At 42.9% G+C, this 135,408-nt stretch overlaps 1 protein-coding gene across 5 annotated transcripts; it reads right to left on the bottom strand.

Moving 5' to 3' along the window:
• Positions 1–67,491: 67,491 nt before the first annotated feature.
• On the bottom strand, positions 67,492–122,485 carry NGF (nerve growth factor). Of its 5 annotated transcripts, none has more exons than XM_037885275.2 (4): positions 122,331–122,471; positions 78,154–78,295; positions 76,351–76,452; positions 74,266–75,144 (listed from the first exon to the last, which is right to left on the bottom strand). In XM_037885275.2, the coding sequence occupies exon 4, from the start codon at positions 75,130–75,132 to the stop codon at positions 74,404–74,406; it is 729 nt and encodes a 242-aa protein (XP_037741203.1). In that variant the 5' UTR covers positions 75,133–75,144; positions 76,351–76,452; positions 78,154–78,295; positions 122,331–122,471; the 3' UTR covers positions 74,266–74,403. The 5 variants fall into 5 exon arrangements, 3 of the variants coding, with proteins under 3 accessions (XP_037741203.1, XP_043389695.1, XP_043389694.1); XM_043533760.1 differs by having other exon boundaries at positions 78,154–78,292; XR_006286919.1 differs by lacking the exons at positions 74,266–75,144; positions 76,351–76,452 and adding an exon at positions 67,492–70,764 and having other exon boundaries at positions 78,154–78,292; positions 122,331–122,485.
• Positions 122,486–135,408: the final 12,923 nt, after the last annotated feature.

Below are 135,408 nucleotides of genomic sequence, written 5' to 3'. Positions count from 1 at the left end.
AGTTTGAGAACCTCTGATCTAGACTATCCTTGACAGGTGTTTGTCTAACCTATTCTTAAAAACCTCCAGTGATGGAGATTCCACAACCTTCTTAGATAATTTGTTCCAGTGTTTAACTACCCTGACAGAAAATTTTTCCTAATGTCTATCCTCAGTCTCCCTTGCTGCAATTTAAACCCATTACTTCTTGCCCTGTCCTCACTGGGTAAGAGAACAATTTATCACCCTTCCCTTTATATACTTGAAGCCTGTTATCGTGCCCCCCCCCCCCCCTCCAGACAAAACAAACCAATTTTTTTCAATCTTTCCTTATGAGTCACATTTTCGAGAACTTTAATAATTTTTGTTGCTCTCTTCTGGACTTTCTCCAGTTTGTCCACATCTTTCCCAAAGTGTGGTGCACAGACTGGACACAGGACTCTGTGAGTAGAGTAGAATCAGTGAGTAGAGTAGAATAATTACTTCTGCCTGGCTTACTACACGCCTGCTACTGCATCCCAGAATGACATGTGCTTTTCTTGAGCAGTATTACATTCTTGAGGCTGTTTGTGATGATCCACTATAACTCCCAGATCCTTTTCTGCAGTATTCCTTCCGAGGCAATCATTTCCCATTTTTGTAGTTTTGTGCAATTGCTTATTCCTTTCTAAGTGTAGTACATGTGTGACTCTCCTCTGATTACAGTGTGTGTATGGTATATTATTCAAGTCTCTTCCATGTGGCTCTGACAGAGGCTTTTCAGCAGCCCTTCCCACACCCACAGGAGCTTTGAGAAGGAACATGTCAGAGACTGAGACTGCTTTGTGGGCCTCTGCCAGAGGTCACAAGGTGAGGCAGACGTTTTTGAGAAAAGGACCCTTAATATTAAACATTTTATCCAAATATTGAATGTATCAAGTGTTTATTTTCCATTTTGTGTTGTAATTAAATAGTTTTATAGGGAGACTTCACCTATCTAGTTTGCTTTTGCATTTAGTGCCTCCATTTCTGAGATGCCTCCCTGCTGAGATCCCTCGAGAGGTTAATGTAGTGTAGATTCTCAAGGCAGAGAGATATGGATCTTATGTACAAATGAGAGATAAAGGGGGAAACAAGGGCCTGTTTACTTGTGTGTGTACTAAATGCAATAAACCTATTTTGTGACATGACAACATAGGGATGGATTCTGGGGTTTGGTTTCTGTTTTTACTATTTTTCAATGTTTATTTTTGGCTACTTTAGAGCCTGGCAACTTTCTTGGGAAACCCTCTCTCTGATTTGAATTGTGACTGCAAACATTTGATCAGGGATCTGCTGTTTCATTAGCAATGAAGCAAACACAGAATTAAAACAAAATCTCATAAAAACATCCAATATAGTTTGTGACACAAAACGAAAAAGCCACATAATCTCCTTCTGTTGCTGTGAGTGACCAAGAAGTGACCCATGGCGGGGCTGGTCCAGGAGTGTTTCTGTCACTATTAAAAACAAGGCAATTAAGGAGGAAGCTTCAGTCTTACTCACAACTTTCCCTCTTTTTGATTGAGTCTGACCCTAAACATGTCTTATGGAGGATCCAACAAAGCACTCCAGCATGGGCTTAATGTTGAGCATGTGAATAGCCCCATTGAAACTTATGGGACTACTTGTGCTCAAAATTAAGCATGTGCTTAAGTGATCTGCTGAATCAATGCTCCCTTAATTCAGCTTTTCATCATTAATTTCCTTTAAGGTTCTGATGTAGAGAAGCAGAAGCCTTTCAGATAATAAAAAAGACTCAGTTATACAAGATGACTCTGTCTGCTTAAGCGATGCATAAATTAAAACAAATATAAAATCATTCTGGTGATAAATGCTGCATGTTTCAGCTTCATGAAAGAATTAAGTTGTGCACAGCAGAAAGACTAATACTTGTTTCTCTAAAAAAATATTGTGAAAGAGGGTTGTGCTGAAAACTTTCCATGAACTAAGTCAGTTATACTTTACCTTAATAGGCATCAAGTGTAAAGCTATCAAGGCAGCTGCCAGCTAATAACACAGTTCTCACTGTGTGCTGCATATGGTCTTGTGTGGTGATTGTAATGTTGATGCTTAGAACTCAGTGTCCACTTTCCTACCCAGAAGTTCCCCACTGGGGCTTGGATTCTCTCCTTGAAGCACGGGTTGGGTGAGAGGATTAATAAAATAGCATCTGAATGAAGTATGAATAAAAGCTTAATTTATTTTGTGTAATATCTGCAAATTTAATGGAACAATACTGAAAAATTGCAAGCATGGTACATTAAAGAGGAGCGCTGTGATATAGGAGAAGGACCTGGATTAAAGAATCAATGCCTTTAAATCAAAGCCTCTGTAGTTTAACTTTACTACAGCTAACAGACAAGCATTGCTGGTGTTACTGCCAGTGCGGGAGGCAGGGGCCTGCAGCTCAGCCTGCAGCTGTCATACGACTTTGGAAGGAAAATGCTCCTTTTGGAGTTTTTCTTGAATTTTTATTTGGAACAAATCTTGCGTTTTTATCTCCTCTCCTTCTGCAAAAAGAAAAGATACTTGTCCCATTCCATATAAATCGTTTACGCCAATCCTTGTATCCCCCCACAGCTTTGCCATCACATGTAGATGCTGACCTGCAGTCCCCTTTTTGTATTTCAATTCTGGAACCCAATCTACCCTGCACCACTTTTCCAATGCATCAGCCCTCCAGCTGTTTCTGTCCTGGCCTTCTGCCATATGCACCACATTGTCTGATGGTTTTGTGATGTGCACAGGTAGAGACAGGATGAGAGCCGGCAAACTCATTTAACGTGGTGAAAGGCTTATGTGGTAAATATATTGCAAAAAGGCAGGTCTCATTCCATCCAGCCAGCCAGCTCTTCAGCACAGTTCTGAAACAGTAACATAAGAGCTACTGCCTGTGCTAGCACCTCTGCATCGTGCTGTGCAACACGAGTAGTAAAGTGTTCCTAGCTCCATAGACACCAGAATCCCTCAGTTACCAACTCACCCATGCTCCAGGAACATACCTTTGGCACTGACATTGGGCTGGGAGAAGGAATGGCTAAAATAAAATTCTCTCTTCAGATTAAAGCTTGTGGCCGAGGGCTACATCCCCAAATGTTCCTCTGGGGCCAGAGGTGTCTTTACGATGCATGCTGGGGAGGGGGCCATAGGTGGCTCAGTGGTGCATGCCTTGTGGGGGAGACACGAGTGCCTTCACACCGTCTTTTGGACTTCCCGATCCTGGAGGCTGTACCAGCCCTTGGCACAAGTTCGAGTAGCTTCATAACTTGTGCCAGCAAATAGCAGCTAACAAGAGGCTATTGTGCTGTCAAGGGTCACTGGAGCACATTACATTGCAGCGTGCCCCCCTCACTTCTGACAAGACCAGAAGGAAGGGGACAGGAGGGGCTACGCCAACCCCCCGCCAACTCAGGGTTCTAACTCTGGAAGAATACTCAGCTGCTGCTTCAAGGAGTGGCACAAACAGCACATATGAGCAGGGCCCTACCAAATTCATGGTCCATTTTGGTCAATTTCATGGTCATAAGATTTTAAAAATCGTAAATTTCATGATTTCAGCTATTTCAATCTGAAATTTCACAGTGTTGAAATTGTAGGGGTCCTGACCCAGAAAGGAGTTGTGTGTGTGTGGGAGGTCACAACTCACCAGGCTATTGTAGGGGGGTGCAGTACTGCTACCCTTCCTTCTGTGCTGCTGCTGGCAACGGCGCTGCCTTCGGAGCTGGGCAGCTGGAGAGTGGCGGCTAACATATAGCAGCCTAAAATAAGCTTGTGACCCCCCTGCAACTCCCTTTTGGGTCAGGACCCCCAATTTGAGACACACTGGTCTCCCCTGGGAAATCTGTATAGTATAGGGTAAAAGCACACAAAAGACCAGATTTCATGGTCCATGACACATTTGTCATGACCATGAATTTGGTAGGGCCCCATATATGAGGAAGCAAGGACCTGAGCAGACTGCAGCTTCTGCTGGGTAAAACCAGCATCTCCTTTGTGCTACCAATCCTGATGGGAATTAATGGAAATGTCAGGTCTTTCTTGTTTAGACCTAGGCCTTGTCAACACTACAGGGAAAAGTCGACCTAAGCTACGCAATTTGAGTTATGTGAATAGCGTAACTCAAACCAATGTAGGTTAGATCTACTTACTGCAGGGTCCACACTATGTGACATTGACAAGAGATGCTCTCCCATCGACGCCACTTACTCTTCTCAATCAGATGGAGTACAGGAGTCGACGGGAGAGCGATCGGCAGTCAATTTAGTGGGTCTTCACTAGACCCACTAAATTGACTGCCGATGCATCAATCACCACAGCGTTGATCCTCCGGTAAGTGTAGACAAGCCCAAAGATTCAGCACCTAGTAACAGTGCTGCATGCTATACAAGATGGAAAGATGGGGCCACATTCAGCTCTGGTTTTGTGGGCCCAATTCCATTCCCCTGGAGAATTTTAATCCTGTGCAGCCAGTTTTTGTTGCTGCAGGATGAGTGGTAATTCTGGTCTGATGCAAGGCTCATACCCATCTTGCTAATGAACAGGACACTACCAACAACTGGCTCTGTTTTTATTTTCTTCCTTGTTTCCATTGTTTGCCAAAGGTTTGTTTGTGCTAGTTTCCTGTATTCTGAGAAACAGAGATCATACCCATCCCACTCAAACACAGGCTGAGGAAGAGAAACATCCAGATGAAATGATAAGGTTTAGGGTTTGCTCGAGGAGGAAAGCCTCATTTTCCTCTAGCTGTAGATTGTTTACAGTTAACACATGCATTTGACAAGTTCCTTTATCTGATATTTATAGAACAGATTCCATTGCAGTCTGATCCACAGCAATAAATTTAAACATACTCAGCCTGTTTTGTGTCTTTATTCATTGTTACAAGTCAGGGATGAACTTTTTGATTGATAATAGGAAACTCCTTTTCAGTGACTATAACTAAGACTTTGGCTTTGATACTTTTGATGTTAGCAATTACACCACTTCTCATCTGAGTTGTATTTACTTGGCTTGAGCAGAGAGCTGCCTCTAAGCTATGAATATGCTGAGAAGAAGCTGATGTTGGAAAACAGTCCTAGGGCCCAGTGTGTCATAGCAACACACCTGGTGGATTGCTCAGGCGAGCAATGAAAAAAAGCTAATGTCTCTATCTTACAGTCTGAACTCACAGCAGCTCTGTTCTTTATTGCATTTGCTGCTACAACAGCTGCCTTTCTTTCTCTAATTTTCCCAAGTTTTTCCTTGGAGAAGAAAGACGAGGCACCAATCTCCTGAAAGGTCTAATTGAGCAAGCGGGAGCATGTCCTGCCACTAGAAAGTCGTAGTCCGTACAAAGGACATTATTGTTTGTACTTATTTATTCGTTAAGCTCTAATACTGGGCACCCTAGAGAGGCACCTCCCAGCACTGCAGTATGTCTGTCTTCTGTAAGGGCTTCTTTTGAATGTCAAATTTTGCCAACTTGATAAGTGGATGCACAAAGGTTGAGCTTAGAGGCATGTTTTTAGATCAAGTTTGTGTTGTTATAATTTAGGATATATATATATATATATATACACACACACACATATATAAAATTTAGGATGCCCCAATCAGGACAAACAGGAAGACACAGCCCCAGCCCCCAAGAACTTATAGTCTAATGTCCCAATCCAGTGGCCACTGAAGTCAAGAGAAAGACTCATTGACCACTCTGAGCTTTGGATCAGGACCTAATTTAAGACAAGCCATGACAAGTGAGTGATACAACCAACGGCAGAGAAGGAGGAGGGAGGATGAGAGTAACAGTAATAAGTTCCCACAGCTACACAGGCTAGCTCTGTGCACAACTTGATGGCTCTGAATCATAACAAATATAAGTTATCATGGATTGCCTCTCACCCTAGCCATTCGTTGGCAGAGTTCCCATAAGCATCATGGTAGAAATGGGTCTTGAGGAAAGATTTGAGGGAACGAGTAGTGGCCACATCCATTAATTCAGGAAAGGCATTCCATACGTAATGGTTGGCATGGAAAGAAACAATGAAGACACTTTTGGGAAAAGCAGACAATGGGCCAATGAGGCTGACACCGCTGGTAGAGAGGAGAGGGTGTGGGGTTAATGTTACAAGACAAGAATGGATAACTAAGGAGAGGCAAAGTTATGAAGGACTTTGAGAACAAGAAGTTTAAATGTGATGCAGTGGAAGAAAGGGTCAGTGAATGCCGGTGACACAATCACTCTGACTGATCTTCACAGGATTAGGGATGTTTATTGCATACTACCTCATTTCATCTGCAGATCAGGCACTTCTGAAGATGTGTGTGACTGAGTCCGAAACTGTTTATTAATGAACTCCTCATCACAGCTTTGCATCATGAAGAGTTTTGGTGTTGTATGCTTTCAGTATCACTGAAGTGAACAACATTGCCTTCCTCTTTGCTAAATTATTTTGGCCTACCATGTCCATTGTGTTATGTGTCCATACAACTGGCATTTACTCCAATAGTGTATCATGTAAAAAATAATTGTTTTTTTAGAAAGCCTCAATATATGCTTATCATGATTCTGCCACATAGGCATTTAAATTTATAAAAGGTAAATTAGTTTGAATATTAAGAAAATCTTCCTGACAGTTAGATGGATTAGGCAGTAGAATAAGCCCTTCAAGGAAACTGAATGCCCCTTTGGACACCTAAACCAGTAGCAAATCTTGGAACAATCTTGTATTGGCTGAAAGATGACAGAATGGATATTCCTAAATGGGAATTGTACACCTCTAGCTTCTGTCACATTGTGTGAACTCTTGTCTTTTCCCTCTAACGCTTTAGGACCTGGGCTTTCAGTCCTAATTAAAAAAATAAGCCTTCTTGTTACATAATTCTAACAGTGGCTGAAATCTGGCTGAACAGATTTTAAATATAGCATGAAAGTTGTGCTCTGTTATTAACATTCCAATTAACTACTCCAAATAAGTATCGCCAACATGATGCTCCAGTTTAATACTCTTCTGTGTGGCAGCTTTTCTCAATCATTTACTGCAAAAAGTATTTTATGCCAATACTCTTATTGCTTCCAGAAGGATCAGTAACATACTTGGCCACAAGAGCTACAATATCTTTGATATTTGGCCTTTAGAAAATATTAGCAAAGTTTGTTAGAGATGATTTCATGTGGATTTAGTGCAATCCACTTACAATTATTTTTCTTTCAAGTCATTTCATGAAATGTGATGATTAAGCCATTTTTGCAGCATTCTCGGTCTAAACCATATTCAAAGTAACCCAGCAGGAAGTAACCGAACATCCTACTTCATCAATGATTAACCTACAAACTTCAATATAAAACACATTAATGCAGTCCCATTACTCTACTCCTTCTAGCTGCAATTGTACTGTGTCTTGGAACAGAGGCTCTGAACTGAGGTAGTGATACTAGCCATGAACAGAACAAAGCTCAGGGAATACTAAAGTAGAATATTTGCTGAATTTCCAGAATTAACTATTTGAATCAATAACATCAAAGCATCACCTCGCACATGAACAGACACAAATATGCTGGAATTTACTATCATGGTTCAAATACAAATATTGCATTCTGCTTCCACAACGGAGTTCACAATTTTTTAGGTTTTATTTAAGCAGCTATTTACACAAGAATGTTTAATAGTTGCCCACGTTTACAGTCCTGGAGTTTCCATACGCAGTGCACTAGCATGGCCAGGAGCAAACCCTGCAGCATCCTGGGCTCCAAACAAATAGAAATCCAGCTTGGAGATTCATAAATCACATTCTTGGCATCAGCTCTGGTTGCCTTTGTTCGTTGCAGCACAGTTCCAATACAAGGAAACGCAGGTCCAGAAGGAGACTCTGTGGTGCAGGTGTGACATTCCCTTTGGAAAGCAGAGGAGTGAGGTAACTGCCCCACATATCTGATCCCTGATAACTGCATCCTGCAGTGAAGATCTTGCTGTGGGAGATGTTAGTGTACATGCTGCATAAAGGTAAACAAAACTGCAATCCCCAGCGACCAATGCATCCATCACATGAGAGATCCTGCACCCTGCAGCACCTTTAGTGCATCCTTGGCTGAAATCTACCTTGGGCTTTAGGAGGAGCAGCAGTCTTTTATGGTTGCTGCTGTTTTCTAATCTTGTGAGTGCTGGGATGCAGGAAGCAGTGAACTCTGGGGTATTTCTGGCCCAGTATGCAGTTGACCAAAGCTAAGCAGAGAAAATCCTAGACTTGTGATCTACAGTTTCAGTTTGAATAAATTTTATTGGTCTGACAAGATACGTGGCTCTTGCTATAGAGAAATGTAGTAATTATGGGGCCTGTGTTATGTGGGGGGAAGAGGGGTGGAAATAAACGGTCAGGGAGTTGTGAGCCCTGCTGAGGGTCTGGGGATGAGAAAGGAGACCAGAAAAGGCCCCGAGGGGCAAGTCTACACTTAAAACGCTGCATCAGTGCAGCTGCCCCTCTGTAGCACTTTAAAGGAGATGCTGTAAACTAATGGGAGAGAGTTCTCCCATTGGTGTAGATAATCCACCTCCCTGAGAGGAATAGCTGTGATGGCGGGAGAAGCTCTCCCGTCAACATAGCGCTGTCTACACAGGGGGTTAGGTCCTATAACTACGTTACTCAGAGGTGTGGATTTTTCACCCCCCTGAATGACGTAGTTACATTGACATAGGTCTGTAGTGTAGACCTGGCCTAGGAATCAGACTTTTTGGATGAATCTAACCAAATCTCAGAAGCTGCCGGGCTTGTGCAGCTCTCCTGCCTGGTGTTCTATCATGCAAATCTGGGTCTGCACCAGCCAGTGTGAATCACAGGAAACAGGCCAGCCCAGTGCCCTTATCTGCCCACTGGCCAGTGCCTGAGGAAGGGAGCCTCTGGTCCAGGGCACAATGAATCACACTCCCCATCTGGTCAGCATGGAGGGTGGGACGGAAACTGGCACTGAAATGAAACAAGAAAAGGGAAATGTGAGGAAGTGGGCCCGTTTTCTCTTCTCTTGCTGCAGTCTCCCATTTGGGGCTGATGTTAATGACCAAGCAGAAATCATTGCTAAGGATACCAGGGAACAATCCACTCCATTCACTCAGCCCTCAATCAGCCTTCAGTTTGGATGAGTTATGTTTATTTATGAGTTATGAGAATTTATATAAATAGCGACATAATTTGATTGGCATCTAAACTGATTCTCTCACACTTTGTCACATACATTTAATGTGTCATTGGCGCCCCCTGGTGCCAGCAACCATCAATTTCATGACAGAAAGTTTAAAAACCAAGCAATATTACACAATTTTATCTTGTGTAGACATAACTGCATCATCCCAAACACTTTGCAGAACAAAGAATAAACAAGGGTAGAGGCAGAGTCGAGAGAGAAGAAGCATTTTTTGCTCTGACTGGAAATACTTTTGCTAAGGAGTTGTGTGTGGCAACTTTGTAAATAGAAGGAATAACATTATAACACGATAGTGATGATGTATGTGTAAACACAGCCACCTCACATCAGTTATTCAGATTTCTGCCCAGCTGTCTGGCCAAAACACAGCCTAGCTACTTGCAGTAAAGATACCAGCAAGAATCATGCTTTCTTGTGCCCTTTTACCCTACTGATGATGTAATTTGTTAGGCAATGTTGATCATTCCACATGAGGAGAGCTTTCTAACTTCCCCTGCTTTAATTGTCACTTTATTTTGTGATTTCCAGGATTTCTATCCTTGCAGGAGGTGGTGGTGGGTTTGTGAAAACATTACAATGGTGATTAGTGTTTTTTCTTCATACAAATGAGGTAGTTACGGTATTTACTGTCTTAAAATAGATTAACAGAATTTAAGGCCAGAAGGGACCATTCTGATCCACCTAGGCTGACCTTCATATCACAGGAAGCAGAATATAATCAAGTCTTAATTTTAATACTTTGGTTGGTGGAGAATCCACCAGATCCTTTAGTAAACTGTACCACTGGTTAGTTACCCCCACTGTAAAAACTGGCACTTTATGTCCAGTCTGAATTTGTCTGGCTTCAGTTTCCAGTCATTGGATCTTGTTCTGCCTTTGTCTGCTAAAAAGCTCTCTGCTTTGGTGTCTTCTCCCCACACAGGCACTTACACACCGTGATCAAGTCATGCCTTGCCTTTCTCTTGGATAAAGTAAACAGACTGGTCTGGTAATATCGAGCTTCCAATTTGAAAATCTCTTTACAGGTAGAGTTACAATTGTCAGGTTCTTGAAGCAATGACTGCATCTTCTTTTTCATCTGCCTATCACCACACATGCCAATAGACTGCATATACAGCAATTACACATTTATATTGAAATATTATATTATATGCTGTAGTATTGCAATATATACAGATTATTGGTGAGCTTGGTAACAAGAAGATAAGATACAGTTCTTGCTCCTAGACTCTTACAGTTGACATATACATACCATGTGCTGCCAATACATTTTAGTTTAACTCTGCCTACAAAATAAACAAGGGGAAAAACTGAACTCTTATCCCTAAATTAATGTTCCTAAACTGGCTCCAAAATAAGTCTTTAAATTTATCCCTAGTATTCCCCAGGCCCGGAGAACGGGATTTTCTGACTTCTTGTCCAGTACTGAAATATTGTTTGTTTGATTTTGGTTGTCCTCAAAACTGTTGAATTCTCTGATAATCCACTGACCCAGGAAAGATTAGGAGAAAGGCCACAATATCCTCATTTCATCCTAGTGATGAACTCGTTGCTACGTGTTTTGCAGGCGTATACCTACAATTGTTCTGGTTTTTGTTCCTTTATGAACAACAGAACTTGTGTGTGCTCTGTTCTCAGCTATGCACAAAATTGTGCAGGTTTCCTGTTTTTCTGCTTTTGCTATGCACACTAAGCTCAAATTCCCTTTTCTTAGGTCCAAAATAGCCCCTCAGAGAAGCTCAAGCCAAAAAGTGAGAAGGCGCTATGTGAGAAAAAAAAGTCCTATTTCCTGACTCAAGTGAGTGATTTACATAGAATTACAATTTACTTTAAATTCTAACAGAATAGTTCAGGAACCTTTAAGGGCTCCCATTTTGACAGGGTTATTTTCACTTGGATCACCTAATTGGCACCTATATTTCCGTTTCCATTTCCATTAAGTAAAGTGCCTGAGTGCGGGGCCTAGCAATGTGACCAAATCTGTCGCGGACTGTTGTTCAGGGATTGCTCACCGGATTATAAAGAAGATTAGAAATGTGCTTCTTTTATTGTGTCCAAGGGAACAGCCTGGCTCCTCTCCTGCTCTCAACCTACCTTTAACCGATCCCTTCATGCTCTCTCTTGGCTCTGCCCTTTCCTCCCCAGCTCAGCAGTGGGACCACATCCCATGAAATCTGAATCTGTGAAGCTCGTTCCAGGCTGAAGAGAACAACAGATGGACACCATGAGGACTGCACAGGCCCAGATTCCTGCTTGCCTTTCAGGCACAAGGCAGCTGTGAGAATGCTAATACATTTTGCTGATTTCTCTGTCAGACAAAGCCAATCACATGCACAGTCTTTAGGCACAGTGATGGTGACTTTGGGATCAACTACGAGCCTGTTGCTCCATCCTGCTGGCAAAGGGCAGGCCTCTGGCCTATCAGACAGACCCTCTTCTCATTCAGATTACCCCTTCCCTGAGACAGGGAAGAGTACACATGGGCACAGCCTGTGCTATCCCAGCGTTTAAGAGGAACTGTATTAGTGATATGTAAGAGTTGCACTCAGATTGGCCACACTGTTATACTCCCTCCTAAAAGGTGTGTGTACATTGAGGGGACACCAGGGTTTAGCTACCCATTGTGCCATTGCACAGCCATGTTTAAAGCCCTGTCACTCATCCCCCTCCTTTTCGTTTATATTAGCATACTACATAGTATCCAGCCATTCCAAGAACTTTTGGCCCATCCAGTGTTTCTAGAGATGGGCAAACACTGGATTGATGAGATCTCCTGCTTGTGGCTGGGTGGTTCCAGAACTGGCTCCTCTATAAATGGTGCCTGTTCAGAAGCAAGTGCAAGTTTGTACAATCACAGAAATCTGCAAAATGTCTCAGGTCTGCAGGAAATGATTCTGCAAAGCAAAACCCAGAGGCTTCTTCCAACACCTCTGGGAACTGGTGGTAGTGGGGAGGAGGGAGCATCACTCAAAGACACTCCGTAGGCCTGGAAATTCCCTGTTGGGCCCAACTTTGGTCAAAACCAGACTTGTCTTGAGTGAGTGTAATCCTGATGTCAGTGAGAAGCTTTGTGAACTGCAGCAAACCCTGCTGGAACCTCCTCCTCCCTTGTCAGCATTAGCAGGTGACAGACAAAGTGTCAGAGTCAGAAATGCACCTCAGGCAAAACTACAGACACTCCAGCAAGATTTAGAGACAACAATTCTAGCAGGAACAGGAACCTGTGGGGAATTCTTGGCTGCTTACAAGTTCACAGGCTGGGCTGGCCCTGAATTGCTGCTTATTAAACAGGAGGACACACTAGTCTTTTCATTTTCAATTTTAAAATTCCCCTTTCTGTGTTATCATCTCTGGGTCAGAGAGAGCTCTAGAGACTCATCTTCTGGTTCCTTTGCACTTCTCTCCCAAGCAATGGGCACCCAGACCCTTTTAAGATGTTGATCCCACTCTCCCTCCCTTCAGAAAAACTAACTCTTCCCACCTCCCTATTCCTCCAGCTACGTCCATTAAAGGATCCCAGTTTGACGCCCCGCTCTTTATGATCTTTGGGTCTGATTTTCATTGCCCTGCACTTTGGACAGTCATCTCCATCAGTGCAAAGTGGGTGGGAAACATTGCCACCCTGATCCAAACATTTGTGCCAAAGGAATGACAGAAACAAGATTTGCTTAGCAGCTGTAATATCTATTGTTATCTTTAACTCAGAGAAAAACCCTAAAAATGAAAAGAACATGGAAGATATTTGCGGGGAGTTGGAGAAGGGTTGCACATCCCTAAAAAACTCCATTTGTCCCATTTCATCCACTTATTTTTAGGTCTGCGCGTGGCAACCCCCATCTTCCCACCTGGGGAGAACATTCTGGGGTGTGCAGTGAAACAAATCACTGCTCAGAAAGGAAGCTTTGGCACCGGCCATCTCTTGGGACATGAGGCAGGTAACAAGGCCAAGAGGGCTTGAAGCCTAGTTGTTACACCAGGCAGTCAACAGATGCACATTCCAGGTGTTTGATGTCGTCCGACGGGCCAGTGAACAATGGATTATAAAATGTAATAATGGCCCATTAAAAGTTTTAATTTGGTTTAATTTATTTAAATGGGATTAAAAGAGCCCAGGAGATGTTTTGTTTCCAAGGAGGTCAGTGCCAGAGGGTAACAAAACGGCCTGCTGCAAATGGTGAAAAATGAGCAGAAAAAATTCATTGTTTAAAGTTATTTAATCCCAAGGAAGTTCTGCGTGGCATACAGGGGATGGGAAACGCTTCTGCAGAGTGTGATGGAAGATCTAGCTAACATGGGATACCCTGTATAGGAAAAGACGGGGCCACTCCTGGACAAGGGATAGGGAAGCTGGGGCAGGTGTTCAGAGACTAGGCTTGAGGCGCCCAGGCCTGTGAGATTCTGAGGTGCTGCTGTTGACTCCAGTCCTAGCCTATCACTGGTTTTGCCACATTTGGACCACAGTAGGAGATGAATGTGGACTGAGCACAGTTGGATAAAGGGTTAGGACTAAATATAGTGTTTTCTTTTTTTCTCTCTTTCTCTTTCTTTCTCTCTCTCTTTCTTTAGAGCCTAACTATGCTCATAAAAACAATGCTTCAGGCACTCAACCAGCTTAAAAAGCATACAAGCGCTTATAAAAAACAACAAAGCATTACAGAGATCATTCCCTCAAAAGGCCTTCCCAGCCCTACAAACTGTCTCCTGCAACACTCCCAGGACCCACTCCATAACCCCTCTCACATTGCACTGCAAACTTAAAAGTTAACACACCACCAAAAAGGCTTTTAATAGCATATCCATAGGCTGCATTTTTAAAAGGCTTAGCGAAGTCTGATGTGCTCCCTGGGGTACTGTACAACATTAGGCAGTAAGAAACTCTGGGCCATGCCCATCTGCATTTCTTCTCTCATTTCTGCACAGCCCCTTGATTCCCCACATTGCCCTCTGGTATTGTCAGGGCAGTCTTGGGACACTGTGTGCTCCTCTATGATACAGCTAAACTACCAGCCACTGCTGGAATTGTCCCAGAGGTGAGAGGCTGAGGCAGGCTTTCACATTTACTGAAACAGAGGTTTTGGGGGTTATATTAGGATTAGCTCTATAGCTGTGTGGTGGAAGGCAGGCCATTGTGTTCCCTGGGATAACCAAGATTTTCCATTTTAGAGTCCCAATTGGAAAAAATATTAAACATTATCTCCTGAGTTAGAACTATAAGGGACCCAAATAATTCCTGTTCACCCAACATCTCCTTGCAAACCTGATGGATGACGAACATAACAGTACCCTTTAGCATTGGCAGGCGTGCCCTGTTGGCCCTGAACTTCCCATGCTTGCCAAAGGAGGCTCTGTCATGTTTTTAACTCTGTAAGTGAAAATCACGTGACAGATATCAGTCACATCATTGAATGTACTTCTGGAAGGTGCTCAGAAACCATAGTGATGAGGGTGGTATAACAACATGAAGAGAAGATAATATCATAAAAAGACCCTCATATCTCATATTGAAAGGGGTAGCCTGTTGGACCGTAACAATCCCAAAAGGGGTAATTTGATGTTTTAAACCCCTAAAATAGAAAACATAAGAGAAAAATAGAACTTGTCTCCTCACTTGCTCCCTAGGACTTTCACAGGCCATCTCTGGTCTAACACATGCAGCCAGTCATACGCTGGATCTAATCTCTGGCCTAGACGTCAGAATCAAGGACATCACAACACAGCCGCTGTCTTGAACAGATCATCAGCTCATTAAGGCAGTGGTCAGAGATCTTTCCACTGTGACATTACAGGTATGGAACAGCTTCCATACGAGGAGAGATTAAAAAGACTGGGACTCTTCAGCTTGGAAAAGAGACGACTAAGGGGGGATAGGATAGAGGTCTATTCTGTCATGAATGGTGTGCAAAAAGTGAATAAAGGAGTGTTATTTACCCCTTCTCATAACTTATGAGCCAGGGGTCACTCAATGAAATTAATAGGCAGCAGGTTTAACACAAACATAGGGAAGTAAGTACTTCTTCAGACAACACAAAGTCAACCTGTATAACTGAGTTCAAAAAAAGAATCAGATACATTCATGGAGAATAGATTGATCAATGCCTATTAGCCAGGATGGTCAGGGATGCAACCCTGTGCTCTGGGTGTCCCTAAACCTCTGATTGCCAGAAGCTCTTCAGCACTTAAGAAACTTCAACTCATACAAAATGCTGCAGCATGCTTCATCAGCAACATAGACTAATGAGAGCACATCACAACTGTCCTCTGCTCTCTACACTGCCATCCCACAGAATACTGAATCAAGGTTAAAGTCTTGGTCTTTATCTTCAAGGTGCTCCATAGCCGGGGCCCAGGAGATCTAAAGGACAACCTACAGCTCAAGGATGAAGACTGTGGCCAACAACTAAATTCCTCTGGCACAATGGAACTCTCTATAGTAAGACTAAAGCTTGTCTGTGCGGGAGACAAAACTTGCTCGGGGGATGGTCTGAGACTGGAATGAACTCCCCCTGGAGCTAAGGATCATCACAAACCTCACCATCTTCTGCTCCAAATGCAAGGCACATTTCTTTGACCTTGCATTCCCTAATATAAATACATAGCTGTGTGCGCGCGCGCGCACGGGCGCATTTAACTGCCAAAACAAGACGCTCCACATGCTTCCTCCCCTGGGGAGAGGATGAGAGAACAAACAACACGTGACAGATGTTAGTCACATTGCTTAATACGCTGCTGGAAGGCGTTCAGATATTACAGTGATGAGAATGGTATAAGAATAGAATATATAGGGAATAAAATAGACTCTAATACTTAATAATTGTTATTATTTGAATTGTGGTAACCTGGTAGGACAGGAACATAACAGGATCCTAAAACTTTACAACATAGCCCAACGAGTCCCATGTTGGACCCTAGCTTCTCAATGCATCCCAGTTGGGGGCAATGTCCTGTTGTTAACTTCATAAGTGAGACAACAGGACCCTAATATGTACCCCACATTGCAAGGAGTTTCCTGTGGGACTGCCATCCCTAGGCATTCTAATGAGGGCAACAACTATTAAGCTTACCAAGAGAAGGTTAACAAGTGACTTGATCATAACCTGTAAATACCTATGCAGGGAGAAGCTATATGATAGTAAAGGGCTCTTTAGCAGATGCAGTGTTGGTAACTAATACTGGAACAATTTACCAAATGTGGCCAGGACTCCTTGGAGCCCTAACAATGCTTCTCTGTCTCACTGCTGGGTGATGTAAGGAGAGGCTGTCTCCCCAGAGCACTCAGCCCCTGCCTTCTAATGAATTAATCTGAACCCAGCTGATCATCATGGGACTATAAAGCATCAGCAGTGGAGTGAGGGTCATTCTGATGACCCAGCATGAAACTATGCAATAATTTAATGAGAGATTAGTCTAAGGGGCTGACCCCAGGACTGGGAGTCAGGGTCTCCTTCATGCTAATCCCTACTCTGACTTGCTGTCTGTTCTTGTGCAGATCACCTCACCTTGCTATCTTTCAGATTCTGCATGTTTAAAATGTGTATAAGGATAGTGACTTAACCCCCTTGGCCCTCTGTGAGATATCAGTGAAAGTTTGTAAAGAGGGTCTACTAATGGAAATGGTGCATTCCACGCTCAGTGTCATGATCTAGAGCGATACTCGCATGTCTACTCTGCTGTTTCTGTGCTTGGTGTCATGATCTAGAGTGATGCTCAGACATCCATCCCCTTCCCATTCCATGCTCAGGGTCACAATCTAAAGTGATGCTTGCGTGTCCACTCACTACCCATTTCATGCTGTGTCATGATCTAGAGCGATGGTCACCCATCCACTCCTTGCTATTCCTTGCTCTGTGTCACAATCTAGAGTGATGTTAGCATGTCCACTCCCTGCCTGTTCCATGCTCAGTGTCATGATCTAGACCGATACTTGTATGCCCGCTCCATGCCCAGTAAGTGGCAGGAACCATATTTTATCACTCCACAGCAGAAGTGCCTGATGATATCCAGGACCAAAGGCATTTCCAGACTTTCCCAGAAGTGTAAGTGGGGTAATTCCTAGAAGCACAGAGGCCCCAGAATCCCAAGCTGCACTACAGGGTGGAGCACGCCATTGCCGCTGACCTGATGTGAGAATTGTCTCTAATTGAGACAAGTAGGAAAGGGAGACTGTTCCAAAGGGCAATGGAAAAAAGAAAGTGACTAAATTCAAAGCATATGTCTCAGTGTTGAGGAAGTTTACTAGACAGGTTTTAAGCTCCACATTTCTGTGGTCCTTCAAAAATGCACTGAGGCTGGAATGTGTAATGGGAGTACTCGGTGGTGAAATGTGCTGCATATTTTCTGTGTTTCATTTTACTTACATAAAGAATGGCAGTGACTTGTACCATGGTGAGAAATAACAATTCCATTGGAGAGGTCAGTTCGATGGTTCAGCTCCTGGGGAATGAATAAGGGTTGCGCTGCCTGGCACAATCCTTCTTATAGGTTCTGCGCTAAAAGTCAGACCTCTGCCTTCACCTAGTATGAATCCTATCAACAACTGCAGGAGCAGACTATCAGCATTAGGGCTTGGTTGACACTTGGGGGGACTCATTTCAGCACCATGACTGGATGAGGGGTCCAGTAAGCATGCCAGGTGGGGACAGAAGGGGTCTCTCTCCTGGCCAGAGAAGTCATGCTTCTCTGGGTAAGGCAGAAGTGGTACTTTAGGCTGGGGAATGATGGTGATATACTGATCTTTGTAACCTTTGCTTATTCACTACACAAAATGTAACGAACTGTGCTATGTGCAGATTGTACTTGGTGCTTGGTACCACTGTGCTAGATGCCCTCTAAAATCCAAAACAGATGGCAGCTACACATGCACTTTTCATTATCTAAAGGAATCGAAGGTTGTAGGCTACTTTGGCTAATAAGTGAAAATATACAGAGTGATGCAAAGTCAGCACATCATGTAAATCACAGCATTTTACTACATTTAATCAAGCTCCTTGTATTCAGCATCCAAGAAAAATTTACCCCCTTCCCCCTACATTTTAAAGTAAAAAAGTTACATCACTAGTAATAATAATTTGAATAGCAAATTGCCAGGAATCCCAGTCAAAACTGGGATCCATTATGCTGCATGCTTTGCACATATGATTTACCATCAGGTCAGCAACACGGTTTTCTTTGGGTATTTCCCTTGTGTTGTAAAACTCTGCCTGTGATGTCTAGGGAGATTATTTGTATCAGGGCCAATGTATTCTAAGAGAAGGGGTTTATTATACAGGGATTCCTTAATCCAGGCCACTGAATTTACAATAAAGATTTTATTCATTTCTCAGGAAATGTCTCTGTTCTGGTTAATCATGTACTGACATTCTGGATCATGGTATCTGCTCCACTTTGGAGTGTCTGACTCAAACCAATGCCAAGCTGAATGGTTCTGTTACTATATCCCTAGATCTGGGTTGCTCTAGAAGAATTCCCAAGAAAGTTCAACAAAGCTCTGGAAATTTCATAGAAGATAGGGAGGATGCAGACCCTGCTACCTGGTTTTCTTCAAATATCATTCTGCAGATTTGTGGAATTTGTTTTTACTTAAAAAGAAAAGGAGTACTTGTGGCACCTTAGAGACTAACCAATTTATTTGAGCATGAGCTTTCGTGAGCTTACTGTAGCTCACGAAAGCTCATGCTCAAATAAATTGGTTAGTCTCTAAGGTGCCACAAGTACTCCTTTTCTTTTTGCGAACACAGACTAACACGGCTGTTACTCTGAAACCTGTTTTTACTTAGTTATATTTTAACTGTAGATTTTGTTCTTCAGATAAAGTGGCTGGACCTCATACAGCAGAAACTGAGCTCATGGGAAAGGAAAGAGAAAGAGGTGTCTGTGAAACCTCCAAAATGTCTGAAGATCCCCGAGTTCAGCATAAAATGCATGCCACTTCCATCTTTCCTCCATTACAACCTGAGCTATCTGTGGGTTGTTTCTGTAAACAACTGTTCATAGAATCTAAGGCTAAGGTGACCAGATAGCAAGTGTGAAAAATCGGGACAGGGGGTGAGGGGGTAATAGGAGCCCATATATAAAAAAAGCCCCAAATATCAGGACTGTCCCTATAAAATCAGGACAGCTGGTCACCCTATCCAAGGCAAAAAGGGCTCATTGTGATCATCTAGTCTGACCTACTGTATAACACAGGCCTGAGAACTTCCCCAAAAATAATTCCTAGATCACAGCTTTTAGAAAGACATCCAATCTTGATTTAAAAAGTGTCAGTGATGGAGAATCCGTCATGATCCTTGATAAATTGTTCCACTGGTGATTCCCTCCTGTCAGGGCAATATAGAGAGGAACTTTCCAATCCTAAATTGATGTTATCACATAACCACTTTCAATTCATCAAAATGAAATGGTGCTCAGTTTTCTCTGCATCTTTCCTGTTAATGGGATATATTGAGAAGAAGAGCTGTTAGAAAAGATGCCTCCAAAGCTATTCCCATCCTATTCACACAATATCTAACTCTCTGCATGTCTTTCCAGAGGAAACATGCATTCACTCAATAACATACAAACCCAAATATTTCTGGCAACTTGTAAAATCGTTAAACTGGTAATGTGTTGGAATACAAACGGCAAGTGGTAATGATTTTAAAGCTGAAGTTGTGTGTCTGCAGTGACTGATAGTTTTAGCTGGTCTGGGGACTTGCAGACAGTACAGGCCCATGTTTTGCTTAGGTTCATGTAACTCAGGTTTGGCCACAGATTGTCCCCACTGCTCATTGTATGTGTAGCCTTTGCTTTCACCTTTAACATCAGCCAGGTGCTCAGCAGCTCCTAAGGAGGCTCCTAAGTGACTGCGTAACTAACAAGCTGTAGTTTTGGAGAGGAGAATAGTTGCAATATTTTGAATATTTCATTTCTATGTAGGTTCTCAGCACATGCATGTGGTAGCTGATCCCCCTTTCCCATAACTGCTCCAACAACCTTCACCCTGCCTCTCTAAGTCTCAAAGCCTCAGAACTTACACTCATACCAAGTGTTATCAGCAGAATGAAGACAGCGTACCAAAGAGGTCCATTCTGCAACATATTCAGTGTAAACAGATGAATGCTGGGGACCTGCCATGGAGGACAGAAAAAGACAGACGTGAAACAGTCAGCCATGGATGAGAGTTTGCAGGAAATCAGCATGTTGGGGTCTCTTATTCACCCACATGAAGCTGTTAGCTGTAACATTTTTGAAATTACTGACATTTTGAAAGGAGGCAATTTTGTCTCAGAAATAACTTGCACTGAATTTTCAGGTAAACTGTCTTGTGGACGGAAATGTTTTAAAAGAAAAACACATGGGCAAGGAAGAGAGGGGGATTAGCCTGTGTTTTCTGTGCAATGTGCTTAAATGATTCAGTAATTATGGCCAAGGGAGAGCTGCGCTGCACCTCACAAAGCTCCAACCCATCAGAATAGACAGGAATCTACATTCACCTCTAAAACTTCTGGCTTGAAATTAGTCACTGTCTGACTTTTGACCTCTCTTAGCAATGCCCTGGGTACAAATTCCTGTTGCGTGAGTATTCACACATTTTTGTATCACAGAAGACTCTACAGGGTGGGTCAAAAGTGTGTGAGTGAGGAAGGGGAACGTGAGGTAGGGTACCCAATATGTGAGAGAAAATGCAGGGCATGTAGGTGCACATGAGAGGTGCATGAGAATGCAGAGGCTGTGCACCCAAGAGTGCAGGGATTGTGTGTATGGGGTGGGGGTACAGATAGGTGTGGTGTATAAGTTGCAATTGTGTGCATATATATACACACAGTATGTATGTGGCCCTGGCCAGAGATAGCTGCTGCTAATCATTTCCATTGCTTTTTATTAGAAAAGTTCTTTTGCTTAAATAAAAAAGCTCTTTGTTTTTTCAGGTCTATTAGGAACGATTAAATAGGTGATGAAGGAAGGGAGAAGAGCAGGTTGTTGGCATGAATGGGAAAGGAAGTGTCTGCAAGACAATCTCTCTATCAAGTAGATGCATATAATGAAAGAGTTTGAGAGACCTGTTCAAGTGTGTAAAACAGTTTGGTTTCAGATATTCCAAGCAATAGGGCTTTCATCCTTCCCCATGAGAGATTATTCCACAGTTGAACAGATCATGCTGTCAGGACAATTTTTCTAATACTCACCCTGAATTTTCTCTTTCTTGATTTCCTCCTATTCTTCTTGGTTACATCTGGGACAGCACCCCCATCAATATGCATCCCCAAAACCTCCCTAAAGTCACTTCTGAAAACTCCCGTTCTGCAAAGCCTGCGAAGAACAATGGTCACACAACACCGCATGACCATCATCTCTTCTGTTCGTATTTGTGCCTTTAATATGTCAGGTCCTCAGGGCAAGGACAAAAGTCCATTTGCTATTTGGACATTTTACTTGATGTAATTGCTGCGCACAGTGATATAGTTAAAAAACTGCATGAATAAATAATCAAATAAATAATAATAACAGGAAGCAGAGTGGTAGCCGTGTTAGTATGTATTACCAAAAACAAAAAAACAAACAAAAAAAAAAACCCGAGAAGTACTTATGGCACCTTAGAGACTAACAAATTTATTTGGGCATAAGCTTTCGTGGGCTAAAACCCACTTCATCGGATGCATCATTTAGCCCACGAAAGCTTATGCCCAAATAAATTTGTTAGTCTCTAAGGTGCCACAAGTACTCCTCGTTTTTTGTTTTTTTTTTAATAATCGGAAGCTTAGCTCAAGAACGTTTCTCATCAGCTAGGCAGGGCCCCTATCAGAAACACATGCTGGCTGCTGGGAGAGGAGCTAAGCAGGTTAATGTTAAGCCCATGAGCCTTCCAAAACACAAAGTAAAATCTATCTTACATACTTCAAGCCCCTCACAAGAGAGCAAGGAAAGGTCAAGTGCAATGAAGTTCCACTAGAGGGCACTTGAGCTGTATTCATCCACCATAGCTAGAGGTCAATACAGTACAGTAACTAGTGACAGGTCAGAAGTGGAAGGTAGTAGTGCTGGCAGCTGCTGAAGTTTATGAATATTAGGTGAGCAACGCAATCATTTCTCTCATACATCCCCAAGATACAGTCCAACTATAAATTCTGCTTGTTTTTAATAGGAGAGATTAGGAGGGACAAATACCTGAAATTTGTGCTTGGATTGGCTTAAATAAATAGCCGCCTTGCATCCACATGTATACATCAGCCACAGAAGCTAGTAAGGCGCGATCAGATTTTTAAAATTTGCTAATTTTAACTAGAACTACGAAATCAAAGTGTTGAGCTGGTCTGTGAAGTTTGCTCCCCGCAGAAGGGCTGATGTCCCAGCTCAGGCCAAATGGCTCAGTATAATGCTCTCAAAGCAATTCTATTCTTGGGAAATGGAACACATAGCACCTATCCAAAGTACCTTGAACTTTTAGCAAAAAGAAAAGGAGTACTTGTGGCACCTTAGAAACTAACCAATTTATTTGAGCATAAGCTGTTGCTCACGAAAGCTTATGCTCAAATAAATTGGTTAGTCTCTAAGGTGCCACAAGTACTCCTTTTCTTTTTGCGAATACAGACTAACATGGCTGTTACTCTGAAACCTGTCATTGAACTTTTAGTTGACTCATAAATCCCAAATGGGGAGGATAGCACAGCCTGCCCTCCTGAGCCACTCTACTGTGAGTGCTCAGGCACCACAGAATGTCAGGTTTGGGTAAATGAAGGTTTTATATTGTTTGTCCAGTTCTGGTCCCCCGTTGGTGAAGCCCACAACCCTGTGCAAGGTGCCTGTGCGTAAGTGTTTTACAACTGATATTTTCATAGTGCTCCAGGTATCTGCTGAGCTTTACACACACGTAACAGACAGAATTCCTGCCCTGAAGTGTTTTCAGTCTTAGACAAAGTATTGCCAACCCCAGCTGTTCAAAATACATGAGACAAGCCCCGAAAAATCATGAGATTGGCTTAAAAATTATGAGATTTAAAAAAATTACTTTTGGTTTCTTTGTATTTGCCTTTTGTTTTCTGAGTTTTTAAGAGTTCACTCAGGTCACGTTTTGATGCTTTTCTCTGCAACCATGAAGGCCAGAAACTTCCTAAAAAGGTGAGATTCACATGTAATCAGAGAATGCCAAAAGCTGGAGCTTTAAGAAAACAGCAAATATCTCCAGACTCTACAGAAAGAGATAACATGTGTGGTACCAAAGAATTCTGCAGCTACTTTATATTAGGACTGTGCACAATGTCTTATGGCTTGAGAGTTGGAGTGGAGGTTAAGTGAACTCTGTATTTATCTTCTTTTCTCGGATCTGAACCTGTTCACTGCCTGGAGCTTTGTGCAGTGAATGGCTGTGCAGACTGTATTTTCCCTGCTCCGTGGTTCTGCTGAATGTTGGCACCCAGGCCCACTTCCCTCAGGGGTTGGAATCTTGGAGCAGAGCTCCACAGCAAAGTGGCTGCCTGGCATTTTTCCTCTGCTTCTTTGTACAATGTGTTGTTAGTGGATGGCTAATTCCAGATGTTGTTGCACTGCACAATTGAAAATTCATTTCGAACAGACCATATTAATATATTTGTAAAAGAAACTTTGCTTGAGAAAAGGCAGAAGTCTAAAGTAACCAATATCTGACTAGCTGAATTTCAGACAATGCTGTCCTTGTCCTGACAGACACAAATTCTTATTTCTCCTAATTCAGAACATCTTTGCTTACACTTGCTGAATTAAAAATGTTGTAAATAAGGAAAATCATAAAGTGCAGTGAATTACTGGGATTATTTTCAGTGAGCTTGGGGCTTTGACGTTTAACAGGTTGACCACTCAGCCTACTGATCTCCATTCCTACTCCAACCACCCCCCCATCTCTCCTCCTCCATTCAAACAAAGCTTTGTAAGCAAGAGGCCAAACCCCACTGCCTCACTCTCCTTTCCTTTAATTCTGTCCTGGATCTGCTGCAGTGAGGCCTCCTCCTGGTCTTCCTCACTCAGGATAATAAACCTGCAACTGGCCAATTCTAAGGACATTTTCACCCATCTTGATTTGTCTGCTTCCTTCTTAACTTTTCTTTCTGCCCTGGTCTTTCATGGTTCTTCTACCTCGGGCTCTGCCACAGCTCTTTTAACATATTCTGTGGTGTTACCTCCTGCTTCCTTTCCCCTGCACTTCAAACTATTTCCCTGGGTGACCACATTCATTCTTATGGCTTTTATTGACAGCTCTCTGGACTATTCAATCCTTTGTCCCTTTTTGCAGGTTGCAAAGATGGTTGTACATTTTAATGTTGGGTTTTTTTACCCCCTATGAACTGGGTCTGAGACCCATCATCTCATTCCATAGACAACCTTCAGATAGTAACAACTCAGTCCCTTGCTAGCTTTGAACTGATGACTTAGAGGTGAAAGCTCCCTTCAGCCATCCAGGATGGCTCTGTTCTTGCCTTCTGACCTATCTAGACACCTATGTGCCCCCATCCCCCCATCACCATAGTATCTGAGAAAATCACAATCACTAATGAATTTATGCTCACAGATAGATGCGTAGGGAAATATTATCTCCATTTTAGAAATGAGAAATTGAGGTACAAAGAGAGAGTGATTTTCAAGGAATGTGTGGAAATTAACCCAGGTCACTGAAGACCCTCTCCATGCCTCACCCACAAGATGATTGCTTCATCTTATGGTAGTGTATTGATGGAAGCACTGACTGCTACAGTACCATCACGTTTCACGGGATCATATGCTGGTCTCAGTAAGTTCCACAATTCTGAAATGCTAGGCTGCTCATCTTGCATTACCATGTGCTTTTCCTTGGTTGGGAATTCATGGATTGTGACAGATCTGGAACTTATATGGAAGACATGGATGTTACTTGCATATTCTGCTCTAGAAATTGATTGACTACATTTATTAGCAAGTTAACATTGCCTAGTATGGTGAAATCTGGTTTGGGCTTTTAGCAAGGAAACGGCACACAGAAGAGACTTCGTTATTGTCATTTGTGCTGCTCTGGCCAATGAAAAAGAACTTATTCAGAAAACAAACTTTGAACACGCTCATCTGAGGGTTCTATCGCTACGTGAGTGCCAGCAATAGCTGGAATTGGTTCAGCCTTGTAAGTTGCATCTTGAGGTCACACAGAATACATTCTTCCTGCAATGAACTGCCTATATAAAGTGTAAATAACCCATGTTCTGACTCTGTTTTGCAAACCTTCAGATCCATGGGTTTCAGATTTCTATCTCACCAGGAAACTGCACCCCTATGATTCAGGAAGGTAGAATTTGGTACAGATGCTTAAAGTTTACTTGAACTAATAAAATCTTATAAAGTATTGCCACGGGGCATCAGAGAAAAGCTCCTGGGTCCTCACATCTCACAAACACGAGAACAGCGGGTATCAAATTTCACACACTTGTCAGAAACACCCATATTCACAAAGCTGGGAAGTGCAGTTCAGGGAGTCAATATTATATCATATAGTGAATCCACATAGCCATAAAATAAAATATACAGTAGGTCATAGCCATAACACTTAGCACAGCAGGATGGCCCAAGAAGCACACAACACTGTACAGAAATAATACCCTAACTGTATACCAGACCACACACAGCCCTTTCATATGAGCTGGTGCAGCATGGTCTGATGTACCGTTACGGTTGATCCCCACTGAAGAGTGATATGAAGTAGTGCAATCAAGCTCAGCGCTCTCTGTAATGCAAGTCTGCACCCCCTGCTGTGTCACATCCTTCTTTGTTGTGTCTGTCACTCACCTCACTCCCCTGGTCCTGAACAGTTGTCCAATGTCTTACCGGTCCTTTCTCTCCTATCTTTCTTCAAGGATGTATGTAGTCCCACTAAAATAATTGGGACTTACTTGTGCTTAAAGCTAAGGACGTGTTTGCAGGGTTGAGATCTCAGACTGGAAGCTCTCTGGGCAGGGGAGGTGTCTTATACTGCTTGCAAAGCACTCTCTCAATTCACAGTGCTATAGGTTTATTTTAATGAATAATAACAGCGCTTCCCATTGTGCTGGCATGGGGGCTGTTCGTGCACCCTCTACTTCTCTCACCACTGTTCGTTCTTCCTGGGCCTACACATCACCCCTCCCACCCCCGGCTGTGCCCAGCCGGTCACAGGATCCCAGAGCTCGCTCAGCCACGGCCCGCAGGGGCTGCTAATGATCTTCGCTCTGCAGCTGGGCGCGCTGAAATGCTGGGGCGGGGCCATTCTCGGGTTCGCCTCGAGCCTGCCTTTGCTTCCCGCTGTGGGCACGAGAAGAGCTGTCAGGGCGAGGGCAGCGGCCCGTCTCTGGCCCTTTCCCTCTGCCAGCTGGGCTCTGCAGCGCCGCCTCCCAGGGCCGGCCAGCCCGTGACCGGGCATCGCTCGGGGACTGGGGACGCCAGTCACATGACGGGGGCAGGGTAAAGCGGTGTCTCCATTTTCTCGCCTACCGCCTCCTGCGCAGCTCCCTTCTAGCCCGCCAGCCTCGCCCGTCGTCTCCCGGGTTTGGGGCTGCCCTGGGGCGGTCACAGTCCCGCCACTGTCCCCCTCACGGCCTGGGGGGGGCCTGCCCTGGGGCAGTCACAATCCCGCCACTCCCCCCTCACGGCCTGGGGGTGGGGGGCCCTGCCCTGGGGCAGTCACAGTCCCGCCACTGTCCCCCTCACGGCCTGGGGGTGGGGGGCCCTGCCCTGGGGCAGTCACAGTCCCGCCACTGTCCCCCTCACGGCCTGGGGTGGGGGGGGAAGAGGTGCAGTCACAATCCACTCGTGTTCCGAGTCTCCTCAGACTCCGTGGGTTACCCTGCATCGTTTACAATTGCTCAATCTCTAGCTCTTGCACACCACAGACATATATTCCCTGTCACTGCTGCTCCTGTTTGTGTTGTTTCTCCCCCTTTCTCTTGCTGGCACCTGTATAGCCGCCCACATCTCCAGATCTAGTACAATGTCTCTTCTGCCTTCTTGTCCTTTAAATGGAGCCTTTACTGTACCTGGCTCATAGTCTCTTCATCTGTCATCCTAATAAAATAAATCTAGTAAAATATTTTTTAAATGTTTCAGAAATCCAACCTGGGAAGCCTAAAAATAGATGTTGTTAAACTGGCCCAAGGGAGACTCTCTTGAGAGCTCTCAGATTCTTCTCTCCCCAGGTCTTACTGAAGGTGACATTGCAGTTTCAGTCTGGCACTGGACTGTTGGTATATTTCTTTCCTATTATCACCATTTCACACTTTATCCATACAAACAGCCAGAGCAGTACAGGATCCTAGCAATCCCACACCAGGATCTGTACAGGTGCACAGCATTTCCTAATTGCTAATTTAACCCATTTCCTAGGGAGAGAACAGTGACTGATATTCCCATTAACAACAGTGACTGGCTTAGTCCTGTGTGACCAAAAGAGCTGTACTAGCCTGTACACTATTCACTGAAATCCCCTTGCTATTATGAGGCTCTCAGTACTTCTTTTCAAAACCCCTATTTCTATTGTACCTCAACTGTTGTCATTCGTGCTGGGCTAAAGCTTAGTCCAGAAGGTCCCAGCCAAGGAGTGTGATGTGCGTGTCTGAACATTGCTTTGGACATTTTTACATTATGAGTGGCTGAAACCAGAGCACAGTATTAGCTGCAGGGTTGTTTTAGAGCTATGACATGACTCAAAACTGACTTCACTTTAAAAAAATGGAAATTTGGCAAGTGATGAATCCACAATGCAGTGAAAAAATATTAAAATAAAATGTGAAATACCAAGACATTAAACTCTGAAAAGTGACTATCCTGCAAGGATGTGTCATCAGTGTTTTTATTATGTGTAAAGCTGGAAAGAGCTGGGAAAACCCTTCAGGCCGCAGAGGTTGGTAAATTCACTAGGGTCAGATGAGTTTAGGATGAGATTAATTATTATCCAGGGAGAATATAAAAATGAGGAAAATAAGAGAAATCATCCAAACCACAGCTCAGTTACACAGCATGGAGAGCCTGTTAGGAGCTGGGGCTGATCAGTGCGGGACAGATCAAGGATAGGAAATGGCAAGTGGGAATGTTTAGCACACTGCAAGATGAAAGCGCAAGTAGAAGGCAGGCATGGCTCAGAACAGAGACCTGATGGAGAAGCAGAAGAACTGGCCAGCAGCAAGAGCATGTACACAAACCCACAAGAACTTTGAAAGGCTGAGCTCTACCACCTGGTAAACTAGACACAGTGACCATTTTCTTGCTAGTACCACATAACTAGACTAAATACAGAGAGGAACAAAGCACAAAGGGCATCAGCCACTGCAGGAAATCAAGCTGTCATATAGAATGGGAGGATTTTTATTCACTGTTTCCCAGAGGGATTGTTTATGCATTGGTCCCTCATGTTAGAAGCTGGGGGTGTCAAACTAAATGATTGTAATTCACATCTAACTGAGCTTCCCTTAAAAATGATCTAGTACTTCCAGAACGCAGTAGCCTGTCTGCTCCTTGGCATAATGGCAAGAGACTACATATTACCTGTCCCGGGCATACCTTGGGGGCCCATAAGACAATGGATTGAGTTTGACTCTTATTGATTATATATAAAGCCCTTAGCGATATAGGCCTGAGGAAGTGAGAGACTTTTAAAAGCCAGGACTGTACTTGAGTTATCAGCTCTTCATGTTTGTTCCTCCCAGGCTTCTGAGGTCAGCTGTGTTGTTCTTATCTTACGTCCTGAGGTTTCATCTGTATTGGATGGGAGCTAGGGTGACCAGATAGCAAGTGTGAAAAATTGGGATACTTTTTTTTGGAGGGGGGATATAATTGCATATATAAGACAAAGCCCCTAAATTGGGACCTCTGGTTACCCTAAAATTGGGAGCAAGCTTGTGGGATGCCCTCCTGGAGGATGCCTCCCAGAGTGGCTCCCTGACAGGTCTCCAGGACTCAGTACACAATGCTTCAGACACTTCTGGCATCCTGTTTAGGATATTTTATTGTTTTGCCCTGTTGGCTGCTTTCTCTAGCTGTGGAACACAGTTTGGTTTTATTCTGGTTTATTTTGTACAAAATCCCAGATCCTATAATGGAGATGAGAAATTTATAAATTGATAAGTAATGAGAATAAAAAAAAACCCTAATGCTGCTTATGGGATCATTTTCCTTGAAAAACTTACAGGTCCTGCCACACCTCTGTTGTCAGCTATTCTGAGTAAAACTGGGAGTAACCGGTTCATATAATTTTTCCTGCTACTGTTCCACAAAAAAAACTGTATGAGGAATTTCTCTACATCTTCCCTATACCTCCTCTTACACATTCCATATAGACAATCTTTGAATCACTTAGCTTTACATTTGTTAACTTTTTTCCTAAGGACATTCTAAGTAGGTGATGGAAGGCAGATTTCACCATTATTATATTTGCTGATCTCCGTGTCTGAGAGAGAACTGGGTGTTCACTCTAGTTTATTCTAGGGTCATATTGATATTTCCCACTGAATATTCCCAGTTTTTTTATGCAAATAACTTGAAATTCTTTTGCAAATTGTACTTCTGAGGTGTGGAAATACTCTGCCATGAATCTAGATGACCTGCAAAAGTTTTTCCAACAACTAAGCACTTAAAAAGGATATGCAGACAGGTAACTGCTTATAAGAAATAAACACAGGGTCAGGGTGACCAAATGTCTCATAATAAAAACTAAACAAGCAAAGGCTGGATGAACAGTAGCAACAGATACAAGGAGGGGAAAAAAAGCAGGAGAAAGTTTTCAGTGTTAGTTTGGATCAGGGTTTCCCATGAACTCACTGGAATGCTCAGTAACAAGATAGCTGACCACTTTAGAATCTCACTGCAGTGGTTCTTGAGTCTCAGCTGAATCTCCATCGTTGCATTTATCAGGATTTCCACTGTTTCCAAACATCTCCCAGGAGGGAGTTATTTCACTGACTTCCTCTCAACACCACTGAATTCTCATGAAGTAAGCAGACATGTCATGCAACTCCTAACAATCAGAGACCTAGAAACAACTACTCAAAGAAACAAGATAGAATTGATCAGAATACTTCACTGAGTGCTTAAATGTCTCCATAGTCAGGCAAAGCAAACATCTGGTCTTTTTTTGAGTATGTGGGAACTGGGGAGAGGAGATGAGAGACAAAGTGCAAAGATTAAATAACTGGGCATGTCTATGCAAATAAATGGTTTTCTTCTAATGACATAAAAACAGTTTTCCTGAGTCAGAATGGGTTTTGGAATGAAGAACTGTACATATAGTTCCCAGGAATAGTTTGGAAGTGTTCAACGCACTAAGCAAATAAGCAGGTGCTATATATAGATGTAATGTGGGATTAATAGTCTATTATCATAGAATCCTGAGGGCCTGATCCAGGACCAACTGAAATCAATGTGAAAGCCTTGTTTACTTCAGTGATATAGGATCAGGGCCCTTATATGGTAAGTGCTGTACGGTAGAGACTATGCCTTTGCATGTGTTTGTGCAGTGCCCAACACATCAGCCCCCAGTTCTGATTGACTGGGGCCTCTGGGTATTACATCAACATAAATATTAATCATATTAAGACTAGAAAAATTAGGAAATGAGGAGGACAACTGGGGAAGATAATGCACATTTTTACATGGTAAGCTAATTCAAGACAAACCTCTGAAAGTAATATACATCCACCTTCATCATAAAATGATATATTATAATTCTCTGTCTCTTTGGGTCTCTCTCAGCATTTTTCAGAGATCTCCAATTACAGCATTGACACATTTGAGACCTGCTCTTCTATCAAATTAAAATGCTTGGCTGTGAAAAACAGAGCTAGGATTATGGACTATACTATCAAATTAAGAAGTATGTGATGCCATTATCTTTTTATTGAGAGGTTTTGCTATTTTCAAATCAATTTAAGATATGTCAATACAACAATAAATGACAAATCTTACATTTAAATAGAAACTTCCACCAAAGAATGGCCTCCTGCTGCTACACAGGGTATTACTCTAAGTCAGCGTTTCCCAAACTTGGGACACCGCTTGTTCAGTGAAAGCCCCTCACGGGCCAGCCCGGTCTGCCAGGGGCTTTCCCTGAACAAGCGACGTCCCAAGTTTGGGAAACACTGCTCTAAGTGAAGGCGACACTGATGTTATGACAATCTCCTATTAAATTACTTTATTTTAAAAAAATTAAAGGCCACAGATATCATTGGTTTATTGGAGAGAGATTAGTGCAGCAGACCAGAGCAGTTACTCATTGTATCACTGGTTTCAGAGTAGCAGCCGTGTTAGTCTGTATTCACAAAAAGAAAAGGAGTACTTGTGGCACCTTAGAGACTAACAAATTTATTTGAGCATAAGCTTTCGTGAGCTACAGCTCACTTCATCGGATTCATTCAGTGGAAAATACAGTGGGGAGATTTATATACATAGAGAACATGAAACAATGGGTGTTACGATACACACTGTAACGAGAGTGATCACTTAAGGTGAGCTGTGGCTTAGAGAAGAGACTATTTCTACACTAAATCATGCTTCTCCCTCTAAAGGTGCACTCTCTCTCTCAGGTTTTTCAGTGGTGGATTCAGGCCTCTGCCCGATAGTGATGCAAGATCCATCTTTCCAATCAAGTATTTGCTGAGGAGGATTTCCTTATACTGGGCTGGGGAAGCACAGGAACAGACAAGTGCAGATCTAACAGTATATCTCCTCAGCAACACAGACTACTATAAGCACATCAAACCAGTGATCCACACTCTGCGTTGGTTTTCTGTGGAATACTGAGTCATATTTAAGTTATATCCTTATCTTCAAGATGCTTTAGGACAAGAAACTTTAGTCGACAACTCCACACACAGACACAATGAGTTGTGTACGGCAAGGCTAAAGCTCAGCTGTGCAAGAGCCAGACCTTTCTCGGCAGCTGGTCCAAGGCTGTTAAACAAGCTCCCACTGGATCTAAGAACCACTTCCAACCTCAGCATTTTCCATTCCAAGTGCAAGGTACACTTCTCTGATCCGTCTCCAGTAACAAACATTTAGCACAGCAGGTGTAAAATAAAACAAAACAAAACATAATTTTCTCGGGGGGGGGGGTGTGAGGGGGGAGGGAAGAATGTCACCTGACTAATGCTGGTTATGTTCTTTACTGCACTTTTGGACTGCACTCAGATGCTCTGGTGATGAGGCAAGTGTAAGCACCTGTCTAGAGTCTGTGCGGTTTATGATGGGAATTTTCATTTAATCTCTTACTTTCAGTATATGTCCCAGGTACTGTAAAAGTGGGCCCATAAAAATCAAAAGTGCTCACGGAGAAGCTTGCTCCTGACAGGCTAAAGTTCTCTGCAGCAATCTGGTGGGCTGGCACAGTTGGAAAGCTGCTCTGTCTCTGTCTCCATTGCTGCTCTCCATCCCAGCCATGACCAATCTGTAAGGAAAGTATACAGAGCTAGTCTAGTGATCTAAAACATTGCTCTGTAACGCTATGCAGGAGACCCTGGTTAGATGCCTAGTTCCAGCCTCTCACTCCCTGGGCCAGAAGGCACAAGGGCATGCCAAAGCAGTTTGGTCAGGCCCTGGCTGAGAGGAGATTTCTCTCATGTCCTTCTAGCAGGCTAAGGTGAAGCGCTGACTGATCGCAAAAGGAATTCCTTCCAGTCCTCCTTGCCTGAAGGATGTGAATGTGCTGTAGGGCCCGTAGGCAGGGGAAAGTGGGGTGGGTCTCAGGGATCCATCTAAGCTTGATTAGTCTTGGGGAAAGAGAGGAGAAGAGTAGATAAATGAGCAAGTCCCTTTGGATCTGCATGCCTGTGTTTGAGGCAGGAGAGCTCTGCTGGTTTTTCAGTAGCTTCTTTTTTAAAGCCAACAAACTTATTACTACATTAATTGTTTCAGGTAAACCCCCCCCAATTCCATTAACCAGAATAATTTTAAATTTCACAACAGATTTACTGTTTATTTTGCCCTACTTGTTTCTGATTTGAATAGTCTAGAGTGAGTGCAGGGAGAACTGCAGGGTGTGATCCTCTCCCCCCACCAATATCAGATGTAAGCAGTGAAATGGTTAAAAGCTCACCATTCTATTGGGCCCCCCCCTTTCAGGGAAAAGAAGCATGGTTTTTATGTTTGAACAGCGTTCCCTTCTCTACAGCTCCCTGGGAGGAGATTTTTTTCTGTGTTGGATGTGGGGGCAGGAGGGAGTCCCTGCTTTACAGTCCCTTGACTGGAATTTTCTGCAACCAGTCACTAGATCAAAATAGGAAGTCCTAGGAGTTTGGGAAGCCTCCATCTAGCTTCTCCCACAACATTCATTCTATTTTTGGATTGTCTGAAGGGTGGAAAGGGAATTTTAAGGAACCAACAAAGTACTGAATTCTGCTAATGTGTTTGTGTTCTACACTTTAAGCAAATAAATTATACTCCAAGACAACTGTAAAGGAGCAGACTCATCCCTGCAGCACCTCCTCCTGGTCATTGGGAATTAGCTCTTTGCACCAGCCTTGGAACACCCTCTGCAGGCCAGTGATCCACACAGCTCTTGCCCCCGTATCCCTCATGGACCCCAGTCCCCCTTTCCCCGGGGTTCTGCCTCCCTGGCAGTACCCCCACACTCTGGGGTCTCCCCTTCCTGGGGAACCCCCAACCCACTATCCCCACCTTGCCTCAGTCTGGGCTATTGCCAGTCATCACCAAGCCCCCACTCCCTGGGGTAGACTGCAGTGTAAAGGCCACTCATCATAGGCAAGGGGGTTCAGACCTGTTGCCTTCCTCTACCTCCCAGTATCTCTAGAGGCCTTGGACCAGGCCCTATAGCCTGAGGAGTTGCCAGCCTGGAGAGCCCCCGCTCAGCCTGCTCCTTCCCCAGCATTGCACCACCCTCAGTACCATGGCCAGCTGGCAGCCAGGCCCTACTCTCTCCTAGCCTGGAGAGAGACTCCTGGGGCTACTGGCTCACAGGCTTTTTATACAGGACAGCTGGGGCCTGATTGGGGTGTGGCCCAGCTGCGGCTGCTTCCCCAATCAGCCATCCCCAGCCACAGCCCTCTCCAGGGCTGCTTTTAACCCCTTCTATTTTAGTAGCAGGGTAGCCACCTCGCTACACAACCCTTTAGGTAATTGTACCTAAACCAGTTAATATGCCATTCCTTACTGCATCTTCTTTGGTGCTTACAGTGTGTGCAGCCTGCTTCTCCCTACACTGAGATTCAAGGAATGTGAGGCCATTCTCAGGATAAGCAGATGAAGTTGTAAGCAGAAAAGCTATAAAACATGGGAAGGAAAGCAAGAGTGGGAAAGAAAGTAACAAAACAACAATGAGAAGCAAGTGTGAGGGCAGGACACAGCAGCTGCACTGGACAGGCATCTGGAAGAGTAAATTCCAGGAATAAAGAGCAAATCAGAGCTAAAGTTCAGTGGATGCAAGAGGAGGGACATCAACAGTGCACTCCTGAGCTCATTAGAAAAATACAAGGGGAAGAGTTCATTCAGTTACGGAGGCCAAGCATGGAAGAGATCAAGTATCCAGTATAAGAACCTCAGTATATCTGCATTCAGAATCCTTCTGAGCAAACCACAGCAAGGAAGCTGATGTGTCATTTAACCGTGGGGGAAACATACTAGGAAGAGAATCCAGTACCAGCATGTGAATGTACACGCCCTGTGTTGGAGAAGCAGAACAGAATTGCACTCAGGCAGGGCTGGCAGTAGATGTAGTCTCAGATTAGTAATCTGCTACAGAAAAAGTGCACATTGGGATTATTTTTGTGAGCTATATAACTGAGAAAACTAGTGAGAAATTAACTGAGACCATTGCTGAGGTAAAAGGCAATGTACTAAAGCACCTTAATAACACAGCAAAATCTGAACAAAAGTCCATGGCAAACTGGGGAAAAAAACTGGCTGACCTTCCAATAGATTTCCCTGCAATAAAAATCACACTGGCCATCTAGGTATACTTGTTAGCCAAATCATTTAGGTGGGCCCTTGCAGCTCCTATGCTTGCTTTCACATTCTCTATCTCTGCCACACCACCATAGCATTTGGGTACCTTGTTACTATTTACATGGGTCCCCTAATCTCCAAAGAGGAGCATGATTTCTAGTTTCCTCCATATTTTTCTTGTTACCATCTAAAATAGCATATAAATTACTGAATTACCATCACATACAGCTGATCCTTCTGAGGGTCATGAGCTGCTTCTGCTCTTCCCTTCTGACATAAAACTTGTTTGGTTTGGCAGCAGGTCATTCTCACCTGCAGAGCTCACTCCCTCTCATGGTGTATCTGAGCTTCTGTGAGGTGCATTTGTTCCAGTCACCTTTTAATTTAATTTTGTATATGGCAATGAACTGGCTTCTTTTTTGTTAGTTACCAGTGGGATGTGACCATTCTCTATAGGTAGCATTGTTGTTGTCATTCTATGTTTTCTAAAGGATATAGGGATTATCAAATTATTATTTATTTACACTATAGTTGCACCAACTGAGATCAATACCCCATTGTGCTCGGTGCAAAAAATACATAGTAAGAAACAGCTCTCACCCCAAAAACTCATAGACCTTAAGGCCAGAAGGGACCATCATGATGATTTAGTCTGATCTCCTGCACACTGAAGGCCACAGAACCTCACCCACCTGCTCCTATAATAGCCCTATAAGCTCTGGCTGAGTTTCTGAAGGCCTCAAATCATGATGTAAAGACTTCAAGTTACAGAGAATCCAATCTCAGTAGATATGGAAGACAAAGAGTGGAAGAATGGAAGGATTATTATCCCTATTTTACAGATGGAGAGCTGAGGCCCAGAGAGACTGAGTGACATGGCCGTGGTCACACAGGGTGTCTGTGCCAGAGCCAGAAATAGAACCCAGATCTCCAAGTGCCAGGTCTGTGCCTTAAACACAAGGCTATTCTTCTCAAAGCATTTGAAGTTGCTTATGGGCCATAAGTATTTGGAGGAGAAAAAATTAATGCCCAAACTCACTGCTTCATTGTAGCACCAGAACTGCCAACATCCTGCATTCTCCCCTTACCCTCAGTTTGTGGGGTTGGAACAGAGAAGGCAGTTACCATGCGGCGCTCACCCCCAATAAAATGTTAACAGATAGATGCACAAAGGGACTCCGCTCTGTACTTGTGCCTAGCCTTGGTTCACTGACTGTGACTTTCCAGAGGTGCAACCATCTTAGGTAGCATGTTTTGCTTGTGGATCTGACTACAGTTTGGGGTAGGAAGAACGTGTTTGTTGCAGCTGCTTATCCCACTCTGGACCTGTTCCCTTTCCCACCTGGCCACAGGCTCCTGTGCGGAGAGGAAAGGGGGTGAAGTGGAGTGGGTGGGGAAGCTTTTCATGGTGCCGGGAAGCACATGGGCCTGTATCTGTTACTGGTGGGAGCACAGGCACTGACTTTTATTTTTCCCTGTGGGTGCACCACCCCCACCCTGCTCCCAGGCCCACCCCCACTCTGCTCCTTCCCCAAGGTGCTGCCCTTGCCCTACCTCTTCACCACTTTGCCTCCTCCCAGAGGCCCAAGCCCACCTGCCACTCTCTGCTCTCCTGCAAGCACCTCCCTCCAGCCACCAAACAGCTGATCAGCAGCACCGCCAAACAGCTGTGGCTGTTGAGTGCTGAGCACTCAACTGTTTTTTTTCCCATGCATGCTTGAGCTCCGGAGCATCCACAGAATTGGCACCTATGGGTGGGAGTGTTTCCAGAGTGCCCAGGCCTAATGGTTGCTTTTCAGGGGAACTGATCTCACCTTACCCCAGGTGAATTCACGAAACATCAGGCCAGTCATCCCTAATGCATGCGCCTTTGACACACACTAAAAATACAACACAACAGTTCCCCAGACCAGAAAGAGGCAATAAAGACCCTCATTCCAGCCAGCAAACCAAGCCCACAATGTAACCCAGCCCAGTCCCCAGCTCACTACCCCCAAAAGGCCTGGGAGAAGGGTTGGGCTTTACTCAACAGGCACAGAACCATCATCAGAAAATGCCACAGAGTGTACTAGCAGTGTAATCCTATTGGCTTCACGAGAGTTACCCTAGGGGTGAATGTGTCTGTTGCTTTGGGGTTTTCTTGTCTGTCTGTGGTTTGTTTCAAATCCATTCGTATATATTTGCACAGTTCTCTGCTTTTCGTATTACCAAACATGTTCTTAAATACTCTGGGTAAACCCCAGTCTGCCCTCTTCATTTGATCAACATGGAAGGAGTGAAAGGTCAGCAAGATTTGCTGAGTTTACTGCTAGGCTTATTACTAGAAAATGTAGAACAATGTAAATACTTAAGACTTGGGTTGAAGTCATTGAGCAGATTATTACTACAAGCTGGCTGCATGGTTTGGGAGGTCAGGTTTCACACTTGTTTAATTTGGTGCAATGGTGACACCGCCAGTGCTGGAGTAGGGAACCTGATTTATTATGTGTCATTCAAACAAATCACTGCTGAAATGAGGCAAGTTTCATTACAGATGGTGTGCAGTTTGTATTGAAGTGTCATCATTATGCACTTGTGTCAGTGGTCGTGGAAAAGCAGATGGGATTTTACTGAGGCAGGAAGCTAAGTAGCAGCACCAGATTTGACCAAAAGAATTCTATCGTCTTAAAGTCATTATAATATGTCTCAGAGTAGCAGCCGTGTTAGTCTGTATCCATAAAAAGAAAAGGAGTACTTGTGGCACCTTAGAGACTAACAAATTTATTAGAGCATAAGCTTTCGTGAGCTACAGCAGCTGTAGCTCACGAAAGCTTATGCTCTGATAAATTTATTAGTCTCTAAGGTGCCACAAGTACTCCTTATAATATGTCTGAAAGTCAAAATTACTATAGACCAAAAACGTTGAACAAACACATAAAATGGATATGTGCACACTGGGCATGCACACACTTTTTTGGATACAGCTGCAATATCGGAACTTTCTACTGCTGAAAATGCAATGGATGAAGAAATATGGAAAGTTTAAAGGGAAGAATTTATGTCTGTAACTTCGTTAGGATCATCTATGAGTGTTAGAGCTGGGTGAACATTGAAATAAATTGGATTTATCACGTCCTAGATTATTCTGTAAATAAATAGATACAGTATTGCCAACTGCAACTCATGAATCAGGCCCTGAAAATTAGAAGATAGGCTTGAAAATTATGAGATTTAAAAAGATAAATGTTTGGTTCTTTTTACTTGTCTTCTAGTGGTTGACGCTTAGGGGTCATATTTTCAAGCTCTTCTCCACAACCAGGAGAGCTAGAAACTTTTTTTTAAACAAAAACGTAGATTCTTTTGTGATCAGCTACCTCCAAAAGCTGTAACTTTAAGAAAAACACCAAATATTATGGAAGTTTTCAATACTGTAGATAAAACAGGATTTTCCAAATAAAACAACGGATGATTGGAGGACACCACATACAGAGATGCTGAGGCAGGTATAGTGGATGAGAGAAGAAAGTTGGTCAGAGATTTATGGCACAAACTAAATTGGTTGCAACAAATTTGAAAAACTTAGAGTTTCTCTGAGAAATAAACTTATTGGTAATCAGATAGTTTGTTTGCAAGTACCTGAATCATTAAAGTCTTGCTCTGAATATTTCTAGTCTCTAAGGTGCCACAAGTACTCCTTTTCTTTTTGCGAATACAGACTAATACGGCTGCTACTCTGAAACCTGTCTAATTGAAACGTGACTCCAGGAAATAGATTTGGTAGTCAATCAAACCCACTTTCAGCTCTGCCATCCTTCTCTCTGAATTATAAACATGAGATTATTACATCTTATTTCCTGCATGTGTCCTACATGTGTCTCAAATCTTTACATCATGAACGCTGCAAGTAAACACTCCAAACACAATATTAAAGTGCAGCCCGGATGCGTTACTCATCTGACCCAGAGATAATGTATACACAGAAAGCACAGGAATGGCACAACTGTGAGATGAATAAAGAGTAATTTATTCTCTTCTCTGTAGCAGTGTAATCAGAGTCCTGCCTGTTTCCAGTGTTAGAATCTCAGGTGTCAGCTACTCAGGAATGCAGAAAATGCTAAGAAGAAGCCCATTTCAGTCCATCTCCCCTGCCTGTTTCCCTTAAATACTTTGTCTCCTTCAAAGGTCTCCCATTCCTTTCTAAACTATTTAGACAAGATGTTTCTATTGATGATGATTGTGGAAGTTTATTATGACTAATCTCTTCATAAATTCCCTTAGTGCCTGGCACTTCTTTAGCCTAAGCAGAGGCCCCAGGCTTCCTTTCAGTGACCCCAGTTCATGAAGCCTTGTTACCATTCACTTTAGAATTTTTCAAAATGTAAGACATGGTTCATTACTAAAGTCTCATCTGAATTTCTTTTCCATGTGTATAGGTGGGATAGAACAGCTGGTGGTGGCTGCTTTGAGGTGTGGATACTAGTACATCTACCCTCTCTCTTCCCTGGCCCGAGTGCACATGTTTTATTCCCATCTGCTGCTTTCCATGCTGTGCAAGGACAGGCACATAGGGCCTCAAGTGATCTGTGCTCATCGCTTCACACAAAGCTTTTTCTTTTACTTTTCTTGAACAATTCAAATATTTTGGCACATTCTCCCATTGTGATTCCATAGCGACTCCTAAATTGAATCCAGATATTCTAGGCACTTGACTCCTATGTCTGTCTATTTTCAGTGTATCTATTGGAATCGTATGTGCAGGTGTATAGTTTCTTTGGTGATATACCTATCAGTCTGCAGCTTTTCTGTGACTACATTTGAATGACAGTTATCTTAGCAGCACAAATGTTCCATGTAAATACAATTGAACAATCAGAGTCTCCTTGTCTTGTGTGTTCGTCCTTTTGTGTTCTGTCTCTACTCAATAATTGAGGAGCCTCTCCTAGGAACACAGAGCAGTATTATCAGCGACTTCTTGCCCTGTATATGTATAGCAGACTGTGCTACTGAGGACATCCCCTCCCATGTATGCAGTGGAATGTTATTGGGAACCCCAGCACTGCACTAAATTGCTGATGGGATAAAATTGCTATGAGAACCCTACTTCTCTGCATAAAACGGCTAAAGTTGAACTTCACGTTTCTAATCAAAAGTTGAAACCAGATGGAAGTGAAATGCCAGAAGTAATACGAAAAGTATGTTGAAAAAAGATCAAATGGAAGAAAAAGATGAAAATGTTTTCAATTGAGTGGAGTGTTCTTTCAAAAACAGATGTATGTGAAAGCAGCACCATTTGCACTTCACCCCTGTTTTGCCTTTAGGTGCACACAGGTGAAATAAAATACAGCCTGGCTTGGTTGGGAGCTCTCCACTGTGACAATGCTAGTGTCAAGGTCACACAGCTCAGATTTCCCACATTACGGGGTTAGATTCAGTGTAAGCATGTTTCTGTGATCTCTGAATGTAAACCTTGCAGTGCCTACCAAAAAATGCAACATTTGGGTGCAAAATCTTCCTGAGCGGAACCCTCTGTAACTTCCTGTGTTACTTCATTTACTTTCTGAGTTAGGGTATGTCTACACTACGAAATTAGGTCAAATTTATAGAAGTCGGTTTTGTAGAAAGCATTTTAATACAGTCGATTGTGTGTCCCCCCACACAAATGTTCTAACTGCATGTAGTCGGTGGAGTGTGTCCACAGTACCGAGGCAACCGTCGACTTCCAGAGCGTTGCCCTGTGGGTAGCTATCCCACAGTTCCTGCAGTCTCCGCTGCCCATTTGAATTCTGGGTAGAAATCCCAGTGCCTGATGGGGCTAAAATATTGTCACGGTGGTTCTGGGTACATATCGTCAGGCCCCCCTTCCCTCCCTCCTTCCGTGAAAGCAAGGGCAGACAATCGTTTTGCGCCTTTTTTCTTGAGTTACCTGTGCAGATGCCATAGCACGGCAAGCATGGAGCCCGCTCAGCTAACCGTCACCATATGTCTCCTGGGTGCTGGCAGACATGGTACTGCATTGCTACACAGCAGCAGTTTATTGCTTTTTGGCAGCAGACAGTGCAGTATGACTGGTAGCCGTCGTCGACGTAGTCCTGGGTGCTCTTTTAACCGACCTCGATGAGGTCAGGGGAGCCTGGGCAAACATGGGAGTGACTCAGCCAGGTCATTTCCCTTTTAAGTTTCGTCTCATGGCGATTCAGTCCTACCGGCAGTGCACTGTCTTTTAATCAGCAGCCAGCAGAAGATGATGGCCAGCAGTCATACTGCACCATCTCTGCCGAGCACCCAGGAGATGACGATGGCTAGCGGTCATACTGCACAGTCTGCTGCCAGCAAGATGTATAAAGATAGATGAAGTGGATCAAAACAAGAAATAGCCCAGATTTGTTTTGTATTCATTTTCTCCTCCCTCCCTCCGTGAAATTAATGGCCTGCTAAACCCAGTTTTGAGTTCTATCCTTGAGGTTTTGAGTTCTATCCTTGAGGGGGCCATTCTGTTTCTTGCAAAGCCACCCCCTTTGTTGATTTTAATTCCCTGTAACCCAACCCTGTAAACCATGTCGTCAGTCGCTCCTCCCTCCATCAGGGCAACAGCAGACAATCATTCCGCACCTTTTTTCTGTGCAGACGCCATACCACGGCAAGCATGGAGCCCGCTCAGATCACTTTGGCAATTAGGAGCACATTAAACACCACAGGCATTATCCAGCAGTATATGCAGCACCAGAACCTGGCAAAGCGAAACCGGGTGAGTAGGCGACGTCAGTGACAAGAGTGATGAGGACATGGACACAGACTTCTCTCAAAGCACGGGAGCTAGCAATGTGGGCATCATGGTGCTAATGGGGCAGGTTCATGCGGTGGAACGCCGATTCTGGGCTCGGGAAACAAGCACAGACTGGTGGGACCACATAGTGTTGCAGATCTGGGACGATTACCAGTGGCTGCAAAACTTTTGCATGTGTAAGGGCACTTTCATGGAACTTTGTGACTTGTTTTCCCCTGCCCTGAGGCGCAAGAATACCAAGATGAGAGCAGCCCTCACAGTTGAGAAGCGAGTGGCAATAGCCCTGTGGAAGCTTGCAATGCCAGACAGCTACCGGTCAGTCAGGAATCAATTTGGAGTGGGCAAATCTACTGTGGGGGCTGCTGTGATGCAGGTAGCCAACGCAATCAAGGATCTGCTGATATCAAGGGTAGTGACCCTGGGAAATGTGCAGGTCATAGTGGATGGCTTTGCTGCAATGGGATTCCCTAACTGTGGTGGGGCCATAGACGGAACCCATACCCCTATCTTGGCACCGGAGCACCAAGCCGGCGAGTACATAAACCGCAATGGGTACTTTTCAATAGTGCTGCAAGCACTGGTGGATCACAAGGGACGTTTCACCAACATCAGCGTGGGATGGCCGGGAAAGGTACATGACGCTTGCATCTTCAGGAACTCTGGTCTGTTTCAAAAAGCTGCAGGAAGGGACTTTATTCCCAGACCAGAAAATAACTGTTGGGGATGTTGAAATGCCTATAGTTATCCTTGGGGACCCAGCCTACCCCTTAATGCCATGGCTCATGAAGCCATACACAGGCAGCCTGGACAGTAGTCAGGAGCTGTTCAACTACAGGCTGAGCAAGTGCAGAATGGTGGTAGAATGTGCATTTGGACGTTTAAAAGCGCGCTGGCGCAGTTTACTGACTCGGTTAGACCTCAGCGAAACCAATATTCCCACTGTTATTACTGCTTGCTGTGCGCTCCACAATATCTGTGAGAGTAAGGGGGAGACGTTTATGGCGGGGTGGGAGGTTGAGGCAAATCGCCTGGCTGCTGGTTATGCACAGCCAGACACCAGGGCAGTTAGAAGAGCACAGGAGGGTGCGGTGCGCATCAGAGAAGCTTTGAAAACCAGTTTCATGACTGGACAGGCTACGGTGTGAAAGTTCTGTTTGTTTCTCCTTGATGAAACCCCTCCGCCCCTTGGTTCACTCTACTTCCTGTAAGCTAACCACCCTCCCCTCCTCCCTTCGATCACCGCTTGCAGAGGCAATAAAGTCATTGTTGCTTCACATTCATGCATTCTTTATTAATTCATTACACAAATAGGGGGATAACTACCAAGGTAGCCCAGGAGGGGTGGTGGAGGAGAGAAGCACCAGGAGGGGTGGTGGAGGAGGGAAGGACAAGGCCACACAGCACTTTAAAAGTTTAAAACTTTAAAACTTATTGAATGCCAGCCTTCTGTTGCTTGGGCAATCCTCTGGGGTGGAGTGGCTGGGTGGCTGGAGGCCTCCCCTCCGCGTTCTTGGGCGCCTGGGTGAGGAGGCTATGGAACTTGGGGAGGAGGGCAGTTGGTTACACAGGGGCCATAGCGGCGGTCTGTGCTCCTGCTGCCTTTCCTGCAGCTCAACCATATGCTGGAGCATATTAGTTTGATCCTCCAGCAGCCTCAGCATTGAATCCTGCCTCCTCTCATCACGCTGCCGCCACCTTTCAGCTTCAGCCGTCTCTTCAGCCCACCACTTACTCTCTTCAGCCCGCCACCTCTCCTCCCGGTCATTTTGTGCTTTCTTGCACTCTGACATTGTCTGCCTCCATGCATTCGTCTGTGCTCTGTCAGTGTGGGAGGACAGCATGAGCTCAGAGAACATTTCATCGCGAGTGCATTTTTTTCACCTTCTAATCTTCACTAGCCTCAGCGAAGGAGAAGATCCTGTGCTCCTTGAAACACATGCAGCTGGTGGAGGGAAAAAAAGGGACAGTGGTATTTAAAAAGACACATTTTATAGAACAATGGGTACACTCTTTCATGGTAAACCTTGCTGTTAACATTACATACATAGCACATGTGCTTTCGTTCCAAGGTCGCATTTTGCCTCCCCCCAGCGCGTGGCTAGCCCCTCCACCCTCAAGAAAAGCACCCTATTTCAACCAGGTGACCATGAATGATATCACTCTCCTAAGGATAACACAGAGAGATAAAGAACGGATGTTGTTTGAATGCCAGCAAACATACACTGCAATGCTTTGTTCTACAATGATTCCCGAGTACGTGCTACTGACCTGGAGTGGTAAAGTGTCCTACCATAGTGGATGGAATAAGGCTGCCCTCCCCAGAAACCTTTTGCAAAGGCTTTGGGAGTACATCCAGGAGAGCCGCAAATGCCAGGGCAAATTAACCATTAAACATGCTTGCTTTTAAACCATGTATAGTATTTTAAAAGGTACACTCACCAGAGGTCCCTTCTCCGCCTGGCAGGTCCGGGAGGCAGCCTTGGGTGGGTTCGGGAGGTACTGGCTCCAGGTGCAGGGTGAGAAACAGTTCCTGGCTGTCGGGAAAACCGGTTTCTCCGCTTGCTTGCTGTGAGCTATCTACAACCTCATCATCATCACCTTCCTCGTTCCCAAAACCTGCTTCCGTGTTGCCTCCATCTCCATTGAAGGAGTCAAACAACACGGCTGGGGTAGTGGTGGCTGAACCCCCTAAAATGGCATGCAGCTCATCATAGAAGCGACATGTTTTGGGCTCTGACCTGGAGCGGCTGTTCACCTCTCTGGTTTTCTGGTAGGCTTGCCTCAGCTCCTTAAGTTTCATGCGGCACTGCTTTGGGTCCCTGTTGTGGCCTCTGTCCTTCATACCCTGGGAGATTTTGGCATTTTGAAAACTGGAACATAGTTCTGATAGCACAGATTCCTCTCCCCATACAGTGATCAGATCCCATATCTCCCGTTCGGTCCATGCTGGAGCTCTTTTGCGATTCTGGGACTCCATCATGGTCACCTCTCCTGATGAGCTCTGCATGGTTACCTGCAGCTTGCCACGCTGGCCAAACAGGAAATTGAAATTCAAAAGTTCGCGGGCCTTTTCCTGTCTACCTGGCCAGTGCATCTGAGTTGAGAGTGCTGTCCAGAGCAGTCACAATGGAGCACTCTGAGATAGCTCCCGGAGGCCAATACTGTCTAATTGTCCACAGTACCCCAAATTCGACCCGGCAAGGCCGATTTCAGCACTAATCCCCTTGTCGGGGGTGGAGTAAGGAAATCGATTTTAAGAGCCCTTTAAGTTGAAAAAAAGGGCTTCGTCGTGTGGACGGGTGCAGGGTTAAATTGATTTTACGCTGCTAAATTCGACCTCAACTCCTAGGCTAAGTGACAAAGTTTCTGTGGCTTCACCTACAAGAGCTGGAGTAAGAGGAACAGGAGTCTACTGAATACACTATGCTATGTGACTCAAGGATCCAAAAATCCAGGAAGGGAAACAGAAAAGAAATAAACAATAATGAAATAATCCTCACAACCAAGTGATGTGTCCTTATTCAGAGCATAGTAATACCATCCTTTCCTTCTTTGGAGAATACATGAGCAGAAAAAATGAACCCATAAACAATAAGAGAACATTGTCAAAGTATTCAAGAAAAATAAATGAGATGCTAAATGAGAATGCCAAATGAGATGTACAGATGCCAAAGAGAACTTTGGCTGATTCTCTGTTGGGAATTTTGCAGGGTAATCTTCTGAATTCTATTAATTTAATATGCAAATACAGTTCAGATGTTGTAGCTCTATGTTGTGAGAACATGTGAATACAAACATTGTCAACTGTCTTAAGAGGCCAAGACCAAATATGCTTTTCAATAAAAAATTTAGTAGAGAACCAGAACTAAAGATGATTAAATAATAGAGTAATGAAAGAGGACTGGAAGGAGTGGGCAGCACAGGAAGAGTAAAATATCAGAGATCTGATTAATAAGATAAGAATACCTGGTACTTCTATAGCATCCTTCATCTGAGGATCTCAAAGTACTTTACACATTTTAATTCTGACCCACCCATTTTGATTTAGGTATAAAATTGAGCTAATAATTCATAAGGAGTACACTAAAGCACCGAGACTTGCCTGTATCAAATAGCAAGCCAGAGCTGGATGAGAATCTAGGAGTCCTAACTTCTAATTTCCTACTCTATCCGTGAGGCACAATTCCTTATGCAAGCCACTCTCCATCTAGCTATAAAATGAGATCAACAATCAGAGGAAGAACATTACTGTGTAATATTGAAATAAAGCATTCAATATTGTGCAAAGAGTACTTTTTCTGATTTTAATGCAGGATAAAAACTGGGCACTGAGCAACCATAACTGGAGTCACAGATGTCATTTTTCAGCAAGATGCCCCCCAGCGAACTCAGAAATGTCACTTTCAATTAATACCTTTATTTTCACCTGATAGATTTTCCAGATTATGCAGGGTGAGATTTACTCCCCTTCTCACAATTTTTTTGAAAGAGCTTTGCTGAACAAAACTGATGGTGCCTTCCTTTAAAAAAAAAAAAGCCAGTGGGGCTTTTAATTCACCATTTACACTCTTTTTAGGTAAGATCATTCAGTAGATTAGGCAAGATAAGCACATGATTGGCACCTGTCAGTTAAGATATCTTGCCCATCAGGCCTTTCTTCATGTTAATGTAATTAGCGGCGGGCTTTCTAGTATTTTAGACTTGTTCCTGTGTACCACTTACTATGAGGCCACCTTGTAATGGACCCTGGGGATTTGTGTCTAAACCCACTTAGCAGATGATAAACTATTATTTGTGCTCAAGCATATGCTATTGTAACCCACACACCTGCTAGGTGTGGTGTTTTGTCCCCCTAGTGGCACCAAGATCACTTAGAGATTAATGAGTCTGCTACAGCCTTAGCTAGGGCCCTGAGGCTTCTAGCTCATACAGTAGAGGCTCATACACTAAGTTCCTGAGGTCCCAGATTCGATCCCACCCGCCGACTCCGTGTTACGCTATCACTGAATCCTAACATGTGTGGTGTTCCATCCATTACAACCCCCCTTCGCTGCATGGCCTCTAAGCCATTTCTGACATGTTATTTGTAGAACACTGCAGTTACTTAAGAACTGCAGATTAGCTGTATGTTTCACAGGGGATTTAAATTTCCTCTCCTGCTCAGAGGACACAGTGTTTCTAAGCAGACTGGTAGATGTTTTATTCATTTTCTTTTAACACGTACGTTATTGTTTAACTTAAAGTGATTGTATTTACTCCAGAAAAAATGTCCTATAATTGATTCCCTCCAAATGGGCGGTTCACTCATGTCTCATGGTCCTATCTGTTTATATAATGTGGGGCCCTCAGCTGTGCAGCCCCAGAAAAGCTTGTATACAAGAATAAGCTGATCTCTAGGCTTCCTCTGAAAGGCTGCTAAAGATGCATGAAATACAAACTCTGGAAACGTGATGAATGTCTTTAATTAAAACATAATTTTGCCTAGAGAAATGTCTCTGTGAGAAGAAAATCTCATTTCCACAGATGCTTTGGTAACACAGCCAAATCCCCTTCAAGCTTCTATTCATTCATGTATCTACTGTAGAGTATATGAACTGCTGGGAGTTGTTGGAATTTGCTATTCTCATTTAGAAATTTTACTTCAGTAGCCATTGAGTTCTGTGTTCTTATACAAGTTCTTACCAAGAAGGTCTGAGAAGCAGCCTATGGAGGTATTGTTGATTCACACTAACCATGCACTCAGTTTCTAGAGCTTCATGAAGAAAATCCTCTTAGCTTCTAATCTCATTCTACGCTACAAGAAAAGGGGCCGCAGCCATGAAGAGGGAATTCTTGTGTAAGTTACTTTTTGATTATGAGGCATTGTGTTGAGGACAGACATGGGGAACATTCAATGAAACTGAAAGGAAGCAAATTTTAAACTGATGACAGGAAATGCCTTTTCACATAACACACATCCAGTGGAACTCATTGCCACAAGATGGCAAGATTAAAAAAGGGATTACATATTTATATTGATACAAGATTTATCCAAAATGTTAAAGATAAACAATGGTTTTGGAAGGGATGTCATTCCTTCTACCTCATGGCATGACCCAGGCTCTAACTAATTGGGGTTTGGAAGAAACTTTCCCTGTGGGCAGGTTATCCCATCACTGCTGATGCAGTTTTTCTTGCACCTTCCTCTGAAGCAGATGCTGCTAGTCTCTGTCAGAGACACTGGATACTGAGTGAGATGGAGTTTTGGTCAGATCAGGCCTGGCAATTCCTACATTCTTGAGAGGACAAGGAATGAATCACATTTTCTGTGTATCTTAATGGCTCTATCTATGTGCTGAAAGTCAAGCACCTGCTTAAGTGCTTTGCTGGACTGGGGCCTGAGAGCCCAAAGGAAGTGTTTCTGCAACAAACAGAGAGAGGTTCTGGTTCTTGCTGCTGTTGGCTCTAAAGGCCTTTCTTATTTGTTACCTCAGAGTTTTATTTTCTTTTTCTTTCACTTTCACAAAACTTCCTGCCCACTGGCCAGATACTCATTGCCTCCTCCTTAGGCCAAATTCTATATACATGCAGCAGGGTCATCAGCTTCCTAGTATTTACTGGAAAAAGGGTTCTCAGCTTTGTGGTATTATTCCTTCAAAATTCACCTCTGATAAATCTAAGACATTGTTTGTAATGTACGTTAACATGATTTATCACATAGAAACACCAGGACATTCTGATTATTCCATCACACTGTGAAAATAAATACAAAGAATTTCAGAATGACCTTTGACTCAGAAGTGAAGTGAATTTAAACATCTGAGAATAAACATAAAATTGGCCACATTCATTTAAGAAACAATAAGTCTTCCCTGTCTATTTATGTATTTCACTATTGATTAGACTTTAGTTTACAATGGACTTTTTGTTCTCAATCACAGCAGATATTAATGGAAATAACTAACACAGTATTGTGCTAGTATAACAACTATAAAAAGACAGATTTACTTTGTGCAACCTTACTTCTGATTTGTGGCAGGTTAGAAACAATCAGTCTGCAAAAGATTTCATCTTCAGAAAACCTAGGTTAGGAAGACCTTTAAGCAAGGCCCTGAATAAAAGAGAGATTTTCTTCACTTGAAAACTGAGTGGTACGATAATATACTTGAAATAATGAGTTATCAGATAACTGAATGTTGAGATGGAGCAGGAAATACATGGATCGCTACCTCTTTCAAAAGAAATAAGAGGGATGAGACTCATACATGAATACAACTAAAAGGGACAGAGGATTATTTAGTTGGAACTGAAACCCTAAGTACATTCTCACTTATATATCACTGTATCATGGGCTATAGTGTGGGGTATGTATGTGCATGTGTGCATGTTGTGGCTTTGTGTTATCTATGCCTAGCTATTGTGGCCATAGGTCTGATAAAAATTACTAAGAGTACGTTTACGCTGCAGTCAAAGGTGTGATTACAGCTCTGGCAGGCATACCCACACTGGTTTTAATCTAGCTAGCACAGTTAAATTAGCAGTGAAGCCGCAGCAACGTAGTCTAGCAATGTAAGTATGTACCCTCATTCTGGGCAGGCTTATATGGCCTGCCCTTGCCACCATTCCTTCACTGCTATTTTTAGCCATGCTAGCTGGATTAAAGCTACTACAGGTATGTCTTCCTGAGCTGCAAATTGTACCTTCAGTTGTAGTGTAGGCATACAGTCAAAAGCACAGATGAAGAAAAGGGTTAAAATACGTGTTATTATATAATGTATTTTTGCATAGCAGCCTTCAAGCAACACATCAGAGCACTTCTGAGAGAGTGAAATTGCTTTAAAGAGTTAGCATGAGTGAGCCTGATTCTGATCTCACTGGCTGTTGTACACTGGTGTAATTTCATTGGTTTCAGTGCAGTGATTGCTAATTTATACTGCTGTATATATAAGACCAGGCCCAGGGACTCTAGCCTAAAGGAGAAGGGGTAAATTACAGGCAGGAAAGAGAACAAGAAGCTTCTTTTAAATATCCCTGCAAAATAGAAAGAGCGGGGGAGGGGGGGCAAGACGGGAAGGTGTTATAGGGACTAGAAAACAGAAGGTGTCAGGAACTGGAGAGGGGAAGGTATGAGGAGATGAGTTACAGCGAAGGAGGAGCGGAAGGAGTTGGGAATGGGGGAGCACAAAATGAGCGGTCCTTTTGGAGTGACTGACACTATACTGTGTCGATGCTTATCTTCATCTTCGCCTTAGAGACTGGCCCACGCAGCTGTCTCTCTAGCCCTGGTGTGTCTCACCTATCTTTCTTCTGCATATAAGTCATTTCATCGGTTCCTATTGTCAGAAACATTTTCAAGGAAATGTAACCTCTGAAATTTCCATCTCCTCACAGATGGAAACAACTTGGGGCCCAAGTCGGGCAACAGAGCCAGCTTTCCCTGCTGGAATGTCTGTGACACTAGAGGAGCCATTATCATCATTACAGAAATCCTGAAGCAGGATTAAGGGCCAGATGTTTAGACTAAATTCACCAGTCTCTGTGAGGTGTACTCAGGTGCACTCCCAATAACTCGCAAAGGGCCAGACTCTGATCTGAGTTACATTGCCATAAATCTGGAATGACGGAGAGCAGACTCTGACCCAGAGTCTGTAGGTAAAGCTCAGTGAACACAGAGAGAGGCAGAGGTTGGAAATTATATCTTGAGCATGAGGCAAGGAAGGGATAGTTCAGTGGTTTGAGCATTGGCCTGATAAACCCAGGGTTGTGAGTTCAATCCTTGAGGGGGCCATTTAGGGATTTGGGGCAAAAATTGGGGATTGGTCCTGCTTTGAGCAGGGGGTTGGACTAGATGACCTCCTGAGGTCTCTTCCAACCCTGATATTCTATGATTCAGGAGCTGGCTGGCTCAGACATAGATCTAAGGCCTAAATGGCATCCATACTCCACCCTTTGGATACCTGTCTGTCAAGGAACAATGTCCTGCATTTCCAGTGCTTCCCTGTAATGTTCTTTCTCATAATGGTCCTGCCTTTCTGACTGTATATGATGGGATGTATAAAGTCCACACTGGCCAGGAACGGGTTAACTGGAGCCTGAGCACTATATTAGTCCTACCTTGTTACACCTGGAGCTTGCATCAGGCTCAGGGAGGAGTTAACAGGAAGGAATTCAGAGCAGTTGCTGGAGGTGGGCTGGAGTTCCTAAGCTGTGGAAGGGTCTGATAGAAACCAGGTGGAGGGAGAGGTGAGCCATGGGAAAAGCAACATGAATGGATTTACCTCCTATGACAGATCTTGGAAAAGAGGCAAGACTCCAGGGAGGCAGCCCTGTGGGTCAGTGTTCTGCAGAAGAATGGAGAACTGGGGAGAACCTGAGATGGACTAAAGGCTCAAGCTCAGTATGGTCAGAACTTGCTTGCTTTGTATTTTCATCTGTTTTTTGAGTTTTGCTGAGGGGCTCCAGGGGGAAGCCCTGTGAGCCATTGTCCTGGAAGACAACTAAGACTGAAGAGGAGCCCAGGACGGGTGGAAGAGGTTGTGTAGATTGCCATTATTTATTTGGAACACTGATACCCTGCGAGTGGTGGAACTACAGCATGACCCAGACTCCTCCATGGCTATTGGAGGAGGAGTCTGAGACAGAGTCACTGAAACTCCAGGTCACACCACAAGTGGGTGACTTGACACTACCTTCCAAATCTCCTTTGGTGGCTCCTTGTCCTCTGCTCTCTCATCCTCTGTGGGTTCCCTCAGGGCTATGCCTTTGGCCCCTTTCTCTTCTTGCTTTACATCTTTACTCTTGGTGACCTCATGCACTCTCATGTCTGTGCTGATGACTCACAAATCTACCTCTCTGCTCTGTCCTGCATGTCTAACAGTCCCTTTGACACATCATCTTGGATGAACAGTGCTTTACTCACTTAACATGGACAAAGTTGAACTTATTCTCTCTCCAAAGCCCTCTCAACACCCACTTTTCTCCATTGCCAATCTTGGTGTGCCTGCTCCCCCCATTTGAGCACTGAGATATGAAGATGATGAGCACAGTATACTAATTTAGTTCCTCCTAAAGATTCACTTTTTCATCAGACCTCCAAACCTAATACATGGTTCTGGTGGGGAGAACATTTTATACAGAGAGAAGTATAAAGTAACTCCTTCCTCTGGTCTCCTAGTCTCTCTCTGTCTCTCTCTCTCTCTCCAGGCAGGGATTTTCTTCATATTTGTGTTTTGTACATAGCTGGTGCTTAATAGATAATAAACATGGTACATTGGGTCATTGGCATCCCTGCTTTTGGTTCTGTCCCTACTGCTCAATGTTTCTCTCCCTCTGAGCATGGTAATGTAGCTGGGTGTTCTGTCTGTAACACACATCATGCTGTGATTGTATCTTCTTTGAAATTTTCCCGTAAACTTTCCTTTTATTACATAAATACCACAAGTACATCCCTCAGGAGTATTGTTGACTGCAGTACTTTGCCTAAACATTTTCCCACTGTGATACTGGATCAAATCCAATTTGGGATCGCCACTGTCATGAGAACATAACAAATCACTCTGGATATGTCTAAACTTGCCACTATTGGTCAATGTACAATCTGTGTGTAAAAGGCCAAACCCCGTGGGACTCAGGAGACAATACTATTGCACCCCTTCTAATAGTGTACTAAATAACCGCAGAGCTCCCTCATTTTTATATGCAGATTTGCAAACCGCAAAACTGCTAGTTGAACAACTGCTGTTTTGAACGTCATTGAAGGAAAGCCAGAAAAGCAATTCAAGTCAGCTCAAAAATAAACATCCTTGGTTCTTAACAGGCACTTTTCTTATTAAAAAAAAACTTAGCAAAATTTCCTCTCAGAAGCACAAACAGTGTTTGTAAAATACCTTTTCAACCTTTGTTTTACCTCAGCACTTCTTTGAAGGAAATCTGGTTTTTGGGGGGAAAATCACAGGGTATTCAATAAATACCATAAATCTACAAATATCTCTTCTTCAGTGATTCTAAACATTGTCTTATATCTTAGTATATCTTTGCAAATTACTGTGTGTGTGTCACTACTTACCAGGATGCGAGAAGCCACCATCCTACCTGACACCCAGTACAGACTATGATTAAAAATGAGTAATTTCACAAGCAGCCGTGTTGTGAATTTTTCTAGCTGAATAGATTATGGGCTGATTTATGCCCCCGGGGTGCTGCTCCGATTGCCCTTTCACAAGGAGAATTCTGGCAAGGCAGAGCCGCATAGCTAGGGCAAATGACCATAAAATATTCCATTGCTGGAGTCATATTAGGCTTTCCAGAGTGTCTGTCTATTTTTCCCCCTCTGCCTTAATGGGTGCTACTGATCCTTATATGCAGTAATGATCCTCTGCATTTAACGGAAGTCACACGAGCCTAGAAACAGCACCTCTCCAATGCAGGTTCTGTCAAACCATGCCTGGTGCCAGATTTCTACCTCAGAAGCTGCCATTGCCACTTGGGGTATTGCCAGAAATGATTCTGTTACACAGAGAATTATGTCAGTTTAGACAGGACCGCCGCTGGAATAGCTAATTGCCAAGCCCCAGGGAGCCAGTGCTCATGCAATATTCTATTCACACACATGATAAGTGTCACTTATAGAATCTGCTGAGGATTACTAACCAAGGTGGTAGTCTGAGAAGCAAAGAAGCAGCAGGACAGAGGAGGAAGATTTACAGGATTTGGTGCAAAGTAAATAATGTTAAGTGGAAGTAATAATAAATGTCCAGAATAAAGTGTGAGTTGCAGCTATTGAGAAATGTTCCTTAAGTGAAACTGGGTGGCCAGATGCTGAGCAGAAAAGGGTATGCTACATGAGAGTAAACGGCATCCGATGGAGTGAGCTGTAGCTCACGAAAGCTTATGCTCAAATAAATTTGTTAGTCTCTAAGGTGCCACAAGTACTCCTTTTCTTTTTGCAATCATATAGCAGTGGGGAAAAAATCTGAAAAAACCCAATATAAATAAAAATGAAAACTATACAAATTTCTGAAGAACATTGTTCAACTCAAATTCCCATATCTCTAATTGGTTTTCATTAATATGAAGAATAAACAATCCCTTACCAATGAAAATTACAGTTTTCCAGGAAGTTAAGGGAAGGTAGTTAGGGGAAACCCTGGTCTCCAAAATCTCACTTCTTTAATTTGGCTTCCTCTATTTGGCCTCAGGCACTTTGCCCTTTGGAACGTTATTGTTGGTTGGTTTTAATCTTTGTTGCAGATTGCAGCTGTCGGGGAAAGAACTGACTCATACCCTAAAAGCATTATTTGTGCACTTGTCCTATATAAAGTCTGAGCCGAAGTACAGGGTGATGAGGATGACATATCTGTCTGCATGAAAGACTGGATAATTAAGTAATACATATGTTTTAATGGATCCCAAAACCATTACAGGAAAATAATTTGTGTAAGAATTGCCCATACAGGTAACTGAGTATTCTAGGAACAAACAAGTAAACTGGGGTCTTTATTGTCTAAAGTGGGTGCAGAGCAGAGAGCAGATATTGACTTTAGACTGGAATCTTTGGGGAAAAAAGATTGTTTCTAACTTCTCCTCAATCTACAGGAACCCCAAACCCTTCTAATTCAAAAAAGAAGAATAGAAGCAAAAATCTCTTTGATACAGACTATTGGGTAGAAGTTATCCAGGATGGAAAAGGTGTGAAATCCTCCAGTGCAAACAGCAGAATTATAAAGGATTTATCCAAGTCACCAAAAGATTCATTCCACTTAGTTAGTCTCACCTGCTCCCCATGGGAAAGGGACTGTCTATAGCTGCGAGTTATGAAAACTGGACTGAAAATGCCAACTGTCCTTTCACAGAAGGGAAGTGAATGTTGCAGTTCAGGGACAGACTTCAAAGATGTGTGATGTTTCTTCCCCGTTCACAAATGAAGGCAGGGGATAGTGTTGTCATGGGATCTTTGAGATTTTGTTTGCTAATAAAATAGAATTTCTTACTGTTATATGTTCAAATGAGATGGCATTGTTGAATGTTTTCCACTCTATGGGGGAGGAGTGGGTGATGCTGAACAATACACAATGCTTAGCAAACTGATTATAATGAGATTTCATGCTGTGTGGCAAATTATTTGCCTCTTTCCCATGGTCCTCACAAACTAATCCCATGAGTGGATATTTCATTTTGGGAGTGTCTCCTTGTGACAGGGTGTACTAGGCCCTTTGTGGTCCCCAGCTGTAGGCCTCGTGGTCCTACTACACCCTGCCTGAGAACAGGAGCAGTAAAGGTGGGTCCTCCAGGCCTGCCTAGAGAGGCCACAGGGAAGCAGCCCTTCAGAGTGCAGCAGGCCCAGTTTAAAAGGAGCTGCAGGGCCTGAGCAGATCCGTTCCTGGAAGGGACCAGAGCGGTAAGGAAGGTGCTCCTTGCTGGTGCAAAGGGACAACCAGAAGATGTGTTCGGGTGACACTTGCATTCCATGAGGAAGGAGAAAAGCACTTCAGCCCTGAGGTGAGGGTGAAGCAGAAGGGGCTACATGGGAAGTGGCCCAGGGAATAGCAGCAGCAACTATTACAGGAAGCAGCATGTGGCTACTACTTATAGGGCCCCTGGGTCAGGACCTGGAGTAGTGGTCGGGCCAGGGTCCCCCCACTGGCAGGATGGTCTAAGCCCCGAGAAGGGAATAAGGCTTGTTCAGAGGCCCAAGTAGGCTTGCCAGGCGTCCAGTTTTCAACCGGAACGCTCTGTTGAAAAGGGACCCTGGTGGTTCTGGTCAGCACCACTGACCGGGCCATGAGAAGTCCGGTTGGCAGTGCAGCCGGGCTAAGGCAGGCTCCCTGCCTGCTGTGGCTCCATGCGGCTCCCAGAAGCAACGACATGTCCGCCCTCCAGCTCCTACGCGTAGGGGCAGCCAGGGGGCTCCGCACACTGCCCCTGCCCCAAGTGCTGGCTCTGCAGCTCCCATTGGCCAAGAACCGCAGCCAATGGGAGCTGCAGTGGCGGTGCCTGTGAACGGGGCAGTGTGCAGAGCTGCCTGACCGCACCTCCGCGTAGGAGCTGGGGAGGGAAGGGGGACCTGCTGCAGCTGCTGCTGCTGCCAGGAGCTGCTTGCGGTAAGCGCCACTTGGAGCCTGCACCTCTGACCCCCTCCCATGCCCCAACCTTCTGCCCCAGCCCTGATCCCCCTCCCACCCTCCAAACCCCTTGGTCCCAGCCTGGAGCACCTTCCTGCACCCCAAATCCCTCATCCCCAGCCCCACTCCAGAGCCCGCACCCCCAGCCGCACCCCAGCCCCCTGAGCCACCTCACCTCCCTTTCCCCCCTTTCCCCCCAACCCCCTGCCTCAGCCCGGAGCCCCTTCCCGTACTCCAAACCCCTCAGCTCCACCCCCCAGCCTGGAGCCCCCTCCTGCACACCAAACCCTCATCCCTAGCCTCACTCCAGAGCCTGCACCCCCAGCCGCACCCCAGCCCCCTGAGCCAGCCCGGTGAAAATGAGCAAGTGAGTGAGGGTGGGGAGAGCGAGTGACAGAGGGAGGAGGGGGTGGAGTGAGCGGGGGTGGGGCCTCAGAGGAGGGGCAGGGTAAGGGTATTCGGTTTTGTGTGAGTAGAAAGTTGGCAGCCCTAGGCCCAAGTGAAGTGCAGGCCTTAAAGAGGCTCCAGCAACAACACCCTGGGGGCACTGCTCTATACCAGAGGAGACACAGACTTACAGCTAGCCCAGAAGGGGCTGAGAACTGAGCCCATAGAAAGGGCTAAAGACACCAGCAAGGTCTGATAGGCCCTGGTGGATCTTTGTTGCCCCAGAAGGGGTTCTGTCATGTGATGAGACTGTGCGTGACTCGGCCAGAGGGCTGAGCCACTGAAGATCTGCCTGACGAGGGCAACAGCCAACCGGGGTGCCAGAAAAGGAAAGTGTGCAGGTTTGCACTCGGCCAACAGGAAGCGCTGGGTCAGTGTCCCCATCGCACTCCTGTACTGTTTAAAATAACTTTTTGGGTTTAGCCTGTATAAAAAGCTATTTTATACTCATATGGAACTAGAACACATACCCCTTTATGCCAAGTCTAGAGTTAGGACTTCACAGCGTTAGTGTCAAAGTAACCAGCTAATCACATCACAGAAAGTACATACAACAGACACTTTTAAGGAAACCCTCATGGTTGGATTTAGCCTCAATCTACTCTATTTTCAAGTAACAGAAAAATAACCTTTAAGTCCCATTAAAACAAAAACCATCTCGGGAAATATTTAGCTTGTGGCTGATGTGTACACACTTTTTGGTAAAATCTCCAACACACGGACCCACCTGAAACACATGGATCCATTTGCAGACTTTATTTTGCCATATTTTAAGGCACAAAGGAATTAATTACAAGCAAAAGAGACTCACTGAAATCCCAGAAAAACTCCCCAGAGATGGAGCTAAGAATGTGCAGTAAAACAGCTCCTTTTGGTCAACTCTTTGTTGAGTCCATCATGTTTTAAAATAATGGAATTCTTGCTCTCCTTTTGCTGATCTAGGGGAGAAATATTGTAACATTAAATGTGGGTTCACACAGTGACATGATATAAACTATCAACTGACATGGAAGTCAGCATCTCTAGTGGTTCAAGCACAGAAATAGGAATCTGAAAATCTGAATTTTGGTGCTGGTTCTGCTATGACTTGCTGTGTGGTCACTGGGAGTTCGCTTTACCTTTCCATCCCTAAATTCCTTATCTCAATGATGAGGACAATAAATATTAAAGTTTGCAAAATGATTTGAGATCTTTGGATGAAACTAAATAAATACAAAATCTTAGAGGGCACTGGTGAGTTAATATGGGAAATAAGTGTAGCAATGTTATTGGTAAGCAACATATATGTGTATGTTTGTGTATTTGTATACTTATGAAATGTTTCTTTATATTATTACAAATATATGGAATAATACAAATGCTACATTTGTGCACGGACCTTATAGAAAAGGATGAAGTGCAGCAGAAAACAATTCACAGTTTGTTTAATTTATGCAGTCTTATTGAGAAATGGTATATTAAAAAAGACTATTTCATTTCCATTAAAGAACATTGAACTATTTGCAGAATAGTCTAACACTTTGTCCAGTTTTCGGTGATTGCAATATGCCAGGTCCCTACTGTAAGGGGTGAGAGCATTTATTTTCCTTCCCTCCTCAACATCCGCTCCCTCCCAAAATACAAACTGAAAAAATTTAACTCAAAATGAATTATTTAGTAATCAAAAATGTGCTCTTTTTTGATGTTTAATCATCTCCAATCTTCAGGGGTCTCTGTCCTTCCTCACATTGTCTCTGTTACCATGCTAATGAATGCTTACATTATTTCCCGTTAGAATAATCACTTTCTTTACAATACTTGGCATTTCCAAAGATAATGCTGTGAAGAGGCAGTGGATCCTGAGGTGTCATTTCTCCAGTACAGTGCCCCAGAATAACACCAGCATATGCTGACTGCACCAAAAATATTACTGTTCCAGATTATTAAAACAAACATAAGGCAGAACAATAGATACATGAGAACTGAGCAGCAGTTTAGCATGTATGGTACCACTAAGGTGTGCACAACTATGGTCTTCGGTATCAGACACATCAAGCGTTGGTTGTTCAGAACAAAATGAATTCCGTGTGTTTGGCCCTGCACATATGTTTCTCATCAGCCAAGCTGCTCTTCTTGGGTTTTGAAGAGTTTCTGTTTGAAATTTTCAGAGCTAGGGATGGAAAGACTGTTTAGCTCAGTGTGTAGAAATGAGGCTCATCCACAGCTGTAGAGAGTCCCAAAAGTCACTCCAAACTGCTGGGCAAGGTTTGGACAATTAATTTGTTTTGAATAATCCACATTCAGATTACATATTGTTTAGAGGAGGCAAAGGAAAATAATGTACGTTATGCTTTCAGCCACTGATGGCTACCCTGGTGCCTTTCCCTGGCATCCCTTGGTAGGGGCAGAGGCTTTTTCTATGAAAAAAGAGCACATTAGCAAGGTACCAAGGCCTGTAAAGATCACTACTGCTCTCAGCATGTCAATGGACCCTATGTTCAGGGCCTTGGGTTGGCAGGCAGCAAAGCGAGAAAACTAAGAGAGAATGAATTTGTCAGGATTATTTTTGTTTTGGATTTTGGAGAACTTCCACTCACTTGTCTCTAGGACTTGCTACCTGTGCAGGCTTAAGGGGTAGAAGGACATGAGCACAGGATCATTTTGTACCTTTTTAAATGGAACCAAATTTCAGTTCCAGCTTGTCAAACATACAAATATTTTATGTCTCTAGAAATTGATGTTCAGGTAAAGAGTGAACAAGCAAAGTTTGCAGGTCTCCCCTCTGATCTATCTGCCCATCCTTAAACCATCTGCCTGAGTTCCTCGTTATTTAAATGTTTTTATCTTCTCTGTTGCTGTATGAAAGACCCTCACAAACAGTGGAGAAACTAACTAAAAGTGGGAAATAGTGCAAGTTACTGTAAGCAAAGTTCTGTCAAATGCAGAAAGTAAACAAACCAAAAAGAGAGATTTTTCTCTAATCATTTTAGATATTACTTGTATGTTGAGAGTGATGCAATGTTTACGTTGATGGTGTGCCTTTAAGACAGCAATGCTAGGGATAAAGTCAGATGGTAGTGCTTATTGCAGGTAGGTTTCCTGCTCCAACAGCAAGTTGATGACAGTCTCACAGTACAAAAGCAGCTGAATTTTTGAGCTGGTCTTTGTCCAGTTTTTACTTTTTACTGATATAAAAGATGGTGTGAGATAATTGGAGTTGGTGAGTTACTCATAACGAGAAAGACTTTATGTGGAAAACTGGAAGTGCTGTTGTCTGAAATTTCTGGACTTTCTTTTAATGTTAATTGGTTCAACTATACATCAAAGTAAAGTTGTTTGTTCCACTGCAACTTTCAAAGAAATAAAATAACCCTTGTTAGGTTTGTTGTGTTTGGCTCCAGTGCTTTGCTTTCAAAGTGAATTGGAGTGAACGCCTGCGTCCCCTAGCTCAGAAGACTGAACTTTCATTGCCACAAAGTCAATAAACATCCCCATTCAGAATAATACTTTCCCAGCAGACTCTGCCTTCCCCACATTGCTGATCACTTTATAACCTCAGTCAGCAATATTTTTTTTAGAAAAGGACTGCAATTTTCTCTTTCTTTCTTCTCCTTTTTCTTGTGTTTCCTTGTTATAAAGATAGAAGAAAATGATGGAGGACAAAGGACATGTGGCTGTGCTCAAACTGTTTTCTCTCTTCTGTTTTAATTCCTCCTTGTAGCTAGCTGGTTCTCTACAGGAGTGATTCTTGGAAGACATTTTCATTCTAAGCCCTTATTTTTCGTAGGATATAACTTTCTCTCAGATTACATTTTGGGCTATAATTTCTCATGCTTGGTGTCATTCCAAATGTGAGGCATCTTAGAAAGTTTGTGTAAAATCTGTCTGGCTGATTTTTATTTATCCTAGCTGGAAAAGGCAGTTTTTCACACTTTCAAAAAAGTGTCTAGAGGCCATTTTTTTCACGGATAACTCAGAAACAAGTTAAATTTTAAAACGTTAGGGTTGGCATAGATAGTGCATTGTCCTTAGTGAGGAGTACGGCTTTGCTTGAAAAAAAACTGGTTATGAATTTAAGTTGTAAATGAGTGAGAATAGTATATTGTGCGCACATGCAGTCTCCTCTTTTCTTAACATAGCCAGTCACAGCCTCCCACGCTCAACACATTAGTTCCCATTAGCTACCTTAAAACTCATCCAAAGGGGCCCAGTTCCAATGTGAGGTGTTCTAAGGGCTGTTCCCTTAAGTACACTGGGCCTTACACAGCATGCCAAACTGCAGTGCATATACAGTGTAATGATCACAGTCAGGTGATTTACTAACGTTTCCATCTTTTTATCTCATTCCCATTTCTCTTTCTTTAAGCTTTTCCCCGCCCCCAAAGAAATGCACAATTAAATTAATGGAGCATTAATGGTGATTTAATTTAAATAGATGGTTCCAACAGCACCCCAGCACAGCCAGATTGTGCATATATTTAAAAGACGCTAAAGTTAAAGCTGCACATAGTAATATAGAATGTTGCATATGCACAAGGGAAGGGGTAGGGGAAGTACAATTGCTGTGGAGACCATAACTTTGAACTGCTTACTTTTGAATACCATTAGCTAGTAGCCCATTGATGTATTTGCATTTGTGTTCCTTTAGTGTGTGAATCAGAACATAGTTAAACTCCTGAATCATGCAGCTCCTGTTATAATTAGAGACAATAATGAAGGTTTTTATATTTATTGATTAATGGATCTTCCCTCACAAGGGATTTGGGATGGTGCACATTCCTTCCTTTCCTCAGCTGCTTAAATCATCCCCAGAGTCTGAAAAATTCCAGTACTAGCTGCACAAAACCCAATTAAATGAAAAGATGATTCAATAAGAAAAAAAAACCAGATGCATGTGATCAGTAGCATGCAGCCGACACACAGGCAATCCATGAAGAATCTCAGAGCATCTGTGGTAAATTCATCACCAACTAAAGCTATCACAATTTTATTGGTCTTACTCCCCAACTCACTCCCCTTAGCCCTACAATTATATGAATAATTTGTCAAGTTGTGCCCCAATTTAGATTGCAAACTTTTGGGTAGGGACTGTATAATTGCCGGAAAAGGCCTACCATGTGTATTATGCCATGTAAAAGTCATACCGAAAAAGAGGCGATCCCATGCAGTTGATGTAATGCAGGCAGCACACTTGGATCCTCTAGGCAGCACTGAATATAATTCAACAATTAAAGTGGTTAAAAAGTATTATATAGTGAAACACCAGTTTGCACAATGATTTGCTTATTGGCCAAAGCGAATTGCAGTGCTCACACTCTAGTGCTGGCAGAGGGAAGGCATCCGGGACAAGGCATCGCATTCCTTCTGTTTTGATGGCTAATCACTTAAAAGGGTGACTTGGCATCTAAGGAATAAGCAAGATTCTGACCCACTTGTAAGTGGGTATGACTGTAAGGAGCTAAGAGACTGTGAGTAAGATTCCTAGCCAAGAACAAGAAATGGCTGTCTGCACAGTGTAAAAGGATGCTCAATATGTTTAATCCCATTGAGCTGCCTTGATGGCCACATAATAGGATTACACGACCAGTATAAAACAAGCAGGCAGGTGTGTGGGATGTAGAGAAGCATTTTAATGAAGTATCCAATTCTAGCTCTCCACAGGGGGCCCCATCTCTGCTCCACTGCTTGGCCAAGTTTCACGTAATTAGATTGGCAGGTACCCAAACATGTTCCACAAGGGAGAAGCCAAATACAATGTGAACCAAGCCCACGGTTCTCTGGCACTCTCAGATACAGTGCTCCACATTCATTCTCACAGGGCAGGGCACCAGTCTCTATCCAGCAACACAGGGAGATGCTCAGAGATTCACTTTAGCAGACAACAAGCTGTAAAACATCAATAAAAATATTCTCAAATCTGAGAAATGTCAGCACTGACCAGGGAAGAAGAAATGAGACAAGTCGATGACACAAACAGGCCTGTAAAGCAAATGTTTGTGTTACGTTGGTTAAGTGCTGACAGCATGCTCAGTGATGTGCAAGGTGAGTAAGAGGGGAAGGCATCATTAATCATAAGGGGAAAAGACAAAGGATTTTATTCATCATCACAGACGGAGCTGTGCTTGTGTGGTGATTCACCCCTGGGTGAAGGCAAACTGCAATATTGCCACCACCCTCCACTGGAGAGAGCACTTCTAGCTCCAACTGGGATTCCAAAGAAGCCTTATTCGAGGCCACGCTGGTCAGCTCCAGGTCACTGGCAGAATGGGGTCTGTAGTCCTGCCACTCTGCTCAAGGTGAGCTTTGCTCCAGCAGGGGCTGCTGCCTCAGTTCTGCCGGTGGAACCCGGGCAGCGATTCAGGTTGCCTTCTGGTCTCTGCCTTTTACACAGAAATATTTTTGGCAGATACATTTCCAAAGTCAGTTTATGGCTGGTAAAAGGTGTAATATCAGCAGTCCTAGAGACTGAAGTCATCGGTGTATCCTAAAAATAGGTACAGCAAGGGTCATGGCAGAGCAAGCTTTCCTCTCACACTGCCCCCTACAAGCATCTACAACCCTGATCCCTTAAGAAATAAAGAGAACAATTGTAACAGAATAACGAACTGCTGAGTGTATTTAATCCTAAGAAATACAGTCCCAGTTACAAGCACTGCTTCTTTCCTTCTGTTGTTGGCAGCTTTAGACAGGGCCTGAGGTAGATGGGCTCTGGAGGAAGTGTTTTCCAAGAGTTACAGACACAGATGTTTTGGAAATTTAAACAGGCTGTCAAAACTAATATTTTTTAAGTAAAGAGCTGTTTGCATTTAAAGTGATAATAATACCATTTAATTCAGTGGTTTTTTATTTGGAGAGAGCAAATTTAACCCTCTAGATCATCTCTGCACAAGTCCTTTGGTCTTTGGCAGGCATGGCCCAGGAACCACTTGTTACCAAGGTTTTCAATGAAGTGTAAAGTCAGTGATGTTCCCATCACATGCTACTTGTAGTATGTCTATGACTTTCCTGCACCTACAAAGACAGTAAAATCCTGAGATCTCTTCCTAGCTCCTAATTTCTGCAAGAAGGGTTGTGGGAAATCTTCAAAACTAATTAAAAATATCAAATTCAGTGAGGAAATACTCAATGCCAACTTTTAAACATTTGGGAAGACTACAAGGAACATGTTCCCATTGTGACAGAAAAGTGAGGGAGTTTGCATTCGAATGGGATAGTGGAAAACAATCCTTACAGGAGCTATTAGCACTAGTGGAAGATTAAAGGCACCATATCTCATCCAAGGAATTTTGACTCATCCCCAGGGTTTGCCATGGAACAAAGAACACAAGGAGATGAACCTCTGGTGCACAAGGTCCTGCTCTTGGAAAGCCAGTCTCTCTATCTAAGTGTAAGATCGTAATCATCATCATCATTTACATAACAGCAGTGTAGAAAGGTGCCGAAGTTGCAAATTTTATTGCAGGACTAACACCAATAGAACAACACTAGAGATACTTTGCTTTATAACTATACGAAAATTCCCACAGGAGCCAGTGGGTTTAATCAGGGGAAAACACAAATCCAATGTACAGTAATTCCGACATGACGTGAAGAGGCTGTTATATTCACTATTGGGCAACTTATATAACTGCTCTGGGAAACTGAAGCTTGTGACAGAGTCGCCAGCTGAGGGTCTGGCATCAACAGCATTTCTTTTTATCACATGAGTGTGAGGAATTTAATAAGGGAGAAGCCAATGTGATACACTCAGGTTGTGGAGGTAGTATTTAGGGTATGAGTGGCTCTTGTCGTGTAATGGGACTCTTGACTGTGATCATGTTGAACTTCCTCTGTACTGTAATAACAATAAAAAGCGTCTGAGCAGGATCTCATAAACCATAAACTGCCTGTGGGGTGGGAATGTTAGAAAGAGATTTCTGGTGTTCCAGGTTCTCGCATCAATTCAGTAAGCAAAGCAGTAATTACTCACCCAACAGGATTTCACCCTTTCATGTTTCAAAGACTCCAGAAACTCATTTAGTCACAGCAGTGATGAGACAGTGAGTCCCCTGTTAGGTGATGGAAACTGATTATAATCCTCAAACACTCCATCCTACAGGAGAATGAACTGCATTCCCTATGGCAAAATCTACACTTTCACCCTTAGTCCAGTTAGTGAGCAGTGCTGGATTCTTCCTCCCAGTGTGTCTAGTGTTGTGCTTGGTTAAAGGTGATGCCAGGAAGGTCACTTCCACTCTGCTGAGACAGAGCATATTCTGTTTGTTGGTTTGTTTTCTCTCTCTCAGAATCTATGGGTGAATTTGGTACTCTTGCAAGAAATAATTCACCCATCTCCACTCAGAATCACATGCCTGATTCACAGCCCTCCTAGCAACCGTGATTGGCTTCAAGTGGTTTCTATATTACTATTGGCTTTTCATGTTTGTAACACTGATGTTAAGAAAAAAGCAAGACGCAACACAATCCAAAAACGCCTAAAGGAAGTTAATTATCTCACTCTCTACAAATGTCACTGAAATCCTGACAGGCGTCTTAATAACCCAGTTCTCAAAGAGAATCGAGCAAACTAGATGCACAAAACCTACATCTCACACAAGAAATGGCGAGTTGTGGATGCCTGGGCCACTCTTGTGAAATGAGGAGCTGCCTGCTAACTACTCCCTTCACACTGAACACAGCTCCTGTGGTTCTCACATGTAGAAGTTATTCTCTCCAAGTTCCCATCTATGCAAACACTTTGGTGGGACATTCAACGCATCTCCTGGTGGAGGGGCTGCAAACCCTCCAACCCATCTGGATTGAACAAAAGAGTCTTGAAATGCTGTAGAAGTTTACATGATGGACTGAAGATCATGAAAATACTGTGTACAGATCACAGTGTCCCAGATAACCTCTGCATACAGCAGAAACAAAGGGAATGTGGTGTATAGCTTGGGAAGGTGCATGTGGACTGAGGTTTTTGTGATAATTTTGTGAATTGCTAGTATCTTGGATTATTCTAATTCTTTCAGACTTCCTCAATAAACAATATGTATTAAAAAGTTATATAATAGAATATCAGGGTTGGAAGGGACCCCAGGAGGTCATCTAATCCAACCCCCTGCTCAAAGCAAGACCAATCCCCAGCTAAATCATCCTAGCCAGGGCTTTGTCAAGCCGGACCTTAAAAACCTCTAAGGAAGGAGATTCCACCACCTCCCTAGGTAATCCATTCCAGTGCTTCACCACCCTCCTAGTGAAAAAGGTTTTCCTAACATCCAACTTAAACCTCGCCCACTGCAACTTGAGACCATTACTCCTCCTTCTGTCATCTGGTACCACTGAGAACAGTCTGGATCCATCCTCTTTGGAACCCCTTTTCAGGTAGTTGAAAACAGCTATCAAATCCCCCCTCATTCTTCTCTTCTGCAGACTAAACAATCCCAGTTCCCTCAGCCGCTCCTCATAAGTCACGTGCTCCAGCCTCCTAATCATTTTTGTTGCCCTCCGCTGGACTCTTTCCAATTTTTCCACATCCTTCTTGTAGTGTGGGGCCCAAAACTGGACACAGTACTCCAGATGAGGCCTCACCAATGTCGAATAGAGGGGAACGATCACGTCCTTCGATCTGCTGGCAATGCCCCTACTTATACAGCCCAAAATGCCATTAGCCTTCTTGGCTACAACGGCACACTGTTGACTCATATCCAGCTTCTCATCCACTGTAACCCCTAGGTCTTTTTCTGCAGAACTGCTGCCTAGCCATTCGGTCCCTAGTCTGTAGCGGTGCATGGGATTCTTCTGTCCTAAGTGCAGGACTCTGCACTTGTCCTTGTTGAACCTCATCAGATTTCTTTTGGCCCAATCCTCTAATTTGTCTAGGTCCCTCTGTATCCGATCCCTACCCTCCAGCGTATCTACCTCTCCTCCCAGTTTAGTGTCATCTGCAAACTTGCTCAATATAGAGCTCTAGCTCCAACACTGCTAACGTTGAAGACAGTAGATTCAGCCTTTGTATTTTACCTATAAGAAAAGTTGTATGTGATTAATGAAGCCCAGGACTGTGTTTACTTGCATTTATGATGCTGAAATTGATCTGAAAACAGTCCAGGAGGAAGGATTTATTTATATAAATTGCATCTCATTGATAGGCAGGAGCACTGGTGGATATTGCGAAGGAAGAGCTTGTTAAACATTATATAATGTTTTATGCCCGTAAGCTATACTTGTCACAATGGCATTTAATATGTTGAAAGCTCAGCAGAGGAAATCTTATCACTAATTAAATTGTTCTGAACCAGAACAATGTCATCTCTTTTCCTTGGTTTGTTTCTTTCTTAATCAAAGACAAACATTTAGCACAGCGGAAAAATATAACCTAGTGACTTAAGTAACTTGGCCAGGCTACGTCCATGTCCCCCTCACAACTGCTTATGTGTAGGGCCCTTCCAAATTCACGGTCCATTTTGGTCAATTTCACTGTCATTGGATTTTTAAGATAATGAGTTCCATGCCTATTTAAATCTGAAATTTCATAGTGTTGTAATTGTAGGGGTCCTGACCCAAAAAGGAGTTGTGTACGGAGGTCGCAAGGTTATTGTAGGGGTTGGGTTGCAGTACTGCTACCCTTACTTCTGCACTGCTGCTGGAGGCGGCACTGTCTTCAGAGCTGGGCAGCGGAAGAGCAGCGGCTGCTGGCCGAGATCCCAGCTCTGAAGGCAGAGACACTGCCACCAGCCCTGCAGAAGTAAGAGTGGCATGGCATGGTATTGCCACCCTTACTTCTATGCTGCTGTTGGCAGGGCGCTGCCTTCAGAGCTGGGCACCCAGCCACCAATTGCTGCTGTCCGGCCACCCAGCTCCGAAGGCAGCACAGAAGTAAGGGCAGCAATACCGCAATGCCCCTAAAATAACCCCATGACCCCATTTTGGGTCAGGAGCCCCAGTTTGAGACACGCTGGTCTCCCCCGTGAAGTCTGTGTAGTATAGGGTAAAAGCACACAAAAGACCAGATTTCACGGGTGGAGACTGGATTTCACGATCCGTGATGCATTTTTTAATGGCTGTGAATTTGGTAGGGCCGTGCTTACGTGTGAGAGATCAGAGCCAACATCCAAGCGGCAGAGGGCATTTACAAGAAGTGTGTCTCATCCCAGCCAGGTCAATCAGAGAAAGAAATTTTATTGAATCATAAGTTGGGGTTTTCTTGTACTCAAAAACAATCATTTGGGGAATAAAATAAAAACATTAGTTTTTAGTACCTTAGTACTTTGTACATTAGTACCTTAGAAACCTGTTAAGTGAACATCAGCTGAGGACATATCAAGCCAGACTCTCCTGCCAACTTCCTGTAAGCCAATGAAGTAACGCTGGTGAGTAGCACTATTGGATCTGATGAGAGAATAGCTTGCTACAAGGAAAAGGGCAGACAAGTCACTTAGAGAAGGCTTTCACATTCTACATACAGCCAGTTTATCTCACCTGATGTCTACACCACTTCCTGGATTTTGTCAAATTTTTTTTTCTAGAGATTGGCATATATGGTACAGAGTTCCTATTCTACACGACTGAGCTCCTGGATGCCTTAGTTAACTTCACTTGGTCAAAGAGGAAAAGAAATGCGTCCAAGTGTTTAATATGCATTTTTATATGTTCAGAAGTGGTTGAATGTTCTTCTAATATTTATGGTTTTATCTAGTGATCCTGTATCTTTAAAAAAGTGAGTCTCATTCTCCATCCGGCACTTTGCTTCCTGCATCCAGACAAATAGTGTCTTTTCCAGTGTATTTCCATCTGTAATCACATTGTATGTATCTGGCTGTGACATCACAAGGTCTTCTGGGTACCAATAGAAATTTTTTTTTAAAAAAAAGGGAAATAAGAGAGATTACAAAGTGCAAATTCTTTCCAGTTAATAACAACAAATAAAGATCATCCTGACCAAAAATGTTTCTGAAAACGCCAGAGACTCAAGCCAACAGGATATGCCAGAGGCAGCAAAGAAGAGTTAGTGAAATAACTCAGACGTCTACTTTTCGCACTTGACTCCTGGCTACCCAAGTGGTTTCTTTTGTGTGAACTGATAGAAAAAGAGTGAAATGTCCAAATGATTTACACAGTGATGATCATAATCAGAACCCACACAATGATTTTTCTGCTGTTGTAGCATGAAAGAATATAAGTGACTTGGTGATGTCATCAGATGAAATCAGAGAATATATGAAGCTCAGATTTGTTAATTGCTCCGGGGATACTTTAAGTGGATGTGCCAGTGTTTTATAAATATTTCCCATCATCATCCTCAACTGGCAGTTACTTGTTCAGATCCAATATTTGCCTTACCCACTCAGCTAATCATCTATAGAGATTATAATTATGTTACAATCTACTGTCTGTCATTATTATTCTATCTCTCATAAACATTCTGACAGTGATGTTAACAATGAGCTGGGAGTATTTCCCTTAGTCTGTCAGGAAAACAACTTCAAACTAACATAGTCAGATCTGTTGGGAATAGATGGAGAGAGAACCTGAGAAATTATTTAGAAGGCAGCGTACCAGTCAGTGATGAATTTGCTCTTTTGGTTGCCTTGGATCACAACTGAAATGTTGCAGCTGGGTCCCCGTAAAGGCCTGAAGTAAAATCCCTGTCCTCAGCTTCTGCAAGAGGGCTAGAGCACTGGCACCAAACAGGCAAAGCTGTAAGTATCTCATGCAGCTAACCGCTGGAGTCAGTTTGTTGATTAATAGTATAGCCAACTGATTGAATATGCTTGCGTTCATTATTAAGAATGTTCAAGAGACCAACTAACCAAATTTAGCCAAATTTACCATCTAAAGACAAAACACAAAGGAGACGTACATACCCTCTGTCTGGGAAGCAATTCTTGTCTCACAGGATGTTCACCTTACACAGAAGGTATGCTTCAAAGACTCCTCCCACAAAACAACTTACATTTATGTCATGGCTTTTTACATGTTAAAGAGCACTTTATAGCTCACCTAAGATCCAACCCACTAATTCCTTAACATGCTGGTCTATACCTTCCCTTAGCTCAGTTTTGTATGCCACATTCCAAACAGTGGGGTGTACAGGTGCAGCCTGGGCTAGGGCACACCATTCATGTATCTTGGCTTTGACAGACTTCCTGTTTTCTGTTGTCAAAGCTGACCTCAGCTTTGCAAAGTGTTGTGGAATACATACCATGGGTAAATAGAATGGTGCGAAGAGCATAATATATTCAGTTTACTTCCCAACACATATACATATATAATGTATATTGAAACCATGCACGTACTACCCATTGATGTGGTGTATACTGCACCTATCATATATGGAGTGTCTAGCAAGTGGTTACAGCCCTCCAGGGATATTGACCTTTGTGACCCTGCTCCAGGTCATGTGACTGAGGACAGGACATAAAGTTCAGTCTCTTCCAGCATCCTTATTACACCGGCCATGTCGGAATGCAGGGGGCACAGTGGTGCAGAGGCCAGGGAGCAGCTAGGCGCCCCACTGTTCACAGCTCCCAGGAGTCAGAGTCCTAACCAGGTGCAGAGGTGCAAAACGCCACCTTTGGCAATTAGTATTCATGACTAGCATTTTCAATCCATCATGTCAAATCCAAACTGGACTCATCTGTGGCTCCTTTTCTCTAACTTCTGGCCACTTCGTGTTTGCCCTCATTTACTGTTGCTTGGAGCACTGGCCCATCTGGCCCATAAAGACTCATATGTCAATGGGTTCTGTTACAAAATGAGAACGAAGGTAATGAGAACCCCACGCTCACTCCTTATGTCCAATGCCAAGGTCAATATTGATGTTAGTTCCTGAGCACTGAATTGAGTGGGAGGAGAGAAGATTAACTAATTGTCAGTTTGTTTATGCTTAAACAGGCTTCTTTTCCTCCGCAAGGTAAGAGTGCTGGTTTGAAAGAAGTTGGTACAGTTCCCTTTACATAATAACACGAACAATACTGGAGCACTATTATATCTTTCATTGAAGAAATACTATAGTGATGCCTGTCTCCATCAATTGTTTATGGGCTCAAAGCCCTCCAGGACGTGTCAGAAATCCACATACTATTCTGCAGTTTGCATTTGGATCTCTAATTAGGATAACACATGTGAGAAAACACCCATAACAAGGCAATTGTCTCTTGTGTGCACATCTGCAGCTGTTGAAGAGTGTAGATTATTCCAGCTAAAGTTTTCATTAGATTAAGTTGACTTTTTCCTCCAGAGATGCCTTTTTTTCAGACAGTACATTACAGCGTTTTGTCTTGTTTTCCTAAGAGCGCCCACGTTTGATACACGCCTTCCTTCTGGCCCACTAGTGGCAGGTCAGTACGGATGTTACATACAGATACACAAACTGCGTCATGCAAGCCTCTGTCTTCTGTAGGTCAGTGTCAAGAAGCAGCTTCTCCATTGACCTGTAAAAGGCAAGATTTCAGACAAGCATTTCAGTGTGAACACAAATGTTTCTTCCAGACAGTCAGCTTTTGTGTTGGAACCTGCTCACACCATTAATAAGGAAAACTCCTAGAAACTATAATTTAAGAAAAGTTGTCATCTACTTTTTTAGTGACTTCCCAATCGTGTCTCTCACTGACACTTGATTGGCTATAAATCCTCTGAAGCATGGGAAGCAGGAGGTCATGGAAGTTGTTGTTGCCAACTAACTAAAAAATAACTGAGATTGTTTTTATTTTTAAACCACATTCTTTAAATATGACAGTGTAAACATGCTGCCTTCTGAAAAGTAAAATAAATGACATGAATACTGCCCTGGGGAACTTCACAAATCCAGTTTCAGTGATGGCAGCACCGTATATGCGGTCTTGAGTGGCTATCCAAGCCAACTGCTTCAAGGTGAAAGCACAAATACCAGGTTAGATCGCAATATTTTTGTTACTAACTCAACTAATTTTATTTCAAACTTTTCCTTTATTTACATTACCAAAAGATTACAGATTTGCATGGATAATACGTTTTCCTTTCCACAGATGTTCTTAGTCTGCCACTTCCCCTGGGCAGCATGCATCACTCTACCAAACACCTGCTTCTCTATTATGCATCACACTGGAGAGTGGGTCACGAGAAAAGTGGCCAGGCCATGAGAATAGGGATGCGTAGCCTTAGCAGTTCTGAGTGTCACAGGCTGGTGTTTGTAGCTATCTCTGCTAAGTATGGAATTCTAAATTCCATGGTTAACTACAGTGTCAGGATCCAGGTGCATAAATTCCCTCTGGGAATTTTCTGATGATAAGGCAGAGACATCAACACATAGCACAGTTCCTTGGCCATGTTTCTGTACTAAAGGATGAAGCAATATTCTAATCTCAGTGGTGGGAGCACAGACAATCAATCTCTGAGGCAAGAGGCTGGGTGTAATAAATCAGTACCCTCACTAAAAATATGCAAAACCACATGGAATAGCTGAATGTTTTACTAGTGGAAATTTTAATCAAAGTCAAGATTTATAATAATGATGATGGTTATTTTATCAGCAACTATAGGCCCCCTAGACTGAGCTTTGTTGGGACTGATCTCATCCTTGGCAAGAATGTGTTTTAAGGAGTAACAGAAAGAACTGCAAGTGGGCTGATTGTGGAAAGAATGCCAGCTCCCCAGATTCCTATTGCAATCAGAAGAAAGCCCATCTCAGAGTTCCACAACTCTCTGAAGAGACTCCACGTCTTACACATGTTTCAGATTATCAGCTACAATCTTGAGACAATGTTTGAGCTGCAGTTTTGTTATGTCAATGGTAAAATAATGGCAGAGTTTTGATAAACCATGAAAAGCTAAGACATACAGAGATTTTATTCTTTGCTAACTGCATTGCTCTCAGGTAAGGCAGAAGATCTGGCTAGAACACATAATATGTAACATCGTTCATTGCTGTGAGGTCCCCCTCCTTTAAAGGTTGCAACCAAAAAGCGTACACAGGATTTAGCTCCGACTCTGGATATTTCTCTGCTTCAGTTGCTCTGCAGGTGGCATCTCATTCCATTACTCCTCAGCTGATCTGCAAGAGGTTGCGACTGTTAAGAGCACATTCCCAGCATAGTTGGGGGCTGCACCATTATCCATCACACCATGAATGTGCCTGTTTCACGTACATCCCTCCCCAGAGCAAGAATTAATGATTCTGGAGGCTTTGAACAGGGCAGAGTGAGAACCATATGATTCTGCCCTCCACCAGCCTTCTACCTAGCAGCTGTACATGCAAACTTTGCATCTACCTTGCTATTGAGAGGGAAAAACGTTAATCTGGTGCCTCTGTTTTGCACTATAACCAGCCACTAGAGGGGACTGGAGAGTAGCTTACTGCTGTTCTTCTCAAGCCTGAAAACACTTCTGCTTGAATGTGATAAACTAGCCCAAAGGTGGCTCAGACTGATAGGCCGGGATACATAGTACTTGGGTGACCAGATTAAACGGAGAAAATATTGGGACACATGGGGAACGCGGGACAAAGACCTAAAAATCGGGACAGTCCCGATTTTATTGGGACGTCTGGTCACCCTACATAGTACATCCCAATGGGCTGTCAGAATTTGTGATATATGCCTCCTGATGCCAGCCCAACTGGCAGTATTTTAACAAAAAGAATATTTTGTCTAGTTTAGGTTGTTTCCTGCTTAGTGAAAAGACAGTGAGACAGGACGGGTTTGGGGTTGGTTTCAGACAATGTGCGGCCTTCAGTGCAAACATCAATGTCTCTGTAAGTGAAGAATTGAGTGAAGAGATCAAAAGCTGCTGTCCCTCTTCGCTGTTTGTATAGGCCAGGTAACAATGAGGGAGGTTTTTTAGAGGAAATAACAGTATTTGTGAGGAGGAGGAGGAGGTGAAAGTTGGGAGATGGGTTCATCCTCTAGGGGTTGGCAGACACCAGACGAAAAGTCCGTGGAATACTTGTTTTGAAACAGTTTATTGGAGGGATAGCTGCTGCTTTTCCAAAGGAAACAGTGGGAAGGTTTATAGATTTTGTTCAGATTGCAATGGCTGGAACATACATTACAGGCCTCAGACTGGCAGCTACACCAGGTCTATAAACCGTAGTGCTCTCAAGAGAGTGAGAGCAGAGAAACCATAAATGGGAGGAAAAAGAAAAGGAGGACTTGTGGCACCTTAAGAGACTAACACATTTGTTAGTCTCTAAGGTGCCACAAGTCCTCCTTTTCTTTTTGTGGATACAGACTAACACGGCTGCTACTCTGAAACCTGTCATAAATGGGAGGGTTGTTTTTGGACCATTCTTACTGAAATATGGCCAAAAGATCTTTTTCTAACATTCGCTCCACATTAAGGCACTGTCGCCAAGACCCAGCTTTAAGTGAATGCCTACAGTTAAGGTATACACCCCCGGAAATAGAGATTTCTGATTAAAACCATCATTAGTCCCATCACTCTAGTACAACTCATAAATGATACCATTATCAGACAAAAATCTGCATCTTGAGCGAAGTCATAGTCTTCTTTTATCCAACATAACTTAGAGCTGGTTATTTTCATCATTGAAATATTTGGCAATTTTCTCCGGCACACTGAGAATTTTACTCTGAAATATCCATAGTGGTATAAAACTACTGTACACTGCACCAACAGTTCACAGGATCCTATGACTGACTAGAAGAATGGGGGGTAAAACCAGCAATATTTCTGTGGGTTTTTTTCACGCTTTCATGAGTTGGAGAAGAACATAACATACTAGAACAAGCCACATTTTCACACCAAAAAGGCAGGTTTTGCCTGTGAAGATTGGCTTTTTGTGGAAAAGAGTAGGGAGGGGAAGATGAAAAGTGCAAAATGTTTGTTTTTCACAGTACTCTAATGGCCAAGCTCTGTGACTGACAAGGCTGAGATGAACATTTCCCCAAAAGATTGTTATGTCATTAAATTAAGTTCACAACACACAAGGAGTTTCCAAAAGAGTTTAATAAATAGCGAGGTTCTTTCTTTACTGTATAAACTATAAATATACCATGCAGTCCTTATAACTTAAAATAATTTACAGGCTGAGGTAGGGGGAATGGGAGGATGTGGGCATGAGTGTTTGTTCCATCTCAGGGTCTCACTGTTTTCCGGCTGAGCACGCACACACAGGCGGTATCGATTCGGATAAATCTCCAGGCTGCTTGCTTGCCTTCCATTGTCAGTGCTTTGACAAAGGTGTGCGTGGTGGTGCAGTAGGAATTCCAGTGCTTAGCATCAATTCCCCGGCACCCACTGGAGACTGGCTTAGGGTCCCTGCACTTGGTTTCGAAAAAGTACTGCTTGAAAACATTGTTGTTAATGTTCACCTCTCCCAGCACTGTCACCTCTTTGCCTTTGATGTCAGTAGCTGTGGTTTTGTCCCCAACCCACATGCTGACACTGTCACAAACTGAGAATTCTCCCCGGTGCAGCACAGGATGAGCAGTCCGCTTGGTTCGAATAGTCCTGTTAAGAGAATCTGCACTGCCCAGATACTCCATGTTCTGTCCATCCCCTAACACTGGAGGGGGCTGCGTGCTGAACAGAACCCGAGGGGATCGGAATCGTCTCTTTCTGAAAAGCTTTGGATCCACAGTGATGTTTGCTGCCTGTCCAGCTTCTCTGCTGTCTACCTTCCCAGCAAGGTGATGATTGGCTGTGTGTGGAGCTGCCTTGGGACTGGGATTTGCTTTAGTCCGATGGATATTTGGAATGGTGGGTCCTGCAGGAAACCCCCATGGAGCATTGTCCTCTGACTTTGGTGCTGCCTGTATGCCGAGCAAAAAAGCTATAATCAGAGTGTAGTACAGCATGGACATTACGCTATGCACCTAGAATGAAACAAAAACTGAGGGTTACTACAAGTGACACGGACGTGAACCGAAAGCACTTGTGCTACATGAAAAGTGCCCACTCTGACCTTGACAGGGTTTACTGATCTAATGCTGCTAATGACAATGACTTTGCTGGATATTTAGTACTGTAATGCTGATCATACAGATCTCATCAGGTATTCATGTGAGTCCCAGATGTTCTTCCAGAAAAGCTCATTCAACCAGCACTAATGTGCTTAATAAAGTAGGAATCCAAGGAAATAATGGCTGGATTATAATTAATTCCTTTGGTATTTGTTATTAGAACATTATATATGAAGCACTTGTTTGGGGTTATTAATGTGGAGACCATAGGATAAGAAGGTGTTCTCTGGAGTACATATCTCCATTGATACTTTTCTCAAGCTCTTTGACAATGGCTACTGCCACTCTGGGGCCATTTTGGGCACAGCACTGGGAGTTATGGGTACAGAAACACCCTTCTTTATTCGGACAGTCATGATCAAGTTCAAGTTCCACAGACGTCACTGAATAGAGAAACAAGGCCAGGGCTTGTCGCTCTGGAAACTGGAGAATATGCACATCTGTTTGGGTGTGGAAAAATGTAAAATCAATTTCTAAAAATTCTTCAAGAACAATGTTATGCCACAAGTCCAGTGACAGTGAAAGCTGCATCAAGCAACACAGACGTGTGTTAGGTAATGAATCAGTAGTGGGCATCCTATGAATAAGAGAGACATTCAAAACATAATCTGAAATTGCACTTAAGGGCAGACATTGAATTTCCCCTGCAAAGCATTAATAAGTAGAGACAGGGTATAAACAGAACAAAAACTATCAAGCCAGACTCCTCCCCTGTCTCAGTGTCTCATTTTGCCTGACATGTTTCAGCTGGCTTTGGATTTCACTGCATGTCCGGCAGGCACGCATGGACTGGACAAACATGGTTTCACAGGGGAAAATTCAAACTCTGCAATTTAGCTGTAATTTCCCATAATGTTTTAATATTTTTCTGGACATGGATCACTTATTACTAAAGCTCCCCCCTCCCTTTCTGCTCAGCCTTTCTCCCTAGCCTAAAATTGGGAGGATTACTAGAATACTAGTTAGTGTTTTATGCTTTTGCTAAGACCAGGATCTCATGGAAAACTCAGGAGCCTATGAGAAAACTGATATCTGAGATAAGAGCTGGATAGAACTAACCAGCTGAGTTTGTGCAGGACTGGATGGTCTGATGGATTCAAGAAGCGAGCCGAAGATGCCAAATGGAAGGAGTTACTGAAGACGGTAGTGATGCGAAAGTCCCTGCAATAAGGGGAGAGAGAGAGGCCAAGAGCCACTTTAGCAATTCTCAGTGCAGTGACCACACTGGATTAGGTGGAGACTGAATGTTGGAGAGAGAGGCAGGTCTTGCTGCAATGAAAATCTTCACCATTCCAAACCTAGCCTCATTTAGTAGGGCCTGAGGCTGCCTTCTTCCCACATTCGGCTTGTGCTACACAGGCATCGTCTGTGTAAGGAAATGGAATTTGGAGGTGGGAGTAGCACTATAGCCATGTGAGTCTACGAGTAACCTCCAGTTCTCCAACTCAAATTAAAGTCAGATGGTTCACAACATCTCTAAAGAGTTTTCTTTTTTCAACAGAGATGTTATTGAAAAAGGTCTGCAGAACAAAATCCAGGCGTAGTTTAAACACCCCCACAGCAGCCTCAACCAAATGTATTTACATATAGACCCTTTGTTTATACTTTCCTTCTATAGGAAAGAGAGCTTAGTGATGCCAATAAAAGCCTGTGTTCTGCTTTTGTGTGATTCAGAATTCACTAAAATGCAGCAACATGTAAAGAATGATTTATCTCCCTTCCTCAAGCTGTTTTATTACACAGTTACTAACATCACTGTAGTCTGCTTTAAACCTACTAACACAAAATTGAAACCATCTCCAATTTTTTCTCCCCCCCCCCGCCCCCAACTTTACAATTGCATTGCTCCATATTTCTCTTCACTGTAGCAAGTACTCTGCAGGCAGCATGGTGTGAGGTAGGACTAACCAGGACAAAGCTATTTGTTTTGGATTTTTGGTAGTTATTTTTTAACCTTGAGAAAACATTTTCAAAACTGGATCTCTCCATCTGTTTATGGGAAATGGAAGATGAAGGATTAAAGCAATGTGTACCTCAATCACAGTTAATTGTATGTGCAAAATAAATTTCAGGCCTTGAAGTATGTGGAATATAGATTTGCTATCTTACGGAAATGGCCATTCCACAAGGTCTGTTTGTTTCTGTTCTTCCATTCACGTGCTTAGTACATACTTGACTCTTAAGTGCTGCTCTTTGAAAATGTGTAAAGTGTATGCCAACTGCATCTGAGCTTCAGAGAGGTTTTTTGGAGTTGCAACCTTTAGGCATGAAATTCAGGGACACCTCTTTGCAAATATAGCCACGTGGGTCATCACAAACCTTTCAATACTAAAAATGTAAACACTGCAATGGAGAGTACTTCATAACAGATGTGACTTCAGAATGGCTAAACCTCCATTATAATACAGTAATTAGTAAACTTTTCCCACAAATGATGTAATCTGCTAGAAGAAGAAGAAGGGAAGACTCAATGAAATTAAAAGGCAACTAATCAAAAAATTTTAATGATCTGTTTAGGTAACCTGGGAGTTCACTGCTACAGGATATTATTGAGGAAAATCACTTATTAAGAGTCATAACAAATTAGGTGCTTACAAAATAAGAATATTAAGTGCAAAGAAGTGGCAACAGTAAAAATGATAGGGTCTGTTGGTCTTCCAGCTTCAGAGTATAAACTGATCACTCTTTGGGCTAAGAAAAAATCTGCTCTTTCCACACCTTGTACAGTTGATCACGTGTATTATTATTTATTTATTCTTTTACTTCTCCTCTGAGGCAGCTGGTACAAGCCACTGCTGGAGACAGGAGGCTGGTGTAATTAGACTTGGTCTGTTTTGATATAGCAGTTACTATTACGCTTACCTCTGGGTGTATTGAACGGAAAGCTGCTCCCTGGCAAGGTCTTTATTGCCTCCAGACTCTGAGCTGAAGTTGGATGCAGCATGCCATCAGGCCAGTCTGACTTCACAGCTAAGAATCTCTGTACAACCTAGTCTGGGTTCTGCTAGAGGAAGAAAAGTATTGTTGTCAATAATAATGCAGAAAATAAGCTTTTCAAATAACCTTTCCCCATTGTTAGAAGGAGCACGGGAGCAAGGTCTGGCAGGCATGCAGGCAGGAAGCTCCCTTGCAGGGCTCTTTGAACTATGACTTTTTTGCTAATTTAATGGCATAGGAGTTGCCTGAAGCACACACTCTCTGGCTCTGCGGGCACTGGCCTTGAAGAAGAGGAAAGCACGAAAGCACATGCTTAATTTTAAGCACATGAATGCCACTGGAGTCAATGGAAAGTAAATTTTGGCCAGTTTAATTTCTTCGGTGGCTGATTGTGCAAACCTCCCTCAGACTGCGTCTGACCTTACTCTGCAAGTGGTCCATTCGATTTCAATCTGAATAAAGGTGGCAGAACTAGGCCCCAATAGTGTGGGTGCACCGAGTGAGAGGATCATCTGCCCGGCACCAAGGCATTAAAGAAGCTTTAGAATTTGTTTTAATCAAGTTATTTTTAAACTGAAATTTCACAGGCCAAATCCATAGAGTCAAGCTATGCTTTTGGCTCCACCTGCACAATCCCCAATTTTCATTAATAGGAGCTGCACATCAGGGAGTGAGGTTGTGGGATTTGGTTGATAGTGTGGCTCTTAAAAAATCAAAAGGCAAAGTTACTTCTTTTTAATAGTTTAATTGAAAATTTCCAAAGCACTTTTAGCAGGGGGCCTGCACTAGCTAAACGTGGGAGCAGCTAGGATAGCATCATGGACTGTTGGAGCCTTTTGATTTGACAGATCAAGGACCTTGCATCACTTTGATAAGATGAGGTGGCCAATGTCCAAATTCATTACTGTATGTAGATTGGTTTCAGAGTAACAGCCGTGTTAGTCTGTATTCGCAAAAAGAAAAGGAGAACTTGTGGCACCTTAGAGACTAACCAATTTATTTGAGCATAAGCTTTTGTGAGCTACAGCTCACTTCATCGGATGCGAAAGCTTATGCTCAAATAAATTGGTTAGTCTCTAAGGTGCCACAAGTACTCCTTTTCTTTTTGTATGTAGATTATGGTCCACAGTCTACAGTATGGAGTTTGTTACAGAGAAAATTTCAGAATAAGGCAAATTACAATTACATGAATTTGTTAAATTACATCAAACCCTAAAAACAAAATCTTCATGCTACAGAACTGAGTAAACTATATTTTTGTAAGAATGTACTAGTAAAATAATAACCCTTTCAATGTAGCCTGTCAGTTTAGTAATACTAATGATAGAGTTATAATATACATGCCACTGCCAAAAATAATCCAACAATTTTTCCAACTGTTCTGCCACCCTAAGAAAACACTACTCAGCTCCAACTGGCTGGTTATTTAACCACAAGAAAAAGTTTCATTTCAGCATTTTTTTTCAAAGTTCTTTTACTCCATGCTTCCCGGATTCACCATCATGGCTGAATCCAGTAAATGACGCAGTGTCATTCAAATGATGCTGAAGACAGCATCTATCCATGTTTCCATTGTACATCCAATTCTCAGAGATTAATATCATGTTAGACTTACTGAAGCAAAACTTTTTTCAGAACTTGTCAGTTTAGATTTCTTTTTTCTAATTTTAAAGCTAGTTTAAGCCACTTCAACAAACATTTTACATGGAATTGCAAAATATACATTTTCCTTCTTTCGGGATCTTCTCTTACTCATGCACTAGTTAAAGAAGTAGCACGTTATAAAAGTTTACGACACTATTCACATAGTTTCTCATGGTGATCTACAGAGAAACAAAACACTTTACTACGTAAAAAACAAAACAAAACAAAACACCTCAGACAAATGGTTGCTGGAAAAGGCATCAACCTAGATTTAAATAACCTTCTCTCTTCTTTTGTGTCATGTGTTAAGTCCTGGCTGCCCACCCTACAATAAAGGCACACTAGAAAAAAGCACAACAACATGAAATTAACAGTTCGCTAACAAGTATCGGGTTCTAGAAATGATGACCCATATTAAAGAACACAGAAGGAGACTCTCTTGTCACCTGGGAGACCCTAAGCAATGTATGCAGGCAAACCAAAATCTAACCTACAATACATAAAACAAAGGAACTCAGCTCAGTTTTTCTTCTACTAATAGACATCTTACCCCACATGCTCCAGGATCAGGATTACGAAAATAAAAAAGAACAAAAGGATACATTTCCCGGATGGAGGTTATTCAGTACTTGAAATATATGAAATGTATGGCCTCTGTGCCTCCTCCAAGATGAATACCAGTGGTTAACATTATTGCCAAAGTCTTTTCTTTTCCTTGTTATGCTAAAAATGCAAAAATCCTGTATCCATTGATTTCAATACATGTCTCGGAAATTGTTGTGTAGGATTATTCTATACAATCTGAAGAATCAGTAGACAGCCTTAAAGCACACGCACACATACAAAAAAGGGGTGGAAGTTCTTGCAGGAATGTATGGAATTAACACCAATATCTGTCAAAATTACAACTAAATATTGGCAGCTCTGCATTTTGCGAGAAATACAAGAAATAAGTACATAAAAAAGGAAGTTCATCTTTCGTTAGATCTATAGTAAGTAAAAACCTTTCTGAAAACTACAAACCTTTTTCCAATGCCATTACAATGGGGAAACAATAGATACTCATGCAATGTCAAAATAATTCCAGTTCATGGTTATAGAGACCCATGACTCTACTAACATGAAATACAGCACTGCAAGTTCAATACTGTCTACCTCTTCTTCCTAGGAAATCCAGAGTGCACCAATACTCCAATAATATTAATGTTTGATTTAAACCCACTAAAAGAGAAATTTTTGAGTTTTATTTGTCACAAGCCCAGCTCTTTAGTGCCAATGTTTCCTGGCACACTGAATGATTTCACAAATATAAAATCTTGACTCAGGGCACCAGTGATACCTCAGCCTTACTGTGGAATGACAGGCAACAAATACTTGGGTCTCCTGTGGCTAAGCTGGGAGCTAGAGGAGCTTTGTCACCTTCAAATCAGAATTCCCCTTCCCAGAATTTCCGTTTTTGTGTTTGTCAGAATCCTAATGTTGTATTTAATAGTATTTTTCTGTATAATTTTAACCGACAGACATTATAAACTCAGCTTTTATCACAAAATTATATTATATATGCTTGATGGTAACTGACAATATGTCAACCAAGTGATTGGATATAATGAAGACTGGATTTCATGGGTATTTTTAAGCTTATGTTTAAAGTGGATTCATCTAGCTCTTTCATTAACTCAGTAGCAAAGGTCAGGGAGATGAAAACCTGGTATCCTAAATTTACTTGATACACATATAATTATGTTTCAGAAAGTTCACAGTCTTCTAGTGTTTCGTATTTCTGGTTCCATTTGACCATGACATCATGAACAAAGGACAACTTTCCACTAGGGAAATTCACTCTGGGGCTAACAAGAGCTCCACAGTATTCATCTCTCCCAAGGGACTTGGATCATTTTGAGTAAGAGAATCCCTGGGATTAAGAGCAGATTCTTTTCCCCCACACCTATAGAATGAAGGAAACCAGCCGCTTTCTCCTTCACCACTAACCTAGTGCAATTTAGATATTTTAGACTCAAAGGAACATGAATTCCAGCAATTCAATTCCCAGCAGAAATTGCAGTCTCTCACTACAGATTGCCTTGTTTCAATTATATAAAGCTCAGTCACCCACTTTTTGGAAAGCAAGAACAATCTTCCTCTTCTTTATTACATGGCACCCCAAAATGAGCCATATTGTGAGGCCAGGGGAAATTATTTGATGTCAGGACCAAGACTGCTGGAAGCTTTAGCTGATACTTTGTACAATATGTTCCCCTTCTGTATTAATCTACAGTCACCCAGCAGTTTAGTTACCATGGTCTGTAATCATTAGATTATAAATGTTACACTCCAGTCTCTCTTACTGAATCAGTTAGCGCCTTAACGTGCATCACTTTCCCAGCTGCTCTCCCAATTGTCCAAATCCAATTTATTAATTGATAAATGAAATGTATCAGCTAAATAACATTGTGCTGCATGCTTGAAAAATATTAAAAGTCAGTAAATGTGTTAACCCTGAGTGTGCAAAAGCAGGATTGTGATAGCATTTCCCATTTATTACAAGATATCTGGAGACAGATTCTTATCGATAATGTCTATAAAGAAGCCTCTCCTGTCCTGAACAAGAAGCTACAGGAGCAGAAGATGTGCCTTCAGAGCCAAACGTGTACAAATACAAATCACAGTCCAGTTAGCTTTTGCAGAACTGTCTATGTGATTTTACTGTTGATAGCAATTAATTCTTGCTAAAACATGAATTCTGACCAAAAAACCCCTTCCGTTAGCCTGTTAGAGACTAAAATGTGCTGTAAGTATTAACAGCTCATAATTCCCATCATGTCTGGTTGGAATGTACTCTTGCTACACGGATTTTCCTTAAAGATTGCCATATTCCATTTTTCCTTTGAGGTTTCACCCCTGATGTTATGCAGCTCTGTAAAGAAGGTGATTTCATTGCTCTGTCATAGCCCATAATGCAAGACATGAAAGATCAGGAAAATATATAAAAACCTGGTTGTGCAATCGGTAATTAAAGCCATACTCCTATGTTACATTTTCTTCAGTGTAAACTGAAAACTAAGATGCAAACCTTGAGTTTATACAAGGACACCTATGAAACAATCACATAATTGGTGGCCTGGTACTAAACTGGTGGGAGCAATACCTGTGCAAAAGCAGGCAGTTGCTGTTTGAACTGAAGGAGGAGATTGTCCCAAAAGTTCTGCAGAACCTTCTGACTCGCTGTCCATAAATGCCCCAGTGATTCTCTTCTTCTAATTAGACCACAGTTTCCACCCTGAGTCTTCAGTTCTTGTCACACTATTTTGTGAATGGAGATTACATATATTTTTTTGCTCAACTGAAAGAGACCGTCTTTCTTTTATGTAGCAATATCTGATCACTTTCTTCACCCATGTTGTTTTAAGAAGATGCAGACCGTTCACACCTCGGAGACAGCCCTCTGAACAGAATTGGTCTAGGGCTACTAGAGTTCAGAAACATCTAAACTACTCAGTTTTTCCACCTACACATTTCTTCTGTATGGATTTCCATCACATTAACCGGAGGATTGGTGCCTTCTATTAGTTTGCTTTTGTGTGGTCTACCGTTGTGCAAAAAACTTCTGCTGGTGAAACCAGCCAAAAGCCACATTTTTATGGGATTATAATAAAAATTATCTAGCACTTTCATACGCACACTTGGGAGGTAAGTGAATCTTTCAAAGAGGGGCAAATAAAAGACCAGAGAAGACAAAGACTTACTTTTTCAGAGGTGTTTAGCACCCATAGCTCCAATTGTACCACCTTTATTATGGAATAATGTACTATTTGGGCCATGGTTAATGTTGCCAGTACCTTTCAATGCTAAATCCTATTTTTGACCCATTGAAGGGAAGTTGGCTGATAGATGAGTAATGACAAAGCCAATATACTGTATGTAAGCTCTGTTATCTGCCCAATTCTTACTGCATATTGGGGTCCCTGAATACTAACACAGTCCAGTTATGAATGTAATCATTTCACTGGATGAAGGGAAAATTTGCATAACATTAATTTGTTATGGGAAAAATAAGACTCCAGAATTAGAACCTGCTATGTTTGCCGAAGTTCTTCAATCTCAGCAAAAAATGCATCTGAGGCATGTTCACTGATTCTTAGTACTGCAACGTTTTCCAAACACTGCAGCATGGCATTTAAATGGAACTGACTTGCAGAACATTCAGCTGTGTGTGTGGTGGAAGAGAATTCTGAACAAAACTATCAAGTCACAGGAGACCACTTAGGCCCTTTGGCCCTCTTACACTGCTCATCACCACACAGTATCTAACCTTTATGTGTGCTGAGAAACATCATTAAAGTTAATTGGGACTACTAATGTGATGTTACTCAGTGTGAGTAAATGCCGCAGAATCAGGCCCTATATGGGAATAACACAAGGAGTAAGGAACATTATTTTTATCTTGGGCTCTTTTTTGGTGTAGATATGTTGGTAGAGAAAACAGAATTCAGCCTGCTGGCATGCACATTATCACAGTCGTGCAGTAAAAACAGATCTCCTGCACTACAAGGGAAAATATAACTAATATCCCAATCAAAAGTAACAGTAAAATTCCATTCTACAGAAAAATAAACCCAGCCACATGGGTTATGTTCTAGTCCTATGCATGACACTATTTGGAATGCCTGTTTGTGTCATTTCTGAAACAATACTTTAAGGAGGATGGCAGATTTGGGGGCCGGGTAAAAATGAATGAATACTTAAATAAAAACCACAAGTGGTTCAAGCGTGTCTTAATGATTAGAAAAATTCAGATGTGCCTTGAATTTAACTGATGTGTATGTCTCCAAATGTAAAGTGTACTTCTCAAACTCCTAGTCACCACTGAGTCATAAAATCATAGAAATGTAGAGCTAGAAGGGCCCTGAAGAAGCCATCAAGTCCCGCCCCCTAAGCTAAGGCAGGACCAAGTAAACCTGGAACTGCACTAGTCATGCTCCCTAGAGCAAAGGTAAAAGAGCAAGGCCTGGTCTACTACAAAGTTAGGTGGACATAAGTAGCCTTGCGTCGACCTATTTGTGCATGTATCTACATTCAAATTTGTCACCGGGCAATGTAAGTATCCCATTACAGCAACACAGTAAAGCCACCTCCCTGAATGGCATGGAGCCCTGGTTGACCTACAGAGGTTGATGCAGTGCAAGTGTAGACAGGTGTGTCACCTGTGTCAACCCTAACAATCCTCCAGGAGTTGTCCCACAATTCTGTGACCACTTTGGTCACAACTGTAAACTCCACTGTTCAGGGGTCACAGAGACCAGAAGCCATCCCCCACACTTTAAAACCCTCTTGCGTGTTTTTGAAATGCCTTTTCCTGATAGCTCATCTTGGCGAGCACATCTAGCAGCTCATCTCTGTTGTGCGCTACTGCCCAAATGACCATGTCAGCTCCATGCACTATACTCACTCCTGTTTGGAGCAGACAGGAGGTTTGGATCTCCTGGACCCATGGGAAGAAGAGGCTTTGCAAGCACAACTAAGGACCAGCCATAGAAACATGGACATATATGAAGAGATTACACAGGAGATGCAGGCAAAGGGGTACAACAGAGATCAGCAGCAGTAGTGCCAAGTGAAAGTGAAGGAACTTCACAAGGCATAGCACAAGGCCAGGGAGACCAACAATAGGTCTGGTGGTCCGCTGGAGAGCTGCTGCTTCTACAACAAGCTGCATGCCATACTCGGTGGAGAAACCACCAGCACCCCACAGACCAAGGTGGAAACCTCAGAGGAGCCTGAGTCAGAGACCCCCTGCTATGAACAGTGAGGAGGAGGACACAGTAGCCATGCTGTGAGCCACAACCTGTTTGAGGCTCCACCATAGTCTAGCCAGTCCTACAAGGTGAACATGGATAAGCCAGATGAAGAAAACTGGGGTAAATGTATGCATGAATTTTTCCGTGCAATGTTTAAATTGAAAGATGGTACCTGGTGTCATAACCCACAGGCCTCAAACCCAGGTCCATGGGGTTTACAGGCACAGCCATGCTCCAGCCTTCCACTTGGCAGCTTGCTAATAGCTGCTGACCCAGGACCCAGGAAGCCCAGCCCCAGTTTGAGGCTCCACCCCATGACATCCCATTGGCGGAGTCCCAGAGCAGCCGATTGGCCTGCTGCCCCTACTGAAACCAGCAACAGGCACAGGAAGCTTTCTGAACAACTGGCAGTTACCTACTCTGGACCACATACCTTGTGCTGCCTGCTTCCCCCAGCTGGACTTCCTGGTGCCCTGACCTGGCTTGGCTCCTGGCATCTGACTTGTGGTTTTGATCTCGGGTTTGCCTCTTGCCTCTGAGCTGGCCTGACTGTGAACCCTGGCTCTGACCACTATATCTGCTGCTCTTCCCCTGACACCTGGCACATCTCAAGTTAACAAGACACAGGTATTGATTTTTCATTGTTTTACTCATATGAGAAGAGCTAGAAGTAGAATTGGCATTTGCTTTTCATTCTCCTGTTGGGGTAGGTGGGGGAGGGCGTGTAGAATACTGTATGTGCAAGGGGATTTCTCTTTTATCCTCTTAGAGCTCTTACTGAAACTTCTGCAATCCTTTCCTCAAGGTTTGTAGGAAGGTCTACCTTATTTTTGCCTCTGCAGTAGGATGTTTTCTTATGCCACTCTGCAATGAGTTCAGCTGGGCAAGCTTTACTAGGTTTATAATCTGAAGCAGTAATATGAGTTCTGATTATAGGATATAGAATGAAGCCAACATCACAATAACAGAGTGTAATAGTTATTCAACATCCTGAAAGACTAACAGCCTACCCAAAGCATTTGAGTAGAACTCTGTGCCTCAGTGTGCAAAAGGGATTGCTTTGCTCTCTAGTGATGAAGCACGCCTAATTATTGCTACCAGATGATTTGTAAAGTATTGACAGTTCTTGGCCCTGCACCTGGCACAGTGACACCAGGTGCTGCCCAGAAATGCTCACAAACAAACAAGGCAGACGGGAAAAAGTCTGGAATCCTAAAGGGAGGTATAACTGGGAGGTGAGTCTTCACTGTCATTGTTGGTGGATCACTTCATTTGGGCATTATCAAACACTTAGGAAGGCTCGGAATTACTAGAGGGTGGTGTCTCAGTAGAGATAGGTGGGGAGAAAAGGGGACAAGCAGGGTAGTGTGACTTGCATTCATGGGGGGGAAGTGATAAATGAGATGAGGAAGGGAGGCCAGAGTGGAGCTGTGCAGGGCTCTGATGGTGAGAATATGTGTTTAGCATGGGAAGCCCATCTTGGGGCTCAGAGTGGGAGGGCTTGACATGGTAGGAGTAACTGGCAGAAGGGTAAATTGGAGCTGCATTTTGATGGACTGGTGGGGTCTGATATGGCCATCAGGGAGACTAGAGAGGAGGATGCTTTAGTAATCAAGGTGGGAGGACATGGACAACCACCCTAGCTGTCAGGACAGAGGAAGGGATGGCTATGGAGAATTTGGACATGACCTGGATGTTTTGGCAGATTAAGAAGGCGGAATCAAAGCCGATCCCCCAATTGTAAGCTTGAACAGCCAAGAGGATGTGGGAGCAACAGTGACAAAATGGGAAGGTTTAAGGGGAAAAATAAGGAGTTCAAGTTTAGCCATATTAAACTAGAGTCATTGGCAAGCTATCCAAGTGGTGATGCCAGGATGAGACCTTGCTGAAATATAGCACTGGGCAGAGGGACACCAGCCCAGAGGGAAAAGCTGGTTTGAGAGTGACCAGCAATGAGATAATAGTTGAAGCCATTTGAGTGGATGGGTGTAGGCCCTGGGGTTTGACTGGGAAGAGGTTGTCAGAGCCCTGAGTCATTTCACAGAAGAGGGGTGAAAGCTGGAATAGAGGCTCTAAGCTGGAGTTGGAGGTGAATAAATGGAGGAAGGTTTGTAAATGACCTGTTGCCTGAAGGGAGCTGGAGTAATGAATCTGTCCCGATACCTACTACCCATTCACTGTACAGTCAGACCCCAACAATATATATCTGATTGTCACTAGTAATTCTGGCAGTGGGCTCCAGAGTGACATAGCTGGTTAGAGCCAGGAGCAGGCCACAGAGTGGGGGTAACAAACATTTTAAGTTGTCATGATGCAAGTTTAAGAAACCTTTTTTGGCCTGATCCTGCTTTCATACCATTTTTACATCCATATCATTCCACCAACTTTAATGGTGTTACTCCTGATTTACACCAATGCAAGTGAGATCAGAATTAGGCCCCCCATTGTAGGAGAAAAGGAAAATTCCCTGTTTATCCTCAAACAGGGCAGTTTGGCCTCTCCCAGATATAAAAGTAAAACCCCAGTAACATTACATTCCATAGTCATCCAGTTTTTTCTTAATAGTACCTAACACCAGTGAAAACCACTAGGAAATGTGCATGTCAGAAATTCTCCTCACTTGTGACTCTGACTTTGTTAAAATATTTGTATAGGAGATAAGCATGCTTGTTGCCATCCTCCCCTTATTACCAATGTGTGTAAATTACAGTGATAATATGTAACTTCAAACATTGAAAAGCTGGAAGGTCTGGGGAAGCATGGGATCATGCTGAATAAGAACAGCAAAACGACTGGGTCTTACTCGACCAAGGTAAGATCAAGCAAAGTGTAAAAAAAGGGAACTCTAATGAGCTCATTTCTTAGACTGTTATGTTATCAGCAAGTTACCATCTAGTGCAGGGGTGGCCAAACTTTCTGGCCCTCTAAGCCGCATATGATAACCCTCAGAAGTTTGAGAGCCACAAGACCCGCACAACCTTCCCTGTGGGGCAGTGCATGCTGGGACACGGGGCTAAAGCCCAGTCAGTGATGATCAAACAGGTACTATCAGCTGTCTATCTGATGATCAGTGAGGTCGCTGTCTGCTTCATGGGGTTAAGAAAGACCATGCTAGCTATCTCGTTGCACTCACTGCTATTGTTGGCTCTCACAAATACAGGCTATGGAATTCTGGTGGGAGAATGTGAAAATGTATGAGAGTACCCTCATATTTATGGGTGTCTTTGGGATCAGGGCTCTCTACAGTTTCTCCCAATCTAGAGCACGTACTCATGAGTATTTCTAATCACCAACAAATGTCTAGAGAACTGATTTCCTTTTAGTAACAACACATGACCTTTAGAATGCTTCGTTAGTTAAGGGTTTCCAGTGGGACTGAACTGTCACTGTCAATCCTAATGGTTAGCAGGGTGATAAAGCACACAAAAAGTTGCCCTGACAGATACAATTATCTAATTTAGATAACTAAGACAAAATGGCTTACACAGAACAAATGTTACTAAAATTAGCCATGTCATGCCAAAGGGCCTTTATACACAGTGAAGGAAAAAATGAGTTAATAGTCACTCATGAGACTGGTGGGAAGTTTCTCTGAAAATAAAGGACAGGACAAAATATCAGAGGGATTGTGTGTGAGGCTCAAGACACAAGGGCCCTAATTCTCAGTAAGTCAATGGACTCAAAAGGTTTACTGGTATGATGGAGTGGTGAATCAGGCCGAACATGCCCAAAACTCTGGCTGCAAAGCATTAGCTGAGCATGTAGTAGTATAAGGATGATGATAATAGTAACCTAAAGCTAATGATTGACACATGATGACTAGCTTGGAATCTTCCACTGCAGACTTCAGTCTGTATATGAGTGTTTTATTGGACTTTTGGGTTTCATAAATCCTAACTCACTGGCACACGGCACTGACTGTAAGAGGCTAAACCCTCACACAGAGGCCTCGGCCACTGCCTGACCAGAAAATCACAGCTGAGGGCTCAGGGTGAAATTCACTCCATGAATGTGAAGCCTTCCTATTTGGGGTGGATGGCAAGCGAAATTCATTCCCTCTCCTCCCCACCCCAATCCAGAGCCAGGGTGCTGGGCTGCCATGCAGCTACCACTTTAGGCAAAGGAATAGCATCATAATATTCACTTTTTGTTAACAGTAAAAAAGATGTCCGTTTATACTGCAGTGCATAGGGAGATCTCTAAAAATCTGTTACCGCCTGAGATCAGTCATACCTTGTGTAGCATGTAACATGGAAGCACAGAAGTGTTGTATAAAATAAAAACTGGGAAGTAGACCTGGGTGAATAACTAACTGACTTTTTGCTTCGGTAGCAGTTCTGAAAAATCAGGAAAACTCTGTTTGACCTGAACAGAATCTGAAACTTTTCAGAATTTTCACTCAATTGAAAAAGTCAGTTTTGGATCAAACAAAATGTTTGTTTCTGAGCATTTTCAATGGCTAAATTCACAAACTGGCCAGAGGAGGAGGAGTTTGTGCTGGCCCCCCGCCCCCAACCTTTGGCCCAGTGGTTTGGGAACTTGCGGCTTGGCTATACTTGCGAGTTAGAGCACATTAAAGCAGACCTGGGCACCCTTGCTCACTACCCGTCCACACTGGCAAGGCACATAGAGCACTCTGACTCCACGGCTAGAGCACTCCTCGTACTCCACCTCAGCGAAAAGATTAACGCTTGTTGCGCCTTGGCTGCAATGCCTGGGCATCAGTGTGAACGAGGTGTTACATTACTGCGCTCTGTTCAGCCTCCAGAAACGTCCCATAATCCCCTTAAGTCAAGTGGTCACTCTTCTCTTGTTTTGAACTCACTGTAGGAATGCAGTTATGCTCTTTCAAAGTTCCGTTTCTGACAGCCGGCATGCTTATCTGCTCTGAGATAAAGCAACCATTACTGTGGAATGCTGTGTGTGTGTGTGGGGGGGGTCTGCTGCTGTCTGAAAAAAACCCCTCTCTCTCCCCCCACATACACACAACACACTCCCTGTCACACTCCACCCCCCCCCCCGCTTGAAAAGTACGTTGCAGCCACTTGCATGCTGGGATAGCTACCACAATGCACTGCTCTCTGTGGCCTTTGCAAGAGCTGCTAATGTGGCCACGCCAGTGCGCTTGTAGCTGTCAGTGTGGACAGACTGTAGTGCTTTCCCTACTATGCTCTGCGAAGGCTGGTTTAACTCAAAGCGCTCTACATCTGCAAGTATAGCCATATCCTCACCTGTGATGTGAGAGACATGGGTTCAAACTCCTACTCTGCAACAACGTTGACCCAGGTCTCCCCTGTCTGAGGTGAATGCTCCAATCCCCAGGCTATTGAGTATTCTGAGGCAGCTCGCTCTCTCCAGTTGAAGCTGTTCAACTTTATATAAATATTAATTGGAGCAGAGGGATTCAGAACCTTTTCTGCCCCCCACATGCCCCTCCTCCAGTGAGTGCCTTAACCATCAGGCTCTAGAGTAATTGTCTCTGCCTCAGTGACTATTTGAGGTTATCAGGGATGGGAGGAGCACGAACACCACAACCTTCAACCCTCCTGTTAAGTCTCCTTGTGAATCTAGATTGAAAATTGCTTTTGTCCTAAACTATTCGGTGAATGTGTGCCAAATTTGTGACTAGTTTCAAGTTGACCAAAATGCATTTTTTGGCAAATAAACTATTTGTCCAAAAATTTTTGCCCAGTTCTACAAATAAGTCATGATCAGAATCTCTTGGGCAAACAGATTCCATCATTGTAAAATTTCGCCAAAACTTTATTTTAGAAAAACATTCTTCAAATACACAACCTCCAGGAAATGCTGACATAATCCTCATGGTATTGATATTTTTTTGTTTGTTTCAATTCTTCATTCTCCATTCACTCTTTATCCAAACAAGGAATTTTTACCTCCTACCAAAGTCTCTCTCAAACTTTCATGTGGCTTTTACAAAAGCCACAGAAGTTTTTCAACAGGATGGGAATTCTATTCCATGTGAACATTATTACGCTTGTTTGTAATTGGGAATTCAGAGAAGGAAAATAGATCAGCAGTGAACAGAGATCAGAGTTTGCAATGTAGGCCCTACAAAATCAGAAGCTAGATGAAGTTCATAAAATCCTTATGATGACATCAGAAACAATGAAATTGTATTGGAAATGATGCCAAGATGTGAAAGACGAAACAGATTTGTCCATGAAAAGGGATTAAAAACTTGAATAGAAGAGATCCCAAAATAAGCCTGTACCCTGCAAGAGGAAGATGCTGCTCTGCTGATACAAGGCTTTCTAAAACCTACAGAAATACTGTTAATACTTAAATAGAATATTAGTTGCATTTACAGAAATGTTGTTCAAAGATCTCAAATTATTTTATAAACAATAATTAATTAGGCCTCACAACAAGCACATGAGGTACCAGTAGGAATTATTTGTGGCAAGTCAGTGGCAGAGTCCAGAATGTAACCTAGGAATCCTGTCTAGCAGTTTGTTTCTCTAGTTACTAGATACGCTCCCTTGCTTTTCTTTACTTCAAGGAGATTCTTTCCTATTTCTAAATGAGAGATCTGTTTCCCACATGAGACATTGGGGGGGCTTCTTGTTCTTAGCAAATGAATTCCCTCTTTGTTCACTCACGTTACAGCCCTGAAAAATAACCTGCTAATTTGAAACAGGTAACAAAAAATACTCATGAATGCTTCAGAGATGTACTACCTCACCTTCCAGTGCACTTGATGTATGAAACAGCCAATAGTATCCCACTGCAGTATTGTTGACTCTCTGGGTTGTATGCTTTTTATTTCAGGGTTTTATGGTTCTGTGTGACTCACTGTATTACAAATCCACATGAGCTTTAGGCATGATATTTTAATGTAAAATTTAAATGTTAATGATCTAACTTAAATCAACAAAGCCTTTGTTAATATTTGAAAGGGCTTTGAGAGCCTCCCATGAAATGCTCTATAAATGTGGAAAATATTGTTTGGAACATGAGTTCTGCAGATGACCAGGTACCATTGGGTGTAATGAGTTAAACAAACTGAACCTGGAATATAGTTCTTAAATATTGCCTTAATTCAGGTGATAAAATATTTTAATTTGAGTAGAAGAATGAAAAGCAAATAAAACCCCAAACCAACTCATTTAACTTATAATATATCAAATCCTAAATAATTTGGACCCATCACTAGTGGGTTGAATTCTGTGCTCTCGTTTACATCCAGGAAATCCTATGCAAGTGTATTGGTTCCAACTGACCAACCCTACATATGCAATGGGGAACATAAAAAGCACACTGCTCTACAAAAGGTGACATATAGGGACCTAACATGCATGCTTGTGCTTATTCTTCATGTGAAGCTTGAGTCCATTCTAGAGATTGTACAGGAATAGAGGCCCAATACCATTTTTCTTGTTACTTTTTAAATATAAATATCCCAATAATTTCAAAGCAACCATTCATCAGAATACTCAAAGCAATTACTCCATCTGGTACCTGTGATAACATTTTCTTTTAGAAAATTAAGATTCTATTGCTTCAGTTTAATCCAGGGAAAAAGGTAATTTTTAGGGATTTCATGTTGGTTTTTGGTGACCTCCAAATAAATTGTCAAATAGATGAAAGTCTCATGTTCCCTGTCTCTGCACAAACAAGCCCCATTTAAATCTGATGCAATTTTGAAATGACCAGTTGTGAATCCCTAAGAGGGGTTATAGCTTAATTACCCACAAGAAAACGACAATCTTGGCAATGCTACCAGAATACAGTATAATCTGTATTACAATTGTAACATTCTCTGGAGCCACAAGCAGTTCCTCATGAGAACAAGGCTCTCCTGCCATATTGGATAGTTCACCAAGAAAAACATCAGATAATAAAAGCAATTTGTACTGATACTTTGGCTCTTCTGGACATCATCAGAAAGAAAACGAGCAAAAAAAGTCCAGCTTTGAGTTCTCCGCTTGCAGTATACAAGCGGATCCACTGAAGTGCTCTCTAGGTAGACAGTGGCACATTGCATAGTGGTGTTCCCAGAATTCATGCTTTCTGTGACTTTGTAGTTTGCATGTTTTTGCTACCATGAAGATGTGGTATTTGCATAAATCTGAAGACCTTTTTAATTTTTTTTTTTTTAAAACGTCATACCTCATATTTTCTGTCTATATTCTATCCTGGACTGTCTTTACATTGCTCCTTTGTTTTTGATTAATTATCAGCAGAGTACACCACTGTCATTCCTATCTGTGTAAATCTGCAGGATGTTTGTGCAGCTGATGCTGTTACTTGGCACTCTTGTATTTACTGTTCTTGCATTTTTTCCACTTTGCCCTCATCAGCACCGACTTCCCCTCTCCCTGCTGGGTGCTCATCGGCACCAACTTCCCGCCCCTGGCCTTGCCCCCATTCCACCCCCTTCCCCCAAGTCCCCACCCCTTCTCTGCCTCCACCCCTGAGCACACCATGTCTCCGCTCCTCCCCCTCCCTCTGGGAAAGTCCTAAGCGTCGCCAAACAGCTGTTAGGAGGTGTGTGTCCGGACGGGAAGCACTGGGAGGAGGAGGAGGTGTACTTGGGAGGAGGCGAGGCAGGGGAACTTGGCAGCTGGTGGGTGCTGAGCACCTGCTAATTTTTCCCCATGGGTGCTCCATGCAAATGAACAGATTCTACATGGCCCTTACTCTGGTGCTAGATGTGGGAGTAAGGAAGGGTAATTCTTTCCCCAATCTGCATCATCCATTGCAGGGCCAAGCTAGATGGCAGACCCTCTTCCCTCGTGACCCCCCAGGTAGGGTGACCAGATGTCCTGATTTTATAGGAACAGTTCTGATATTTGGAGCTTGGTCTTGTATAGGCGCCTATTACCCCCACTCTCACTCTGATTTTCATTTTTTTTTTGCACATGCTATCTGGTCACCCTACCCTCAGGACTGCTCTACTTGTTTGCTGGGATGTATGGCACCCAAAGGAGCAGGGATGTCATTCCACGTTGCCCCTCCCAGCACAAACCAGTGAAGGCAGAAGGCTGCATGCCCCCAAGGGATGTAGCAGCACAAACACAACTTCACACTGGGGAACTCTGGGAGACATTGGGTATCCCAGTGATTCTTCTGGGGCAGTACAGAGCTGCAGCTCCCCAGCCTAAAAGGCAGTCTAGTCCTTACACTCAAGGTCCACATGGCTGTGAGAGCTGTCCAGTTCGTTGGGCAGCACACTCAATAGGCATGACAGTTACTTGCCAGTATGAAATTTACGTCTAGGAACATTTAAAACAATCCTCCAGACCCTAAAGAGCCCTGCCCCACCTACACCACCTGGCTCCTCCCCTGACTCTGTCCCCTTTTCTTGGACTGCATTCAAGCTTCCTGTGCTCTGTCCAAGTATCTCCACTGACAAACTCCCTTCGGCTCCAGCCTCTGTACTTCCCTCCATGCCCACCCACAACGTTTGGGGAAGCCTCTCCTTTAATGTTGGTCAAGCTCCCGCCTCCTTTCACACACACTGAAACACCTCTCTTCTGTGAAGAGTTCCTGCTCTGCTGACCAATCTCCTCCTGTCCCGCACTCCCCTGTTTTCTGGTGCTTTTAGGCTACAGGGTCTTTGCTGGAGGGACTCACTTGTTCTCCTTGTCACCAGCACACAATGTCATGTAGAACTGTGGTGTTCTACGCATGGCAGGAACCACACAGTCAGGCAATAAGTCACTAAACATCTCCATTTTCACAGTGAAAACTTCATTCAGAAAGATTCTTGACTTCCATTGGGATGTAACAAGAACCTGACAGTGAATCCAGTCAGGCCAGAAATACTCAGCCCCACTGTCTTCATTGGTGGAAACCCCAATACCATGTGAAAGTGTCAGGCCACACAGAGGCAAGGAGGTGCTGCCCAGAAAACCAGCTAATGCTTCCAGGGAGGAAGGAAAGTTTGAACTGAGTTCATATCTTAGCTTCTGGGCTCTTGGGAGTGGACTCAGTGTGGTGTGGAAGTTCTTTCTGTACCATGTCTGAGCTTGAGGAAAAGGAGCAGCTGCAAGCCTTTCATGGCAAGAGGGTTTCTCACCCACCAAGAACGTTAGGAGGAACTTGAAAAGGGGTTGACTCTGAATCAGAACTCCAACTACAATTGTTGGGGTCTGAGAAACACTGATTTACACAGGTGCAGAGGGGGTGCAAACTGTGACTGTTATGTTATGGGGTGAGATTATACTAATATGAATAATGTACACAGATGATGAGCCCTGCTGCCTGACGGTCAGTGTTCAGCATCCAGCCCAAAGACTTCAGGAAGGGTTTTGGGGAGTTTCTGTCCAGCTCTGCTGATCCCACATCAACTTACTCCAAAGGATCAGATGAAATGCTCCTTAGAGGGGGCCCAATCCTCATTTACACTGAGGCTACTTTTACATTTATGCCCTCTACAAGGCAACATAAAGGGGCCTTTGTGTATATGAGAATCAGACTTGAGCAACTTCTGCTTACAAACAGGAAATGTTCCCCTATTTATAAGGGCTTGGACTAACTGTCATCCTCAATATCCTTATAAATCTACAATTGGCAACAGAAGTTCCTGGTAGCAATATTTGTAGGCTTTTTATTATTTGTTTGGTTTCAGTAGTTTGTAGAGATTGAATGCATCCTACAAAATACTTGGAAAGTCAGGAACCTCTTGCTGTCATCAAGGGTTTTTTGTTTTTGTAAAGCATTTTGTAAGGTAATGTTCAATCTAGTTTAGCTCAGGGTAGATACTGCTATCTGAATACTGGAGGTTTTTTACCATATTCCTCCAGAAATATGGCTTTTCAGTGTAGGCTAAATTATTCCTAGTGTTTAAATTATAAAGTATTGATGGTGGTTTTGCTGCACAGTTTTGCAGTGCTGGCACTTCAGCTGCTGCTATATCTCTCACTGATCATCTGACTGTGCTGGACTCTAAAATGTAGTAATTCAGCAAAGAATGGACCAAGATCAGACATGTAGTGTTACTGTGCTCACGTATGCCTTGTCTAGATTTGATATGATATGATTCTCTTCCTCATAGCTCTTTTGCTGTATTAGATATAAGCCTTTCTCCATTTTCACAGTAAGATCACTCTATGGTATGGCTATGGAAATCCTCGGGATTGGGATGACCTGTCTTTTGAAAGTGATGGAAATAATCCTAACTCTTTATGTGCATTAAAGGAGTCTGGCAGAAGCAAGTTATGCTAATACCTCTCCTTATGCTGTAGCTCCCCTGTTAGAAAGTGGAATCTGCCAGCAGACGAGGGGGAGACTAGACAGCAACCATGGGAAGAGGGTTAAGCACCAGATCCCAGAAAGATAACTTGAACAGCAACACAATCTTCAGAATTTATTCCAAATACTTTTCTCAAACTGATCACTAAAATGTTGACATTTACGTTTTCAATTCAAAAACATATGGGCCTGATTCTCATTTAGTCAGGTCCCTCCACACCTCCGTGGGTATAAATATAATTTTACCAAAGCATGTAAAGGGGGCTGAGTAACTGAGAGTCAGGCTCCGTACATTTAAAGGAAGTATTAATGCATTTGGTTTCACAGACATAACGTTTAGAGGCCAGGTCCTCAGGACTGACACTGTCACTTGTAGATTTCTCCACAGTGGGAGAATGCTTGGCTATCCATTGAAACCAGTTTTGTAGATATCCACAAAGCTGCTCCCTGATGGCCAGCAAAATTCTCATCAGGATCTTCACAAAATATGATTTGGCTGAGAGCCTTAGTATGAACTAAGGAAGAGGGACTATTTCAACTCAGTAGCTCTCAGATGTGTATGGTTACTTAAAATTTTTTTTGTTACATTCAGGGAACAATCGGGATTGCACTTGAAGCCAATTACCATGCATATGTAAGGAGAGTGTTGGCCCCTTACTAAAATTTAGTGGGCTTTTTGGTTGGCCCTCTCCCAGTACCATGGGAAAGGGCCAATGGGAAATCAGGAGCCTGAGACTGATGGTCCCCAGGGCCAACGGGGAGGGGCCAGCCTCCAGATCAGCCCGATTGACAGGGCAGACGGGCCAATGAGGGAGTCAGGAGCCTGGGGTCCCGTCCTCCGTGTGCGCTGGAGCTGCCTGAGGCGGCGCAGGGCCGAGCTAAGGGGAGCGGGGGCCCGAGCTGAGCCGGGAGCAGAGCCAGAAAGGAGCAGCCCAGAGGGCAAGGCGGGGCCGGGAGGGAGCCGCGCCGGCCGGAGGGGCGCCTGGGGAGCCGCGCTGAGGCCGGGGCCGTGGGGAGCCGCGTGCGGTGAGCAGCTGGGGACTGCGAGGGGGACCCCAGGCCGAGGGCCCAGCGCAGGGAGAGGTCACCAGCCCAGGGGTCTCACAGGCCGGACCGGGAGGGGGGCCGTGACCCCGACGGGGGGAGGGGGCAACCCTGGGGGAAGGGCCCGGCCACCTAGAGCCTGAGGGCGGCTCCAGCCAGAGCAAGTGTCCGACCTGCAGCGTCCCTGCCGCGCGGCCAGGGCCTGGGACGTGCGAGGGACGGACTGACCTTCCCTTGCAGCCAGAGGCGGCTGGTGGTGTGTCCCCGGCCCACCGAGGGGGTGACGTGGTTTCCTTTAACCGGCCCATTTGTCCTTATTTTGTTTGTTGGTTGCTGTTTAATCAGCCGTGTTTGCTTTGAACCACTCTATGTAATGAGCAGTGGGTCAGGGACGTGGCCGGGGCGGAGAGACCCCCCTGCTGTGGGGACACCCTAGCCACTGTCCTAAGTGACCACGACAAGACTGGGGGTCCAGCCCCCCCCCCGAGGGATCCTGGGCCTGGCCTTGTTGGGGTTATGAGGACTTTGCACCACGGGAGGGAGGAAGGGGAGTCCTCGAGGGCAGGCAGGCCTCTGGGTAAAGGGAGTGGGAGCGAGGACTCAGATCCTTTCGCTAGCCAATTCCACAAAGATGGTGTATAAGCCAGGAAAGTTCCCCAGGATAGCAGGACCATTCCCCTGCTTACACATCTTTTGCAGTCCAGTGGATTGAGCACTTGCTTCCTCACACTGCACCTCCAGTATTGGTTACACAGTTATGGTTAAAATCTCCACTGTGTCTCCTTCTCACTCACTTTAGCTTTCTGAAACCTTTGCCTTTGTTGCCAAACTTTTGCATGCTTGGACTCTGCCTGAGGGGAGGGAGTAATGGGGTTGGGCTGAGGGAGTTATACCAGTTTTCCACTGATTTCCCTGCAGAAATTTGTGTAGATTGCTAGCAAACATCATCTGGAAGTGGAATGGAGCATTCTGAAGTAAATCAGAGGGCTGGCTTGAGTGCTTGGGAGCTTCTGTTCCTGTTTATAGGAATGAAACCCAAAAGGATGTTACTAAGACACTTACTTTTTATTCTACATAGGGAACCCACATTTCTCCTCTGAGTTGATTATAGACTTTATCACTTTTGACAACCCTTTGGCAAATTGAAAAAGACATGGTTCCTTAAGGCACGTGTTGGATTCTTAATCTGCCCCAAATTGTGCAATGAGAATTTTATCGACAGCACTTCTGTAACTGAATCATCCTTATTTCCAGCTCCCTTGTAGTTGTGCATTTTTAATTTTATCTGTCTACTTGCTTTGATGTAGCATGTGTGATATTTCCTATTTCATCACATTTGTAACACAGGAAATTCCATACAAACCTAATGCCCCTGACACAATCTCACACTTACTGCATTCAGGAGTGAATTATCACAACTGTATCCAACTTGGTGCAATACTCTTTAATTACCAACCACATAGTGATTAAAGTTTACAACACAAGGTTGCCTTCAAATTATGTATCTGGAGTTTAACATCTGTTCTTATAGTTGTACTATGTACTGTAACACATGCCACTAAATGCAGGCAGCAGAAACATGAGCAGGGTTCATTGTTACAGTAGAAGCAATTACTTCTCTTCCTATGCACCACTGAACATCACAGTAAATGCTGAAGGGTGCCTCCTGCCCATAAGGCTTTCGCCAGCACAAGCTTAAAGCTAATCTCCTTGTTTCACTTCAGAATGCTGAATATTTCTTGTCATTTTCCTTAAACAAAAGGAAAGTTCACTAAAATGCTCCCTCTTCCTGTCTGTTTTGCTGTTTGTTTGAATGGAAATGTGAGAAGGAAATACAAGAGCTTATTCACGGGTTTAATTAGATGTTCTAGAGAACTCACTTCTGATTTACCTTATCCCCTACACTCTGATTCCTAGCACAAATCTGTGGTGCATCATTACAGGAGCCTGCCCACTCTGAGTGGGCTTGGTGCAAAATTCTATCAGATCTCTTACTGACACTGTTTTAAGTCTTGGCTATTTAGCACTGCATAGCCCTGGGACAGGATTACTTGAATGCACAAGCAGCACCATTGCTAGAATATATAGCTCTATTACATTTTTTTTAGGTAATATAAATACAAAATCTAAATCATTTGTTTATCTAGCCTGGTGCTGGACTCTGCCAAACATGGCGTTTACATTTAATCAGACTTACTTCAGAGTTCAATATTCCCTTGGATGGTGATCTGTGGGGCACTTGGTGATGGTGTACAGACAGCTGGCTAGTCACAGATTGATGTTTCCCTTCCTGTTACCACATGATACTTCATAGTAGAAGCAGCTAAAAATGCATCAATACTTTTCCATGTAAGCAGTTCCAGTTGTTTGTTTTTCAATTAGCTGTCCACAAACTCCTTCTCTGCAGGTCTCTAAGGCTAAGCATGGGTGCACATAGGAATGATCAGGCACAAAAATACTGAACAGTGAACAGATCAGATTAGTAAACCAGACCTTTCTAAATGTATGACACACTGAATCTGATTTATCCTCTAACAAAGATTAAGAGGATCCACAATTTTAAGGATATAAAGTTGTGACCGTCCTGGTGGGTCAAACTCTTCTTTTCAGTGTTGAATGAAGTGATTCCAATACATGTAATTTAAATGAGTTCACAAAATTTTCTGGGAGCTTTCTTAATAAAAAAGCATCAATTGGGATAATGCTCAGGGTGAGCCATGGCTGCATTATAGAGATGTGCACAAACCCAAATGTCAAGACCATGCACATTTTATAGCTCCACAGCAGCAATTAGGCAAAGTCTGATGGAAAATCCATATTTCAATCTACCGTGAGTCTGTATTAGACAGTAAAATAATCAGTCACATTTGAAGTTTGCCATCATTATATCATTCATTATTCACTGTAAAAAGTTTATAATTTGGCAGGGGGAGGGGAAGAAGGGGTCTATCTGGGTATTTTATATAAACTTCAAGGAGTTTTATTTTAATACATTGTTGGACCAAGGCATTAACCAACAGTCCTGAATAGTCTCAGTTGTTGTAATGACATTATATTGTGAATGGGAGGGGAGGAAGATCACACAAGTGTGAAGGGAAAGAAGAGATGTACAAGATAATCTCTGTATTAAAATGCGGTCTACAGTACAAAAATGTTTCAGAACACCTGCCCTGGGAACTGGTCCTAGAAACCTATGTGGTGTTGAATAGTCAGGGCCTAGGCTGTGCTCACAATCAATGCCACAAGAATGAACCTTCTCCTTGGCCATTTTCTATTTGTATTACAATTTTCACCAGAGCAATGAGACCTCCAGAACTGTAGAATAATCCACACAACAGGAGAAATAAACTATGGAGGAGACTTTCAAAGACATGAATGCAAGTTTGTTCTTTGAAAATCTTCCCCCAGCCTATAAAAAGGCCTGATATGTTCTATCTGACAACACTATTTCTGCTTTTGCCTGTTTTCTTTTGGATGAACTTGAGTTTGAAAAGGATAAGCAAATCATTGTGTTAAGCAAAAGTCTCAATTTATGCAGGTCACTTTCTGCCTACTGTAAAGTAAAAAAATCTCAAGAGTTAAAAGAACAAAAAATGTTTCAGAGAATATACTTCCTATGCCCAGGATACCAGAGTTTCAAAGTGCCATCGAACAGTAATTTTGATTACTTTCTTTGATTAGGTTACTAAGCTCTTACTAGGCATATAAAGCAATTAACTTTAAAATCTTAACATAGAACATAAAATCAGCCATTTTCCAGCATGAAAAATGTGTCTGCCTCCTGGCAAATTATTTCCTTTCACTTCCAAGACATGTTGAGGTTGTCAACAGGCCATAAAGCTGCAGGCCAAATTGAAATTGATTATGAACTCTCTTAAAAAGCTATCTTGTTAAAGGACAAAACATTTAAAATTCAGATCAAAGCAGGAGGAAATTCTGCAGTTTGTTAAATTGTCGTATGTGACATGGAGGAAAATGTTCCTTATCAGGAGCCATAATTTCTTTAGTATTCTTGCAACAACTAAAAAAAGAGAGAAGGGTGGAGAGAACCACATTCATTCTTTCTTTCTCCCCCCCTCTGAGTCAGACACAAAAGTGGGAGAGGGAGGAGGGAGAAATATTGTTCATTTGTTCAACCCCATGTTGCCTTAGTTCTTTTTTTTGGGAAGCACACAGATAGTACAGTGATGGGTGTCTAGATAAGAATATAGTTTGTAGCCTGATTTCTTCTCCCTCATGTGAGTGGTTCCACGTGCTTTGGCAAAGCTGGGAATGCACAATTCTGGCAGAGAAGAGGCTCTGGAATGTGCAGCTCAGCACTGAACCTTGTGCACTCTCCTATTTACAGCGTATGCCTGAGAAGATGAGAGAAGAGTTGGCAAGAACTACTGGGGCAGGACAGATTTGCATCTGGGAAGAACTGAAATGTCTTTGAGTATTTATAGTGTGGATAAGATGCATTAATAATAGGGATAGAAATGGGGCCTGGACAGGATTCCTGACGTGGGGAATTAAAAGCTGTCTATTATCTCTGGCCTGTACTTTCTGTAAGTAAAGCATAAGCCACTATGCTGGGTGAGATATCACTTTCTCATCCCACAAGAGTTTTTTTCAGATTTTGAAACTTTTTCCATCTCAAAATGGGACAAAGTCAATCTTGAAAATTTTCTCAAACTGATCATGTGGGGGAAAAAAAAATCACCTTGGGTCAACTAAAATGTTTTCAATTTTGACCTTTTTAAAAAGGTCAGACATTTTTAGTATAAATTAAAAAATTTCAAAACAAAATTGTTTCAAATTGAAAAACACAACTTTTAATTTAAGTGTTGAAACGAAACATTTGTCAAAAGCGACCCTTTCTCACAAACAGAAATTTGATAATAGAGGGAGGGGTTCCCTCTAGTAGACACAGGTATAAAAAGATCCAATGGCTGGCAGTTGAAGCTAGAGAAATTCAGGCTCAAAACAAACCACACATTTTTAACAGGATAATTAACGATGGAAGCAATTTACCAAGGTTGTGGTGGATTAATTGGAAATTTTAAAATTAAGACTGGATGTTTTCCTAAAAGATGTACTCTAATTCAACAACTGATATTGCCTTCAAGCAGTAATTAATTAATTTAGGGGGTCCTTTGGGCTGTTATGAAAGTCAGATTAGATCACAATGGTCCTTTCTGGCCTTAAAATCTGACAGTGGAGTCATGGCCTTTTGCCCAGTCTTAATCAGCCCCTGGAGCTCCCTGGCTGCAGAGGGGAGCATAAGGGTGTAGCTGTGTGGGAGCCCCCTGTCACCCAAAAGCTCTGGAAGGGATTGGGCTCTGCAGTGACCACAATGTGGGATGCTGCCTAGAGGGCCCAATCCTCACATCACTCATGATGGCTATGGTTAGGCTAGCATAAGAAAGCAACAAGCATCTCATCTGATGGCTGTTATTAGTGGATTGGGATGTTCCAGGCAGGCAAGTTACAGAGTGAGCATGATCAGGAACTGGTCCTGTCTGCGTGGGATATAGGTTGCCAATTAGGGTTGGTCATATTCCTGGAGGTATCATCCCATGACAAACTTTAAAGATTAATTAATTAAAATTCCTGGAGACTCCAGGATAATCCTGGAGGGTGGCAACCCTAGTGGGGCAGAGACTTATCCCTAGATTGTGCTTAGCTCAGATGATAAATCTCAAGAGGAAGGAACTCAGCTGGGGACTGCCAGCAAGTGAAGGCTGTTGATGGGGGAGAGAGAGAGAACAGAGATGGGGTTTTCCAAGTGAAACATTCTGATTCTCCCCTAGTGGTAAAAATTATTGGTCACGGGTTAATAAAAGTTTCTTCTGAATTTGTTTGTACTATCCTACATAGTCTGCTCCTTTTCTTCTTTTGATACACTGCACAGGCTTGTCCCTTTCTTCCCCAGGAAAGGGGCTGACTTTTGATGAGGAAATTGCATAGGCTGCTTGGGGGCGGGGGAAGAATGAGTGCGTTCCCAATTAAAGAGAATCACTTTAAAATACCCTTTCAATGGTATCTTGCTCCTATAGGACTTAAATACATATCCATAGTAGTGTAGAGTGCTGGAGACTTGGGCATAATTTTTGCCCTTTGTTAAAAGCGCAGCACTCTCATTGACTTCATGAACACTGGCTTTGCTTATACCACAGGAACAACTGAGGGAAGAACTTGGCCCTTTGTATGGATAAGTCTCCATATATGGTGGAGTCACTCTGCTTGGGCTCCTAGTCAAAGACAAACATGAAAAGATATATATGGAACAAATGTAACTCTTACTAATAGTTGCTCATGGTGAACAGCAGTCAGATTGAACAGAAAGGAGGCCCTGGGCATGGAAAACCAGTTGGACAGGGAATGAATGGAAGCTGTTAATGTTGGCACCCACAAAGTATTATGTAGGAGATATCACATGCTGCCGTCTACTGATGGAGTAAGGAATCAGGAGAAGCCAGTGGAATCAACTGGAGTTTTGCCTGCGGTAACTGAGAGATTGTCAGGCTCTGGCCCATAGTGGTGTCCCCTCTTTATAAGTCTATTGAAGATCAAACTGTCGGGACCTATTTGGTGCATGCAGTGTGTCCTGTATTGATCCATAACAGTACTCCTCTCTGCACTGACCTGACTGCTACATGAAATATCACAAATAGGTTAGAAAAGAAATGACATCACTGTGGACTAGTTGATGAAAAGATTTCAAGAAAATTAAATTGCACAAAGCTTGGTCCACCTTATCTAAAACCCAGTTCTAATCCCTTTGTCCAATGTTACATGTCCTTGCCTGTTATAAGGAGGCCTTTTCCCCTCAATCTTTTAAGGTGCTGATTTCCTTCTGTGCCGCACTCCTCCCCCCACCAAATTCACTTGTATCTGATATGTTGTATCTGCTGAACATCCAAAACAATACTTATTTTCACAAAGGAGAGGAGTATGGCATGCAGTAGTCCCTGAAAAAATGATGCTCTGTGGCTCAACTCGACTTGGTTTGGAAACTGGCTTTTGTCTGGATTGCCTGCACATACCACAAAGTTCCTGTTGGGTACATAGGACTCTGCCTTTCTTGAAATGAAGTTTTCTAACTTGTCATAGCAGTAGTCCTGAATTGTGTAACCGCTATGGGGAAATCACTGTGGCAAAGTTACAGTGGGGGTGCTATTTTTCTACATCAGTTGAAGCACATTACTACCACAAAGCTGTGATAAATCAGGTCATTTTCCATTCCTATGCTAATGCAAAACCACTTAAGTGCAGACATAAGATGACAATAATGATACTCCATACCCTCTTACTTTTCTTACAAGGATGTCCAAGCACCTTGAAAACATTAAATACTCATAACTTGCATGTGAAATAGGTAACTCATCTTATCCCCGTGCTGTATATTGGGGAAAATGAAGGTTTGTCTGCACTGCAGCCAAGAGACAGCCTCCCAGCTCTGGTAGACACTTGCACAAGCAGGGCTTGAGCTAGCCCACTAACAATAGCAGTGTGGATGTTGCAGCTTGGACTGTCAAGCCTAGAGAATCAGATGGGCTGGGATGCACAAGACACAACATCCACACTGCTATTAGTGTATCCTAAGTCGCACTAGCACAACTCTATCTACCTGAGTGGGAAGCGCACTCCCAGCTGTTGCATGCCTTGAGGCACAGAAAAGTTAAGTGACTTCCAAGGGTGACAAGTACTATACGCTATAAAACAGAAGAATACTTTTTCTCCTCTTGTGTCTGTCTTTTCTGTGTAGAATATAAGCTCTTCAGGGCAGGGACCATCTCTCATTGTATTTGTAGCACCTAGTATAATGGGGCTCCAATCCCATTTGGGCCTCTAGGTGCTATTGTAATGTAAATAATACCACCCAATCAATTTATTTGAGCATAACTCCTTTTCTTTTTGCGAATACAGACTAACACGGCTGTTACTCTGAAACCACCCAATCAATGGGGCTCATCAGTGTCCTAAAAAGACCATTGTTAGGGAAGAGGGATGCTAAGTGTCTAGGCATTGCCAAGTGTGATGGCAATTTAAATCAGAAACAAATAGGAGCAAAGATGAAGCAAAATGAGGCCTGTATCAGATGAACTCAGTTGATCGGTTGATTAGACCGTGTTTTGGGATTAGAAAAGGAGTACTTGTGGCACTTGGGGACTAACCAATTTATTTGAGCATAAGCTTTCGTGAGCTACAGCTCACTTCATCGGACTAACACGGCTGTTACTCTGAAACCTGTTTTGGGATTATGATTCCATGCCGAGCAATGTGAAGTATCCATTATAGTTTCAAGAAAAAAATCCAGATTTGGCAAAGTACTTCTTCATCTTTCTTTTTAAATGCCCTGAATATTCTCTGTTTGCATCCAGAGGGGCACTTGGATTATCTTTTGTGATGCCAGCATTTCCAGCTGCATCACAATATACCAATAACCTTGCTGATGGATTACTAATATTTAAGAATGATTTCCCACTATGAGTTGCTGTACATAAAAATTAAGAATTAGATTAATATTTGCATAATGGTAACACAGGCCCCTTGGTGCTAGGCATTGTACAAACATGCACCAAAAGGCAGCCCCGGCCCCAAAGAATTTCCAGTCTAAATAGACAAGATAGACAAAGTGGGAGACAGGAAAGTATAGTTTATTCCCATTTTATAGAAGGGGAACTGAGGCCCAGAGAGATTAAGCGACTTGCCCAAGTTCACAGAGTGTCTGTAGCAGAGACAGGAATTGAATCCAGGTCGGAATCCTAATCCATATCTTAATCATAAAACTATCGTTCTCAGAGGAGACTTGCTGATGGGATCCCAATATCCTTCAATTCCTATGATATCCTTATAGGGATCAAACCTCAAACAGATACTGGCTCCATAAACTTTAACTCCAGTCCTCTTCTGTAAGAGTGACTACCAAATATGAATCCAAATATAGAGATTTCAGATAAACTCCTATTCCCTAATAGTGAGGAATGCCCAAAGAATCATATATTGAAAGGAATACAGAAATTTGGCCTTGTAAGGGACAGAAAGGTCAAAAAATGTCTGCATCTGAGAACTCTGAAAACCAGCCATGTTTTCTCAAATACTTGAGGTGTTGATCCTATCTAGGTACCTTGGGAAAGAGAATATTGCAAAGGGTATGTCTATACTAGCCGCCGGATCAGCAGGCAGCAATCGATCCAGCAGGGGTCAATTATCGCATCTAGTCTAGACACAATAAATCAACCCCCAAGTGCTCTCCCGTCAACTCCTGTACTCCACTGCCGAGAGAGGTGCAGGCAGTTGACTGGGGAGCGGCGGTGAGTAGGTCTAAGCAGTGGTGAGCTGGAGCCGGTTCGCACGAACCAGTTGTTAAATTTAGAAGCTGCTTTAGAACCGGTTGTTAAAGGGTTGGGCAAACTCCAGCCCGCGGGCCACATCTGGCCCGCAGGACTGTCCTGTCCGGCCCACCTGAGCTCCCGGCTGGGGAGGCTCCCCTTGAGAATCCCTTTTTACTCACCCGAGGGTGCTCCGGGTCTTCGGTAGTGGGTCCTTCACTCGCTCCAGTTCTTCGGTGGCGGGTCCCTCAGTGCCGCTGAAGACCTGGAGCGACTGAAGGAACCGGTTCTTCAGATTTTGACAGCTCATCACTGGGTCTAAGTACATCAACTTCAGCTACATTTATTCATGTAGCTGAAGGTGTGTAACTTAGATCCATTTCCCCTCTCCCACCCCCCCAGTGTAGACCAGGTCAAAGACAGCAAATGTCTCATATCTAGACACACACTCCCTGTGACTAGGCTTTTTAAGATGCAATCTAAAAAACAGAGTAATGAGTATTTGCTATCTTAGCAGTTTCTTCCCTTTATACACAAGGGCATTTACCCAAATGATCGCAATTAATGCGAATAAGAGACCCTGTAATCTCAGCCAGAATGCTGTGACCTTTTCAACATAAAATACTAGCTTTACAGATGGCCAGAGTGGTAGAAGGGTAAATAATCTACTTTAAAATAGGGCCTTCCCTCCTAGGTAAGAATGGATGGTGTGTGCAACATAATTCTCTGAGTCCTGGTTTAAACTGCAGGGTTAGGTCGAATTTAGCCTCCTTAGGCCAATTTTAAAATGGATGTGTCCACACAACCAACCCCATTCTGTCGACTTAAAGGGCTCTTAAAATAGACTTCTGTACTCCTTCCCGGCGAGGGGAATAGCGCTAAAATCAACCTTGGTGGGTCAAATTTGCGGTAGTGCGGACGCAAATCAACGGTATTGCACTCTGGGAGTGCTCCAATGTGACCGCTTTGGACAGCACTTTGAACTCTGATGCACTAGCCAGGTACACAGGAAAAGCCCTGGGAACTTTTGAATTTCATTTCCTGTTTGGTCAGTGTGGCGAGCTCAGCAGCACAGGTGACCGTGCCGTCCCCCCAGAATCACAGATGAGCTCCAGCATGGACCGAAAGGGAGACACTGGATCTAATTGCTGTATCGGGAGAAGAATCTGTACAGGAAGAACGCCGAGCAAAAAGAAGAAATGCAAATATATTTGCCAAAATCTCACAGGGCATGGTGGAGAGAGGCTACAACAGGGACACAGAGCAGTGCCTCATGAAAGTTAAGGAGCTCAGGCAAGCCTGCCAAAAGACAAAGGAGGCAAACGGGCACTCCGGGTCAGACCCCCAAACATGCCACTTCTATGAGCAGCTGCATGGCATTCTAGGGGGGACCCTACCACTACCCCACCACTGTCTGTGGACACCTGCAAGAGGGGAGTCTCACGCAACAGGGAGGAGGATTTTGTGGATGAGGCAGAGGAGGAGAATGCGCAGCAGGCAAGCAGTGAATCCGTTCTCCCTGGCAGCCAGGACCTTTTTATCACCTTGGAGCCAATACCTTCCGAAGGCGGGTTCCCCGACCCTGAAGCCAGAGAAGGCAGCTCTGGTGAGTGCACATTTGTAACTACAGTACAGGGTTTAAAAGCAATAGTGTTTAATGTTTGATTTGTCCTGAAGAATTGGGATGCATTCGCGGCCAGTACAGCTACTGGAAAAGTCTCTTCACATGTCTGGGGATGGAGCGGGGATCTTCCAGGGACATCTCCATGAAGCTCTCTTGGAGAAAGCCTTTGCAGAAGGTTTCTGGGGAAGGCTGCCTTATTTAGTCCTCCACGGTAGGACACTTTACCACGGCAAGCCAGTAGCAAGTATTCTGGAATCATTGCAGCACAAAGCATGGCAGCGAATGGTCCTGGGTTTTGGTCACATTCAAGCAACATTCAGTCTATATCATAGAATCATAGAATCATAGAATATCAGGGTTGGAAGGGACCTCAGGAGGTCATCTAGTCCAACCCCCTGCTCAAAGCAGGACCAATCCCCAATCAAATCATCCCAGCCAAGGCTTTGTCAAGCCTGACCTTAAAAACTTCCAAGGAAGGAGATTCTACCACCATCTTTCTGTGTTAGCCTCAGGAGAGTGATATCATTCATGGTCACCTGGTTGAAATAGGGGAATTTTTGTAAGGGAACAGTAAAAGGACCCCGTTCATGCTGGGCTGTTTGCGCTTGGCTAAAAGGGATCATCCCAGAGAATAGCCACACGGTGGGGTGGGGGGAGGTGTGTCCTGCACATCCACCCGAAAACCGCAGCCCCTCCTTTTAAATGTGAAACCCAACCCATTGCTTGCTATGGGAAAGGATGGCGCTGCAGTTTGAAACCATTCCCACTTGTTATGCGTAAGAAGCCAACCCCACGTACCCTGTGCCTTACCATGGCTGCCTGGAAACCGAATTCTGTTGCCCAGCTGTGTGTGATGTGTCACCATACCAGCAGGTGTGCAATATAAAAGGCAAAATGCAACCTTGTACCTAAAGCACATGTTCTGTCTGCTGTGAATTGCTTGATTCACTGTGAAAGAGTATCCCTTTTGTTCTCAGAAATGTATCATCTTAAATTTTACTCTCCCTTTTTATCTTCCTCCCCTCCCCCCGCCACCACGTGCAAATGTTTACACTTCCCCCTATCATCTCTGTCCCTGAGGTTATCGCAGATTAGAAGGCGAAAAAAACACATGTTTTCCGAGCTCATGCAGTCCTCCTGCACTGATAAGGCAAAGCTTAATGCATGGAGGCATTCAGTGTTAGAGGTCAGGAAAGCATTAAGTGAACACGAAGGGCGGAGGCAGGAGGCAATGCTGAGGCTAATGGGGGAGCAAACGGACATGATGTATCTGGTGGAGCTGTAGGAAAGCCAACAGGAGCACAGACCCCCCGCTGCATCCATTGTATATCCGCCTGACCTCCTCCCCAAGTTCCATATCCTCCTCACTCAGACGCCCAAGAACACGGGGGTGGGGGAGAAGAGGGGGAGGCTCCGGGCACCCAGCCACTGCACTCCAGAGGATGGCCCAAGCAACAGAAGGTTGTCATTTAAACAGTTTGCTTTTTGTAGCCGCACTACAAATCAATGTGGCCTTGTCCTTCCCTCCTCCCCCACCCCGGGCTACCTTGTCAGTTCTCTCTCTATTAATTAAAAAAAAAAAAAAGAGAATGCACGGTTTCAAAACAATAGTTACTTTATTTCGAAGTGGGGAGGGAGGGTGGTTTGGTTACAGGGAACTAAAATCAACCGGGGGGGGGGTGGGTTTGCATCAAGGAGAAACACACAGAACGGTCACACCGTAGCCTGGCCAGTCATGAAACTGGTTTTCAAAGCCTCTCTGATGCGCAGTGCACCTAGCTGTGCTCTTCTAATCGCCCTGGTGTCTGGCTGCTCAAAATGGGACGCCAGGCAATTTGCCTCAACCTCCCACCCCTCCATAAATGTCTCCCCCTTACTCTCATAGATATTATGGAGCGCACAGCAAGCAGCAATAACAATGGGACTGTTGGTTGCGCTGAGGTCTGACCTAGTCAGCAAACTGTACCAGCGAGCTTTTAAACATCCAAAAGCACATTCTACCACCATTCTGCACTTCCTCAGCCTATAGTTGAACTGCTCCTTACTAGTGTCCAGGCTGCCTGTGTACGGCTTCATGAGCCATGGGAGCAAGGGGTAGGCTGGGTCCCCAAGGATAACTATAGGCATTTCAACATCCCCAAAGGTAATTTTGTGGTCTAGGAAGTAGGTCCCTTCTTGCAGCTGCTCAAGCAGTCTGGAGTTCCTAAATATGCAAGCATCAGGCACCTTTCCCGGCCATCCTACATTGATGTCGGTGAAACGTCCCTTGTGATCCACCAGTGCTTGCAGCACAATTGAGTAGTACCCCTTGTGGTTTATGTACTGGTTGGCAAGGTGGTCCAGGGCCAAGATGGGGAATATGCATTCCATCTATCACCCCACCACAGTTAGGGAACCCCATTGCAGCAGAGACATCCACTATGATCTGAACATTTTCCCAGAGTCACTACCCTTGATAGCAGAATGTCAGTGATTGCACTGGCCACTTGGATCACAGCAGCTCCCACACTAGACTTGACTTGCCCACTCCAAATTGATTCCCAACTGACCGGTAGCAGTTGGGCGTTGCAAGCTTCCACAGGGCTATCGCTACTTGCTTCTCAACTGTCAGGGCAGCTCTCATCTTGGTATTCCTGCGCTTCAGGGTGGCGGGGAGGAAAGCAACTCAGAGTTCTAGGAAAGTGGTCTTACGCATGCAGAAGTTTCACAGCCACTGTGAATCATCCCATACTCACAACACTATGCGGTCCTACCAGTCAGTCTGTGCTTATTTGCCTGGCCCAGAATCAGCGTTCCACTGTATCAACCAGCCCCACTGCCGCCATGATGTCCCAATTGCCACAGCCCGTGCTTTCAGGAATGTCTGTGTCCATGTCCTCATCGAAAGCCTCCTTGTGCTGGCGTCTCTTAGCCCGGTTCCGCATATACTCCAGGATAATGCGCGAGGTGTTTACAATGCTCACAACAGCAGCGGTGATGGTGAGCTGAACAGGCTCCATGATTGCCATGGTATGGCGTCTGTAGGAGAGCAGAGTTGCAGCAGAAGCGGTGGATGATGACGGTTAGCAGATCTACTTCAGCGTCTGCTGACAACAGCACCCAGGACACAACAGCCGTGGAGATGGTGAGTCGAGCTGAGCGGACTCAATGCTTGCCGTGGTATGGCGTCTGCACGGAAAAAAGGCGCAAAACGATTGCCGTTGGTTTCACGGAGGGAGGGCTGACTAACGACATGTACCCAAAACCACCCACGGCAATGTTTTTGCCCCATCAGGCATTGGGAGCTTAACACGGAATTCCAATGGGCAGTGGAGACTGCAAACTCAGAAATACAACACTGCATCAGTTGCGTTTAGAAGATTTTCTTCACATCCAAAATAACCGGAGACAAGTTTAATATCCAGAAATGTATGGCTCAGCCTGCTTCTCTACTGTTTACCTGGTAAAACTGCCCACTGATGGGTGGATTTTTTTTTTTAAAGCCTTGATATGTAGTTATCTCAGGGCAGGTCTACACTACGGGGTTAAGTCAACCCAAGTTATGCAACTCCAGCTATGTGAATACCATAGCTGGAGTTGACGTAACCTAGGTCAACTTACTGCGGTGTCCACACCACACTGGGTTGATGAGAGAAACTCTCCTGTCGACTTACCTTATGATTCTCGTTCAGGTGGAGTACCAGAGTCAACGGGAGAGCGATCTGCGGTCAATTTAGCAGGTCTTCACTAGATCCGCTAAATTGACCCCCAGTGCATTGATTGCTGCAGCATCGATCCCCAGTAAGTGTAGACATACCCTCAGGATCAACTTTCAGACATCTGCATGATAGAAACTTAGTCCTTTTTGCTTCTGTAAAAATGTGAAGGGCCAAATTCATCCCTCCACTAAAGCCACCAGAATTGCATTGCTTACATCAGGGCTGCATTGAAAAGTGTTTAATCACTGATGGCTATGTTGTTTCATAGTTACAGGTTTGGTTCTGGAAGGTGCTCAGCATTGGAGTCAGTGGGACTCCTCATATGGTTAAAGTTAAGCATGTGATTTGGGACCAAAGTGCTCAGCACCTTGCAGGAGCAATCCCCATCAGAAGTGATGACCAGATGAAGATGCATTATGCACAATTTCAGTTATCCTTGTAGTTACTAGAAATCTCTTTGAGACTAACTGGAGCCTAAATGTGGACATGCTTTTTCATATTTCAGTGAACTACCCAGCACTTGGCCACTTCCCATAATAAAGGGTAAATTTCAAAACAGAAAAGTGCTCACTTCTGAGCCAAAGCTGTTTAACCAGGAAGAAAGATAACATGTAGCATGGGGTGGTTGGCAAGTCCACATGTGGAAGATTTCTGATGAACTCAATGCACTTCCTCTGTTTTTTATTTAGATTTCATATGGCTCTACTGAAAACAAAATAAAGAAAATGGATGAATGAGATCAACTCTGTTAAAATCAGGAAAAGTTCTGAGGCACAATTACACACTCGATCACTTAGATGAAAAAACTGTGAAATTAATGAGTTGTAAAACATCATTAAAATGTTTAGACTAGCAAAACCACACTAGCTGACAGCCAGAAAAATACTCAGAGTAATAGGAAATCGTCAAAGAAATAATCCCCATCCCATTGACACTGGTAATCTACCTTCCTCTGGGTGACTAAAGATTGTCAAACAGTCTAATCTTCTTAGTTTTCCAAGCAGCCACCCTATAGAAGGGATCTCTAAGTAAGCATATCACAGCAACTTCAACACTGTAGCAGCTCTCACAAATGTAGCAATTAAAAATAAATGACTAGCCACCAAAGTGAGAGTCATGATCACATTATTTCTGGAAAGGATTTGATATTTGAATCACATCTATGAATGTCATAGCTTTGAGGGTTGGCAAGTCTAAGTTATAAAAAAAAAAAAAAAAAAAAGCCAAAAATCACCTCACGTGTGGGTGGACAATTTTTTCTCTTTATGTTTGAAACAGTTTCCACTGAAATGAGTGGGAATTTTGCTACTTAATTCAGTGGGAGCAGGATCTGCTCTTTTATTGGTGCATTGTTATGATATACCACTGCAAGGGACATGAGATTTTGGAGATAGGATTATACATTTAAAAATGATCTTTTGGAAGAGCCCTTTTAGAATACATTCAGTGGACCAACTTCAGTTTTCAATTTTAGAAACTTCCTGAGCAAATCTATAACAGTATCAACTGAATCAGAAGTTGCAGGTACAGTACCACTTTACAATCAGTGGGTTCTTGGCCAGGAATGTCTGAATATCACCAGGAAGATAACTTTGGGGGTTGCCAATCCAAGGAGAATGCCTTAGGTTTAACAAGCTGCAGAGCCTGTATCATGCAACTTCTTTGGATTTTTATTGGAGACTGTAACCATAACACAATTTTTTTCCCAGAGGATTCCACTGAGAAATCTGGAAAGTGTAATCATGCAATACAACTGTTCCCAGTAATGGAGAATGTGATTTTGATAGGGGTTGATATGGCCTTCTGCCAATGGGAACCACTTTACAGTAACTCTTTGAGGCTTTATGGCAAGTGCAGGATCCTTGGAAAAAGAAGAAAGGATCTTTGCTAGGAGGTAAATATTTTTCTCCTCCGTGTTTGAGATGGAGTCCAAAGGGTTTCATACACTGAAGCAGGAGATTTAAAGTGATACTGCTGAAGCTTGATATGCTCACTCAGGCTTTTCAAACTATCTTGTACAAAAGTTTTGATCTGGGACTGGGACTCTGCTCCACCAAAATGTCATCCAGATTTGGAAATACAAAGGGCCCTGGTCTTGATATGATAGCTTTAATTTTATAGGACCTGAAGAAGAGCTCTGTGTAAGCTCAAAAGCTTGTCTTCACCAACAGAAGTTGATCCAGTAAAAAGTATGACCTCTCACACCTTGTCTCTCCACTAAATTTGACCATTATCCAATGGACAGCAGTGACCTCGTATATAGTTTTCTATACAGTATAACATTCTGTGTATTGACTCTTGTGCATGGCTGAGCAGCACATTCATTATAAGCCCCTGTCTTCAGGTGCTTATAACTCTCAGAAAAACATAGCCTTTGGGCTCAAAAGTCTCATGCTTGATCTTAGAATAAAGGAGGCTTTTGTGTGCCTTGAGAGCTCAGTATAATTCTATTTGGCCTTTTATGCATTCTCAAAGTATGAAAAAAGTTCACATATTAAAAAAAAAAATTCAGACACTTTTGAGGGGCTGAACTCTATTAACCACTTCAAATGCAGTTGTGCTTACTGAGGACTTTATTAAAGATCTACCGTTTAGACATTTAGGATCTGCTCCTTCTCACATTTTTACTTCATTAATTATTCCTGATTTAAACAAGTGTAAGAGGAATTAATCATTCCCAATTAATGTATAAGAGTCAAAGTTACATATACCACACGTGTTGCTTGGCTTTGTCTTTAGGGAAGTTCAGAGGCAGAGGACTTCAGCTACAGGCACACATCAATGAGTGCACAGCTGGAGCCATCAGACATTGCAATAATGTCACTTTATGCACAACGCATCATAACTTGGTCATACTTGTACATACCATAGAGTATAAAACATAGATTGTAATAGCAATATAAGATGCTACTTTATGCTTCCTGTAGGAAACATAACATTGGTATTTCCAGACTTTAATTGTACTTTTATCTGAGCTAGAGTAACTGAGATGCTATTTGTATTCACATAAATCTTTAGTCCTTTCCGGAACATTCCTGAGCTATTTGTCTCTATATGGGGTGGGGGGAGTATTAATTTAAAAGGAATGAAATATTTGCTTTTCAGTATGAACTCGCTGTGTGACACTGTGGCCAAAAGGGCTAATGCTTGGGTGCTGTGATAGGGTGTACAAATCCCTCTCTGGGCCCAAAGGGGTCAGTGGACAATACTGGATCCAGGTAGCCCTGCCCCACCCCTCCAGGCCTGCAGAGCATGCTCCACCTGGAGAGAAACCTTAAAAAGGAAAAGACCGGGGCGGAGGACAGACTTGCGGTCAGGGCTCCTGAACAAGCCTCACTGTGAGGAAGATGAGCCCAGCTGAGACTGAAGGTTTAGGTGTCTTTGTTTTTGCTATATTGGACTTGCTTGCCTTGGTCTGGGAGTCTTTGGGGGAGACAGGTGGTAGCATGTGGGCACACCAGAGTAACTGACACTGCTGCCTCTAAAAGGGCTCTGGGTCAGAGGTCAGTGGTTTGGGAGGGCCCTAGCCCCCTGTGATGGGGTGTTCAACCCACATCTGCCCTGAAGAGGTTAAGGTGGCCAGGTGGGCCGATTAAGTGCTTAGGCTGCACCTGGAGGAGGAGCTAGGGAGCAATGAGGACTAATTAAAGGAGGAAGCTCACCTGGACAGGAACAGGCAGGGCTGGTATAAAACTGGGTAGCTGAGGGCAGACAGGGTGGTACGGAAGAGGCCTGGAGAGTGTCTGAGGTGAGGGAGAAAAGGGAGTTTGGCCTGCAGGGAACAGTGCACCTGGAGGTGGGTGGAGAAGGAGGCTGATAGAGGCAATGTACGAAATAGTCCAGGGAAACAGCAGCAAAGCATGAGGCAAACCTTAGCTGCTGGTTGTAGGGTCCCTGGGCTGGAACCTGGAGAAAGGGGTGGGCCTGGGTTCCCCTATCAGCCACTGGGGAAGTGGCACCATTGAGAAACAGTAAATTGAAAGACTGCTTGGGAGAGCTGATACAGAGAGACATTGGTACACAACCCCATCCCCCCACCTGGAAGGGGAAAATTACAGTGACTAGGTGGGAGGGCCAAGGGAGCAGTTGAGGAGGGGGGTGGGGAGAGAGGTGGAGTGAGCACCCACCGGAAGGGGTGTGAGACTGTCAGAGATAATCCCCAGCTGCGCCTAGAAGGAGGCACTTCAGTGGTGAGTAGAGCACCGTGTGACACTCCCCTGCCAACTGCCCTTGTTGTGAGGGTGTAACCTCATTTCCACCCCACCTCCTGCTCTAGTAAGGAGAGAGTAAGAATGTTGAAAACCCTGAAATGAGGATAAGCCACTGAAGGCCCTTCCTGCTGGGACGCAAGAGAGTGGAAACCAAATGCACTGAGCACAAGGCCACCTGGCTCTGCTACAGATATAAAAAACAGAGAACTCTCAAGTAGGCATAGAGAGGTTATTTTACTTCTGTGTTTGGCACTGATGCAACTACTGCTGAAATATACTGTCTATTCTCGTGTCCACACTGTAAGAAGGATGTTAATACATTTGACAACGGTTAAGAGAAAAGCCACGAGAATGATTCAAGGATTAGAAAACGTGTCTTATAGTTGCGCTACAGGAACTCAATCTTAATTAGCTTCATAAAGAGACCATTAAGGGGTGTCTTGATCACAATCTATAAGCACCTTCCTGGGGAACAAATATTTAATAATGGGGGGTCTTCAGTCTAACAGACAAAGGTATAACAAGATCCAAAGGCTGAAAGTTTAAGCTCGACAAAATCAGACTGGAAATAAGATGTAAATTGTTAACAGTGAGTAATTAGCTCTTGGAATAATTTACCAAGGGTCTTGGTGGATTCTCGATCACTGGCTATATTTAAATCAAGATTAGATTTTTTTTTTTAAGCGATGCTGTAGTTCAAAAAAGGAATTACTTTGGGTAAGTTGTGTGGCCTCTGTTATACAGGAGGTCAGACTAGATGATCACAATGGTCCCTTCTGGCCTTAGAATCTATGAGCTTCAAGTGCTCTCGTACTCTGGTATTTCAGGCAGGAGTTAATTACAGTGCCCACTTAGCCTTGTCTGTTGTTCAGCATTTCATGCCTCTCATACCACTTCAGAATATTATTATTCTCCTCATGCTGAAGATCCCTTGTACCCAGAGCCCCATTATTTTCATTGCCTTTCTCTAGACTTTTTTATTTCAGCTGCATATATTCCAGCCGTGATGCAGTATTCACGGCAGGGTTGTATTGACTTTTCTATAATATTTCCTTGCTATTATTTATCTCATTTGTTTGTTGCACATTTGGCAGATGTCTGTCTTGAGCATCTTATGCTGACAATTAAATTCTTCCTTCGACTTAACTTACAAAATTCATCACTATATACAGATAACCTTTTTTTTCCCCAGCATGCAGAACATTGCACATGATTCCCCTGAATTACAGCTGCCCTCAAATTGACCTATTATATAGTTTTGTTAGGAGTTTTCTGCAGTTCTTTAGTCATAATCCTCCCTGCTCTTGAATAAATATTTTTTTTTGTGCCCTGGTATGAATCTCTTTCTACAGTGAATAAATGAATGCACATTGCCTATATCATTCATTTTTCTCTGCCATTAGTCTTTAAATCAGTAATTCTCAAACTGGTGACCCCTTTCACATATTTCAGAGTAACAGCCGTGTTAGTCTGTATTCGCAAAAAGAAACGGAGTACTTGTGGCACCTTAGAGACTAACCAATTTATTTGAGCATGAGCTTTCGTGAGCTACAGCTGTAGCTCACGAAAGCTCATGCTCAAATAAATTGGTTAGTCTCTAAGGTGCCACAAGTACTCCTTTCCCTTTCACATACCAAGCCTCTGAGTGCGACCCCCCCCCCCCCCATAAATTAAAAACACTTTTTAAATATATTTAACACCATTAGAAATGCTGGATGCAAAGTGGGGTTTGGGGTGGAAGCTGACAGCTCACGACCCCCAGTGTAATAACCTTGCAACCCCTGATGGGTCCCAACCCTCAGTTTGAGAACTCCTGCTTTAAACAAACCAAATACAGTTGGTATAATCAATGAATTAACAGCCTGTATTAAAGCTTTTTTTTTTAAAGTGAGCTTTGTTAAATACTTCGTGTAAATGAGACTCAGACCCTATGGCCTCTTTGCAGCACTTTGGCAGTGTAAAAGGACCTTAAATGTAATTTTCACCCATTTTATAGCCTCTCTTTGCTGTCATTATGGTGTAAACAAGCCTTTGTATAAATGAGAATAAGGCCCATGTGCTCTCAATGTGCATGCATAAATCATGCTAATGGATTTTATGAAGTCATATCTAAAGCAGAAATGGTTCTGTAGTATTTGACTACATTATGATTCCTACTGTAAAAGTAATAAAGCATTGAGGCTTGATATAAATGTATATTTTTAAAGGTATTTAAGTATCTAACTCCCATTGATTAAGGTTCCAAAAGTAGATTTTACTGACCTTTATTTTTACAGGAACTTGGGGAGAGGAGTTAGTTTAAAAGGTAGAGTTAAAACTTATGAATTTTTAGGGCACTTAACTTAGGAAAAATATTTTTCACAGCATGATTTGGCTCTTCTGTTCCTGTTGCAGTTCTTGTTGGAGTCCAAATCTTAGGTTTCTAATCGATGAACTGTCTTCTATGTAAAAAACACTTCAGTAGGTAGATCCCATCTCCTTCACAAGTCTCCTGAGTATTCTCTGGTTCACTGCCTTATTTACTTCTTGCTGTTCTCTCCAGACGTGGTTCTAGTGGATGAATGCTTATGTTCTTATGGGTGGTCTACATTGCCTATAGGAGTTCTTGTTCTTTCAGGAGGCCAGATTTTCAGATGGTATAAATTGGTGTATTCACACGAAAGTCACCCATTCAATCCAGCTGAGAATCTGGCCCACTATCTGCCTGTGGATCAGGCTGGGTGTCAGTCCCCAGTTCCTTCAATCTCATTATAAGCAGAAAATCCAACAGGACACTGAGCCAGAGCTTTTACTCTACTTCCATTTGGGGAATTAATTCCAGGCCATTGCATCTTTTTAATATTTAGCCTATAGTGAAGTGAACTATTTCCCTTTCTAATGGTGACAGTTCAGGCAGCAGACTTTTCCCCGAAAGTGTGTGTTAGTGCTAAAATTACTCCTCAACACTGGACTGAACGCAGTATTGCAAGACTTGCTGGAGGAAACTTAGAGAAACATCTCTTTTCCCTGGTTTTCAGAAGTGGTATATGTGTATAAGGGCTCCATTGTTCAACAGAGGTATACACGCACATAGATGTGCAAGGGAAGGACTGGTTAATACATGCACATAGATGTGCAAGGGAAGGACTGGTTAACAAACACCATTAGAGCTGTTCATTAATGAAATCTAGAGCAATTTCTACGTTTTATCAAATAAACCCATTACACTCATGGTGATGAGATGGCAATTGCCAGCAGAGGTCACCATTGTGTTAGATGGTTTGAAAGATCCTGGCTTCATTTGCTTTTGTAGGGCAGAGATTTTAATGACACTCAACAATCTCTAATTCCTCCAATATTGGACTGATTTTATTGGTGGTGAGATTTAATTTCAGTCTTCTACTACAGATTGCCTACAGTACTTATACCTGAAATACAGAGTTGGTCCTCAAATAACTACACAACTGCATTGCTGCCTTAAAAATACAAGTACTGGGGAATTATATACATGTCAGAATAGCCTTTATAATTTAAAATAGAAGAGGTGGTCAGAATGCAAGAAATGTCCATTAAAATATATTGGGATTTTCAAATGGTTTTTAACATTTTTATTTCTTTAAATAAACCCAAATTAAGAGTAAAAGGGAGCATCTTATACATGACCAAAGCAAGTGGAGTCATAAGTGAGCTTTTGGAATCTGATCTACCCATTAATACACTGCTGCAGCCTCCACTTTGCCCAGCTTCAGTTCCTACATGTGCCCCAGCCATCTCTCTTCTATATGCTCCTTAAAGGGAGGGCAGTTAGCATAACACTGACCTCCAAAAATATGTTCAGTTTTTCTGAACCCAAATTTTGATGCACATTTTAAAGCAAGTGGGTAACAATTGTAATGAATTAATGTTGTGACTGTTTTTATTTAATACATGTGTCAGAATAAGCCATTGTGCTCTTTGTGTAACTCTTAACTGAAAGCCCAAGAACACAGCTCAGAAGAGGAATTCTTAAATTTTGGGTGAAGAAATTAACATTGCGTAGCTAACACGCAGAGAAAGTAATGAGCAATATAGTCATCACTATTTCCTCTGCTATTACATTGTGAAATAGATCCCTTTAGGGTGAGTTGTCTGCATTTCTCAAGTTGTTGAATAACTACTTCTACTTTGCATATACTCAACAGAAAAGTTACTGTCTTGCTGTAAGATCTCTCCAGATCCTGCTGAGATTTATCATAGAATGACTCATACATTTGACGGCCAAATCCTGCTTCTCTTACTTATTTGGACAGTCCACTTAATCTGGCCATTGATCCCATTGTTGTAGTCCTCTTGAGAAAGTACTGACACCACAACAACCTTGCAAGTTTGACACACACGACATCGCAGTTGACAGAACTGTTTTAATGGAACTTCTTTCTGTAATGTATGCAGCAATTCAGAACTGTAACCAATGTGCATTTAGGCAGGACCCTCAGATGACTGTCTTGGGGTGCAGAGGAGAACTCATGTATTTTGTTTTAGCTTATATCAAAAAGTACCCAAGAGGCTTTACTGTGCTACACTTCAAGGCATGAAAACAGCCATGCATTATTTTTTCTAACAGTTACAGAGCAACTTCCACGTTGTGGCAACTTGGAAAAACCAGCCTGACAAGCAAGCTTACTATTTTTTTCCCTAAAAGTTCCGGAGCATATAATAAGAATTTAAAGTGAAGGAAGAAACCCCCAAAGCGCGCACAAACGTTGTCGTTACATTTTGTTCTGTACTCCCCAATTCTCTTTCTCTTTCCCTGACCGGGGTCCCCATCTCTGTCTCCCTGACTAGTGTCTCTCCTAGATAAAACAGCTTTATCATCAAATACAAATCAATAAAAAACTCAGTTTCATCCTGTCACAACAGGCAGACAACAAGGAGTTTGCAAGCTTTTCCATGTGAAACTAGAGAATCTATATCTCTGGTGAACTGCTGCTTCTGCCAATGTCTGATAGCCTTGAATCAATTCTGCTCAGCCTTACACCACAATTCAGCTCTGATAATGAACGTTTTCTGAACTAAGGTAGGATTGTTTTAGGAAAAATGTGGCTAATGTTAAATGAGCCTAATTCTCTGAAATGAGCAGGGTAATGGTGATTTCTTAGAAGATTAACTGAGGTACCTGTGAACATTAAATTAGTCTGATTTACCTGGGTGAAAACAGATGAGAGAGAATCCTTGTATTTTTCTAAGACTGGGGTGCTCTGTAAGGATGTGTCACAGGTTTTTGAACTTAGCCACAAACACTTATTGAAGCCTTCCAGATAAGCATGACGTCAAACCTGTATTAGGTCCATTTTAAGTCTCAACACACCAATCAAAATATGGGAAAAAATCTTAGGCTTTTTGCATAAATGTTACTTTCTAGTCACAGCCAGTACAATCCATCTTTCAAACACATCTGGACTGCCCCCATCCAGGAGGATGAGGTTCAGAGTATACCAAAACCATGTTTGCTAAGTATAAAAATCCCAAACTTCTGCAACAACCACCGTGATTGCTTTGTGAAGCCCTTTGATCAGAGTGTTGTCACTCACCTCTGAGCTGTACCCTGAACACCACTGGGAGATGGAATCCTAAGGGGTGCCCAAGCTGTTCGGTAGACTGTAGTATCCTAGTTTGTGGACACTTTCCCAAATCAGATGAGCCATTCACACACACACTCTGCTTCTCCAGCCTTATTCACTGCTCTGAGGGGTGAGAGCAGCACTGACTCATATGAGATTCAAGCTCCCCCTGGGTCCTAGTGCCTGGAAACCAGAGCTGCATGGATTCAGGAAACCAGCCTTTGGCTCAGAGCCTAAATCCATGCAGAGATGCACAGATGTGCAGAGGAAGTTTCAAAGTGTGTGCACAGACTCTGTAGGAATATGCACAATAAATATTAAGCAAGGCCAGGGACTCCCCACTGCATAAATCCAATACTTTATTCTCAGCTACAGTCAGTGATTTTAAAATGTATGTTCGCTTCTGGTCTGCATCTTCGTTCCTGCCTCCTGCACCATACACTGATCTTGGTCTTAAAGGAACTGCATGTGTGTAGAGGGACCATCCCAGCTCCCTGTGGGGGGTCCTCATAGTAATGGCTCATAGTGACCCTCCTCACAGCATTCTGCTATACAAAAGCCAAGATTACATCGCACAATAAAGGGAGATACAGGGAAGCTTCTCTTAAGTCTTTGTGTGCAGGAGGATTAAATGCATTGAGAAATTAATAGTGTCTCAGGCACTGAGGATTTTGTCACCAGCGTCTGGGAGGGATATTGAGAAATACAGAGAAGAAAGGCAAGAGGAACTCTGGAAAATCTTGTTGAAGAGCTATAGACAGACCCCAGAAAAAATCAACCCACTCAAAGAGTCTTTTAACAAATCTCTGGTTTGGCCACTTTGGACTTCAGTTACCATTCTGCTGCATGGAACGGGCCTTGGAGCTTCCCAGAGACAGGAGGGATAGAAATTAGATGTTCCTCCTCCAACATATTGTCCCCTGCCATTTGGCTGCTACACATTTTAGTAGTATAGGAATTATCACACGTTTTAGCACTTCTAATTCCATTAGCAGATAGCAGTGGTGTGAGGAGAGGCATGCTGTTTCTTTAAATCCATCTCAGGAAACCGTATATGCAAGAGGGAGATGGGGAAGATTCTAGATAGAAACTGTACAGTGAAACAGAGGGTATGTCTATACTCTGGAGATTAGTTATATTGCATAGTTATGCCATTATTTGTAGTGAAGATGCAGCCTACAGTGCGAGAAAGTGTTTGTTTTTTCTGAACAGCACCTCCCCAAACAAAGTTAGTTTTCTCGACGGAAGCCCTCTTCTGTCAACATATGTTTTTTTCCTAAAAGAAAAGTGATTTCCCACACAAGGTACTCACCACAGGTGAAATGCTGAAGTCGTCATTAAATCTGCATTCAGGTGGACTGCCATCTGATTCAGTGGGAGTTTTGCCTGGAGATGGCTGTCAGGATTTGGCCTCGTGTTCATATTTCACTATAGAAGTGTGAGGCTATTCTTGTGGTGAAAATTTGTATTGCTCAGCTAGAAACTGCTCATATTAAATCTTTATATTGGAAAATCTGAAAAACCATTATGAGCAGCCTTGAAACAGATATAAAAAGACCACTCTTTCTGTATAAAAGTCAGTGAACCTTAAATCTAAACTCTAGTGCTCAGAATTGAGCACTTGTTTTCCTGCAAAATCAGTATGGACTTTGTACACAGATAACCTTCTTCCCAGGTTGATCTTGCATTTACGTTTATTTCATTATAACTAATGTCCGATAATGAAATATCTTTTTTTTTACCTTGCCATCCTCAAGTTCACAACGTAAGCAGGTGGACCTGAACAAAAAAGATCATTGAAAGCTCCCTTGACAAAGGCCAATTCACTTACGTCAAATTCCCATCATGTCCCAAATAAATTTAAACTCTGGGCTTCTGAAGTAGGTGAACCCTCAGGGCACAGCTGCAATAATTACTAATTAGAATCCCAAGTGGACTGCTGTCTCAGAGCTGAACTGCAGTTGTTGGCCAGAAGTCATGCATCTCTTCTTTCAGTATTGGCTCAAACCACTACTTAGGGAGAAAATTCTTGTTTCATGAATGGACAGTTAGCCTTACGTCTTTCATTAGTTGGGGGTTTGTTTGTTTTAAATCTGGATATGAATTCACAGGTCATGAAAGTTTGGTACTGATAGCTTTAATCTGAACTAGAGCAGAGTGTTATTGTTGAATCAGCTGAACCATTGGATAAAATCAAAAATAGGCACACGCCCATTGTAACAGGATGTAAAGGGGGAAAAAGCTGCATTTGTCAATTCAATTTGTTACCCAAATATTATTCCCTTGATTTTTGGAGTATCAAAATTGTTAAATCCAAAAAGGAAAAGCAGTGTTGTCCAGCGTTCATGGATACAGTCAAACTACTGTGTGTGTTACTGAGGCAAACTCTAACTATATGCCAGGCTGATGAACAGAACTAGATGAAGTAAGAAAAAGACTTGTTAGCCAGTGTTCTTGAAAGCAGTGCCAAAGTGAAGTGACCTAGAACACCGATTCCCTTAGTGCATCTCTTTCTCCTCCAGAGCTTGACAGGTTCCTTCACTCAGACGGATGCTATGCTTCTTTCACTGGTGGTTTATTTTATTTTTGATGTTTAACTGTTCTGAGACCCTGATTTAAAAAACAAACAAACAAACAAAAAACCTAGCTGCTTATTCCTTCTCTAGCTAGCTGGAGAAATATTCACAATCTATACTGAGTCCTTCTCATTTCATATAGTTCACAGTAGTGGGGTGTTCTGGTCAGGCCATAATACCCTCGAGCAAAATAAGGTTTTCTCAGAAAAAAATACCCCAAAACCTGGCCTCATGTATTGGTTTTAGAGATTTGAATACAAACCACATTCTGATAAAATCATATAGCCAAATTTCCAATGATGCCTCAACCCAGCCTCTAAATTTATTCTTGCAGTTTTGCACATAATTTTTTTTGTCAAGCATACAGCTTTTGCATCTGCGCCTAGAGTTTTATGCATGCAGAAATGTATTGGTGCAAATTCAGAGCCATTTGAAAATTTAATCCTTTTGATAAATTTTGTTTTTTCCCTCAGGACTGTCAGATCATGAGATTTGAAAAATAAAGCATATTTTAATGAAGCTGGACACATTTTCCTAGCCAAGGGTCCTGAGTGATGTAGGAGGCAGTTCCTATTATGCAGTATTTTGGCCCATTCCACCAGCCACAGCGTAAGACTATCCAGCATTCCAATTCCTTCTTTTTCTCTGAACGTAACTTTACATTTCTTGCTATGAAATTCTCAATTATATATGGGAACAAACTGTAAGTGCAAAAAAGACAGTGAAATGAGGCCCCCAGAGAACCAGCAGTATTTGGAGTATCTCCTAAAATTCTCGGGGAGGGAATGGAGATAATAGCTCTTCTTTTTTGTTCCAAAAATATATATCTTTGTTAGTGTTCTGGGGGCAAGGGAGGGTCTCCTCCCTACAGTCAGTTACATTCACTGCTCCCCCTTTTTTTTCTTACAGTTAGTATCTGTTTTTCCCATATGATGCTTCTATACAAAATAAGTAGAAGCGTTAACTTAAATGTGAGTGCAGGAGATTTCTTTAAACACCATAAATGGTACTTTGAGTATGAGCTATAGTCTATATTATCCACTAAAGATTTATTTCTTCTTCAAATAAGTAAAAAAATTTATGGAAAATAATGTTGAGATGAATATATTCTATTTTGTGTAAACTTGTCTGAAGACTTCAGTCCGAAACCTGGATAATCTTGAATGAGACACCACACAACAAATTCTGTTTCTGTTTCACATACAGCAGAGGAAGAGTTGGAGTCAGGAAATAAATGTTTTGTTTTGACTGTTTTACCTCAGAGTCAGAAAGTGTACTACGAGAGAAAAACTTATTTCCGATCAGGGAGATGCATTCTGTAGCATTACATTATAGTACCATGGTTAAGAGAGAAATTATTACAGAAAATCAGGAGCTCACTCGTGAGTTATAGATAAATGGGTCATATAAGCCAACTCATTACTGACTTGCTGTAGAGCTCAGTGTCCTGTAAATATTGTCTTAACTGTTTCTGCCATATGAGTTCTCGCTGAAATCAATAATACATGGAATTCAGCTGGGGCACAATCAGAAAATTGATCCACCCTTGATTAATTTATATTATATTGCAGCTCAGACTAAGCCGTGCTAGAAATGTTCAGAGCTGGTGAATTATGCAAGTGATCTATGCTAGGCTAATCCTTTTTTCTTGTTTGGAAGGGCACAGTAGGAATGCACTGTCTTATTACTATTGTTTATAAGAAAAAAAAATCTCAAAGACCTGGGGAAAACAGCACTGAGTTTAGTAAAGGCAAAATGTGTGTTGGGGGTATGAGTGCAGTAACACCAATTGAAACCTATAGCAATCGTTATTGTGTTATAGAGATGGAGCATCTAGTAGAGTAGGGGTTGGGGGTGTCAACCTGAGAAAGAGATGAGGAGATAATAGGGAGACCATACTTCAAAGGTTAAAAATGGGGCTGCTGTAGCAGAGGGTGGGGTGCAGTGCAGGGGATTGTCAGAGGGAGGTGGACCACAGGGGGAGGACTCATACTGAGTGTGGGGGAGCTCATTTGGAGGCCTTATGATCGGGAAGGTGACCATATGAGATTGGCTTTGTGGAGGTCATTGAAGTGCATGTGTGCCACTCCCCTGGTGTTGGTTTCACTGGCTCAGCTGAGTGACAGCATTTTCGAGGGGGGGGAGGGGGGGACAGTCTGAGAAGGAGAACCTGAGGCAAAACACTGTGTTTTCTGTAAAATTGAACAGGCCCATGGGATAAGCCCTGAAAACAAGGACAGTCCTGGTTTCAGGGACACATGGTCACACTGAGAAAAGGATACAGTGAAGGAGTTGTAGGGTATTGTCAGTGGATTTGGAAACTCAGCTGAAAGTCTGAAGTCTCTGTATAAGGGAACAATACAAATCAATAGGCAGGTTAACTACATGTAGCTTTAGTAACCTTCCAAAAATGTTCTTTACATGCATAGGATGAATCCAAAACACTTTGGGTTAGAAGAAAGCAGGGTTTACTCCAGGACACATTGTGCAGTATTTGCAGATCATTGGACAGAGCAGCTTAGTACAGATCATGCCTTTTTATGGGGACGTTCCTGCTCCAAAGAAAGCAAATTCTTCTGAAACACATTGTCTTAGTTAAACTTTTAATGTGTTTTGATATTTCTAGCAGCAGCTTTACATAATGCAGCCATGTAATAGTTACCCAACAGAAATGTATTTTATACACTGCTCAAGTGTGGGAGAGCCATTACAGATGTAGTTTGTATGTTATTACAGATGTGATTTGCACAGTATATTAGCCTTATAATTAAAGGGTTAATTATCTTGTAGGGTGTGGACATGTACTAAGTCAGAGGACCTCCAGTATGTCTGCTGTATTAGCTAAAATGCATTTAAGCAGAGCTATGCTGAGAAGCGTGCTGATTTTCAAGTTCTCTGAAAGTTTGGAGCAGACTGATGGGTTACTCTCCAAGTTCCTTTAAAATCTGTTTTAATAGATATTAATAATTAAGTAAGGAAATCCAAGTGTGTGCTTCATAATTTTTCAGTACATAGGTTCCTACAAAGATTTGGGTCACTCTGAATATGGAGATTCGTATTTCTACCACTGGGCATTTGCCAGACTCTATTAAATTTGAATCTGCAAGCTTTTATGCAGTCTCATTTTTGAATATGACTCTCTAGGGTAAAACACATGGAGTTTTGCAGGAAATCCGCAGATTAATGCTGAATAGTCAGTCTCTGCTTGCCATATACAAGAAACGCTCTAGTTCAAATTAAGTCCTATGGCCTGTATTATACAGGAGGTCAGAGTGGATGATCTTGATGGTCCCTTATGTCCTTATCTATGAATAACACAATGGATGCAAAAGATGTTGTACAGCCTCAGACTAAATATTTTGATATCTCTACTCTGTATCAAAGAGTGCAGAGGGCTGTTCACTAATCAGAAATGACCATTCCATGCTAGAAAGCTAATTACCCTGGCCTAGTGAAGGAAGGTTGAAGAATGCACTGCTAAACCAATGACAGAGAGGTGACGGAACAGAAAACAAAGAGGAAAGGTATGGCTTAAGACTCTTGTATTGGTATGTCATATTACAATATAGTACAAGACAGAAAACCAATTTAATCTCATGTACTTCTCTGATTGCCAAGTTAGTTTCTGTGCACTTGAAATATTTTAAAACAGTTCCTCAGACAATTGTTGTGAAAGGACTGGAGAACATGTAAGTGAAGAGTCTGCTCTTAAATAAATAGAAAAAGCATCTTTTCCCCTTGTGATGGCATGTATCCCCCACACAGGTGACAAAAGTGTTAACATAAGCCTGAGAGGCCAATTATGCTACCTGGCCATGCTGGAGGAAGGTGGACCAGACAATTAGTCCCAGCTGGGAAAGGAGCTGGATGAATAGTTTTAAACAGATGAAACTGAGCAAAAAAAGAGGCTACAGGGAGAGAGAGTGAAGAACTCTGTAATCGCTCTCTAGGACTACAGAGGTTGTGAGGAGAGAGTTGGCCTGGGATCCTCCCCTGCGTTGGGAGGTCCTGGCAAGAGACCAGGAGAGACTTGGAGCAACTAGCAGGGTAGAGCAGGCTCTGGTGGTGAGCCCTGATAAAATGACAAGATCTGGACTTCTGGGAAGAGAGTCTTGGGAGGTTTTCAGTAGTGGAACAGAGCAAGGGAAACAGAGGAGCAGAAAGGAATGAAAGGTCAAGCCTGAGAAGGGCAGAAGTTGGTACTTTAGTTTTGGATTTTATTGAAGGAATCCAGGGGAGAGCCCTGTGAGGCCGGGCCCTGAAAGAGGGGTGAACTTGGAAAGAGTGATGATGGAGAGGCCTGCTGACAGGCAACGGTAAGATGTCCAGGGAGGCAGCAAGAAATCTGAAAGAACAGACCTTGGCTGCTAGTTATGTGGTCACTGGACTGTAACCTGGTGTAGTGGGAGGGCCTACGTTCCCCTACCAGCCATTGGTGAGGTGGCATGAGGCCAGAGAAGGGGATTGGTATTATCCAGGAGAGATCTGGGAATGTAATTCCCTGAGCATTTTTGGGAAGAGTCCCTGTTTGTTTCGTTGTCAGCACAGCAGAGAAGGGCTTACTTCCCAACCACTTGCCAGAGCTTGGGGAGCCCAGTGTATGCTGCAACAGGACTCGTGAAGCAGAATGTGTTTGTAGTGGAGTGAAGGACAGCAAAGGTTGTGCTGAAAGAAATCTGATTCTGTGTTTACTGCTGACTGCCATTGTTTGAATCTTGGAGACTGAAACTCATGTAGGATCCTTTCTGCTTGACTGCATCCTTCTTCCTGCTGGGTGATCCAAGAGTTTTCTTCCAACCCTATAATCTATGATGAAAAAACATTAATTGTTTATAAATTGCAACAACCCTACTGAAAAGAAACCCATACAAGATCAAGTTTATTCCCTTGCTGGTACAACTTCTCTTAGTAAATACACCGTTGCTCCTCCGATAGGAGAGCAATTGCACTAAAAACCATTTTGGGCCACAGGGGAGGGAAGGGAGGCAGCTATGCTGACTGTTTCACTGGCCGCTTTGTCCAGTGCAGCGCCCTGACTCCCCTTCACCTCCCATGCATCTGACAGGTTATGAGAAAAGAAGCATGGCCTGAGAGGAGGGAGGAACCAGCAACAATCTCTATAAACAAGATTTTATTGTGAACACTGAGTGTTATGTAGAAAAAGTTCAGAAACCTAATGCTGCTGAAGCATCTTTAACTGCCATCATTCTTTACCCCCCTCTCTTCTGTGTCCCAATGGGTCATGAAGCACGGCTAGTAACTTGCCGGGCAAATGCAACTGTCTTGTGGTGCAGCCATGGCTGTCTTGGGAGTGCTGAGGGCAGAGAACCTTTGTATTCATGGCCAGGATGTGCAGGGTTGAGGGCTTGGCTTCCTGGCCTCCTGCTACTTCTCTTAGCACCATCCCCTGCCCACACTGCAAGCTTGCTGACACACTGCCTGCAGTGGATCATGCACCTGACTCACGTCTTACCATACTGTACAGTATTATTTCACTCTTCTACATTATGCAGAAAGGGGACGTGTATTTTTGTTTTTTCCCCCGCTAGCAGGAATATCTCCTTTCTTCAGCACATGCATATACAGTTTTTGAAGAGTTTTACACTGCATTTATTGTTCCATAATTTAGTCCGGTATCCAGATACAAGCTGTCAGATGGGCAAAGTCAGTCTGCCTGGAAGTTACTCTAAAAATTAGAAGAGTTACTATATTAAGAGCAGACCTCAGATTTATAAATTGCATGCTGTAAACAGACTTCAGTTTTCCCTATAAAGAGCAGACAGGACCTTTGGTTCTGCTACAAATGTTATAGCAGTTGTCTTTTCTACAATAAAATCAAATATAATTTGTTACTTTTCATAAAGTGGAGCTAGTTCTTAGAGCCCATCCAGCTAGTGCAGTGCAAGTGTTTTGGTTTTCTGAGAAATTTACTGATACTGATTTTAACAGTAATATAAAAAAAGTTTTCCATAGAAAAGATTGTGCCTTCGAGGTAAATCAAGAATAAATGAAAAACCCAACTGTAAAGGGCACAGAAAGGCTTCTTGACCCTACACAACAGCCTTACTGAGTAAAATGTATTCATTATGCTACATTGAGCAATAGACAAAGTGACAGCCACACACACGGCTCTGTATACTTGTAGACATAAAAGATGGTATTGCTTTGTGCAGCGTTTGAAGATGTTGTCAGGCAAATTTTTATAGCGTGTGATACAGTTTGACATCAAGGAGGAATTCTCCTATTTTCTTAGCTTTACTTCAGAATTCAGAGTTATTTTAAAAGATACCTGTTTACTCGCTCATCTCTCCCCCACCTTGTACCAATTCACACGTGCTCTGAGGATGCATGCCTTGACCATCAGCCATGATGTAATTCGATTCTGCCCACACTTAATTATGAAAAATGTGAGCTTTTTAGAACCTCTGGTCAGAAGCACTCCATGGCCTTTGTGCAATAACTGAGAAGCTGGTCTGATTCCAACCTGAATGTTACCCTCTGTATTCATATTATCATCTCTTCTATAGGGTAGAAAAGAGGCTTAGTAGCCACAAATGACAATGAGTTTTGTTTTTCATGCTAGTCACCATTTCTGTCTGCTGCAGAACTGCCACACAGACTGGCACAACTTGACATCATTGACAATCTTTACTCAGGAGTGGACTTTTAAGGGGTGCTGGATGTCAGAAATGAGGTGCAGTGGCAGAGTGTGAACAGCTTGCCTGCCTTACTCTTTGGCTCTTCTCCTGGTTCCACCAGTCCAGTATTTTCATGGGCCCTAAATCCTCTCATAACCTTTCACAATGAAGTGCCTGGTGTATTAACCATAATGTAAAACGTGAAACATGCTTCTTCGGAGCTATAGTTTCTGTATAATGTAACATTACTCATAAGCAATGCATATCATAGAAATCTAGTATATATACAGTACTGACAAAACCTGTCACTACTTGCCTGCAGCCAGCCCAGCCCTGAGAGGAGTTTTGATTTCCACCCATTTGAAGCTCGGTAAACGGACATAGCACAGTTCACACACTGTTGTTTTGGAACAAAATCCTGCTTTTGAGAAGAGCTACCTCAGAAGTGAAAAGGGCACACGTTGCATGGTGTTGCCATGGGCCACTGGAGTAGAGCGTGATGGGCGGGGCAGTGGACAGCAGAGTAGGGCAGGGGGACTCTGCCCAGTGTTGAGTGGAGGTGAATTGTTGAGCAGTAGGTTTTAATGTCTCTGTTTCTCTTTGTCTAGATCTGGAACCATATTTAACTAACTCATAAATTACTGGAATTTGTACAGTGTCAATTAGTCTGAATTCCAAAAAAGTGAAGCACAGGAGCTCTCACTTTAGCATATTAACTACGAGTTGATTGACAGCAAACTGTCCCTCTCTGGAAAGTTGCTTTTGTGACCCAGTCAAGTGTGAGCTCCTCAAAATCCCCAAACCTGCTTGAAGATTTTAACCTGCTGGCTGTGAACAAGGAAAACTCTCTTTCCCAGTATTTTCTTTTTCACATTCCTCTTCCTGTCAAGAGGACTTCAGTGAAAAGCAAATAACCTTCATTCCGGAGGCAAATTTGCAATGAGAATCTTTGCGTCTATTTTTGGCCAGTACCAGCTGGACACAAATCAAGAATTTGATTCCTTCTCCCCCTCCACCCATACACACTACTTTTAACTTTTTTTCTTTGTTCTTTAACTGACTCTGAGAGCAGAGTCTGAATCACAAAATTCAATTAAAACATGAAGAATAAACAGAGAATTTCATTAGGTTCCATGGATAGTCTTCATGGTGTACACCCCATCTTTTGGCAGTCAGGCAGCTGTTGAGGTGGAACAAGAGTGATAACAGATTCCTTAATGATTGAGGCATTGAAGCTTCTCAGCCAGTGGCAAAAAGCTGGTTCTGTAGTGTGAGACCATTCTCTCATATGCAAATTTTTCCCATGTTATGGATGAATTCAGTGATCTTAATGAGTTTGAGAATCCTCTACAATCTCACCTGGATTTAAATAATGTCTGAAACCAGCCCAGTGCAGTACACACACCAGAGTTAGCAGGCTTTTGGTTTAGTAGCATTGCATGTGTCTAGTAAATAAGGTCAAGACACCTGCAGCAGAATTCTAACCTATGTGGCTATCTAAAGAGAAATGTTTACTTCTATTGTCTGGATCAGCACCTTCTCTAAAGCCACAAAATTTAACTTATTAATACCTATTTGCACCCTCTGTGTTCCATCCGTGCCTGTCACTTTTCCATATAGCAGTATCTCTCTTGAAGTTCTATATCAAGGCTTCTAAAAATCAATATCCCTGGCAGTCACTACAAAGAGCATTTTCAGAGATATTTGTGGCTGTTTTGGGAATTGGCTGCAGTAGCAGGACTTTGGGTTTTTTTTAAAATAGATTTTAAAAATCTGAAAGATGAAGATGTAAGAAGGTTTTTTTGCGTGAGGAAAGGTGTACTCAAACATTTCAGACACTGTGATTAGCCTCAGTCTGTTTTAGTAGCTGAAAAGTCCTCCGAAGTGTTGCAAGCTTGGAAGAAGATTCCATTAGTAATTCATCACCTTGGACTAAAGGCACCAAATCACAGAATGGCTAAATCACCAAAGTTGAAAGTAATTGTTACTGACTCAGTAACAAATATCAAAAAGTCAACATGATGGAGACATGGCTGTGGAGCTCTATGTGACCCAATGGGTGGCTCCACTGCTTCTTGGTCTTCAGTGATTCAGAAGCTGAAAGCCTTTCTTCTTGGAATGTGCACATCTCAGTTGGCGGCCATTTGGGAAGAAGCATGACTTGTGGTAAACTTTTCCTTATGTTTTCCATTAATACCCATACTGGTATTATTAGTAGGGCTGTCGATTTTAATTGCAGTTAACTCACGTGATTAACTCAAATGAATGACGATTAAAAAAATGTATCATGATTAATCGCAGTTTTAATTGCACTGTTGAACAATAGAATACAAATTTAAATTTATTAAATATTTTTGGATGTTTTTCTACATTTTCAAATATATTATTTCAATTGCAACACACAATACAAAGAGTACAGTGCTCACTTTATATTTTTTATTACAAATATTTGCACTGTAAAATGGTAAAAGAAATAGCATTTTTCAATTCATGTCATACAAGTACTGTACTGCAATCTCTTTATCATGAAAGTTTAACTTACAAATGTAGATTTCTTTTGTTACATAACTGCACTCAAACAAAACAATGTAAAACTTGAGCCTACAAGTCCCCTCAGTCCTACTTCTTGTTCAACCAGTCACTAAGACAAACACGTTTGTTTACGTTTACGGGAGATAATGCTGCCCCACTTCTTATCTACAGTGTCACCTGAAAGTGAGAACAGGCGTTCACATGGCACTTTTGTAGTCGGTGTTGCAAGGTATTTACATGCCAGATATGCTAAACATTCATATGCCCCTTCATGCTTCAGCCACCATTCCAGAGGACATGCTTCCATGCTGATGATGCTCGTTTTAATAAAAACTCTGTTAATTAAATTTGTGACTGAACACCTTGGGGGAGTATTGTATGTCTCCTGCTCTGTTTTACTCACATTTTGCCATATATTTCATGTTATAGCAGTCTCGGATGATGAGCCAGCACTTGTTCATTTTAAGAATACTTTAACTGCAGATTTGACAAAGTGCAAAGAAGGTATGATTGTGAGATTTCTAAAGATAGCTACAGCACTCGACCCAAGGTTTAAGACTCTGAAGTGCCTTCCAAAATCTGAGAGAGATGAGGTGTGGAGCATGGTTTCAGAAGTCTTAAAAGAGCAACACTTTGATGCGGAAACTAAAGAACCCAGACCACCGAAAAAAGAAAATCTACCTTTGGCATCTGACTCAGAGGATGAAAGTGAATGTGCATCAGTCTGCACTGCAATGGATCATTATCGAGCAGAACCTGTCAACAGCATATCCTCTGGAATGGTGGTTGAAGCATGAAGGGACATATGAATTTTTAGCGTATCTTGTGGTGCCAGCTACAACAGTGCCATGTGAAAGCCTGTTCTCACTTTCAGGTGACAAGAAGCAGTCAGCATTATCTCCTGTAAATGTAAACAAACTTGTTCAGCCAGTCTGAGCAATTAGCTGAACAAGAAGTAGGACTGAGTGGACTTGTAGGCTCTAAAGTTTCTTACTTTGTTTTATTTTTGGATGCAGTTTTTTTTATATACATAATTCCACATTTGTAAGTTCAACTTTCATGATAAAGAGGTTGTATAAAGTACTTGTAATGGGGGAACTGAAAAATACTATTTTTTGCTTTTTACAATTTAATATTAGTAATCAAAAATAAATATAAAATGAGCACTGTCACTTTGTATTCTGTGTTGTAATTGAAATCAATATATTTGAAAATGTAGAAAACATTCAAAAATATTTAAATGGTATTCTGTTATTGTTTAACGGTGTGATTAATCACAATTTAGTTTTTTTAATCGCTTGA

The sequence above is a fragment of the Chelonia mydas genome, chromosome 21 (genome assembly GCF_015237465.2).
Source record: "Chelonia mydas isolate rCheMyd1 chromosome 21, rCheMyd1.pri.v2, whole genome shotgun sequence".
Lineage (NCBI taxonomy): Eukaryota > Metazoa > Chordata > Testudines > Cheloniidae > Chelonia > Chelonia mydas.
Note: the sequence above shows the minus strand (reverse complement) of the source record. Positions and strands in the feature narration are given on the sequence as shown.

Coding starts and splice junctions, on each gene's coding strand:
- NGF (XM_037885275.2), bottom strand. CDS start 75,132: ATGTCCATGCTGTACTACACTCTGATTATAGCTTTTTTGCTCGGCATA.